We start from the raw sequence: 140,922 nt of genomic DNA on the forward strand, positions 1-140,922 counted from the left end.
GGGCAAGCCAGCCCACCGTCTCCCACACCTGCAGCTCCAGGGCCCAGGTGCTCTCAGGGACCCCCCAGGGCTGGCGCTGTGCCTGGGGGGTGGGGGAGGCAGAGGTGGGCACGGCGGGGCCCTGAGCCACAGCTGCAGGGAGAAAGCCAGGGCCTCTGCGGGGACCCCAGGGTGCAGCGCTTGGCTCCCTGGCCCTGCTCGGGGGGCATCTTCGCTGCTCCTTCCGCGGTCAATGGACCGAGGGCTAGTTCATCCTGGGGCAAAGCAAGCACTCATCAAAGGGCAGAGTGACATCCCACACGAGGTGTCCATAACAACCCTGGAGGGCAAGTGCAGGTCTGTATCCTTGGGGGACGGAGGCAAACGGACATTCCCCGCCACACGTGGTGGTTACCCGCGCACCTGTGTGTACCCCGTCCAGGTGAGCAATTCATTTAGAACGTGGCCCGTGTGCTCCCCATCTGTAGGTATTTAAGGGACCAGCATTGCACATAATTGCTTGATAAGCATTTATCGGATATAAAATAAACTTATTTAGTAGATTGGAGGTTTAACTTGAAAAGATGGAAAAAAAAAAAAAAACCCGTAGGGATTCTCGTTTTACAGAACGTCTAACCCAAGTATTCCTGAGCACAAACCTGAAGGAAGCCAGATCCACAGCATTCTGGCGGCTCGAAAGACAAGCTCTCACAAGCATCCTGTCCAACCAGCCCCTGGGGACAGCTGCGCGCTGAACCAGCACGAGGGGCCCTGGCAATGGCAACCCCAAAGGAGGTGCACTTGGCCAAACTGCAGCCCAGTCAGCCAGAAACGAACGCTGGGGCTTGCCGGGAACCCTGTCCGCACAGCTCATCTCTACTCCATCTAGGGGAGCTGGTGACTACTCAGCAGCCTTCGAGCCGGCCTCTTTCAACAAGCAGATCAGAGAGGTTCAACATCAACCGGGCTGTCTCCCTCCTCCGATCCCAGGGGAGCCGTGGCCGACGTGCCCACTGATGAGGTCCCCCAGCGAAACCTCTTTCTGTGACGTCCAAGGAAGACTGTTGGTCGCCGTGCCGGGCACTGGCTCCGTGAGGGCTGTCGTCTGCCCAGATCAAGGGTCCTGTCAAGGGAGAGCCCAGGACAGAGCGCACAATGGATCCTTCCCTTTTCCATTCCTGGAATAATAAGCTGCTGGCCGTCCTGCACGGGATCTGAGTTCTGAAGTGCTATGGTTCCGACCCGTGCAAAGGCTACGCTCCTCTCCTGGATTGATCTACTTGCCTGAGACTTTTCTGTGTGCCCACAGATGCCTCCACCTAGGCGTTCACACTGACCGCCTACGGGTCGATACTGGGAGTGGGCCACGCAAGATACTCTGCTTGCAGGCGGGGACCACGTGTGAGGGGCTGCACGGATCTCAGGCTCCCCTTGCAGTGCGGGAAGAGCCTGTGCTCTGGCAGCGGACCTGGGGTGTGACTGGGCCGCCTCCTTTCCCTCTGTCTACAGGGACCCTACTCATGGTACCTACCAAGGACTGGATGACACTCTTCTGTAAGGTCTGTAACACGGCACACAGCACAGACTCAGCATCCTATAAACATCGGCCACTGTTATGGTCAGTGTCCAATGACAAAATGAGCTTACCTTCGGGCTAGGTGTCCGGGAACCTTCACCAGGAGGGAAGGGGGAAGGTACCCATCCGTCCAGGGTTAGAGGACAGCGTCCGGGGCTCACGCCGGGACCTGCCACTAGAGGGAAGCAAATGCACAGCCTGCTGTCTCCGCCGCTTAGGCGTGACCCGAGTGCTTGAGAGCATCCAACTGTCAGGTCCAGGAGCTCCGCTCTGCCTCCGTGTAGACCCAGGGCCTCTGGGGGCCCGTCCGCTCTCTGCAGGCGCAGGTGCACAAGGAGGACCCTGCGGTACAGGGTCAGCGGCTTCACCGCTCCGAATCTCGCCAGGCCGTGTGATTAGAATCGATACTTTGGGAAAGTGCTGACTCACTCAGGCCACCGATCCATGTGTGAACCATGTTAAATAAAAAACAAACAGAAAGAGCTGTGACAATCATCGGAGGACTTTCCTTCAGGCCGCCGGACTCGTCAGGTGGATCACTTGTTGTGAACCCAGGTGACCTTGATAGTCTTGGCCCGGCAATGCCAGGTCCAAGCTGGCCGACAGCCTGGCCCATGGAAGGAGCAGGGGTGGGACGCAGAGAACGTCCTTGAGCCACCACAGGGCACAAAGGGCCCTCTCGCCCTATTTAGCCTGGAGTCTCGGGATTTAAAGTCTGTGATCCTCGTGGCTCTGGGTGTAGCAGTCAGATGTGTGGGCACCATGTCCTGATGCTCTTTACTAAGTCGATGTGTGGTACTTAGCACTCACTGCAGTCTGAAGGGATCCGGTTTATGTGATATCTTAGGAGACATTAAACATATTAAATAAGAGGAAAAATAAACTTGAAATATCACCAGATTGGCTTCTTGAATCTTCTCTTGCTCCGCAATTAGATCTCTGACCGGAGATCTTATAGCCTCTTCTTATAGCCTCCATCTGCTTTATTTTAAGATTTATTCATTTATTCATTCAGAGAGAGAGAGAGAGAGAGGCAGAGACCCAGGCAGAGGGAGAAGCAGGCTCCATGCAGGGAGCCCGATGTGGGACTCGATCCCGGGTTTCCGGGATCATACCCCGGGCTGCAGGCGGCGCCAAACCGCTGCACCACCGGGGCTGCCCCCTCCATCTGTTTTAACTCATCCTTGAAGAATCTGGGGCTACGGAGAGATCTTGGGGGGAAATATGCCTCCCCTAGGTCTTCTCACTCCCGAGCAAATCGGAGATCATTCTCAGCAAACAGGGCTAGAACATTCCCGTCTCTTTTTGATTCCACATGCATGCATTCATTCGTTAGACACTGTTTGAAGTGGTAATTGGCAAAGTCCACTTTCACTGGATTTTACAATTAGAAAATACAGTGGAATAAACCATGTCTTCTCAGGATGAAGCAAGCAGACTTCAATAAACTATCATATAGTTTGGTTATTCCGGGTGAGGGGTTTTTCCCCTGTTCTTGGGAAGACAGAGACTTGGTGCGGTGTGCTGAACCCTGACGAGTACCAGCCTGATCGTCAGAACCCAGTGAGCTGTTCTTCTCCAGGCGCGTCATGTCGGGCGGCCTCGGCCACAGCCCACCTGCCACCCAGCAGGCCTGCGGCCCGCGATGCCCGGGTGCGCTGCGGCCGAGACCAGGCCCGGGCCGTGCCGGAGCCCGTGTCCTCTCCTCGCCGCCCTGCCGCGGACGCCAGCGTTTCGGAAGGGCCCGGGAGGCTCCTCATCCTTCTGGAAGGCGAAAACGGCAGATGCCCTCTGTGCGGGACGGATCGCAACTAGAGCCACACGCCAGAGTGTGAGCCGGAGCTACCGCATGCAAGAGGAACGTCATATAAATATAAACAAATACAAAGGACAGTAAATTGAATATGCAAGCACCTACCATCTAATTTAACAAACACACCTTTAAAGACCTGTGTGCCCGCCCCTTCCCCTCGTGCTACTATTCTGAACATTCCATTATAATTCCTCCACGTGACATGTTTTTATACTTGGTTTAAGTGATATTCTGTGACCGTTATTTTCCTACTTACTTTTTATTTTTATTTTTTTAAGATTTTATTTATTTATTCATGAGAGACAGAGAGAGAGAGAGAGAGAGAGAGGCAGGGACACAGGCAGAGGGAGAACCAGGCTCCATGCAGGGAGCCCGACGTGGGACTCGATCCCGGGTCTCCAGGATCATGCCCTGGGCTGAAGGCGGGTGCCAAACCCCAAAGGCAGGTGCCAAACTGCTGAGCCCCCCGGGGATCCCCCTCCTACTCAACTTATGATTAGGAAGTGTCTGCGCCTTGATGAGGGTAGCCATAATTAATTATTTTTTGATGAGTAGTAAAATGTGTAAATGCTCGGTTTTACGCAGCACATTTTCTAAAGTTGGTTCCTCTAATTTATATTACACTCTCTACTTTATAGGTCATTTTCATCAAGCATTTTAGCTCATTTAGCTCTTCTCAACCTTGTGAGTCAGGCTGGATGATTATCGTCCACCACGGTCATTGTTTGTCTAGCTTCACCCCAGTTTACTGTTTTCCTTGCTCCTCGTTTCCTGTTGTGTTCCAAGCCTTCTTCCTTCTGTCTGGAGTCGTTGCCCTTCATGAGCCATGAGACTCTCAGACATTAAGGAATGTCTGTTCACGCAAACTGTATTTTTTTGGTTTGGTGAAATGTCTTTATTTTACTCTAGTAATCGAAATAGAGGTTTCGATGTGCAGTTACCTTTGTTTGCCATGTGTTGATGATACTGAGGCCCTGTTTTCTGGTTTACGTTGCTGCTGTTGGGAAATGAGATGTTAGGTGCGTTGTCCCTCTGTAGATGATCGGTTGTTTCCATTTTTCTTTTGTGCCAGGCAGTTTCACGATGCTATTCCATGTCCAGCTTTTCTTTTACTTACCCTGCTTGAGACATGTGGCACTTACGAGGTCCGTGGTGCTAATGTCTTTCATCAACTCTGGGACATTCCCAGATACTGTATATTTTGAACTTATGATACTTCCCCATTTTCTCATTCAAGAAACCCAATTAAAAATATAGCTTTTGGGATCTCTGGGTGGCGCAGCGGTTTGGCGCCTGCCTTTGGCCCAGGGCGCGATCCTGGAGATCCAGGATCGAATCCCACGTCGGGCTCCCGGTGCATGGAGCCTGCTTCTCCCTCTGCCTGTGTCTCTGCCTCTCTCTCTCACTGTGTGCCTATCATGAATAAATAAAAATTAAAAACAAAACAAACAAAAAAATGTAGCTTTTTACTCTGTTCTTTATGTCTCATAAATCTATCTTTTATCCTTTCCATTTCGTTCCTTATTTGTCCACAGCTATCTTTCGGCTCCCTGATTCATTTCACTCATTCTTCATCTATGTCTAAATCTACCGTTTAACCTCTTCGCTGATTTTACAAATCTATCTGGTCACTTCTGAATGTCTCTCTTCTATATTGTTTGCTTCCATTTCTGCTTCTTTAAAGACTTTGTACTTTGTTACTCTGCGTTATGCATCTCCTAATGCTGATATTTGAACCTCACGGGGGATAAACTCTCTTGCTCGGTGTTCCTGCTTGTTCTCAGCCGTGATGGCTTATTTCCTCCTAGGTTCGGCAGGTTTAGGAGGCTCCTATTGGACGGAGTGTAATCGAGGAGAACCCTGACAGCATGACATGATGGTTTTTCTCCAAATTGCTGTTTAATTCTTCCTGAACCGAGGGTTGTCATCACTTGGGGCCACTTTATTGACACAGATTTCCCCTACTCAGTAAATGTGGGTAGACCAAATCCCACTCCCAAATCCTATAAGACAGGAGAGCTGAGAGGGAGATGGGTTAGCTTCCTGCCTCCCGGCGAGGGCTGATGTCATCTTCTACTCAACTTCTCACAAGTGGCTCCGTTTATGCAAGGTCTCAGCCCAAGTGCCCGCGTTGCACGGACCCACTTCTGTCTCTTGCTCCTTCTCGCTAGAGTATTGCTCTCAGCATTTGACCCTGGGGCAGCCTAAGCCTTGGCATTTGCTTGTCATTCTGCTGGCAGCCACTCGTTGGGGTTTGGTTGGGGTGGAGCAAGGCTGGTGGGGGAGGGGAGGGACGGAGAGGGCTGGCCATACACTTGAACGCGTCCCTTGGTCTCCGATGATCTCAGGAATGCATTTCAGAGTGTGTTTGGTGTGATTTTTCTGGCCTCTAGAAGTTCTGCTGCAGGAAGGCCCTTCAGAAATCTTACCTACCACAGAGCAGGAAACGAAAGTCTCAGTGGGGTTTTCAGCCTCAACCAGATACTTGCCAAAAGAATCCTTGACCCAAAAATATGTTAGGTCCTTACTGAGCAGGGGGCCTCAGCTCAGACTTTTCTTTTTCTATGAACTTGCCTGTAGGGTCATTTCTTAAAAATGGCATCTGTTCAGTGCTGCTTCCCCTACCCCGACCCCCTGGGCACAGTTCCCTAACCTGAGTGGTTCTGAGCCCAAAGTCGGAGAAGTGCTGCTTTGGTTTGAGCCTCAGCTCTGCCCTTGTAGTGGGGGAACCCGGTCAAGTTACTTCAACTCTGTGAGTCTCAGTTTACCCGTCTGTAAATTTTATGACATTGCCCTAAAATCCTCCACACTGCCAGCTCCTGCTGGGAGGGGTCAGACAAAATACAGCCCTTCCATCAGTGATATAGGAATTCAAGAGACACAGGACCAGATTCCTGATAAACTTTGTCCTTAACACATTTTAATGAAACAAATGACCAAATGGATTCACATTTCAAAGCATCCATCCCGCTTATAGAAAGAAACACTGAGAAAGAACAGAAATCAGACAAACTGGTCTGAGTCTGGATCAGCCCCAAGACCACTGGGGATCCCAGGCGGTATTTCAGACATTCTCTGGGACCTCAGGAAAAAAGATCACAATATGACTGGACCGAGGGTCTACAGGAATCTTTCACATTAGGCGGGGTTAACTAAGGAAGCCAGATTCCCCTTTTTTTCAAAGATGGGGAAACTGAGGCCCAAGTTGATCAGCTTGGTCAAGTCAATTAGGCGCAGAACTGAGACTGACCTCAGGACTCTGTACTGCCATCTGCTGCCTCCTGTAGATCCCCACAAGGGCAGAGTCTCCATCTTCTCCCTTGTTCATCAGCATATATTTTATTCTAATCTTATATACCTCTATGTATGTTCCTGTGTCCTCGTAACCAGAATCCAAAATGAATCTGTTTTGTTTTCCCTGGAGTAGCTCATGTTTTCATGGAGATACTTGTTGGATTCTTTAGGATTGCTCTAACTGCAGTGGTGATAACGCCATGTACGCAAAAGGGGCGATGTATTACCTTGCATGACTGAAGAACTGAAGAAAGAAACTTCAGCTTCGGATGAGGATGGCTCCAGGTGTTCACAGGATGTCGTTGGGAAGCTGGCTCTTTATACAGTGACGATGAGCCTCCCTAAGTGTCAGCTTCACCTTCAGGCCAATGCTCTCTATGTCATGGCCCTTGGCCCATTTACATGGTCACAGCTCCAAGTCCAAGCAAGACAAGTGTCCTCTTTCCCAGTAGAATCAGTGAATTCCCGAGTGTAATCTCAATGCCTGGCTTGTCTTGTCTGGGGCTCAGAACACTGATCAGGTCCATCAGGTGCCACCTCAGGTACTGAGGAGATGTCATCCCCATCAAGGCCACGTGGCTTGGTGAAAGGGCATGATTCCCAGAGGAAAATCAGGGTGTTGCCAGAAGAAACAGAAACAGAGGTGGGAAAGGCAAAGGTGACTGTTCGAGACCCCTGCCATCCTAATAGCCCCATGGATGACCGTGGTGTCCTTCGTCATTACCCTGATCGTGGGCGGTTAGGTTGCTTCCGGAGAGGAACCAGATGGTCTGGGTTCAAATCCTACTTCTGCTTCTCTATAGCTGTGACCTTTGGGCAAGTATCTTAATCTAATTTTGCCTCAGTTTCCTCATATGTGAGGTGGAGACAGCAATGGTAGTTGCTCATAGGGACATTATGAGGATTAAAGGAGCTAATAATACACATAAAGAATGTATATCAGCCCCCGGTGTATATGAAGCATCCAATACATGTTAGCCCATTACTCCTTGTCAGAACTAACACTGCTTAAAAAAAAAAAAGGCAAACATTTAATTGAGAAAATTAAGTTCACTCTCAAATATATTTCCTTTCACAGTAAATTCCTGGTCAGAGCTCTGGCTGTGTTTGTAGCTCCTGATATTTGCTGCAGGGCACTCTGGGCAGCGCAGAGCCTATAGGGTCAGGGGCAGAGTGCTCTCGGCCTGTTGCAATCCTAGCATCTCAAGCCCTCCGGTCCTGCCTGCAGTAGAATTTTCCTTTAGGGGCATAGCCAACAGGAGCACACATGGTATGGGGATGGCTGGGGGCTGCCTGGGACTGGCCGCGCTGCCCCACGCTGTCTTCCCCACCTCCGAGCTGCTCGAGCTCTCTCTCCTCCATCCCCGTCCTGGGGCTCACATCCTCCTCTTGGGACCTGTGCCTAGTTTCCTCTCCCACACTCTCCAGCTGCCAGAACTACTCCCAATATCCTGACACAAGTTTGTCTCCTCCACCCAAACTAGGTGTGGGACCCAACTCTCATGACTAAAGAGGACTAACTTCCTGAATCCAAAATAGGGCCCCCGCGCTCCGAAGAAAAATGTTGCCTTGCCATTGATGTGACTGTGCTCATTTCCTGGCGGTTTTTTTTTTCTTTTATCAGCAATTCCTGCTGCTCTGTGGATGCCATGTTTTTAATATTTCAGCAATGAGATGTTAAAAGTCAGCAGCGTACTCAGCATCCCCTGGCTGGTTAGAGAATCCACCCCTCTGACATTTAGAGTCGGTGACTTCACACACCTTGCAGTGCCCATCTGCTTCCCGCCTTAAGGGATTCGGGGGTCCAGCAACCACACCCAGAGGCAGAATGTGGCTCTAAAGGCTGGTGCTGCTCCCTGTCCACCTGTCATACTTGTGGCAGCGGCAGCCACTGGACGTGAGGGAGGAGGAGCCAAAGTTCATGCTGCCTGAATGCATCCCAGTGGCATCAGTGAAGACACAGAAGACAGCTCTCCAGGGAAATTCTCCTGGGGCTGCCTGCCATTACCAAACTACAACCCCCATCAAGAGCCAGGGGCCTGTTTCAGAGAAGCCAGGAGGTAAGCAATGAGGTCCAGGCACGTGACCATGCTTTCTCTCCCCCTGGTGTGTGCAGGGATGCAGTCACCACGGGACAGCTGGTCTTGCTGAGAGCCAGACTGTGGCCTGCGATCCAGCCTGGGGCCCTGGGCCTGGGCCGGGTGCACGCAGGCAGGAGACCTCACTTTTCCAACAAGTACTCAGGGAACACCTCTCGGGATGGGGGCGCCCCACACTGACACAGCTTACATAAGACTAGTCCCATTCTGGCTCTCACGGGGCCAGTAGTCTAGTGACAGAGACAATCAGATGGATCCAGTATTTGAAGTGTGTATGAAAATGTCCTCCTGTTTCTCAAGTAAGCAAAATATCACAGATATTTTTTTGAGAGAGAGAGATAGAAAGACTGTGCATGCACATTGGGGGTGGGGGCAGAGGGAGAGGGAGAGAATCTCAAGCAGGCTCCACGTTCAGCTCAAAGCCAACATGGGACTCAATCCCACCACTCTGAGATCACAACCTGAGCCAAAATCAAGAGTCAGACACTTAACTGACTGAGCCACCCAGGTGCCCCACACAGAGGTATTTTTTGCAGAAGTACTAGGCATAGGGCAGGACATCCAGCCCCATCCAAGGGACTGTGGGGGGCTTCCTTAAGTGACATGGGGGGTGGCATGGGTAACGAGATGGGGTGAACATTCCTGCTGGAGGGAGCGGCCCATGTACTAGGACAGAGATGGATCCTTGGTAGGTGGAGAAGTCAGGTATGGCTGGGACATAGACACAGAGTAGCCAGAAAGCCTGTATGGGGGACAGGGTCACATGCCATACCTCACAGACCAGCTCAAGGATTCTAGCTGTTTCCCAAAAGCCAGGACAAGCCCATGAAGGATCAAAAGGCCTCAGGAGTGGCAGGAGCTGTGCGTATGTGTGTGTGCATGCACATCTGCACACTTAAAGTGTGCTTGATGCATCTTGTAGAAAATGGGTTGTAAGGGACAAATGTGAAAACTACGTAGGTGGTTTTGCAATAATCCAGGCATGGTATCCTGGATTAGCATGATGGAATCACTGATGGAAATAATGGGTGAATGAAACATTAAGTAGAAGGTGGAATCAGCAAGACAGGATGCTTGATTGTGGGTAGTCCAGGTGAGGCCCAGACTTGGGGCCCGACATCAGAGGAATGTTCCTGTCACTTAAGCAGTGGTGACGGGGGGTGTGGGAAGGGGCATGAACTCAGTTGATGATGTGCTGAATCAATGCCTGGGACAGTCGAGTAGAATTGTCCAAGGATCAGCAACTTTGAGATTCTGGAGGCAGAGTCTGTTGGGGAAATAGTGCCACAATAGAAAGACAAGCACAGTGAAAATACAAAAAAGATTCCAGGCCTTGGACTTTGGCAGCACTGAGGTGAGGTGGGAGTGAGCCCAGCCCTCCTTGCTTGCCTAAGAGCCTGCAACCAGCAAGGCAGAAAACTCAGTCCAGGACAACTGAATAATGCAGGGCCAGGGATGCCAATGACCCCCACAGGTGGCTGAAAGTCTGTGTGCAACTCCTGACCCCGGCAAAGTTGAACTATTAATGGCTACTGTTGACCAGAAGCCTTACTGATAACATATAAAGTCCATTAACACATATTTTCTATATGCATTTACTGTATTCTTACAATAATACATTTTTCTTAAAATTTAAAGTATTTCTAGGCTACTCAGTTCACCCGTTAAGTTTTTGCAAATTGTAAATCTCCAAAACGTTTTCCAATGTATTTATGGGAAAAAAATTCATGTATCAGTGGACCTATGCAGTTCAAGCCTGTGTTGTTCACGGTCAAGTGTACCCGGATGAGGAATGTGCAAATAAGCAATTGTGAATGGAGAACCATACAGAGGCACCAAGGATCCTGGTGGAGAAATCCTACCTTTCGGGTAGCAGCTGGCTGACACCCTGGAGACACAGCGGTTTGGCCTAAGATCTCGAGACTTTATCACAGCGTATCAGGCTAATTATGGCCTCTCAACGATGGCACATCTGGCTCCATGGCAAACATACAAGAGATGCGAGCAACGCTAAGAAACCTCTGTGGAAAGTACCCTCAAACCCACTGATCTTGAAAAGAGGAGAAAAAAGAGGCTTCATGTTGAAGACAGAACTGCAAACACAAATGCAACGGGTTTGCCTACAGACATCACAGTGGAGGCATTTATACCACTTCTGCCTATCTTGGCACGATTATGAGATCCTTAGACAGACTTTGTGGTCAAGTTTTACAAAGATGTTACAAAATGTTACAGCAGATGGGCTCTGCAGTTGTTTGAAGAGGGAATCTGGATTGTGCAATAATGCTTTTGGATGAAGATGAAATTAGAAGCTAGAAATCACATACTGAGGTAGCTAAGGAGGCATCAGAAAGCAAGAGGCACAAGCAGCACAGGCAGGAGTTGGCCCTGTAATAAATGCAGCTGGACTGTCCTTGTGGGGGAGTCGTCATCACTGAAGTGTTTCATCCTATGGATTTTGAGGATGGCCCACTGGTGCTAATCAAGGTCAGAGAAAACCTTGGAGGAGAATGTTCAAAGCTTGGGCAAATCAGGAAGCGCCTTCTCTTTGACAGACACCCAGATGTCTTGAGGAAGCTATCTGTGCACTCAAACCTTCGATGGAAGGTGGCATGGTGGCCATCGAATCCCTGTCTCAACATGGCCTGGGACTAAGATGGCCAGGATGAGAAGACCCCAGGAAGAAAGAAGGAATGGCTGAGAAGGGAAATCTTTCTACAGTGTCCCAAGGCCAATGGACGTGGTCAGTGTTCAACTTCCATCTTGGCTCCAAAAGTCGAGCCTTTCTCGGGTAAGGCATTTCCTGAGCACCCGAGCACATCCAGGATGAAAGCTCAAGAAGCTACAACTAACATGACATGCGAAGAATCTACACGTGGAAAGATATTTGAAGAATGAGGAAATGGGGGAGATTTTGAAGATGCTTCTGAAAAAGATGCTAAAGACATGGTCCCAAAAGAGTCTGAAGAAGGCAGGTCCAAAAGTCTGATGAGAACAGTCTCAAAGGAGCCTCAAAAAAAGACCCTGAAGGGAATGGCTTTCAAAATAGTCCAAAGGTGACCCTGAAAAGGAATCTGAAGATGAAGATGCCCTAGAAAGAGAATCTGAAGATTGCTGTGAAGAGGAGTTTGAGGAGGGCTCCAAAAAAAACCCCAACCCAAACCAAAACAAACAAACAAAAAACTAGAAGAAAACAGTGTTGAAAAAAAAGAGTTAGGAAGGAACACCCTGAAGGCTGAGCATCCAGGGATGGTGGCTCTGAGGGAGTGCTTGGTGGGGAAGGCTGTGGAGATTCAGAGGAAGAGGAAGGAGATGCACACGGAGACGTGTGTGACGGTGCACCAGCGGGAAAATGGGAGGAAGGGAAGGTGGATGGGAAAGGGTTTAGAGGTGCTGAGGAAGAGAAGGAGGCAGCAAAGCAGGGGACAGGGTGCTCAAGGATGAGGGAGCCAGCATGAGGGAGTGTCATGAGGAGCCGGGGGGCAGCTGAGTGGCCAGCCCGACGAGGGGATGGTGGGTGGCACCAGGGACGCTAAGGAAGGAGGGCCCCTGCGCCCAGGAAGGGGCTCCATCCTCGGAAGTGATGACGATAAGGAGGAGAAGCACATTTAATCTCTTAAACCTGCTTTTAGGGAGACCCTTCCGCTACCCATGCCTCTGCCCCAGGGTAATTACTAGTAGAGCCACTCAAACACATGTGCAGGGAGGGGAAGCCATGGGAGCGACGCTGGGAGACTTTCCTGGTAAGCCTCCCCCCCCACCCGATGATTTTACATGCACGTTAACCAGCTGTTCACTGAAAACTTCACAGCCATCATGCATGCAAGTAAAAAAAAGAAAGAGAGAGAGAGATGGAAGAAATAAAGTCCAAACACGGCACTAAAGCACTTAGCTAGGAAAGATTAAACCTTTCTATGAAAAACCAGAAATTCCCAAGTTGAGTTATGAAATAAGGCAAAAGAAAAAAAAAACTATGCCACGCCAGGAGAGCTGTTTGAAAACAAGATTACCCACGAAGGTTGAACACAGGGAGATGGAAAGACATCAGAGGAGCCAAGCGAGCCTGGTGAATGATACTGTCAGTCGGGGGAGGATCGGTGTAAGCAGCGACGGCTGACAGGCTGGGTCTGGGGGTGGGACGCTCGGTCCCACCTGACATCAAACGTATCCAGTTCGCTTTGTTGTAATTTCGTTTTATTACAGGGTCATCTCCTCTTTGCCGGTGCCTGCAGCTCCCGCGACGCGGACGCGGCACGAAGGGTCACTGCCCGAAGTACCAAGGAGGCGAGCAGTCGATGGGCTCCTCCTCCCAGATGGTTCTCAGCCTCTGCGCCCAGGATGTCACCATGGCCTTCCTTTCTTCCTCAGAAGCGATCTCAGGGGCAAAACTGATCTGCGGGGCGAGGACTTTAAATCCACAGAAGTGCAGCGCCCCATGCTGTGGCCACAAAGACAGCAGAGAACCGATCAGAAGCCGCATCCTTTACATGTTGTTCAGTTAGAGGATTAAAAGGGGGGAAAATGGCCCGGAAATAAGCCTTCCAAAAATAAGAGCACAACTTGACTGCTGCTACTAGGTAACCGAAAACAACTGAACTGCCCTATAACCTCATGACGTGGGCCCTTACGAGTGAGACATGGAACTCTGGGCAGCTGGAAATTTCAGATCCTGAGATTAATCTGTAATCTTTGCATCTGACTCAGGCAGTACTCCTTATGGTTTTGAATGCTTAGGTGAATCATGGTACATTCATACGATGGATTATTCTGGAATGCTATGACATTATTCTAGCTATTGTGTCCATGTATGGTGTTTTGAGATGTGTTGACTAAATATAATAAGAAAAATGAAGCAGTGTTTGTGGTATACCATTTATGTAAAAACATACACATGATAACCCTAAAAATAAAATACAGGCATATAAAAATATGTATGGGCCAGGAAGAAATACATCCAATTATTAAAAGTCATTATTTTTAAGGGAGGAATTAAGAGGACTTTCCGTTTTTATATTTTATGGCCTCACTCTTTTTTAATAATATGTACTTCTGAAAAATGAAAAAAAAAAATACGAAGCTGTTTTAAAAACAAGAATTTAAGCGTGGCTAACAAGCCCTAAGAGACTAGCTGAGCTGTGGAGACGGAGGTCGAGGCCTGTAAGTTGCCACTGTCTTCAGCGGAGCGTCCCTGAATGGGATCACCATCCCGTCTCCTTTCAAAGAAGACAATGTTTCTCCAGAAACCTCAATCTCCCCTCTCTGCACTCCTCCCCTTAAAACCCACAGCTTTGCCCAGGCTTGCCCTACCAGGGGGCAAGTCAGCAGGGCGAGAGGCCCACAGGTCATGATCTCCATTTTTAAAGCAGGTCACAACTGCTGAATGTGTCACCTCCTCCTCCCTGGACAAACGTGCCTTCGTGACAATCCCAGAAGAAGGGTTTACATCTCAGTTTCCAGGTGCCCAGGATGTGGCCACCTGACCGGAGCCCGCTCCTGGGCCTTCAGCAGGGGTGCCTGACCCGGGGACACCCCGGCCTGCTGGCATATGCTCTGCCCCCCACCCCCCGTCCAGGGACGGCCCAGGGAGTGCAGAGGCAGGATGCTATCCCCCCGAGAGCAGGCCCCGAGCCCCGAGTCCCGGGAGCCCGGAGAGGGGTGTGGGCCCTGGGGACGGGCACAGCCTCCAGGGGGTGGTGGGCGTGAGGCCATCGGGAACGCTGGCCCTGGGGGCCTCCTGCCAGGGCACTGCCAGGGGATGCGGACGGCCTCCCTGTGCTCAGTGCACACGTGGGGTGACTCGGGGTGACTCGATTTGCTGCAGGGCAGATGTCAGCTAAGCAGGTTCGGCTGAGCTTCCACCCAGGAGATTCAAAGGCTGTCACTGTAATAAATACAAGTTTTCCCTGTTGGCCGACTTCTTTGGTGCTAAGGAAGAAATTTAAAAGGGCAAAATGTTCTAACTGCTTCTGCTCGGTGTGGGGGGAGTCACAATGGTCTCAGTTTCAGGCTTGTTTTGGACCCGGGGAGCGGCAGGGGCCCAGAGGGGCGGGAGGAGCGCAGGTACCTGGAGAGGCCACAGGAAGTACCGAAAGTCCCCGCTGACGCCGCTCCTGGAGTACATCTCGGCTGTGCCCCCCGTGGTTAAGGAGACAAGGGCCAGTTTATCCTGCGGAGGAGAGAGCAGACGCGTTTGCGCGGCCTCCGGGGGAGACGAACAGACGGGACACCGGCACGAAGGTGCAGCACGCCCAGGACGGAGGTCCGAGGTCAGTTCCCTCGGGAGCGACAGGCGGTGACCCGCTCGAGCCCAGCTACAGGTGGCGGCCACCCCCCGCGGCCACAGGGGACGGACCGGAGCAAGCGGACCCAGGGCTCTGATGCGCCCCGGCCTGGAGCACGGCGGGCTGGTGATGCCCGGTGTGGACAGGTGGGACCCAGGTGGGGCCCAGGTGCTGGCTGCGGGGGCTGCTGTGAGGCTGAGCGAGGCCCTGGCACCCAGGACCACTCCCTCGGTGGTGGCATGACTTCACCATCCACGACGGACCTTGTGACCCTATAGTTTCCTTACGTGCACTTATCTTCTGAGGCTTTCCGAATTTAAAATGTTGTTTATTTTAGTAAGAAATGATCTGAGTAAGAAATCCATAGCTACTGTGCACTGCGCACCCCCCGGGTTCCGTGCAATCCTCGCCCTGCAACACGAGGGTCACATTATCCTGAAGCCGAGAGGCGAGGAGGCAGCCGGCGGCTCAGTTCCGCGTCACGGAGCAGATGTCCTCTCCCGTGGGGCCCGCCGTGGCCCTCCCGCGGCACCGGGCCAGGCCTTCCTCGGCCAGGTGGGTGACTAGTTGTGGATGCATCTATATTCCTCGCTAGACAAAAGCCCCGTGACCTTAGAAACCACACTTTTCTTGCCCAAGTACACCATAGTTGGTGTTCAATCGGTATTCTGTTTACAAATAAGCAAACTAGAAACATGACCTGATGGGATGCCCTCCCCACCCCCCAGTACACAGTGATCCGTACCTTGAGGAAACCGGAATCGTAGAATCCTGGGATGTCAAAGGCGAACCCCTGGCACAGCACCCTGTCCATCCAGCCCTTCAGGATCGCCGGCATGCTGAACCAGTAGAGCGGGAACTGGGGACACATACCAAGGAGAAACAGGTGCTGCGGGCTGCTCAGGTTTCAATCCCACCATTGAATCCTTCCGGGTGGCTGGGCAGGTGAGGACAAGCGGGGGGCAGCACAGGACTGGGCATTTCCTCCCTTTCACCCCGAGACAGGCAGTGTGGTGGGGCCGGGCGAGGCAGCGCGGACAATGGTCCTGGGCGCCGTTCCGGGTGGCTCTGTGTCCCCCGTCTGACAGCCCCTCGGGCTGGTCCTGGAGCGGGTGGGAGGCCCTAGGACATTGGCCTAGCCGGGGACGTTGGCTCTGTGGCTACAGTGCCTGGGACGGATCCGATCAAGGGGCGCAAGAGGAAGGGCGCAGCAGAGTCTGCCCTCTCCGTGCCCGGGGTACCTGCCGTCTGGAGTCAGCCTGAGGGAAGTTCTGAGAAGCTCCGGATTTCTAACACAGACCAAGGCCTTACCCTTGGATTCCATACCCCAGCAGTACGATCTACCTAACGCCCACCCTGGTCCCCATAGAAGCCCTAACACTACGTCCCGAATCATCCTGAATGACGGGAGACAAACACATAATAACCCGTGACGAGCAGAAGGAAGCCCGTGTTTCAGGTGCTTTTGCTATAAACCTAACACAGGACTTGGCAGGGACGTTCAGGCGACACAGCCCGCTGCTGTGTGATGCTGGCGAATCACTCAACCGCTCTGTGCCTCCTTTTCCTGGTCTGCAGATAGGGCTTCGTACCAGCTACTAGGTGACGGCATCGTGGGGAGGATTTAAGGCCGCGATGCAGAGCTTGGGAGCAAGTGGATGCGCGGCCGGGGAAGGGGACCAGTCACTGAGCAGCGCTGACCAGTGACACTTTCCTTGCTGTTGTGCGGGAGGAACAATAGACGGACCATGCAGGCGCTCTGGGCAAAGCATCAGGAGAAGCGGAAAAGCAGAGGAAAAAGCTGTGAAATGGAGCAGGGAGAAAGAAAGGCCACTTCGAAAGAACAGGCCTCGGCTGCCGGCGCTGCCAGCGCGAGTGGGCGCCCCGTGGCCCGACCGGGAGGGGCGAGGACCGGCGGCCGAGGATGGCTCTGCGGGGCCGGGGCAGCCTCCGGGGCAGCGGCGCACCGCATGCGGCCACGTGGGAACCAGCTGGGGAACCGGCTGCCCCCGCCGCATCGGCAGCTCCGGGCCCGGACCCGAGAGGCCCAAGGGACCCGAGAGGCCCGAGAGGCCCGGCGCCAGCGACGGTGGAGAGGCAGCGGCAGCAGAGGCGGCGAGGCGCTCCCTCCTCCCGGCCCGGAGCCTCAGGTTACGAAGGGTCCGCGGACTTTGCCTCTGGCCACGTGGGTCCCCCCGCAAACTGGTCACGCGCTCGCCCCCCGGCACGTGGTGGTCCTGGTCCCTCACCCATGCCCTGCCCTTACGCAGCGCTGGAAACACACGATCTGGACCAATCGGACCCACCCCCGGGGCTCCGGATGCGGAGACTGCAGGCCCTGGGGTCAGCGGGCGAGGACAGAGGCGGCATGCGGCAGCGGCGGGTGACAAGCAGACGGGGAGCGCAGGGCTGACCGAGCCTCGGTTCCAAGGCCCCTGAAGCCCAGCTGGTCGTCCTCAGGTCCCAGGAGACCCAGGTGCCCATGGCCCTTAGAATAAATTCCTTTCTCCTAGTCGACTCGGATTTCTGTCCACCCGACACCTTCCAAAACGCACGTGTTTATTCTGCTGCCAGGCTCAGGGCTGGCTCGTGGGCACACGCGGGTCTGGCTGTGCGGGGAGCAGCCTGCAGGAGCTAGGGCCCAGGGAAGCAGTCCTGGCCTGTGGCGATTTGTGAATGACGCACAGAAGGTGGGCTGCTGAGGCAACCAGGGCCAGGAAGGACACAAAAGAAGACTTTATCTTCATGATCAGGATATTTAGGGCACGACTTGCATTTGGCCCGAATTACCTGCATAAATGCTCGTGTGGACAAACCTGGTTTTCATGCAGCCTCTGCCTGTGTAGGGTGGGGATCAGACGGGAATGAAGGCAGTTCCACTTGCCTGATGCAGAGGTTTGTGGACTTCGGGGATAAAGGGGAATTTCCCACTATTTACCCGGGTGTCGGGATTTTTATTTTATTTTTTAAAGATTTTATTTATTTATTCATGAGAGACACCGAGAGAGAAGCAGAGACACAGGCAGAGGGAGAAGCAGGCTCCATGCAGGGAGCCCGATGCAGGACTCGATCCCAGGACCCTGGGGTCACGCCCTGGGCTGAAGGCGGCGCTAAACCACTGAGCCACCTGGGCTGCCCGGTGTCAGGATTTTGAATGAACAATACTGGCCACGTGGATCTCTTTACCCAACTAGACATAAATAAGTGTGCAAATGTGCTAACAATATTAATACCATTTCTAGAAGTGTGAAACTCAGTCATTGAAAAGAGCTTGTACAAAGAATGAATCTAATTCATTATAATAATCAGGGGAAAACAAACCTGAAATATCACTAGATCAGCCTCCTGAACCTTTTTCTGTTCATCGGTTATGTCACTGGCCAGAGACCTCTTCTTAAAGGCTTCATATGCTTCCATCCCGTAATTGAAGAGTTCGGGATTAGAGAGAGCACCTGGAGAAGAACAGGCCAAATGTTCTCGCTCTCACAGACGCCCCCACAGCCCGTCCTGGCCGATCCCACTGGCATCGCCGTTACCTGGACTCCCCAAAGCAAGTTGCCAGATAGTCACTGAGAGCCCACCAGGTGTAGGGCTTTGGGGTCAGGCTATGGGAATCAAGAGGGGAAGCTACTGTCCTTACCTTCAAGGGACTCAACATCCAATAAGAGTAGATAAATACCCAAGTGATTAACATAAGAAACAAGAGTTAGCAAGCCCAGTCTGACGTTATGGCCAGATAAGCCTCCCAGCTTACAATCACGCATGTGGCCTGACTCAGGACAGCAGTGGCTGGCTCTGCTTGGTTGGGTTAGCGAAGAGCTTTGTAAACCAGGCTTTGAAGATGGAGCAGGAGTTTACCAGGCAGCCTGGAGCCCCGGGGGGGAAGAGACAGGACGTTCTGGGCCTTAGACACAGAGAAGGCAGGGTGTCCGACAACCCAGCTAGCCCAGGAAAGGGCCACCAGAGGCACCCCTGGGGAAGCGGGTGAGGGGCCAGAAGGGCTGCAGGTGATGAGGGCAGAGATGCGCCAGGTCTTGTTAGCCTCATTAAGGAGCATGAACTTTTCCTGCATGTGAAGAGCCAGATGGCTCATGCAGGGAAAGTAAATAAATGCTCTGAATTGAGTTTGGACGAGCTCACTGTAGCAGCAGTGATTCAAGAGCAAGTTTGGTGGGGGGCGGACACAGGCGGTAGCGGTGGGCCGTGGGAGGACGGGTCTCGGCTAGAGCCTACAGCACTGCCCACGGCAGCTAGAACGAAAGAGATTTCGAGCTACGCCTTCAGTTGGGATCTAGTCAACCAGAAGGATTCATCAAAGGCATTAATCAGCATTAATTCGGGCTTACCGTTCGCACGAGGACCTCCTACCTATCAGGTGCTGTGCTCCACACACATTGCCTTTTCTATCTTTCCAGTCACCGGTAAGTGGAATTCCCAGTCTACCAAAGAGGAAACCGAGACTTGAGAGAGAGGCTGGTGGCTAGCTCAATGCCACCGAGGTCTCAGTGGCAGCAGGACGAGGTGGGACAATGAGGCCCGTGTGAAGCACTCCGCCACACGGGGTCTGGAGAGGAGCAGACAAAGCCCCAACCGTGTGGAGGAGAACCAAGAGAACGGAATCCATGGTCTTTCAATAGACTCATAATTTAGAAATATGTCCGTGTTCTTTGCTTCTTTTTTCATCTGCCTGTGTTTGATTTTCATTCAAAGAGCATCTACTGATTCTGTCCTCAGTATAAGGTTCTGTATTGACAGGAAACCCCAAGAGGGTAACTGCTGTAGGCAAGAGGTCATGTTCTCTCAGGCAGGTTCCAGGTGGGGTTTTAGCTACTCACAACACGTGGAACCTACAGCAGAGCCTGGGGGTGGTTCTGGTAATGGTAAATAGAGATGATAAAATGTGCGTAGGCCAACTGTATTCTAGGTAAATTTAAAAAGTAAATCTCAAAGTAAAGGTATCCAAGTATCAGAGGAAAATAAGAATATTTTTATAAGTGTGGGTTTGGGGTGGCCTTTCTAAGCAAGACAACGAAACCCAGAGCCATAAAAGAAAGACTGGCACATGGCTTGAGATAAAAGTTGGGAACAACGTAAATACAAAGCAACAGGGGAACTGGCAAGTAAGTCATATTACGTATGATGGAGCGCTGTGCAATCATTAAAAAGACTTCCAAGGCTCTAAGTGAATAAGGCAAGTCCCATGACGTGGCACCATTTACGTCTGTACCTGTAGAGTTTTGAAACTATAATTTACATGGATATTTGATGTAAGATCCATGGTAATCTACACCAAAAGGTTAAATTAATTTGTCTCTTTGGACAGTGTAGGACGATGGAGTACAGGTGAAAAGGGGCTTGTACTGCTTACCCTACGTTCACCTTGTTCGCTGTATTTTAAAATATTTTTTACAGTAAGTTTGTATTACTTTAACCACTTAAAAACCAGTGGCTCCTTAACATAATAGTCTGTTTTCCTAGTCCTTGCTCTGTTGTTCTTTTTTTTTTTTTTTAAGATTTTATTTATTTATTCACAGAGACGCAGAGAGAGAGAGAGAGAGAGGCAGAGACACAGGCAGAGGGAGAAGCAGGCTCCATGGAGGGAGCCCGACATGGGATTCGAGCCAGGATCTCCAGGATCACGCCCTGGGCTGCAGGCAGCACTAAACCGCTGCGCCACCGGGGCTGCCCTCTGTTGTTCATTAAGTGAAAATTGTTGATTGATTTATTAAAACAAAAGAAAGACACGAAGACATGGGATGTTAAGCTATTACTATCAATACTAAATATTAAATCTTCAGATAGCATTACTACAATTGCAAACAGAAGGAAATTAAAGGTACTAAATACTGGAAAAGCTGAGGCGAAATTGTCATTATTTGCAGATGATTTGGCTGCATTATCAGGAAAGCCCCAGAGAATCAGCTGAAATCTACTACGAACGGTGAGGAAATTAGTCATGGCTGGATACACACACATGCGCGAGCGCGCACACACACACACACATATGCACACAGGCAAACAGTAATCCTCTTGACTTAGAGAAACAAAACCAATTAACAAAAATCATGCAAGATCTGCATGAAGAAAACTTGTAAAGAGAGCTGCAGGGTTGTAAAAGAAGATGTGAGCAAATGAAAAGCCATACTATTCTCCTGGATAAGATCACTATAATAAAAATTCATCTGTAAATTTAATGGAATCTCAATAAAAATATCATCTGGTTACTTTTTGAATCTGGGAAGTTAATTCAAAAGATTTTATAGAAAAGTAAAGTAAAACTAGCTAGAAAAAATAGAAAATAAGGCAAACTAGGTGACCTAGTTCTATCAGATATTGTAGCATTTACCAAAATAATTAGAGCCACGTGGTACTGAATCCATGAGCCAATAGGAAAAACAACAACAACAACAACAAAATACAAAGTATAGGACAGGATCAAATGTACCTGAGAATTTAAATCACAATGAAGGTGGCATTTTAAATGAGAAGCTGGATCATATAATAAATGGTGACGAGACAACTCAGTAGATGCTTAGAAAAAATACTGGAATCATACCTCACATCATATACCAAAATAAACTTTAAGTAGACAAAATATTTTTTAAAAATATTTTGAAATTTGTCATATTGAATATGTCAAAAACTAGGCAAAACTATCAATACTTTGAAATTTGTCATATTTGAAATAGGTCAAATACTAGGCAAAACTATCAAATTAAAAAAATCTTAGAATGTAGATAAGCGTGACACAAAATCTAGAAGTCATGGAAGAAAAAGACTGATCAAAAGCCAACTAGGTAAATAAAATCCTGCATGGAAAAAAAAACAAACAAACACCATAAGCAAAGTCAAAATAAAAGAAAACATAAATTTGGTAAAAATGTATTCACAATTCATACCCCACACTAGAAACTAACTTTTTAATATAGAAAGAGCTCTTTAAAACCAGTAAGAGATAGAAGAATAAACAAGGGATATACACAGACAATTCCCAGGAAAGAAAATATTAAATATTTTATTAAAATACTAATATAAATATTTATAAGTATAATACAAAATATTAATATAAATGAAAAGCTAAAAGCATTTAGCTTTTCCAAAAGAATACTTAAGAAAATGCCTTCAAAACATCATGTAAAAAATCCAGTCAAGAAACGGGCAGAAGACATGAACAGACATTTCTCCAACAACATCCAGGCGGCCAACAGACACATGAGAAAATGCTCCACATCACTGGGCATCAGGGAAATACAAATCAAAACCACAATGAGATCCCACCTCACACCAGGGAGAATGGCTAAAGTTAACAAGACAGGAAATAACAGACATTGGAAGAGAAAGGGGAACCCTCTCACCCTGTTGCTGGGAATGCAAGCTGGTGCAGCCACTCTGGAGAACAGTGTGGAGGTTCCTCAAAGAGTTAAAAATAGAGCTGCCCTACGTCCCAGCAATTGTGCAAGTGGTTATTTACCCCAAAGATACAGATATAATGATCCAAAGGGGCACCTGCACCCCAATGTTTATAGCAGCAATGTCCACAATACCCAAACTATTGCAAGAGCCCAGATGTCCATCAACAGATGACTGGATAAAGAAGATGTGGTGTAAGGAATATTACCCAGACATCAAAAAGAATGAAATCTTGCCATTTGCAACAATGCGGATGGAGCTAGAGAGTATTATGCTGAGTGAAAGAAGTCAGTCAGAGAAAGATACCATATGATAGCACTATGTAGAATTTAAGAAACAAAACAGATGAACATAAGGGAAGGGAAGGAAAAATAAAATAAGGTAAAAACAGAGAAGGAAACAAACCAGAAGAAGGAAACAGACTGAGGGTCGCTGGAGGGGAGGTAGGTGGGGGATGGGGTACCTGGGTGATGGGCATGAAGGAGGGCACGTGATGTAATGAGCACTGGGTGTTGTATGCAATCGATGGATCACTAAACTCTACCTCCGAAACTAGTAATCAAAAAAAAGAAAAAAAAACCAAAAAACCCCATTATGTCGTATACCTTAAATATATATAACTTTTTGTCAATTATGTCTCAATGCAGCTGGAAAACAAAGAAAATGCGTCTTACATAAACACAAAGGCAGTATAGCTCTCTTACAATAAGAGGAAGGCAAATCAAAACTATCCTGGGAGACCAGTTTTCACTTGACAGTCTGGCAATGATCAAAAATCGGTAATGCAGAGGAAATGAGCACTTGCGAACATCGCTGGTGCCAAGTGTAAACTGGCACATTTACCATTTGATATTATCTATGAAAATCAAGAATGCACCTTCCCTCTGGCAGCAATTCCACCTCTAGGTGACATCTGTATACGTAGGAAAATGTGTGTGGCTATGATTCTTCCTTGCGGCGCTGTTTGTGACAGCAAAGATCAGGAATGCCCTGGAATGTCCGTCAGTAGGGGCCACCTCACCTAGGACACTTCCACACAATGAATACTCTGATAGTAAAAACGGCTGCAATGTGCAAAACAACCTGTAAAGCCTGCTACCACTCTGAACAAACAAAGGGGACAGACGATGGATGGATATGCCCACAAACGCTTTGCACAGCACAGATGTCTCTGGAGGAACAGAGACAAGTGAGCACCCTGGTGACCTGGGGGGCAGACACTGGGTGGCTGGGGACAGGGATGCGAAAAAGACTTGCCACGTGGACTCGTTCTGCTTCAGAACTGGGTACTATGCACCATGGTTAGTTTTTTCAAAACATTTTTTTCCATGAAACACCTAGAAAGAAGAAAGTTAAAAAAACAAAAACTGTTCACCCCGTGACTCACCTATGACATCTTTCCTCGTGGCCCTCGGCTCAAAGTCCATGGCATACAGATCGGAAACGGTGATGGCGCAGCCCTGCCTGCTGAGCTCATCCACCGCCACTTTCTTCAAGGATCCATTGAAAGACTTGGGTTCTTGGTGTGCATAGACAATGAGGACTTTTTTGCCTGAATCAGAAAAGAAATGACTCTCTTAAAGAACAATTCCTCTTTGTCAAAATTCCACGAAGACTAAGGTAACAATGAAACATGTAGGCGCATCATAGGCTCAAGCCGAGAAACACCAACCTCTTTTATGGGTGATAGTTTTTAAAATAATGAATGTTTTCTAAAATCCAATTATAGCTCACCATCGCCTGGGTTTACTAATATACAAACATAAAATGAGTCAAATTATGATTCCTCAAAAATAACACCACGAATTTCCTTAAAAGCCCAAGCTATTGTGGGTCTTCCCCATCAGAGGTTTTTGCTCTGTGGACGAACACCAAAATTGAAAGTCACCACAACTAATCTCTCCTGCTAACCCTACTTCAGCAGGCACCAGCTACGGATACACAGCTCTGCTTCCTCCTCCAGGCCCACTGAGATGGAACACCTCAACAACGTAGGGAAAACAGACCCTAATCCCAGGGGGAGGCAGGGCCCAGATGGAGCCCTGCTTTGGGTGGCAAGGCTGATGACAGAGATTCTAAGAACAGTCCGGTCTTACGGGTCCTGGCTGTGTCATGAACACCAACAGCCTGTGAAGCAGGATTTCCCTTGCTCGGGTGAGATTACGTACTGACTGATTTCTCCCGGGAGGCGGCGTTGGTTTCTGTTCACATTTGCCCTTGGTAATGTCGAAGGCTAAAACGCTTGAACTCTTGATTTATTTTTTATTTTTTTTAATTTTTATTTATTTATGATAGTCACACAGAGAGAAAGAGAGAGAGGCAGAGACACAGGCAGAGGGAGAAGCAGGCTCCATGCACGGAGCCCGACGTGGGATTCGATCCCGGGTCTCCAGGATCGCGCCCTGGGCCAAAGGCAGGCGCCAAACCGCTGCGCCACCCAGGGATCCCTTGAACTCTTGATTTAAAATTTTTCATTATAGGTCCATGGGGGGAAATACAAATGGTACTTTGAAGCATACAGTTTTGGGCACTCACATGGGTGTAAAGGTTGGATTCTATGGGTTAGGTTAATGGTTAACATTTTCATTTTAACTCCTCAGACTCATCCGTTACACAGGAACTCTACCGACGGATATAAATGAAACATCTCCATCGATGGTTCTCAATGGGGGCTGTGTTGCCTGTCTGGGGGGACGGTCCCCAACGTCTGGAGACACTCTGGGTTTTCACAACTAGGAAGAGGGTGCTCCTGGCATCCAGCAGACAGATACCAGACGTGCTACTGAACATCCTACAATGCACAAGATGGCACCACCAAAGGATTACTGGCCCAAGATGTCAGTAGTGCTGAGGTTAAGAAACCCTAATCTACACCACACTGTGTCAAACAAGGTGCATTTTTACATTCTGAAATGAAAGAATTTTTATGTCATGGATTGTTGAAAGAAAAAAAAGGTGCAGAATGGAGTGTGTGTGAGTGTGTGTGTGTGTGTGGTGTTTAGCAGGGAAAAAATTAAAAATTGAGTCATACTGAATTTTAAAACCATGGTTGGGAACCCTGGGTGGCGCAGCGGTTTAGCGCCTGCCTTTGGCCCCGGGGCGCGGTCCTGGAGACCCGGGATCGAATCCCATGTCGGGCTCCCAGTGCATGGAGCCTGCTTCTCCCTCTGCCTGTGTCTCTGCCTCTCTCTCTCTCTCTCTCTCTCTGTGTGTGTGTGACTATCATAAATAAATAAAAATTTAAAAAAATTTAAAAAAAAATTAAAAAAAAATAAAACCATGGTTACTCCTGGGGTTCATTCGCTCAATAAACATTTACCGAGCATGACTATAGTCTGGGTATCGTTCCAGGGACCAGAGGCAGAGCAAAAACAAGAGGAGCGTGGCCGTCACTTTTGGGGAACTTATATTCTGATGGGGTTGAAATGGACAATAAAATGACTAAGAAAATATAAAACAAGGTAACTCCAAACAGCGTTTCCTATTAAAAACAAAACAAGTTTTATACATTTCGGTGTTGTCTGGATTTTTATTACATACTTAATTTCTAATTAAAATTTTTACTTAGAAAAGTTTATCTCCCTGCACAGCTAATAGTCACCTGCCATGTCCTAAGAAGACGGATTCCCCGCCTCTGACTACTACCAAAGGGAGGGTCTGCTGTTGCTCCTGGGCACAGAAGGATCGAGCGTGGCGAGCTGCAGGCTTTCAACGTGGTCGATCACCTCGGCGACCCCAACAATCTGGAAGAGAAAACAAACACCTGAACACTTGAGGGAAGCGTGGAGATGTGGTGCGGTCAACGTACCAACGCCAGGCCTCAAGAAGGACAGGCCGACGTGTTTGAAAAAAAGCTTTCTCAAGAGGGACAAGGAACCACCTGGAGACTTTAAGTCTCAGAGGACAAATCACACAAGGTGCCAAAACCAAGACTTTTTTTTTTTTTTTTGAGAGGACTAGAACCTTCCATGAAGGCAGCCAAAATGAAGGGGTTCTAGAAAATGAGATATGATAAGAAGCAGGAAGATGCCTCTGTGCCCTTCCTCCCTCTCCCACATTCCCCCTCCCCCAAATAATCAACACAGCTGAACAAAGGGCAGGAGCATTGGCAAAAACTCGTAGTTACCATGTCTCCTGCAGTGTGCACAGTCCCAGGATGACTGCGAGAGCGAGACAGGTGGGTGTACATACGGCGGCGTGCAGAGTTAGGCCCTGGGGGGGACCCCTGGGTGGCTCAGCGGTTTAGCGCCGCCTTCAGCCCAGGGCCTGATCCTGGAGACCCGGGATCGAGTCCCACGTCGGGCTCCCTGCATGGAGCCTGCTTCTCCCTCTGCCTGTGTCTCGGCCTCTCTCTCTATGTCTCTCATGAATAAATAAATAAAATCTTAAAAAAAAAAAAAAGGCCCTGGAAAAACGTGAATTCTCTCGAAAGGCCCTCAAGGCCAAGAGAGGCCTGGCTCCCCCCTCCTGGCTCATCAACGCCAGGAGACACCCCCGCTGCCTGTGCCAGGAAGGGCACCCCCAGAGCCCGTGGCGGTGGAGGTGCTGCACCCCGCTGTGCCAGGCCGCTTCTTTCTCAGAGACAAAGGCCGAGGGAGATGGGGCTCCTCATGGCCAGGTTGGGGTCCGGCCCAGGCTCAGCAGCTGCCGCCAGCCCAGGCCCGCAGGGAGGCGGCCAACAGATGGGCAGTGCCAGAACGCCATGGCTCCTCAAAGGGGAGTTCAAATCCTTGCTCATTTGCTCAAGTGGACTCCTGCCCCAACAGTTCTGACTCCGCCTCTGGCTACCCAGCACCCCCTCTTGTTTTTTTGCCAACAGTCCCTGAATTCATTCATTCATTCATTCATTCATTCATTCATTCATTCATTCATTCATGTAGCTACAACATTTCCCGGCCTTCCACTCAGGGGTGAAGCAGCAGCCACTGTGTGGGCTCCTGGGGTGCATCCCTGGAGGGGGAGACCGGGGGTGGGAGGGCATTCCAGCCCCTGCCACTGGCCTGCATCCGAGCTGCACTGTGGAAGGTGGCTGGGGTTCAGTCACCTGGGGGTAGAGGCTCTGGACGAAGAATGGCAGAGCAGAAATATGAGAGCAACTGGATTCCTGATGCTTTCTTGGAGCCGAGATGGTTCTGAATTGGCAACCTTCAGACCTCTTGGTAGAGGAGAGCAACCTCTGAATCGGGTTTATGCAGTTGGGAGTCGACTTTCCATTCACAGCAGTGAGTGGGACACAACTCAGTCTGTGCAGTCATTCAGCTGGGTCACCGGCCGGCCGGCCAGCGACTGCACTAGGTGGGGAGGCTGAGACCCCGGGGGTAAGACCAGGGAGAAAGGAACATTCTACTCTGGCCGGGGCTGGTGGGGGTGGGGCACACAAAACCAGCAGGCAGAGAAGGCAACCAGAACCTTCTAGATAGTGATGAGTGCTAATAATGCTAAGTAATCGTGACCGTGACAAGACGACAAAGTACTTTTGCGACTAAAATGGCAGAGGTGCATTTGCTATTTTACATAGAACAGTCCAGGAAAGTATCTCCGGGAATAGGGAGGTGAAGAATGATATGGGCCTTGTTGGGCAAGGATCAGAGGTTCAGGCAGAGGGAACAGCAAGTGAGGAGCCTGAGAGACGGACTGGCCTGGAATGTTCAAGAAAGCCTGTTTGACTGGTCTGTGGTTCCGAAAGAAGAAGAAAGAACAAGAAGGAAGAAGAAGGAAGAAGAAGGAAGAAGAAGAAGGGTGGGGTCTGTGGGACAGGGGCAAGGATTTTATGATTTTATGCCAGTCCTAACTGCGCACAAGCAGGGGGAGCGGCAGGCAGAGAGAGAGCCATTGGAGCATCTTCAGTGGGAGAATGATAGGCTCTGATTACTTTTTAAAAGGTCACTGCAGGCTCAAGGAACACCATAACCCAAGATTCCATTTTGGTTTGCAGAAAATGCTTTAATTTTAATGCCCATGACAAGGCATGCATTCTTCTTGTAGGCCCAGGCCCCACCATTCCCTCTTGTTTTGCTTAGATCAGTTTACGTATTTACATCACACCCTTGGCCACCTGGTGTTTGAGTTTGTGACTCCCATCTTGTCCATTCTTCTATTTGTAGAGTAAGAAACGGGCCCAAGAAATGAGCGACTTGTCCAAAATCAGAAAAAAGACTCCAAACCAGGCTCTTTTACTAGATGTTTGGTGCCCTTCACTCCTGCCTCACCTTCCTTAACAGGCCCCTGCACAGCAGCAGTTTTCTTTGTTAGAAAGGAGGCACTTACCTGGCTCAATGAAAAAAGGAACCGTGTGGTGTATAAAAATTAATAAAGGGAGATCTCATTTACAATGGAGTCAGGACACCTGCAGGGAATCTGTCACCACACTTTCCCTCACAGCTTAACTCACTTCCTACACATTCATTTCACAACCCCAGGAGGAGGAAGAAAGATTTTCTTGCCCAGTTTTCAGTCAGGGACAAACCACCAGAAACCATCACCACCCTGAACTCCTGCTTTCCTCTAACGGATTCAACAGATCTTTGTTCCAAGCAGCCCTTCCCAACTTCCTCCTTTTTCTTTATAAAGTAAGGTTCTTCTCCTTTGTTCTCCAGACTGATCTATGGTTTGCCATAGTTTGCATGTTCCAAATTACAATTCCTCTGTTCTTTCTGAATAAACTCATTTTTTAAAGGTTTTATTTATTTATTCATGAGAGACACACAGAGAGAGGCAGAGACACAGGCAGAGGGAGAAGCAGGCTCCCTGTGGGGAGCGGGATGTGGGACTCGATCCCAGGACCCCGGGATCACACCCTGAGCCCAAGGCAGACGCTCAACCAGTAACCCACCCAGGCATCCCTGAATAAACTCATTTTACTGGTAAAAAAAACTGGCTCTCTTTTTTAGGTCAACAGGTTCTTAAACTACATGTACCACAGTAAATGGGCTCTGATTTTTTTGTTTTGTTTTGTTTTGCTCTGATGTTTTTTAATGTATACTATTTCATCTTAATCAGCACCTAGGGATCCCTGGGTGGCGCAGCGGTTTAGTGCCTGCCTTTGGCCCAGGGTGCGATCCTGGAGACCCGGGATCGAATCCCACGTCGGGCTCCCAGTGCATGGAGCCTGCTTCTCCCTCTGCCTATGTCTCTGCTTCTCTCTCTCTTTCTCTCTGTGACTATCATAAATAAATAAAAATTAAAAAAGAAAAAAAATCAGCACCTAGAAGCTGATTTTGAAACGTTTTCATTTGATTTCTGTGAAAGTTAAAAGGAAAGGTCATTTAGAAAGGAGTCGGAGGCCAGCAGGAGTCGCTCTCACACGCCATCACTGGATCAACCATAAACCCAAGAGGGAGATGCACCTTGCACATAGATGCTACATTTAACTGTCCCAGCCAGGAAAGAAAGGTTTGCTCCTGCCCCAGCAACAGTCCACCCAATGGGAGGCGGTCACAGTCAGCCAATGAGAAGCCACTATACTTGGAACTCTGGATTGACTCCAATGGACTTTTTGGTTATAACAGCCTTCCCAACCTCCCCTCTCCCAGGATTCCTCCCTTTTCTTCTGGGGATTTTCCTACGGCTTTAGCTAAGCTTCTGTCCCAGATTTCATTCCTCCGCAATTCCCAAATAAACCCATTTTTGCTCCTAACATAACTGTCACTTTTACTAAGGTTAATGTTTCCTACGCCTCTTTCCCTGTAGCCAGGCTCTGGAGCCGGCCACTCCAACAGCGAGGTACCATCTCACTAGGCATGCATGCCCATTTGTGACCACTTCTCTTCTGGGCACCTGAGTTATTTCTATTTTCCCCTCAATTATAAATAGCACTCCTAGCCGGTGTATCCTTTAATACATATTCTTTTCGTTGTTGTTGTTTTTTAAAGATTTTACTTGACAGCGCACCAGCAGGGGGAGCGGCCGGCAGAGGGAGAGGGAGAAATAGACTCCGCGGAGCAGGGAGCCCTATGGGGGACTCGATCCCAGGAATCTGCGATCATGACCCGAGCTGGAGGCAGACGCCCAACCACTGAGCCACCCAGGGGCCCCCACATCCTTTTCCTGTACTTCTTTGGCGAATATCCTCAGAAAGACAAAAGGCTGGAGATTATTTTTCTAGGCTCTGCTACCGACTGCCACGAACCCAGCACAGCCCAGGCCGGCGCCCCGCGGGCCTAGTGACGACACCCCCGTCCACACTGACCCCGGGCTGCCCTGCCTCGTCGGTAGCCCCAGGGTCCTCCCAGCACGGCGCTCCCGGGGCAGCGGGCCCGCTACCGCACCGGCCACGCGGTAGGTAAGAGCTCAGTCCAAGGCCGGGCCCAACGGGGAATGGCCCGCGGTGCGCTCGGCGGCGTCCGGGAAGGGCCGCTCCTCAACCCCGCACCCCGGCGAGCGAGGCACTCACCCCGCGGGCAGCGGCAGGACCCAGCCCGCAGCCCTGCACACCGCAGCTCCCGGAGTCCGCGCCGGGTTCCCGCCCCGCGGGGCGCCGCGCACCTTCAGCCGCCGGGCGGAGGCCGCGACTGCGCTCTGGGCGGCCGGGCCGCGTGGACCCGAGCTGCCCCCGAAGGCCCCGGAGCCCCGCCCACGTCCCGGGCCCGCCCCCGCCCGCCCCCGCCCGCCCCCACCTAGGCTGTCCTGACCTTGCCTCGCCCCCGCCCCCCGCCCCCGCCCCCGCCTGGGCGGTCCTGACCTTGCCGCGCCCCGCGTCCCTGCGCCCTACGCCCCGCCCCCCGCCTGGGCGGTCCTGATCTTGCCCCGCCCCGCGTCCTGGCGCCCTGCGCCCTGCCCCGCCCTGCGCGCCGAGCCCCACCCCCTCCTGGGCGGTCCTGACCTTGCCCCGCCCCGCCCCCGCGGTCCTGACCTTGCCCTGCCCCCGCCCCCGCCCGGGCGGTCCTGACCTTGCTCCGCCCCTCCCCGGCTCGCCCCGCCCCCGCCCGGGCGGTTCTGACCTTGCTCCGCCCCTTCCCGGCTCGCCCCGCCCCCTTGCCCCGGCTCGCCCCGCCCCCGCCTGAGTGGTCCTGACCTTGCCCCGCCTCTCCCCGGCTCGCCCCGCCCCTCGCCCCGCCCCCGCCCCCGCCTGGGCGGTCCTGACCTTGCTCCGCCCCTCCCCGGCTCGCCCCGCCCCTCGCCCCGCCCCCGCCTGGGCGGTCCTGACCTTGCTCCGCCCCTCCCCGGCTCGCCCCGCCCTCTCGCCCCGCCCCCGCCTGGGCGGTCCTGACCTTGCTCCGCCCCTCCCTGGCTCGCCCCGCCCCCTTGCCCGGCTCGCCCCGCCCCCGCCTGGGTGGTCCTGACCTTGCTCCGCCCCTCCCCGGCTCTCCCCGCCCTCTTGCCCCGGCTCGCCCCGCCCCTCGCCCCGCCCCCGCCTGGGCGGTCCTGACCTTGCTCCGCCCCTCCCCGGCTCGCCCCGCCCCCTTGCCGGCTCGCCCCGCCCTCTCGCCCCGCCCCCGCCTGGGCGGTCCTGACCTTGCTCCGCCTCTCCCTGGCTCGCCCCGCCCCCGCCTCACTCCGCCCCTGCCTGGGCGGGCTTGACCTTGCCCCGCCTCGCCCCTCTGGCGGGGGCACTGGACCTTGGTTGCGAGGGGGGGTGCGGGGACAGCCGTCCTGCTGGGTGCTTCTTCCCGCTTCTTCCCTTCTCCATCCCTAGGCAGGTGTCCAGGTTCCAAAATGAAGGTACTTGACACAACACAGCAGTAAAGAGGCACGAACACCCAACAGCCTGTGAAAAAACCCAATCTCGAGAGGCTCCCTGCTGTAGGATTTATGTGACATTATTGAAATGACAAAACATAGAAACGGAGAACAGATTAGTAGTTGCCAGGGCTTGGGAAGGGGGTGGCTGGGGGCCACAGGGACGGTTGGGGTGATGGGAATGTCCCGGCCTGTCTCAGCGTCAGTATCCTGGTTGTGATACCGCAGTATCCTTTGGCCGAATGTTCTCGTTGGAGGATTCTGAATAAAGGGCACAGGGGATGTCTCTGTGTTGTTTCTTTGTTTCTTTCCCTCCCTTCCTTCCTTCCTTCCTTCCTTCCTTCCTTCCTTCCTTCCTTCCTTCCTTCCTAGGCTCCTGGACCCTGAGATCCAGCCCAAGCCCGGAGCTGAGATGGAGGGTGTGATGCTCAACCGGCTGAGTCACCCAGGTGCCCCTCTGTGTTGTTTCTTAAATTGCATGTGAATCTACAATTTTCTGCAAAGAAAAAGATCAAAAGAAGAAGGTCCAAGGCCAAGAAAGGTGCGTGAACCAGAGCCTCTCTGTGTCTGTGTGTCTGAGAGAGAGAGAGAGAGAGAGGTGGCTGGTGAGCAGCTTAGGCTCATGATCTCTTTTTCTTTTTCCCCAGCTCTTTCTGGTTTATGCTACCTCATTTGAGAACCCACCTACCATTGTGACCTTCTCAAGGACCCTCCCCAAACTATGCTTTGATTTCTGGTGTCCTCAGATGACCCTATAAAGCAGAAGTAAGGTTTCCCCTGTGTTCATAATGTTCCTGATGAAAATACCTGAAGCTGTTTGTAGGCCAGTTGGGTTGCTATGGATGTTTCCTGCTGTCGATGTATCCAGAAGTGAGAATATGGCCTCTCTGAGATGCCCTCGTGCCTTATCCTGTGAGCCCAGGAGGCAGCTTTCATTTTAAAATAACCCTTGTCAGAGGAAAAAGTGCTCGAGGCATTGTCTAATGTGCTAGAAAGTCCCCAAAGGTGAAATATTTTATCTCCTTTTCTCTTGACTCACTGAGGGGACGTCCTCAAATCATCTCTGTGTCACAGAAAGAAACGAGTCATCCTAAAAGGTAGATGCAGGCTCCCTGCAATAACTGAAGGTAGATATCCTTGCAAGGAGGGCAAGTAACCCTATTGTCAGGTCTCTTGTGCTACGGGGACGTGTAAGACCTCTGGGTGGTGTGGATGCCATGGGAGGACCAGGGAACCGAGGAGCAGCAAGTGCCAGAAGCATCTTGGAAGTTCCTGGTATGGGAACTGAAAGAATCGGGCCCTAAGGGGGACCCAGACTCAGGCTCATCTCTGAAAACAGCAGGTGCAGGGAGGGGTGGCCGCTCCGGGTTCATTATGCTTCTGTGTGACCGGACAGCACCATCTCGTGGTAACGAGGAGCAACCACACAGGGGACCCAGCAAGACCCTCCCTTGAGGACAGCCACTGGCCCTCCCTTGGCTTTTTGAGCAGTGTGAACCCACGTGGTTGATTCCAGGCCAGTCCAGTAGGAGCCCATCTGCAAAGAGAAAATAACACAATTTCCTGCTAATCTGGCACTGGGAGCTGAGCATTTACTGCAAACCAGTAAGACATGACTGTAGCTGTAGTCTGAGCTTAATAAGCAGGTGGTGCTATTAAAACAAAATGAATACACTTGGCGGCAGCGATGATGAACGTCACCTCTAGGGGGTTCTCAGATTTCTATTTTCATTCCACCCCTTGCTATGAAGAAATGCAAGAATTAAATTAAGTATTCTAGACAAAGAAACAGTTAAGCTAGTAACACACTCCCTTTTCTTCCCAACTCCCTAGCCTCATGTTTTGGATGAAAATGAATATCGGAGGTTTCATTAAAGCTCATATAAGCAATTTGAACTATCTCCTAGAGGAGTAGTTTTTTGGATTTTATTTGATGACTTTTCTTTCACTTTGCTAATGTCATCCCCTTTCCTTTGGGAGGTGAATTCTTTGTAATAACATGGTTTTTTTTTTTTATCGTAGTAAAATGTATGTATGATTTGCCATTTTAACCATTATAAGCACACAACTTGGTGGCATTAGTTATATTCACAATGTGCTGGAACCATCACCATTACATATATCTCCACATTTTTAATCACCCCACAGGGAAGTTCAGTAAGCGTTAAGCAATCTCTCCCTACTCCTCTGCCCCTCCAACAAGTCCTGGTAACCTGTTTATTTTCCACCTCCATGAACTCGCCTATTTTTGGATATTTTTACAAGTGGAGTCACACACTATGTGGCCCTTTGTGTCTGGGTTATTTCGCTTAGCATGGTGCTTTTGAGGCGAGAAATGTTGGGTCCAAGGATCCAGATGGGGCATCCCACAGGACCAGCCAAGAGGGCCCTTGGCTTTGCACAGGATAGAAATCAAACTCAAGCTGGAGAGAGATTGTGGCAGACAGCATGTCTGGGAGAGTAGGAAAGGGAAAGTGAATGGGTCTGGTTGTCGCTAGGAGTCAGGGGTTTATATAGGCAAGGGGTCCAGAGTACATGTTCCTTCACGAATCAGGGTAGGGTCTGATCAAGGGCGAGTGACAGGCGAATGACAGGTGTTTCATAAATCCTCAAAGGCAGGGGGTATTGGTGCTAGTGTTGGCCGAGGCTTGTTTGAATCTAATGTTCGTCCATACCGTAGCACGCATCGCAACTGCATTGCTTTCTTTTTAAACAGGATCCCTGTGCTTCCCTGCCGTGAGGGATGCTCCCCGCAGGGGAAGTGTGCATGTGCGTAGCTTGATGAACTGTGACCCAGGGAGGCTGGAGGCACTAAAGCTGTGTTTGAGGCAGAAATGAGTCACAGGGTGAGTCACCAAGCAGGAGGCTCGAGGGCGTGGGCTCCCGGCAGCCTCTGGCACCAGCTCAGCTCCAGCCTCACCTTGGGTACGTAAAAATGACCGAATAATATGCCATTGTACGTGTATAACGCATTTTGTTTTTCCATTCATCTGTGGGATTTGGATTGTTGGGCTGTTGTGGATAATCCTGCTGAAAGTACTGGTGCACAGGTGTCTGAATCTCTGTTTTCAATGCTTTTAGATACATACCTAGGAGTGAAATTGCTGGATCTTCCAGTAATTCTGTGTAGCTTCTTAAGGAACTGGCAATCTGTTCTCAACCGTCGGTCCTCCATTTCACATTCCCACCAGCTACGTGCAAGGGTTCTCATTTTTCCACATTCTCACCAACATTGCTTTTTTTTTTAAATTTTTTTATTTATCTATGATAGTCACACAGAGAGAGAGAGAGAGGCAGAGACACAGGCAGAGGGAGAAGCAGGCTCCATGCACTGGGAGCCCGACGTGGGATTCGATCCCGGGTCTCCAGGATAGCGCCCTGGGCCAAAGGCAGGCGCCAAACCGCTGTGCCACCCAGGGATCCCGCTTTTTTTTTTTTTTTTAAGATTTTATTTTATTTATTAATGAGAGACACAGAGAGAGACAGAGAATGGCAGAGACACAGGCAGAGGGAGAAGCAGGCTCAGGGAGCCCGACATGGGACTCGATCCCGGGTCTCCAGGATCATGCCCTGGGCTGAAGGCGGCACTAAACCGTTGAGCCACCCGGGCTGCCCCTCACCAACATTTCTTATGTTCCTTTGAAAAATTATTATTATACCTAAAAAACTTATGTTGACCTTAAATGAAACAGTTATTTCTTTTAAAGATTTTATTTATTCATGAGAGGGAGAGAGGCAGAGACACAGGCAGTGAGAGAAGCAGGCTCCATGCAGGGAGCCTAAGGTGGGACTCGATCCTGGGACTCCAGGATCAGGCCCTGGGCCCAAGGCAGGTGCTAAACCGCTGAGCCACCCACGGATCCCCCTGAAACAGTTATTTTAATGGCAAAAACAGGTTTATTTAGGAATAGCACAGAATTGCAATTTGGGACACGCAAACTATGGCAAAACCATAGGCAAGTCCAATAAATAAAGGAGAGGAATGTTATTTCATGAAGAGGAGGGAGAAAAGTGGGAGGGACTATTCTGAATGAAAGGTCATCGGAAGGGCACCTGGGTGGCTCAGTTGGTTAAGCTTCTGCCTTTGGCTCACGTCATGATCCCAGGGTCCCAGGGTCCTAAGGTCACGCTCCCTGCTCCGTGGAGAGTTGGCTTTTTCCTCTCCTTCTGCCGCTCTCCTTGCTTGTGTTCTCTCTCTCAAATAAATAAATAAAATCTTTAAAAAAGAAAGAAAGACAGACCACAGGAGAAGAACAAGAGTTCAGCATGATGACAATTTCTCGTTGGCTGAGTCGCAGGGACCATCGGCTTCTTATAGGAGATGCAATGCCCATCTTTTCCCTTTGGGAGCCTATAGTTGATGATGATTCTTTTGGGGTCTGTAGTGGGTAATTCTACCTTAATTGGCATCAACTGCTATTGTTACAGGACCCTGAGACCAGGTTCTTGAGTCTCAATGTCATAGAAATGAACATTGAATTGGAGAGAAAGAAAAGAAGTGGAGTTTATTAGAGATAGCCTGTGCACGAGGGAGCCGGCAAGAAGAACGGCACTCCCTACAGGGGTAGGGCGCCCAGCTTATACGGGCACTTTTGCGAGGGGTGAGGGGCTAGGGGGTGGGCAGGGCCCTTCAGACTCAGGCTCCTTCTCTTGTCGTTACTCTTCAGTGGTCACAAGACAATCACAGGATGCCTTTCTTCTTGGCTGGCTTTTTTTAGGGCACCTGAAAAACAGAAATACTTGTGCAGGCAGGTTTGAAATGGTTATTTCTGTGTCAGCTGTTACTTCTGTTTTTGCTTAAACAACCATTTCTCCCTGGTGACTTGTTCTCTCTCCTTTGTTCTCTTTCCAAGAAGGAAGTATTTGTCTCTAAGCATATGGAAACTTTGCACCCTTGCCTCCCACCAGTGACTTTCCAGGGATTAAGTCTCCCTTTTTCCCTATACTGCCTCTGTAGGGCTCCCCTTTCCGGCCTCAGGACTCATACTTTAATAGGATTTCCCTTTATTAATTTTCACACATCCTAATAGGTGTGAAATGGTATCTCCTTGTTTTGATTTGTATTTCCCTAATGGCTAATGAAGGGGAACATTTTTTCATGTGCTCATTAGCCGTTTGTATGCCTTCTTTGTGGAAATGTCTCTGCATGTCCTTTACGCATTTTTTAATTGGGTCGTCCATTTTTTATTGAGTTGTAAGAGTTCTTGATATATTCTGTATATTATCAGGTAAAGAATTTGCAAGTATTTTCTCCCACTCTGTATATTGTCTTTCACTTTGAAGGGGTGAGCGTCCTAGTCCTCTGAAAGCAATTGACCAGATATCCTTTTTCTGAATTCCCTTTTATTGATATTTTACCTTGCTGCTGAGTTCTCAGGAAATAGATCCTGGATGTGGGAGGGAGGTACAATTTCTGTTTAATGAAAATACTGGTCATTCTAAATATTTTCAAGTTTCTTTGGATATTTCAGGTTAAGCAGATGTCATATATTTTCAGGGTGTTCTTTGTCTCTAACTGAAGATCATCCAAACTTGGGAATGTCATGAGGGAATCCAATGGCTTTTTCCTCAAACTTAACTGGAAGACATTGACCCCTTCCAGTTAGTTTCTTTGAGAAAAGAGCTATTACGTCCATCTCCTTATAAAACCCCTGGTTTCTAAGAAGTTTCTGTCCCTGTGGTACTCTGGAAATGGAAAGGTTTGTCAAAAAGTGTTTGTCAAGAGTGATCAATATTGATTCCTCAAATGTTGTAGGTAGGACTGTAATGGCAACATGGTAAGAATTAACTTTTTGCATTAATGTTAAGTGGATGGCATCTAAACAAAACGGTAGAGACTAGATTCACATTTTGTTATTAAATAGTTCATGTTTTTCCCTTTTAAAATGTTTTTAAAAGATATTATTTATTTATTTGAAGAAAGAGAGAGCAGGGGGAGGGGCAGAGGGAGAGGGAGAAGCAGGCTCCCTGTATGTCGGGGCTCCATCCCAGGACCCTGAGAACATGACCTGAGTGTGGAAGGCAGATGCTTAACCAACTGAGCCACTCGGGTGTCCTCCACCCCAACCTTTCAAAGATTTTATTTATGAGACATTGTTATTAAATAGGTTTTTGATGTTAGCCATTCTTACTATGAATAATTAATGACTCAAATATGAGAACACAAAGCTCTCATATCTTAACTTATTCTGAGGATTTAGCTGACAGCCAAACACTGGCAAATTCAGCATGCCTTTAGAGATCACTGCTGCATGTACTGGGGCCCAACCCAAACCTTGAACTTTGTATCACCACCCCAAATCAATCACAACGTTTTGACAATTGTATGAATAGAAGTATTAGGCTTTCACTGTACACACTGATGTATAATGGGTAAAGTTTTGATTAAAAAATGTAGGTAAATGATAGGACACCTGGATGGCTCAGTCCATTAAGCATCTACCGTCAGCTAAGGTCGTGATCTGGGTTGGAGCCCTGCATTGGGCTCCCTGCTGGGTGGGGAACCTGCTTCTCCCTCTCCCTCTGCTGCTCCCCCTGCTTGTGCACTCTCTCTTTCTCTCTCAAATCAATCAATCAATCAATCAATAGAAATACATAAATAAAAATAAAATCTTATTAAAAATTGTAGCTAGGGACGCCTGGGTGGCTCAGTGATTGAGCATCTGCCTTTAGCTAAGGGCATGATCCTGGATTCGCAGGATCAAGTCCCACATCAGGCTCCTTGCATGGAGCCTGCTTCTCCTTCCTCTGCCTGTGTCTCTGCCTCTCTCTCTGTGTCTCGCATGAATAAATAAATAAATCTTTTTTAAAAATTGTAGCTAAACGGTACTTTAAAGTTTGCACCATGGGAATAGCAAATATCATTAAGCAAGAATTTTTTTTTTTAAGATTATTTACTTATTTGAGAGAGAGCTCAAACTTGTATATTTTCATCAGGTCCTTACCACCTCTCAATATAAGTGTTGTGTTGTTGCAGTGTCTTAATTTACTTCCCTGCAGTAGACTTTCTCATTTCCTGGCTACTCCAAACATCATGGATAATTCAGTTTTCTAAATCATTGCTTTTCCTTGGCACATAATACTCCAAAAATTTAAATGTCTTTCTATTGCTTAGAGAATGATTTTTAAAAACTTTTTAGCATTCCACTCAATCTTTGCTTTGACTATTTCTCACCCAAGCTCTAAAATAAACTGCTTCTACTGCCCTTAAAAAACCTTTGTTCCAGGGATCCCTGGGTGGCACAGCGGTTTGGCGCCTGCCTTTGGCCCAGGGCGTGATCCTGGAGACCCGGGATCGAATCCCACATCGGGCTCCCAGTGCATGGGGCCTGCTTCTCCCTCTGCCTATGTCTCTGCCTCTCTCTCTCTCTCTCTCTCTGTGACTATCATAAATAAAAATAAAAAAATTTAAAAAAACCTTTGTTCCAGAAAGAATTATCTATTCATTCTCACTTCCATATCTACTTCCTTTTGGCTAAATGTGAAGTAAGAAAATGGTTAGAGCAAAGCTCTACCAATTATAAGCTGTGATGCTGCACTAGATTTAAAAAAAATTTTTTTTTAACTGCACTAGATTTTTTTTTAAAAGATTTTATTTATTTATAGAGATGCAGAGAGAGAGAGAGAGAGAGAGAGGCAGAGACACAGGCAGAGGGAGAAGCAGGCTCCATGCAGAGAGCCTGACTTGGGACTCGATCTAGGGTCTCCAGTATCATGCCCTGGGCCGCAGGCAACGCTAAACCGCTGCGCCACTGGGGCTGCCCACTGCACTAGATTTTTAAAAGCTTTTTGAGCTTTCAATTTTCTCAGCTGAAAAATGTACATGATAATAAAGCATGATAGCAGGTGATCTGGATGTTACGCTACAGAAATGGATAGGATATGGCCACTGTCCTGAAGATATTTACCCTCTAATTGGAAAAGAGGGTAAATTCATTTTGCCCTTAAGACAAAATGAATTTTAGGGTGAACTTCTTGATGGCAGGGTACATGTCTGATTACTCTAAATTGGTGGTTCTAACACTTTCCATAATTCTTTGTGCATACTCCACACCATTTATTTTCTTACAATGATAGAGAAATGTGAAATGGGGAATTTTTTATTAATTTTTTATTGATTGTAACATTATATTACCTTATGATATAGTTACCTGATATTTGTACACATGGTGAAATGGTCTCCATAACAAACCTAGGTAACATCTATCACAATAAACAGTTGCAAAAAAGTTTTTCTTGTAATGAGAACTTCTGAGATTCACTCAGCAATTTTCAAATGTGCAATATGATATTATTAACTATAGTGGCCATGCTTATGTATTACATTCCCATGATTTCTCTATTTTGTAACTGGAAGTTTGTACTTTTGACCCCCTTCACCCATTTGTCACATCCCCATCCTCTGCTTCTGGGAACCAACAATCTGTTCTCTGTACCTGAGCTTTTTTCCACCTTAGAGTCCACATAAAACAGATCATATGGCATATGTCTTTCTCTGACTGTCTCATTGCATTTAGTATAATTGCCCTTAAATTCCATCCATGTTGTCACCAATGGCAAGATTTTGGCGGAATAATACTCCATTTTATATATGAGACACACCTTCTTTACCCATTCATCTACTGATGAACACTTGGGATATTTCCATGTCTTGGCCATTGCGAATAATGCTGCAGTGAACGTGAAAGGTAGAAATAACTTTTCAGATAAGTATTTTTGTTTTCTTTGATTAAATACCCAGAAGTGGAATTGCTGGATCATATGGTAGTTCTATTTTTATTTTTTGAAGAACTTCCATATCGTTTTTCTTTTTTTAAAAAATATTTTATTTATTTATTCATGAGAGATGCAGAGAGAGAGAGAGAGAGAGATAGAGACACAGGCAGAGGGAGAAGCAGGCTCCATGCAGGGAGCCCGATGTGGGACCCAATCCCAGGACTCCTGGATCACGCCCTGGGCTGAAAGCAGGCACTAAACCACTGAGCCACCCAGGATCCCCCCATATCGTTTTTCATAGCGGTTGTACTTATGTTCCCACCAACAGTACACAAAGATCCCCTTTTCTCCACATCCTTGTCCACAGTTGTTATTTCTCGTCTTTTTGATACCAGGCCTTCTAACAGGTGTGAGGCAATAATCTCACTGTGGTTTGGATTTGCATTTCCCTGATGATGAGTGATGAGCATATTTCCATGTAGCTTTTGACCATCTATTTGTCTTTTTTGGAAGAATGTCTATTCAGATCTTCTGCACATTTTAAAAATTGAATTGTTCATTTTGCTGTTGAGTTGTATGAATTCTTTTTATTTTTTATGTATTAACTTATTAGCAGAGATATGATTTGCAAATATTTTCTCCGATTCAGTAGGTTGTCTTTTCATTTTGTTGATGGTTTCCTTTGCTGTGCAGAAGCTTTTGAGTTTTATGTAGTCCCATTTGTTTATTTTTGCTTATGTTGCTTTTGCTTTAGTGTCCACTTCAAAAACTTATTGCAAAGGTTAAGTCAAGGGTCTTACCAGGAGTTTTATGATTTTCTTCTAAGAATTTTATGGTTTCAGTCTTACATTCAAGTCTTTAATCCATTTTGAGTTAATTTTTGTGTATAATGTAAGGTAGTGGTCCAGATTCATTCTTTTGTGTGTGGCTGTCCAGTTCTCCCAACACCATTTATTGAAGAGACTGTTCTTTCCCCATGGTATATTCTTGTCTCCTTGTTGTAAATTAATTAACCATATATGCATGGATTTATTTCTAGGCTCTCTATTCTATTCTCTTGATCTGTGTAGTCTGTTTGTATGCCAATACCATACTTTTTGATTACTATAGCTTTGTAATATAATTTGAAATCAGGGAGCATGATGCCTCCAGCTTTGTTCTTCTTTCTCAAGATTACTTTAGCTATTCTGGGCTTTTCATAGTTCTATATTTACATTAAGATTTGTTTATTCCATTTCTCTGAAAAATGCCATTGGAATTTTGATAGGAATTGCATTGAATCTGTAGATTGCTTTGCATAGTATGGACATTTTAATAATATTCTTCCAATCTATGAGCACAGATTATCTTTACATTTATTTTTCTTTTTCAATTTCTTTCATCAATATCTTTTTTTTTTTTTTAAGATTTTATTTATTTATTCGTGAGAGACACACACACACAGAGTCAGAGACGCAGGCAGAGGGAGAAGCAGGCTCCGTGCAGGGAGCCCAACGTGGGACTTGATCCGGGTCTCCAGGATCACGCCCTGGGCTGGAGGCGGCGCTAAACCGCTGAGCCACCCAGGCTGCCCCACATCAGTATCTTTTATAGTTTTCAGTATAAGGTCTTTTACCTCCTTGCTTATATTTACTCCTAGGTATTTTATTCTTTTTGATGCAAGTATAAATGGGATTGTTTTCTTAATTTCTCTTTCTTATATTAGTGTACAGAAATGAGGCAGATTTTTGTATACTGATTTTGCACCCTGCAACTTTACTGAATTTGTTTATTCCAACAGTTTTTTGCTGGAGTCTTTAGGATTTTCTATATGTAATATCATGCCACCTGCAAATAGTGACAATTTTACTTCTTTCCCGGTTTGGGTGCCTTTTATTTATTTTGCTTGCCTAATTGTTCTAGCTAGGACTTCTAATACTATGTTGAATAAACACAGTGAGAGTGGGCATCCTGTTGAGAGGTTTTGCTTTACTGATCCGATCTCTTTACTTGTTATGTATCTGTTGAGATTTCCTGTTTTCTTCAGTCAGTTTATTTTTTTTAAAGATTTTATTTATTTATTCATAAGAGAGAGAGAGAGAGAGAGAGAGACAGGCAGGGGGAGAAGCAGGCTCCATGCAGGGAGCCCGATGTGGGATCGATCCCGGGACTCTGGGATCACACTCTGAGCCAAAGGCAGGCCCTAAACCGCAGAGCCACCCAGGGATCCCCATCTTCAGTCAGTTTATTGTAATTTGTGAGCCTCTAGGAATTGTCCTATTTAGGTTATTACATTTGTTGGCATACAAGTGTTCATAGTATTCTCTTGTCATTATTTTTACTTCTATAAGATCAATAGTAATGTTACCACTTTCATTCTGTTTTTCTATTTTTTATTTTTATGTATCTCTGCTCTAGTCTTTATTATCTCCTTCTGCTAACTTTGTGGTTTAGTTTCATTTTCTAATTGTTCAAGGTGTAAAGTTAAGGTTTTGATTTCAGATCTCTCTTCTTTTTTAATGTAGGCACTTACACCAAGAAGTTTCTGAGTGCTGCCTTTACTGCATCCCATAACTTTTGGTATGTTGTTTGTCTCATTCATCTCTAAGTATTTTCTAATTTTGTGTGATTTCTTCTCTGATCCATTGGCTATTTAAAAGTGTGTGGTTCGGGATCCCTGGGTGGCGCAGCGGTTTGGCGCCTGCCTTTGGCCCAGGGCGCGATCCTGGAGACCCGGGATCAAATCCCACGTCGGGCTCCTGGTGCTTGGAGCCTGCTTCTCCCTCTGCCTATGTCTCTGCCTCTCTCTCTCTCTCTGTGACTATCATAAATAATAAATAAAAGAAAAAAAAAATAAAAGTGTGTGGTTCAATTTCATTTTTTTTAAGACTTTATTTATTCATGAGAGACACACAGAGAGAGGCAGAGACACAGGCAGAGGGAGAAGCAGGCTCATTGCGGGGAGCCCGATGCGAGACTCGATCCCAGGACCCCAGGATCATGACCTAAGCCAAAGGCAGACATTCAACCGCTGAGCCACCTAAATGCCCTCTGTGTAGATGTTCTATCTTTTTTTTTTTTTTTTTTATGATAGTCACACACAGAGAGAGAGAGAGAGAGAGAGAGAGGCAGAGACACAGGCAGAGGGAGAATCAGGCTCCATGCACCGGGAGCCTGACGTGGGATTCGATCCCGGGTCTCCAGGATCGCGCCCTGGGCCAAAGGCAGGCACTAAACCGCTGCGCCACCCAGGGATCCCAGATGTTCTATCTTTATTGAAAGTGGAGTATTAAAGTCTCTATTAATGCACAATAGCTTACTTCTCCTTTAAGTTGTCATTTTTGGCCTCTTATACTTTGAGGGTCTGTTCTTAGGTGTGTAAATGTTTTAAATTGTTATATCTTCTTGCTGTACTGAGACTTTTACCAATATATAATGTCTTTCTTTGTCCCGTTACAGTTCTTGACTTACAGCCTATTTGTCTCATGTTAGTATAGCCACCACAAATCTCTGTGGATTACATTTTCCAGGAATATCTTTCTCTATCCTTTCACTTTCAACCTATTTGCATATTTGGTTATAGGTTGAATTTCTTATAGATAGAATATAGTTGGATCATGTTTTACTAACCTAATCTGCCAATCTCTGCCTTTTATTAGAGACTTTAATCCATTAACATTCAAAGTAATTACTGATAAGGAAAGATTTACTTCTGCCATTTGGCTGTTTACTATGTCTTTTGTCCCTCATTTCCTCCACTATTGTCTTCTTTGGCATTTAGTTGATTTTTTAAAATGAATTATTTTGATTCCCATCTCACTTCCTTTTGTGTGTATTTTTTAGATATTTTGTTGTTACCATGGGGATTACATTTAATATCATAATTTATAACAATCTAGTTTGAATTGATACTAACTTAATTTCAATAGTTAAACTCTTCTCTATACAGCTCTGTTCCTTCCCTTATATTATTGTCACAAATTATATCCCGATATATTTTGTGCCTAATAACAGATTTCTATTTTATACATTTGTCTTTTAAGCATTTGAAAAGAAAAAGTGTAATCACAAAACAAAAATACAACAATGCTGGCTTTTATATTTCCCACGTATTTACCTTTACAGGAGATCCCTCTTCATATGGCTTTGAATTGCTGTCTGATGTCATTTTGTTAGCATTTGTAGTATGGCAAGTCTAGTGGTAACAAAGGCCCTCAGATTGTGTTTATCTGGGAGTGTCTTAATTTTTCTTTCAGATTCAAAGAACAGTCTTGCTGAATATAGAATTCTTTTTTTTAAAGATTTTATTATTTTTTTAAAGATTTTATTTATTCATGAGAGACACACACAGAGAGAGCAGAGACACAGGCAGAGGAGAAGCAGGCTCCATGCAGGAAGCCCGACGCGGGACTTGATCCCAGGACCCGGGGGTTCAGTCCTGAGCCAAAGCAGATGCTCAACCGCTGAGCCACCCAGGTGTCCCTGAATATAGAATTCTTGACTGAGTTCTCCTTTCAGCACTTTAAATATGTCATCCCACTGTCTTTGGGCCTCTATCATCTCTGATGAGAAACTCCTTGTTAATCTTATGGAAGCTCCTTGGTATGTAAAGAGTTGCATCTCTTTTTCTTACCTTAAGAATCTGTGTCTTATAACCAATTGATAATGTGTCTCAGTGTGGATCTCTTTGAGTCCCTCCTTGGAGTTCATTGAGCTTCTTGTATTTATAGATTTATGCACCATGATACAACGTGTCATTTAAAAAAAAACCAAAATTACTGGTTTTCTCATAAATAAACATTAAAATGATGCACTCTAGAGATATTAGCATATCTATATAGCAAGAGAGAATGACAAATTTTATTTTTATGTCTTAAAATGTTTTATGTTAATGTGACTTTTATTTATATTTATCTTTTAACATTTTGGGAATAGTCTGTTCAATTTAATGCTTTATAATTCTTGAAGTACCATTGTCATGTACATTTCCTATGCATTGAGCAGTGAAAAACATCTTTACCGAGGCCTAATTTCTCAGCTATATCAATAATATATAGTTGAAGGTATGCTATTGAAGTTTCTCAAGAATATATCCGATAGTTTATAAATTACCATTGTAAAATTAAATCCTCTTTTTCTGCTATTAATGGAAAAACTAGTGAAATCCAAATTATGGTCTGGACTTTAGTAAATAGTAAAGTGCTGACATCTTAGTTTTACCTTTGCAACTTTTTTGTGAATCAAAATAAAAATTATATTAAAAATAATTATTATATCTAAATATTTACATGTACTAACATCCTTGCTTTTAAAAAATGTCATGAGCTAGAAGAGTACATTTCATTCATACATAAAACAAACTATAAGAAGATATTCTTCATAATACTAAGATCTTCAAAAAAAAAGGTATTTTGCTAATTTCTTTTAAAACCCTTGCTACACAATTGCTTATCAGCTATTACTCTAATTTGAGAGTTGTTTTTTCCTAGATTTATCTGATAAAATGAAATATCAAATCTGACATGAACAGCATATGAATTAGTACAAGGAAATCTGTTTTCTGAATCAAATCTTGGTTCTGTAATACAGGATTAAAGAATGGTGTTGTACCCTACCACCAAAGGCAGAAAATCATGATGTTTTATCACATCTTTATGAGACATTTTGACAATAGAGGCAAAAAGTATTATGATATATTATGATAGAATATCTCATATTAAGTATCAATGGGAGGAAATCTTATGTTTTTGTTTTCTAGTAAATTCAAAGTTTTTGACTCTTGGATATCATTGTGAACTCAAAAGAGAAGTAGACAGCACAGGAACTGACAACATGGAAACCAAAGCAGAATAAAGGAAGACACACACTATCTCAAAGCCTGACAATTAGATCTTAAACATATTTAAAAAATAAAAGTAAAGGTTGACTCTAGAAGTTTCAGATTGGTAAGATTCATTCATTCATTCAAAAAGCGTTTACTGGCCACCTTTCCTGTGTCCGTCACTAGCTGGAGCCTGGAGGACTCAATTCTGAGCAAAAACAGACCCTGGTGCCTCGGTTCCCTGGTCCCCTCCTGTCATGCAGTTTGCAAACTAACAGGGCAATGGACTTGAACAGGAGCTAATATAAAGAAAAATTGCAAAACAAATTATGTGTGTACTTTTAATTTATGTCAGGATTTTTATTTTATTTGTTTTTAAAGATTTATTTGAGAGGGAGCTAGCACATGCACTTGAGCATGTGAGTGGGGAGAGAGGCAGAGGGAGAGACACTCTAGTGGACTCCCCTCTGAGTGGGGAGCTGGACTTGGGTCTTAATCTAACAACCTATAAGATCATGACCTGAGCTGAAATCCCAACCGCCTGAGCCACCCAAGTGCCCCAATTTATGTCAGGGCTTTTAAATAAAGAAACTTTATGTAGGGAATTATTTGCTGATATTACATATTCTCCTTCAGTGCAAATATATATAACGAGCCTATTTCACAGACTTTGGGAACCTCCTTTGTTTCCAGGGAAAACAATTTCAGAGTAGTGACAGACGGGGGTCTCAGTTTCTCTTAGAGATTTTTTTTTGATAGTATGGTTCCCTTTATTGACAGTGTGATTCCATTTTTGTAATAACATTATATAACTGTAGGTATTTCCACACAAACATATTTTAATACATACAAGGGCATCTAGGAGAGAAAGGAGAGGGACATTTATTTTTTTAACTCTACTTTTCTGGATTGCTTGATTTCATTACAGGGACAAATATTGCTTTTGCAACGTTATGAAAGTAAGCTGTATGTAGAACAGCCTGGACTGAGCTTGGAGTGGAAAAGGAGAGGCTCTCATTTGCAGAATTAAACTAGGATGAAAACATTCTGTTGGGGGAGGGTAGACTGAGCTCATGATGAGGCCTTCACATCCACATCCCTACTAATAGAAAAAAAAATTTTTTTAAACATAAATAAATCTTTAGTCCCATAGAAAACAAGAGGATCCTTGGTGGATCAGAAAACAACAACAACAACTCTTAGTAAGGATTAAAAAATAAAAACCTGGGATTAGCAAAGAAGTACACGGCTGAGCAAAAACTCTCACAGGGTCATCTGGTTTTAAAAAGTAGGAACAGCTCTAAGAAAAGGTTCAGGCCTGCTCTGTACCCTGGGGGATACAGGGATATAGGCACAGCACCCTGGTCTTCAGGCAGCTCACCGCAGGGGATATTAGGGACCCCAGGGGATTCCTGGGTGGCTCAGGGTTTAGCGCCTGCCTTTGGTCCATGGTGTCATCCTGGGGTCCCAGGATCAAGTCCCACATCAAGCTTCCTGCATGGAGCCTGCTTCTTCCTCTGCCTGTGTCTCTGCCTCTCTCTCTTGGTGTCTCTCATGAATAAATAAATAAAATCTTAAAAAAAAAAAAAAAGAAGAAGGTATTAGGGACCCCAGCAGGAACAATCAGGAAGATCAACTCTTGAATGATAGTGCTACTTGCTCAGCCATGTGAAGAGCAAAACTTCACAAAACTTACTTGGATAACTTTAAGCATAATACACCCAAGTAAGTGACCAGCAAGACGAATCTAGTATTTTAAGAATTTGCATAGGATAATGAAAATTCTACTTTTGGGTTGAAGTTAAATTATTATACCTTGTGATGTTTTGGAAAGTGCTGTAAAAATGGGTCTCAAGTGTAGGTAAGATCTCAAATATTAAAAGTTGGAGGAATCCCTGGGTGGCGCAGCGGCTTGGCGCCTGCCTTTGGCCCAGGGCGCGATCCTGGAGACCCGGGATCGAATCCCACGTCGGGCTCCCGGTGCATGGAGCCTGCTTCTCCCACTGCCTATGTCTCTGCCTCTCTCTCTCTGACTATCAAAAATAAATAAAAAAATTTAAAAAAAAAGTTAGAGGGAAAACAGGAAGCTGAGCCTCAGGACTGCCATGAACAGACTGGGGCGGGGGGTGGCAGGAGGACTTGGGGAGAATCCGATGGCCTAATGCGCTGTCTACTGAGAAAAGGACTTAAACAGAACAAACACCTTTATTTGGGGTCTCGGGATTGCAGTTTGGGGAGCACAGACTCTGCAGTAATCAGAGTGTGTTGTTCCTGTGGGAAAGCAAGGTGTTTTTTTTTTTTTTTTTTTTTTTAATGAGAAAAGAAGGCACCATGAGATGATTTAGGGGAAAAAAAACTTAATTTGGTGCTAATTTTGATGACTAATCGAGTATTTTATTGGCGCTATCAAACGAACCACACCTGGTATGCGTAAGTTTTGGGTGTTCATTCACTTGTATTAACCCTGTAGGCTTTTCTGAGCAAGTGCGTGTAAGGCCCCGAGCGCTTCCGGCGCCGCCCGGTCCACTCGGAGCGTCGGGCTCTTCCTCTCCCCGGGGCTTCCAGGCTCCCTCCTCCGGCCGACGCCCCGCGAGCCCGGCGCCCTGACGGGTCAGCCCCGGGCGCTAGAGGGCGCCCGCGCCTCTCCCAGCAATCACCCCCGGCGGCAACCGGGCCGGCCCTGCGGGGTCGCAAGCCCGGGAAGGGAATCCCGAGGGCGCCGCGGAGGAAACGAGCGGGCTCCTGGGCGGCCACGAGTCCCCGGGGGCCCAGCCCCGCCTGACACCACCCCGGGGCCCAGCGGGGCCTGATACCCCCCCAGGGGGGGCCCGCCCCGCCTGACAACCCCTCCCCCAGCCCAGCCCCGCCTGACACCCCCCCCGGGGGCCCAGCCCGGCCTGACACCCCCTCGGGGGCCCAGCGGGGCCTGACCACCCCTCCCCCGGGGCCCAGCCCCGCCTGACTACCCCTCCCCCAGCCCCGCCCGCGCATCCCCCCTCCTGGGCGCATCCCTCCCCCCGCGTCCCCTCCCCCCATCCCCCGCCGCCCCCCGCCCAGCCCAGTCCCCCCTCCGAGGCCCCGGCTCCTCCGGGCGCGGCGCGGTGGGGGCGCGGGGAGCCCGCCAGTCACGGGGCGCGGCGCGGGGGCGGGGGCGGCGGGGCGCCTCGGGCGAGGCGGGTGCTGGGGGGCGCGGAGGTCGCCCTTACAGCCGCGGCCTGGGGGGGGCACCGCGGCTCGTGGGCCGGGTGGGAAGGGCGGGGCTCGGAGCCCGGGAGCCGCTGGGCCCCGCTCTGCCCCGGGGGGGACGCGCCCCCCCGCCCCCTCCCCCTCCCCCTCCTTCCGGGGCGTCGTGACCCGCCTCGGCCCCGCCGCTCTCCGGGTCACCCGGCGCCAGCCTCGCCTTCCCTGCAGCCCTCGGGCCGGGCGGGACCGCCCCGGACGCTGGGTGCCGCGCCCCCCCGCCCCCTGCGCCCCGCCCCCTGCGCCCCGCCCCGCGCTCCCGGGGCCCGCAGCCGGGGCTCCGGCCTGTGGCTCAGCTTCGGGGCCGCCGCGGGGAGCCGCCGTCCGCGCCCCTCCGGTCCTGGCCCTGCCGCCTCCGAGCCCTCCCTCCGCTTTGCTGTGAACGACGCCCGCCCCGGACCCTCCCGGCGCCGCGGCTCGGCCTCTTCCCTCCGCGTGGGCCTCCCGGGGTCGCCTGCCCCGCCCCCCGCCTCTCCCCAGCCCTCGGGGGACCCCCGCGCTTCCCCGACAGAAGCAAAGCCCCTCCCTTCCCCAAGGTCCTTTGTCTTCCGGGCTCCCCCCTCCCGCCTCGCTCGCTGTCCTGGCCCTGCCCCGCGGGTGCAAGTCTCCAGCGGAGTCCCCGGGCCTCGCCCACCCACCCGGCCACCCAGGTCCCGGCCCACCTTCTCCCTGACCTGCTCGTCCTTGTGTTAGGAAGAAAAGCGCGGGCGCAGCCTGCTGTTGCTCAGGCCAGGCGCGTCCCCAGAGCAGAGCCTCATCCCTGACCTAACTGCAGTTTCCACCTTCTCCAGAAGCGTCCTAATGGCTGGGTCAGGAATTTTCTGATGAGTGTCAGTGAGTCTGTCACATGGCCCCCTCCATCCCCCCAAAAGAATAGGAGTTAATCTGATTTAAAAAAAAAAAAAAAAAAAAAAGGAAAGAAACAAAAAACCCTGCTCTTCTGCCTCAGGAAAAGAGACTTGGCCTGGAACAATCTTTTTATTTGCTTCTAACTCTCTTGCCCCACCGTCCTTCCTATAAAAACTTTCCATTTTGTCTAATTCCACAGAGCATCATCCCTCTACCTGCTAGACGGGACACTGCCTGAGTCAGGAATCATTTTGTTTTATTTTTTTTTTATTTTTTAAATTTTTATTTATTTATGATAGTCACACAGAGAGAGAGGCAGAGACATAGGCAGAGGGAGAAGCAGGCTCCATGCACCGGGAGCCTGACGTGGGATTCGATCCCGGGTCTCCAGGATCACGCCCTGGGCCAAAGGCAGGCGCTAAACCACTGCGCCACCCAGGGATCCCTCATTTTGTTTTTATAAAGGTTTTATTTATTTATTCATGAGAGACACACACAGAGAGAGAGGCAGAGACACAGGCAGAGGGAGAAGCAGGCTCCAGGCAGATGTGGGACTCGACCCCAGGACCCCAGGATTACACCCCCAGCTGAAGGCAGGCACTAAACCGCTGAGCCACCCAGGCGTCCCAGGAATCATTTAATAAAGCCAATTAGAGTAAACTTGAGGAGTTTAGTTTACTCAGTTCAATTTTGTTTTGTTTTTTTTTTTAATACTTCCGTCCCCTCCACCCCCACGGCCCCTGCGCTCATCAGGGTCTTTCAAGGATTGCAGCTCTGACTCTTCAGTCTTGGCTCCCTCCCATCCCGCTTGTCCGCATTCCTGCAGCGCAGTCTTCCCAGGACAGAGCTCCGCTTATGGGTCCCACAGCTCAGAATTCTTCAGAGACTCTGCAGCCTCTAAAATAAAATAGAAATTTATTGGCGTGACCTGTAAAGCCCTTCGTGAGTGTCTAGTCTGGGCTGCCTCATCGTTGATGCTGCTGCAGTGGTTAGAGGTTTCCTCCAACGTGCGGACTCCTGCAAGTTTCCCTGCCTCCTAGCTTGGAACACTGTCCCCTGCTCAGCTCAGCCTGAGTCTGGGGATCCCTGCCCAACTGTGACTGAGTGTGGGACGCCTTTCTTGATTCCTTAATTTGTTAGAGTGGCTCACAGAACCCAAGGAAACACATTCACCAGTTTACTGAAAGATGAAGGATATAGATGAACAGATACAGGGGCGCCTGGTAGCTCGGTCGGTTAAGCATCTGCCTTCAGCTCAGGTCAAGATCTCAGGATCCTAGGATTGATCCCTGGGATCCGCCCTTGGTGGAGCTCCCTGCTCAGCAGGGGGTCTGCTGCTTCCTCTCTGTGCCCCCTCCTCTCTCAAATAAATAAATAAAATCTTTTTTTTTTTTTTTTTTTTTTAAGATACATAGGACAAAGTCTGGGAGGGTCCCGGTGCAGGATCTTCTGTCCTTCTGGAGTTGGGGGTGGGGTGCACCACCCTCTACCAATGTGGTAGCTCCCCAAACCCCATCCTGCCTGGATTTTTGCAGAGGCTTCATAATGTAGGCACGATCAGTCATTAATTCCACTTTCAGCCATTCTCCCTTCTTAAGAGGATGGGGAATGGGGCTGAAAATTCTGAGTTTCCAATCATGGCTTGGTCTTTCCAGCAACGGGCTCTCATCCAGGAGCCGTTCACGACCCCACCTCGAAGAGCCTCATCAGAGAGAGACACTACTACTACCCAGGAGGTTACATGGATTTCAGGAGCCCTATGTCAGTAGCTGAAGTCAACGACCAACAATTAGAACAAAAGATGTTCCTAGTGTTCTTATCACTTAGGAAATTACAAAGGTTTTAGGAGGTTCCTTGTCCAGAGCAGGGGACAGACCAATATACATGGTTTTCTGTTATCTCACAGTATCTATTTGATATCTCGAGGTCAGGGACCTTGTCTTCTGTCATCATACTGCCAGTGTAGCGTAGCTCCTGGCCTATAGTGGGTGCTCAATAAAAGTTTGTGGAGTGAATGAAATAACTAGTCATACCACCAGTTAGGACATGGCGTCCCAGGTAGGACATCACTCACCATTTCATGAATGCAGGTAGTTCATGTAATAAAGCTATTAAGGCTGATGAGCAAACATCAGGTTGTCCAGGAATACCATTGCAAATGATCCAAAAGACTTTGCTCATCATATTACTTCGATAACTCATAGGATAAGAACTCCCCACAGTCCTTGTGAGGACCTTATTATATTGCCTTTGGAACCTGAGGGCCCCGGGAGAAAGTTGTATGTGGCACAACAGTGATGGGGTGATAGAGCTCCTCCCTCAGCCCTTGATGTTTTGTTCCTGGGGCTCAACAGATAGTTAGTTGTCCTTCCTAATGGGGAACTGAGGTTCTCTACCTCCCGGACGGGCATCTAGAAAGTGGTGGAACTGCCTGCCTTTGTTTAAAAAGAATGAAAATGTTCTGACCGCCTTTCACCAAGTAGGAGTAATGAAAATGCGTATCTCATGTCCCTTTTCGCTTTCATTCTGTGATACCCAAACCTGCATTTTGAAATTAAACCTCATGCCCTTTGTGCAAAATCTATTGCATCATCATGGGAATCCCACTCCTCCAGCACTAAACCCTTCTGAGTTTCCAAGGTAATGCAAGTCCTAGTTTCAGCCTCTGTCTCCCAAAGCACGCCCTGTGATAGGTGACAGGGTCTGGAGGGGGATTTTTACACCTTGGCACCAGCCACAGGCTGGCTGAAATTACACTCATAATGGTTGAGCCCTGCTTTCAATGGTTTTTGTTTGCTTGCTTGCTTTTTAAAGTTTTTTAGGAGCTTCGTTAGTACAGGGCCCCCGTCAGGACTGCCCTGACCAAGCACACTAAATCCCTTTAACGTTTGAGGAAACCGGTTCCTTGGGCTTCTCACGCAAATCCATCCAGCTGCCTTCAGCGATGACCTAGACCCCAGGCGAGGCAGCTCAGAGCCAGGGGGACCCTATCCCAGGACAGAGGGTTCCCATTCACCTTTCTCTTCATTTGCATTCTGAAATGGATCACCCAGGTGATTCCAGACCATATAAGAAGACAAGCTCATCTTGTGAGGAAAAAAGTAAGAGAGAGGAGGAGAGAGAGGAACCTCTAGTCAGTTATTTGGCTATTTTTTTTTCTTTCTTTTTTATTTAGCTATTTCTTAAAATCATATGATCACGAATATTAAACAGATCTCCGGGGTAATAAGATTCTCTTGATATAACTCAGATTTTATTTTATTTTTTTATTTTTATTTTTTTAAAATTTTTATTTTATTTTATTTTATTTTATTTTATTTTATTTATTTATGATAGGCACACAGTGAGAGAGAGAGAGAGAGGCAGAGACATAGGCAGAGGGAGAAGCAGGCTCCATGCACCGGGAGCCCGATGTGGGATTCGATCCCGGGTCTCCAGGATCGCGCCCTGGGCCAAAGGCAGGCGCTAAACCGCTGCACCACCCAGGGATCCCTAACTCAGATTTTAAATAAGAGAGCATGATTTCAAAAGAAGTATGTGAAAAATAAAATGAATGAAATAAAATAACTGAAACATGGATTCTGGAAAACACCTCTGGACTTCAGGTAGATCCATTCACACGGTAGATGAACCAGCTCTGAGCCCCTACTTCTGGGCCCTTCCTATGGCGCCTCTTCCTAGGGACACCTTGTCTTTCGGGTGCTAGGTTAACATGTCGGGGCTGGAAAGTGCAAATGTCACCTGAGCCCTTGGATTAAAGACGGCCTAAAATAACAAAGAATAATTGTCAAGATAGACATAAGCAGCGTGGCTTTGCTTCACCACCGTACTCTTGAGAAAGCAATCATTTCTTCATTTCACGTTTTCCTTTAAACCAGACAACTTCTTAGTATTTTCCCTGCTGTTTCTGACTGTGATGATTCAGAAGGCAGATGGCATGCTCACCTCTGCTCAGTCCTTGAAACACGTCCTTCCAGCTGACCTCCGGCTCCAGCCCTCTTAGTCCTCACCTTGAAGTTTCTTCAAAGAGTATCTGAAGACAGCGGTCTCCACCTGTCTCTTCATCTTGAGTCCCACTCACTGTGGTGGTTGTCCTGCCTTCACGAAGGTAACTGTTGACCTGGGAATGAGACTTCATTTGAAGTGTCCTCTCCCCGCTTCCTCCAACATGAGCTGCTAATCCCATTGACCTCACTCTCTCATGCCCAGTTGCTTCTGCTCTTCTAAATCCTCTTTGCCCTATGCTTTTATCCCCTAGCAATCTTTTAAAGTGTTGGTTGCTATTGCCTCGGCTTCTGTCATCAGACAGGTGCCTTCGTGATGGACAAGCTTGTCTGGGCCGATACATCCCTCTGCTGGCTTCTAGCCCCTGTATCCCATAGCTTTGCCTGTATTTCTACCTAATGTGTCACCTAAGTGTGTCGCAAGCACTATAAAGCCCTTTAGACTCAAACTAATTCTTTAATTGACCCCTGAGCCTATCCTTCTCCCCTCATATTCTCTCTTTCTGTTAATTATATCATCTTGGATCTGATTTTCTGAGTTAGAATGCTAAAAATCATCTGGAACTCCATTCTTTTCCTTGTCCCTTCCCCATAAATCCACTTGGGCATTATATCCTATGGTTTCTGCTTCCTGATTAGCTCCCTGCATCACCATCATCACTGTTGCCAACTACTTAGGCTTAGGCCCAAATGGCCTGTGCTCTGGGCCCCTAAAGCCGACTCCTAACTGACCCTGGCTGCCACTTTCTTCTGCATCCAAACTATCCTAAAAGCTGATGCTAGGATCAGAAAGGGAAACGGAGGGAGGGACAGAGGAAGGGAGAATAGGGAAAGGACTGACTGACTGAATGAATCAATGAATCATGTTATTCCTTTAGTTAAAAATCCTATAATGGTTCCCCATTGCCTGGCCAGTAAATCCCAAACTCCTTAGATTGGCGTAAGGACCCTTTTCAGGCCAGCCCTACCTTGCCTATTTGACTCTACTTCTCCTCAGTGTGAGACACCACATTCACATAACTCTTATTACATATGTTGCTATAATGGTTCTATTTTATTATTAGTTGTTAATATCTTGCTGTGCCTTATTTGTAAACTATACTGTATGGCAGGTATGTACCTATAGGAAAAGACAGAGTATACCTGGGGTTTGGGATGAGGCAGTTTCAGGCATCCACTGGGAGCTTTGAAACAGATCCCCCCACTGCTGAATACTGCAAACACAGTCTCCCTTGGCATCCAGCTCAACTGCTGAAAAAAAGGATCATGTTTTATTCAGTTTTATGTCTCAATTTCTTTGAAACCTGATACTATCCACTGAAAGAAACCAACCTCAAAGTAGGTTAGTAAATGCTTTATTCATTGTCTTACTGAGGACGATAGTCCAGGAGGCAGTCTTTCAGATTGCTCCGCTGCTCTGAAGCTTGTTCGCTGCAAGGAGAAGGGGCACCTGCTAGCAATCGGTGCTCCAAGTGCTTGTGCATCACAAATATAATTTGTTAGGGTTGTAAAAAGTAAGGCTTACTGATTTACACATAGATCTGAGAAAGACCCTAAACACAGTATATTTCTGTTATATCTGATTGTTTAAAAATGTTGCTTGCCTGCGTCTGCTGAACAGGTTTCCAGTTCTTCCTGGTTTTGATTCCTCCTTGAGTCAGTTCCAGGAGGTCGTAACCTCCTGTAATCAGTCACCTCCTACAGCTTTAATGTACAATACAATCCTCAGTATAATAAATGCTTAATATGTGAAGTTTGGGGCTTTTCAGCTCTTCTATCTAGTGGGGCATTGAGAGTCTGAGTTTGCTGGGGGAGGATTTACAAAATACAAGCACCTGAATGTGAAAAGTAGCTTGTACTTAGAAAAAGTCACATTTTCTCATTTTTAAAAACAGTATGATAGAAAACTGTGAGGTAGCACGAGAGAACATTGCCTCGTTGCATCTCTCTGTCCTTTTACCCTTTTAATTGTGGAAGTGGAAGAGGCAAACCCACGGTGGATTTTCCCAAGAATTCCAGCAAAGGCAAAGAACATGAATGCTGGGTCTATTTTGAAGGACCACGGAGTTACCTCAGTTGCAGGACTATGATCACATTTTAGGGAAGGAATGCCAGCAGGATAAGGAATCTTCTCTAGCACGTGCTCCCTATGAGTCTGGAAAGAAAGCTGGGGGATGGTCACCCCAAAAATGTTCCAGGGTTGGTGTCCAAACTTCTGCTAAGGTATTTGAGGAAAGACGGCAGGTAGTTTTGTTTTTTGTTTTTTTTTAAGGCAGGTAGGTTTTTTGCCTCAGTCCCAGAATGCACTGGGAGGAGGCCGAGCTCTTTGAGTACAGGTGCAGGGAGAGTGGAGGGAGCAGTGCCGGCCAGCACTCACAAGCCCGATTGTACAGGGTTCAGAGTCTTGGGTACTCCCCCAATTCTCCTTAAACAGAAAACGCAGAGAAGCTGGCATCTACCTCTCAGCTCTGTAGCTATTATTCCAGAAGCTTTTCTGGGGTAGAAAAAAATCAAGACCTCAGTTTTCCAAGTGTTTTTCCCCTGGGAAAGAGGGTCACCACCTCCCAGCGGAAGGGAGTGTGCAACCTTTGTTCACCCACTGCCTGCAGACTCCTTGGATCTCTGCTTCTCACGTTTTGCCCACTTGGGGCGAAGTTTTATTTTATACTTTTAAGTTTTTCTTTTAGTTCCAGTTAGTTAATATACAGTGCTGTTAGTTCCAGGTGTACAATATAGTGACTCAACAATTTGTACATCACCTGGTGCTCATCACAAGTGTCCTCCGTAATCCCCATTGTCTATTTCATCCATCGCCCACCCACCTCCGGTGACCAGCAGTTCTCTAGACCTAAGAGTCTGTTTCTTGGTTTCTCTCTCTTTTGTGCTTTGCTAGTGTGTTTTCTTAAATTCCATAAATGAGTAAATTCATATGGTATTTGTTGTTCTCGGACTTATTTTTGCTCAGCATCACATTCTCTAGTTCTGTCCATGTCTTTGCAAATGGCAAGATTTCATTCTTTTTTATGGCTGGGTAACATTCCATTGTGCATCTATTACCACATCTTCTTTAATGGAGGGACATTTGGGCTGTTTCCGTATGTTGACCATCGTAAATAATGGTGCTATAAACACAGGAGTGCATGTATCCCTTTGAATTAGTGTTTTTATATTCGCTGGGTAAATACCTAGTCGTGCAATTGCTGGGTCGTAGGGTCGCTCTATTCTTAACTTTTTAAGGAACCTCCATACTGTTTCCCACAGTGGCTGCACTAGTTCGCATTCCCACCAACAGTGCAAGAGAGTTCCTTTTTCTCCACATCCTCTCCAACCCCGGTTGTTTCTTATCATTGATTTTAGCCATTCTGAAGGGGTACGGTGATATCTCATTGCAGTTTTGATTTCAGTGTGTTATTTTATCAGCCTCTTTGATGACCTTTCATGGGCAGAAACAGAATTAGGTTTTGTTCTTAGCAGGTATCAGCCTTCCAGCAACACTCTCCATGTTCATGGCCTCTGTTCTCTTCTGCTAACCTGGTCTGTCTTTCAGAAGTGACCTATGACCTGAACATGTTTGTCAAGTGAATCTCTAGGAGAGGCTGCTACAATTTGTTTGACAGAACATTAGATATGAAGAACTATTAAGTATTGTGACGTTGTTCACAGGCCACTGCCATGTCATTTGAATTACTTTTATGTTGTTCATAGGAAACATTGCAGTCCTTACTATCTGTAAGGAAAACCAAACAGATATTAGTTGCCTGGGAAGTTATTTTACATTCTTTACGAGAGGGCTGAGGTTCTAGTTCTGGGCCAGTGTCATAGTTTTGCACTACAGATGTGTGGTAATATCCATGGAATTTAATTGGGTTTGCTAAGCAATTGACCTAATCAGGGATGGTCCGATCCATTAGCATTCTTTTATTTATTTGAGAGAGAGAAAGAGATAGCAAGAGAGAGCATGAGCAAGGATGGGGGAGAGGGAGAAGCAGACTCCCTGCTGAGTAGGGAGCCCAACATGGGGCTCCATACCAGGACCCTGAGATCATGACCTGAGCTGAAGGCAGATGCTTAAGCAACTGAGGAGCCACCCAGGTGCACCCAAGCCATTAGGCTGCGGTGGTGGCAGCTTCTGCTTCTGCTGCTTCTTCTGCTTCTGCTTCTTCTTCTCCATTTAACTCACCTAAGGCCCCATATGACTATCTAGACACTTAGTGTTGCTTGGCTTATTTGTGGTAACTTGGTTTTTAAAACGTATGCCTAAATCAATACAAATCCATCTCTACCACTGAGATCAAGGTAAGCATTTCTACTCATAATAAAGCAAATGGTAAATGCTCTACAGTTTTATGGAAGTTGTTTCCACACAACAATCTCATATATTCTATGAGAATATACATAGAGAACAACAGGACTACATGACATAAGTGTCATGGTAACACGTTCCCAGTTATGAGAGGTGTTTCCTTTCTTCTCCTTTTGTATTAGGGTTGAAGTGTCAGCAGAAGAGAAGACACTTATTCAGGGCGATGGTTTAGTTACTGTTCTTTGATCTGGTCACAGGTGAGTTACTGTGCTGTACTCTAATGTCAAAATCAACTTGTGTTAAATGAGCTGGACACAGGTTGCCACGTGCTTTTTGAATAGGTTTTTGTCAATCTACTATTTCCAACATTTAAAAGGGGGATTATTTTAAAAAATAAAACAGCAAAAATATTTACTTGTAATAATTCCAAATTCATAAGTAAAATAAGCTGTGTTTAGTATCATAATCAAGATTCTTGGTTAAATGTTTATTTCCAACTTACTGATCGTAAGTTCAGACTGCTTTATAAACACCTAAAAGATTCCATTTACTTCTATTTCACATGGACAACCAAAGTCCTTTGAAACTGAAATTGAATACATCCCACATCCAGGGAAGTTTGGGGAAATAAAATGCCGTGCTATTGCCAAGAGTCAGAGCCATTTGCTTTCAGTCAGGGTTAACAGAGACCAATTAGACTGGGATTGGAAAGAAAAAGACATTCTCTGGAGTCAAACCTTTTTTTTTTTTTTTTAAAGATTTTATTGATTTATCCATGAGAGACACAGAGAGAGGCAGAGACAAAGGGAGAAGGAGATGCAGGACTCAATCCCAGGACCCTGGGATCACGCCCTGAGCCAAAGGTAGATGCTCAACCACTGAGCCACCCAGGCACACATGGAGTCATATCTTTTTGTTGACATCATTGCTGTATTTGAAGTGAATTTTCTAAACATTAGACACTGGTGAATCAATGAGTACTACTGAGGGACAAATGTGTGTGTGGCCTTCGGCACATGGACTGGGGTACTCTTGCCTTCTACTCTTCCCTGCTCTCTCTTCCTCCAGCCATCACCTGGGATTGAAATGAAACTATGCAAATACTGGAAGAAAACATCGGTGAACTGTATAAGCTAGAGAAAGACTTTCTAACTCTGACTCAAAAATCTAGAAGCAGTAAAGGAAAAATCATTAAATTTGACTATGTTAAAAAAAAAAAAAAGCATGCAGAAACTACCAGAAGCAAAATCAGTAAAGAGATGAGAAGCGAGAAGAAAATATTTGCAACTTATGTTACAGAGGACTAATGCTACTATATAAAGAGCACTTAAGAACCAAGAAGAAAAAGATGAAACAATTTTAAAAATGAACAGAAGTCATAAACATAAACATAAACAGTTCAGAGGAAGAAACTGAAAAGAGGTAATGCTTTTTTTTCTTTTTTTTAAAAGAGAGAGAGCAGGAGCATGCATGTGCACTCGAGTGAGGGTTGGGGAGCAGAGGGAGAGGGGGAGAGAATCTTTAGCCCCATACAGAGCTCCATCTCATACCCCTGAGATCATGATGCTTAACCAGCTGAGGCACCCAGGCGCCCCAAGGCAATGCTTTTAAACATATGAAAAGATGTTCAGCCTCACTCATAATAAAGCAAATGGTAATTAAAACTACGTGAGAGGGGATCCTTGGGTGGCTCAGCGGTTTGGCACCTGCCTTTGGCCCAGGGCGTGATCCTGGAGTCCCGGGATCGAGTCCCACATCAGGCTCCCAGCATGGAGCCTGCTTCTCCCTCTGCCTGTGTCTCTGCTTCTCTTTCTCTCTCTGATATACATAAATAAAATCTTTAAAAATAAATAAATAAAAAAATAAAACTACATGAGATAACATTTCTCCCCTATCAGATTGGTAAAAATCCAAAGATGTCCAAGTATCCCTGTTAGTAGGGCTGTGAAGAAGCCCTCAGATATAGCTGATGAGAGGACAAAATGATACAATCTCTATGGAAATGAATTGACGAAAACTAACAAAAATATGTGTATTTGTCCTTTGACCTTACAATCCCATTTCTAGGCATCTAGAGATCTGGATTAATAGATGTTTCTTCATTAATACAAAACAGTATTTCCACTATCTTGCTACTGGAAGTGTGGTCTGACGAACAGCAGCCTTAGCTACCTGGGAGCTTGTTAGAAGTGCTGTATCTCAGGACCTACTGAATCAGAATCTGCATTCAATACCCTAGATCGTTTACATGTGCGTTAAAGTTTGAGAAACACAGCACTAGGTTATTCGTGGCATTATTTACAGTGACATAAGATTGGAAACAACCCAAATGGCCATTAGTGGCACACGATGGAATATGATATAGCCATGAAAAGGAATAAGGATGGTCTCTGCAGCAAATACAGAGATCTCCAAAGTTTACTGTTAAGGCAAAAAAGCAAGTTGCCGACTGTTGATCGATAAAAGACGGATGGATGGGTAGCTAGTAGAACACCACCCTTTTGATAAGCGCACACAAGTACATGTTTGCAAAACGGTAAGCTGGAAAGATCAACCTGAAGCTATGAAAACTGGGTTGAAAAGGATTGGAGAGGATAAGGGTAGAGTGATACCTCTGGGTACTCCTTTATGTTTCGCTGCTCCAAAGATAAAACAGTCACAACTGGGAGAGGGATGATGGGGTTTGCTACCCGCATGTGGTGGAGAGAGAGGTCAGGGATGCTGTTGACCGCTCTACAGTGTCAGAGCACAACCCAGAATTATTCAGCTCAGATGTTAATAGTGTCCATGTTGAGAACCCTGGCCTAGGGTAAGAATGGAGGAAGCACAGAACAGTCTGAGGTTTCCAAAATTGAATTCATTTTTATTAAAAAAATTTTTTTTAAAGATTTTATTTATTAGAGAGAGCGAGAGAGCACAAGTAGGCAGAGGGCAGGGAGAGGGAGAAGCCTGTCCCCTGAGCGGAGGCCCCCCGGCCAGGGGACCAGCACCCAGCAGAAGGCAGACACTCAACCGTCTGGGCCACCCAGGCACCCCTGAACTCATTGTTAAAAGGTGACTCGCACTTCCCCCTCCTCCAGTCACCTGAGCCCTGTCCCCGCTCCAAGATGGCAAACGTGGATCTCCTGTGCTGTGCGGTTCACGGTCAGTGCCCTGGAGTTTAATGCCACGTGGCTCAGCAGGCTGCAGAGTCTGGACGGAGTTTGCTCACTTAAAATCTCTGCCCCGGGGGCCCGGGCGACTCTGCGGGTTAGAGGCCCACTCTGGATCCTCACTCGTGACCATGAGTCACGACCGCAGGGTTCCGACCCGGAGCCCGGCCCTGCTGGGCACCTGGGGCGGGGCAGGGAGGCGGCAAGTTCTCTCCCACCCCCAAAAAACCCCCCCAAATTTCTGTCCTGCACTGTACAGCTGTGGCCCCGTACCAGGGGCTGGCACTTCTCTGGCGGCTGGGACAGGGTCCCCGGTCTCCACGGAGCCGCGGCAAGGGCTGGCTGGCCGCGCACCGCTGCCCTCGCCGCAGGCCTCGGGAGGGTCACGCCCTCCTGATTCACCTCCCTGGGGGCCCGCGGGCAAGGCCAGCCAGCCCCGCCCAGAACCCGCGGCCCCACGGCGGGCAAAGTGCGCTGGCGACGCCTCCCGCACGCACCTGGCCCCCGCCCCGCGGGCACGCACCTGGCCCTCGCCCCCGCCACGCACGCACTTGGCCCCGCTCCGCCCGGCACGCACCTGGCCCTCGCCAGGATCAGCAACGCACCTGGCCCTCGCCCCGCACGCACCTGGCCCCTGCCCCGCCCCACACGCACCTGGCCCTCGCCCCGACCAGCAACGCACCTGGCCCTCGCCCCGCCCCGCACGCACCTGGCCCTCGCCCCGCCACGCACGCACCTGGCCCTCGCCCCGCCACGCACGCACCTGGCCCTCGCCCCGCCCCGCAGGCACCTGACCTCTGCCCCTATCAGCAACGTACCTGGCCCTCGCCCCGCCCCTCACGCACCTGGCCCTCGCCCCGACCAGCAACGCACCTGGCCCTCGCCCCGCCCCGCACGCACCTGGCCCTCGCCCCGCCCCGCACGCACCTGACCTCTGCCCCTATCAGCAACGTACCTGGCCCTCGCCCCGCCCCTCACGCACCTGGCCCTCGCCCCGACCAGCAACGCACCTGGCCTCTGCCCCATCAGCAACGCACCTGGCCCTCGCCCCGCCCCGCACGCACCTGGCCCTCGCCCCGACCAGCAACGCACCTGGCCCTCGCCCCGCCACGCACGCACCTGGCCCTCGCCCCGACCAGCAACGCACCTGGCCCTCGCCCCGCCACGCACGCACCTGGCCCTCGCCCCGCCCCGCACGCACCTGGCCCTCGCCCGGACCAGCAACGCACCTGGCCCCGCCCCGCCGCAGCTCGGCGACCACGCTGCCCTGGGCTCGCCCCGCCCCTCTCCTCCCCTCCCCTCCCCGCCCCCGCCCCGCCCCGCCCCGCCCCGCCGGCGCCCGAGGCCCGAGGCCCGAGGCCCCAGCCTCCGCCGTCCCTACTGACCGCGGCGCCCACCCACGGAGGTACGTGTCTGTGCGGGACCGCCCCGGCGGGCACCGAGGGGTCCGTCCTCGGCTCCGGGCTGGGAAAGCGTCCACGCGGGTCCGTCCTCCGCTCCGGGGCCGGGCAAGCGTCCACGCGGGTCCGGGCTCTGCCTCGGGCGGGCCAGTGCTGCAGGCGAGGCGGAGCCACCGGGGCAGGGGCCTGCGGAGGGGCGGGGGCTGGGGCGTGGCCCGGGGCGGGCGCGCGTGGGGAGGCGGGGCGGTGCCCGAGCCCTGGCTGCGCGGGGTGGCGAGCGGCCGTTTGCTTGGGGCTCGGGTTCCGTGGAGGAGTCCGGCGGCGGCGGCCAGTGGCGCGGGTGGTGAGTGGGGCTGGGCGATGGGGACCGCGCCGAGCCACAGGTGACCTCGCCAGACCCCGCGGGGTGGGGGCTGGGAGAGGGGCCGGGGTGGGTCTGATTCCTGCGCGCGCCCCCCCACCCCCCCGTGGACTTTGCAGGTCAACGTAGGCCTGAGATCCTCGTGAGCATCGTCCCAGGTCCTGTTAGTTCTGTGTTTTTTATTAGATTCCCCTTCAGGGAAAATGTTGCAAGACGTGGTGTCTTCAGGGCTAAGAGGACATGGGAGAGGTTTTAATCATACTTGGGGCTTGTGTGCAACATGAAACTGGCACGTAAGTTACTTTTTACCCCCTTTCTCCCCATGAAGCTCAGTTTTACGAAAGAGAAGTATGGGAAATTAATAGTCACATGCTGCTGGGAGTGGATGCGGGGATGCTGGTGGGAACTGGGTCAGTGTCCACAGTTCTGCCTCCTAGGCCTGACGGCAGGAATGGGACCTGCGAAGGCGTCCGGCTTCCCCCCTGTATGGTTTAGGACCCATGTGTGAGATGAGAGGAGATGAGAGGGCAAAGGTGACCTTTGGATCCAAAGGCACTGTGGTTCACAGGAGCGAAGCTGTTATCAGTATTACAGGGGTGTGACTCAGTATTTCATGACTCCTTGGGAGTGATTGTATCCTTTCCTGTAAGTCATCACAGAGAAGGGATACAATATTAGTCAACTTGGCCACATAAACTATTTAAAATTACATGAAACCAGTTCCAATCTAACGCATTTTATTACAAGTCAGCATATTAGGTATAGTTAGCTCCATCTATAACGGTGAAATTAGAATGAGTGGAATCACCATTCTTTCCTGTCTGTATCCTAAGGGCACCCTCTATCACACCAGGTGTTTTAAGATCTGGAGAAAGACCACACACACCTTACATTTCCAAGCTTTGCTGACCTGAGACCAGGCCTACACATCAGAAGAAAGGAAATAGTGTATAATTCTACCCATTTGTTGAATACCCACTGCTTGCCTGACATTAGTTTATTTAATCCTCACAGTAAACTGTAAACAGAAGGAATCATCTCCTGTTTGCAGATTGGAGAACTGCTGTTCAGAAAAGTAAAACACACAAGTACGCACAGTACACCAGAAAACAAAGGTAGGGACAAAGCAGAAGCCCAAGTCTCCATTCAGCCAATCTTTAAATGGTTATTTTTTGTAGGAAATTAAGGCATCCTTAATCCAAGGAGGCAAGAAGCACAAATCGTGGCACTTTAAAAAATTAACACTTGATCCGTTGACTCCAATCAATTGTGAGCATTAATTGCTCAAAGTTAACTGATGATGCAACAGGGAAAAATATGGTGCTAGGAGAGATTTGTTAGACTTGTTTTGAACACACACTCGTACATGAACTCATACAGTTTTTACGTTCATGATTGTTTTTATTTTTTAAAGGTACACTGTTACTGAAACAGGAAATAATTTTGAAATATATAATGTATTTTGCATGTGCATGTATGTGTTGCGTGCCAAGGACATTTTTGGGCATCTTATATAAGCTCAAGTGGTAGGGAATTGGAAAGCCAGGGTCAGGTGTTGAGTTTGCAGTGTGATCTGTGAAATATGCATCCTTGTTATTGGCGTGTTTATCGAATGTATAAGAAATCTTGCACTTCCTTAAAACAAAATAGAAATCCCACACTATAAAAATCTCACTTGATTGTTTATGATTTTCTTTGATATTTGGGATATTGTGGTGAGTGGTAAACTATTTAAAGTTGAGTTTATTTTTCTTTGTTTTTTTTAGGATTAAGATCCCTTTGATCTTTTTATAATTATTAGGAGTTTGTATATCATTACAAAGTGATCATGAAAATTGTTTCATGATTATGTATTAGTGGTATGTAATGAGTGAATTTTTATTTTCAAATCCACATTTCAGGACGAGAAGGATTTCAATAAGTAGCATTCAGTGCTTGGGCATTTATTTCACAGTCAAGAGAGGAACTGGATAGTAGCCGAAGAAATAGCTTTTAAACATTAAAATATTATTTTGCTCTATTCACAAAAGTAGTTAGTAAATTCGTGAACATTTGTATTTAGTTCCTTTCTCTCATAAGACCCTGGTAAAAATGACAAAGAGCTTTGAAAGCATTAAAAGCAAAGGATGGGGCAGCCCAGGTGGCTCAGTGGTTTAGCACCTGCCTTCGGCCCAGGGCCTGATCCTGGAGTCCCGGGGTCGAGTCCCACATCAGGCTCCCTGCATGGAGCCTGGGTTTCTGCCTCTCTCTCTATCTCTCTGTGTCTCTCATGAATAAATAAATAAAATCTTAAAACAAAACAAAAACAAAGGACAAGGGAAATGAGAGAGGGAACAAACAGCTAAGAGAGGTCAGAACACCAGGAAATCAGGTCTCTCCCATACAGGGTCTGATGCCCAAACTCAGGGACCCCTAGGCCCTAGGGCTGACGAGGGGGTTACAGATCCAGTAGAAGTTCCCCACCCCTACCCGGCATGCTTCCAGAACACCCCAGCAGCCAGACCAGGGGGTTCCTCCATTTGCTGGACAACAGGAACAAAACCGACTGATCCCTTGATGACATTGCGTCAGCCCCCAGCTGACCGCACCCCCCCCCCATGTAAACAATTTCCAACATTGTTTTGTGTTTTCCTCTGAAATGTAACCGATACCCCAGGATCGCCAGGCCTGTGTAAGAGGCCTCCGTACGAAACAGATGTAGGTGAAATAAAGCCAACACCAGCCACAACCACAGAGAAGACTCCAGAGAAAGAGAGATGGTGTCGGGAGCAGAAGACAACTGGGTGAAACCGTAGTGCTGTTCTCCAAGGAACTGCAACAGAAGGCTCTATAGAAGAAACAGTAGAGAACAAGGAGAAGTCCTTGGAAACTAAAAAGATAATGACTGAAATTAGAAAAAAAATCAGTAGAATGTTAGAAGATAAGGTCATGAACATCTTATCTTCCAAGAGATGGAACAAGATGTCATCATGATGGAAAATGCAAGAGAAGGAAGATCAGAGCAGCGCTTTCTACCTCTGCAGTAAGCAGCCTTGCTCATCCCAAAGTACCATACAAAGACCTTTTTCTTTTTTTTTTTTTTTTAAGATTTTATTTATTCATGAGAGAGACAGAGGAAGAGGCAGAGACACAGGCAGAGGGAGAAGCAGACTCCATGCAGGGACCCCCCCGGGTCCCCGGGGTCACACCCTGAGCTGAAGGCAGCCGCTCCACCGCTGAGCCCCCCTGGCGTCCCCAAGTACCTTCTCCTGTGTGTGCCATGACATGAAGACGCTCAGGCAGTAGCTGCTGAGATCAGGCCAAGAGTCCTGGTACCTGACTAATAGGGGGTACAGGAAAGGAGAACAGAATCAGTCTGGAGGGAACTGACAAGCGCCTTGAAAATTTTCCCCAGAGAGGAAGGACGGCTTGGATTGCAGATGGGAAGGTCCCACCACGTTCACAGCAAAATAAATAAACCGGGCCCATCTTCAGGACGCATTGTGACACCTTAGAGGATCCGGGAAGGAAGACCTTGGGGTCCCACACAAAGGAGGTCGCCGGCACAGAGGTCTCTCAGGGAGGAGGGCTGCGTGGTGTGCCCTTGAGCCGTGTGCCCGGGAGGAAAGAGAAGGCTGAAAGGGTTGCGCCCCGATGAAGGCCCGATGGACGCCTGCAGGTGCAGTCATGCGGGAGGAAAGTCAGGTGTTTGCAAACCTGATGGGCCCGTGTCTGTTACAGCAGGTGTAGTAAGGACTTGAGAGGAAACCTGGCTCCAGGCTTTGCCCGGGTGTGGTCCAGACAGCAGCACCCAGGCCCCCGTACTCTTCGGAGATTCAGATTTTGTGCTTTACACGCTTCTCCATTAAGAGAAACCAGGAGAGGGGCAGACACCTCATGTCTTTGGACTGGAAAAAAAAAACCAAGATAGAATGCTAAGAACTAGGATGTTGGCGGTCAGCTTGTCAAGATAAAGTGACCAATGGAAACAGACCCCCCACTGGCCCAGTTATGGCAGTTTGAGCACCAGGAAGAAAACTGAGATCAGGGACACTGGGTGGCTCAGCGGTTGAGCATCTGCCTTCCGCTCAGCGCATGATCCTGGGGTCCCGGGATCGAGTCCCACGTCAGGCTCCCTGCATGAGGCCTGCTTCTCCCTCCGCCTGTGTCTCTGCCTCCCTCTCTGCATCTCTCATGAATGAATGAATAAATATTTAAAAAAAAGAAAAAACTGAGATCAGCCAATGCATTGTTTGTAAAAATCCCCGAGTCCATCCATAACTTCCAATGAGGCAGACAAAATGAGCTTTAAAAAGGCACAAAAGAATTTCAGTAATGTTTCAGGAAATGTGCTGTGCGATGATCCATCTGTGATTGTCATGTAAACAGCTCTGTTATCCCAGGTTCCCAGGTTAAACAAGCGCAGTCTAAAGGCCTAAAAATTAAACTTAGAGCCAAGTTATACAACCCAGATGGAGGAAAACTCAAATAATAACTTCATTTTAAGGAAAGATACTTAGGTTATGAGGAACAAGTGTGGTGGTTTGGCAGAGGCCTTGTAAAATCCCAGCAAAGGGGAAGCGGAGCTCAGAACTCCCCCACCTACTGGAATGCGCTTGTTCAGCAGAAGGGTGAGTGCTGAGCTCACAGTGACCAAGAACCAGGCTCCCGGCGTGGGGAGGGGATGGTCCCTTAAAGTTGAGCCCCAGAGAACCATTAAAATGCACATCACTGTCACCTTAGGAAACGTCTAAGAAGATAGGACAAAGATAAAATACATTAAACCCATCGTGTTTGTGCTAGACTTTTTTTTTTTTTTTAGATTTTATGTATTTGTGTGTAGGGGGGAGAGAAAGAGAAAGAGAATGAGAACAAGGAGAGGGAGGGGCAGAGGGAGAAACAGACTCCCCGCTGAGCAGGGAGCCCAGTGCAGACTCATCTCAGGACCCCGAGCCAAAGGCAGGTGCTTAACCAGCTGAGCCACCCAGGCGCCCCACCTTTGCACAGATATAGAAATGAGTTTTGTAACCACAGCTTTGTGTATTTTTTTTTTTTTTTTTTTTAAAGATTTTATTTATTTATTTATTCATGAAAGACTGAGAGACAGAGCCAGAGGGAGAAGCAGGCTCCATGCACCGGAAGCCTGACGCGGGATTCGATCCCGGGTCTCCAGGATCGCGCCCTGGGCCGAAGGCAGGCGCCAAACCGCTGCGCCACCCAGGGATCCCAGCTTTGTGTATTTTTAAACCTGTTTGAAAGTCTTAGGTGGACTTACTGGATTTGTAGGTCTTGATTTATAAGGCTTACGAAGGCTTAAATGTTTACTAAGGTTTGCTTTAAAAATTTTTAAGTTTGCTTTAAAAGATGTCAAAAGCATTTTAAAAATCTGATATATTAAAACATAACCAGTAAATATTTGAGAACAGTAATTTCTTTGCTGTGTGAACAATGTGCTTTGAGAATTTTTTATTTTTTTTTTAACTAGACTGCTGAAGAACGGGCTATTAAAGTATTTTAGTGGGGAATGTTGTTCCCTGTCTGTGAAAATTCGTTTTGAAGGTGAAAGGCCTATACTCACCAGTGAGTTGAGACTGTGGGTGAGGGGAAGGGGACTGATGATTCTGCGTATCTGAGCAATGAAGCAGTGGAAGGATCTGACTGATGTATAGAACATTCTGGGGAAGGTTGGCATTGCTACATAGAAAACTAAAGAAATGAAGGGAAAAAGGCAATATTAACATAAGGAAAAACACCGTTCAGTAAAAGAAAGGAAGTGCAAACCCTGCCCCCTAAAAATAATAGAGGCATGTTGTAGAAAATGTGAAAATGCAGAAAAATAGAAAAAAAAACATAAAAATTACCATAAACTTTTGGTGTACAATATTTTCTTCCCATTTCTCTGTCTTTAAATTATGCTTGTGTGTACTTTCCTTCCTAGTTTACATGGGTAACGTTTAAAAGTTACAGTGTTAGATCTTTTTTCTTTTATTTTCTTTCTTTTTTTAAAAAAAAATATTTTATTTGTTCATGAGAGACATAGAGAGAGGCAGAGACACAGGCAGAGGGAGGAGCAGGCTCCATGCAGGGAGCCCAATGTGGGACTCGATCCGGGACTCCAGGATCAGGTCCTGAGCCAAAGGCAGATGCTCAACCGCTGAGCCACCCAGGTGCCCCTAGATCTTTTTTTTCAACTTAATTTTGTACAGCCTGTGACATTAGTATGACTTAAAAAAAAATAATACCTCTATTACTGGGGTGCCTGGGTGGCTCAGTCCGTTAAGTGCCTGCCTTCGGCTCAGGCCACAATTCCAGGGTCCTGGGATCTAGCCCCACGTTGGGCCTCTGCTCAGTGGGGAGTCTGCATCTCCCTGTCCCTCTGCTGCTCCCCCTGCTTCTGCTCTCTCTCTTTCTGGGTCAAATACATAAAATCTTACAAAAACAAAAGATTGCCATCAGCACAGGAAGTTGTAGTGGAGGGGTGGTATAGGATCACACATGTCCCCTGTTGTACAGAACAGCAGACCCTTGTTTCCAATCCAGTTATTCTGGACATGTTAATATCCAATTTTCTCAGCACTATTTATTGAAAAGACTCTCTTTTCTCCACTGGATATTCTTGGCTCCCTTGTCAACTCTTAGTTGATTGTATATGCTCAGGTTTATTTCTGGATTCTTGATTCCGTTCCATTGGCCTATTGACAGTTTTTATGCCAGTACCATACTGTTGATGACTGACTTTATAATATAGCTTGAAATCAGGAAGTGTGATATCCTCTGCTTTGTTTTCCCTTGGGATTTCTTTGGCTATTCAGGGCCTTTTGTGGTTCTATATAAATTTTAGGAATTTTTTTTTTCAGCTTCTGTAAAAAATACCATTGGAATCTCGATAGGGATTGAATTAAATCTGTAGGGGATCCCTGGGTGGCTCAGCGGTTTGGCGCCTGTCTTTGGCCCAGGGCACGATCCCGGAGTCCCGGGATCGAGTCCCACGTCAGGCTCCTGGCATGGAGCCTGCTTCTCTCTCCTCCTGTGTCTCTGCCTGCCCCCGCCCCTCTTTGTCTCTCTCTCTGTGTCTATCGTAGGTAAATAAATAAATAAATATTAAAAAAAATTGTTGAATTAAATCTGTAGATGGTATTGGTAGTATTCACATTTTAACAGTATTAACTCTTCTAATCCATGAACATGGGATAGCTTTCCATTAATTTGTGCCTTCTTCACAATGTCTTTTGATTTTCAGCAGACATCTTTTGCCTCCTTAGTTAAATTTATTCCTAAGTATTTTTATCATGTTTAATACTATTATAAATGATACCTATTGTTATTTTTCAAGAAATTTTATTGAGAGTGTATGTAAATCCTACTAATTCTTGTATATTAATTTTCTGTTCTGCAACTTTAAGAAGTCATTGATGAGATCTAACAGTTTTTGGTTGAGTCTGTAGGATTTTTTATGCATGTAAAATCATGTCTATATATAGAGATAACTTCACTTTTTCCTTTCTAATTCTGATACCTTTTATTTCTTTTTCTTGCCTGATTGTTCTAGCTAGGACTTTGAGTAGTCTGTTAAATAAGAGTGGTAAGAGTGAGCAGCCTTGTCTTATTCCTGATTTTAGAAGAAAAGCTTTTTATCCTTTCACCATTTGAGTATGAGGTTAGCTATGGGCTTATCATATTTGGCCTTTGTTAGGTTGTGACATGTTCCTTCTATGCCTAACTTGTTAAGAGTTTTTTTTCATAACGGGACAGTAAATTTTGTTGAATACCTTTTCTGCGTCTCTTGAGATGATCATATCATTCTTTTCTTTCATTCTGTTAATGTGTTATATCATATTGATTGATGGATTTGCACATGTTGAACCATCCTTGCATCCCAGGGATAAAGCCCGATAAAGCCGGCCTGATCATGGTAAATGATCATTTTACTGTGCTGCTGAAATCAGTTTGCTAGTATTTTGTTGAGAATTATTACATCTGTATTTGTCAAGGATGTTGGTTTTCTGTAGTTTTCTTTCCTAATGGTGCCTTTTTCTGGTTTTGGTATCAGGATAATGCTGGCCTATAAAATGAGTTTAGAAGTGTTCCCTTCTCTTTGAGTTTGAAAAGTATTGGCACTAATTCTTTTAAAGCTTGGTGAAATTCACCAGTGAAGCTTTATGTTTCTTTGCTTTTCTTTGTTGAGAGATTTCTGATTACTAATTCAGATCTCCTTACTAGTAATTGGTCTATTCAGATTTTTCTATTTCTTCCTGATTCAGGTTTGGTAAGTTTTATGTTTCTAAACTTCTTCCATTTCTGCTATATTGTCCAATTTATTGGTATATAGTTGCTCATGGTAACCTTTTATGATCCTTTGAAGTTCTGTGATAGCAGTTGGAATGTCTTTTTTTATTTATAATTTTGTTGATTTGGGTCCTTTCTTTTTTTCCCTTTGGTTAGTCTAGCTAAGGGTTTTTCAATTTTGTTTGTTTTTTTCAAAGAACTGACTCTTAGTCTGGTTAATCTTTTCTGTTTTTCTTTTCTGTATTTCATTTATTTCTGCTCTAATCTTTATTGTTTCCTTTCTTCTGCTAACTTTGGACTCAGTTTCTTTTCTTTTTCTTGTTCCTCTGGCATAAAGTTAGATTATTTGGGATGTTTCTTCTCAACATAAGCATGTATTGCTATAAAGTACCTTCTTAGAACAACATTTGCTGCATCTAATAAGTTCTGGTATGTTATGTTTTCATTTTCATTTGTCTCAAGAAACAGTTTAATTTCTTCTTTGATCCATTGGTTCAGGAGAGTGTTGTTTAATTTCCATGTATTTGTAGATTTTCCAGTTTTCCTCTATTTATTTGTAGTTCCCTGCTACTATAGTTAGCAAAGATACTTGGTATGATTTCAGTCTTCTTGGATTTGTAAGACTTGTTTTGTGGCGTAACATACAGTATGTCCTAGAATGTTCCATGTGCACTCGAGGAGAATGTGTACTCTGCTGTGGTTTTATATATGTCTGTTAGGTCCATTTGGTCTATAGTGCTGTTCATATCCACTGTTTCTCATGTTGATTTTCTGTGTGGATGATCCACCCATTGTTGAGAGTGGCCTATTAAAGTCTCCAACTATTATTGTATTGCTGTTTATTTTTCCATTTAGCTCTATTAGTTGTGCTTAGTATATGTAGGTGCTCTGATGTTGGATGCATAAATATTTATAATTGTTATGTCTTCTTGATGTATTGATGCCTTTATCATTATGTAGTGACCTCCTTTGTCTTTTTTTTTTTTTCATTTGTAAAGTCTATTTTGTCTAATATAAGTATAGCTACCTCTGTCTTTTTTTTTTTTTTTTTTTTTTTTTTGGTAATTCTTTGAAATGTTCCTTTCCATCCCTTTACTCTCAGACTGTGTGTGTTTTTAAGGCTAAAGTGAGTTTCCTGTAGTGGGCATATTGTTGGATTCCCCCCCCCCCTTTTTTTTTAATTGATTCAACTATTCAGTGTCTTTCATTTGGAGAATTTAGTTCATTTACATTCAAAGTAATTATTGATAGGTAAAGACTTACAACTGCCATTTTGTTAATTGTTTTCTAGTTGTTTTGTAGATCCATTGTTACTTGTTTTTATCCTTTTACTGTCTTTTTTTGTGTTTTGGGGTCTTTTGATATCATTGTGCTTTTACTTCTTTCTCCTGTTCCTTTGTTTAGGTACTACAAGAGTTTCCCCTGTGGTTACAAGAATTACAGAAAATATCTTAAATTTATAAACCCTATTTCAGACTGATAATAACTTCAATAGAATTCATATAGTTTATGCTTTTACTTCTCCCTCTCACATTATAGATTATTATTGCTGTTACTTACATTTTTTATGTTGTGTAACTAATAACAGGTTATTATAGTTATTTTTTGTTACATTAGTCTTTTTTTGTTATTATCTTGTTTTTTTTTTTTTTTTTTTTTTTTTTTATGATAGTCACACAGAGAGAGAGAGAGAGGCAGAGACACAGGCAGAGGGAGAAGCAGGCTCCATGCACCGGGAGCCCGATGTGGGATTCGATCCCGGGCCTCTTGGATCGCGCCCTGGGCCAAAGGCAGGCTCTAAACCGCTGCGCCACCCAGGGATCCCTGTTATTATCTTTTAAACTAGGGTTATAAGTGAGTTATGTACCACTATTACCATGTTGTAGAATCTATGACTATATATTTTTCATACCAGTGAGATTTATGCTACCTTTCTGTGTTTTTATGTTAGTGTTCTTTTACTTCTACTCAGAGAATTCCCTTCTGCATTTCTTGGAAGGCAGGTGTGGTGGCAGTGAAATCCCTCAGCTTTTGTTTGTGTGGGAAAGGCTTTATCCCTTCTTTGTTTCTGGAGGAGAACTTCACCAGGCATAGAATTCTTAGTTGACAGTTTTTGGGTTTTGGTTGTTGTTGTTATTATTGCTGTTTTTCAAATTTGAATGTCGTCCCATCCTCTCTTGGCCTGAAAAGTTTTTGTTGAGAAATCTGTTTCTGGTCTTACTAGGGTTCTCATAAATATGTAATTTCTCTCTTTTATTGCCACTCTTAAAATTATTTCTTTGTCTTTATCTTTTGACAATTTAATTATGGTGTGTCTCGGTGCAGCCCTAGTCAGATTCAACCTATTTGGGGTCCTTTGGGCCTCATGGATGCAGACATCCATTTCTCTCCCCAGGTTTTGGAAGTTTCCAGCCATTGTTGCTTTAAGTAAACTCTCCGTCCCTTTCTGTTTCTTTTCTCCCTCTAGAATTCTCATGGTGCAAATATTGCTTCTTTTCATTGTGTCCAATAATTCCCATGGACTTTCTTCACTGTTTTTCATTTTGTTGCTCTAACAATAATTTCCAATGTTCTGTCCTCTAGACCAACGATTCTTTTTGTCTGCATGACCAAGTCTACTTTTGTAACTGTTGAGTTCTTTGGTTCAGTTATTGTACTTTCAACTCTATGACTTCAATTTTTTAGGATTTTTTGATGGTTGTTATTTCCTTGCCAGACTTCTCATTTTGATCATGCATTGTTTTCCTGATTTTGATTAGTTGTATGCACTTTCTTTTAGCTCACTAAACTACTTTAAGAGGATTATCCTGAGTTCTTTTTATGACAGTTCATACATCTCCATTTCTTTTAGGTCTGCTTTTGGAACTATTTTAGTTTCCTTTGGTGGTCTCATATACCTGATTTTTCATGATCCTTGATTCCTTATGTTGGTATCTATGCATTTAACTAATGGGGTTCCTCTTCTAGACTTTACAGATTTGTTTTGGCAGAGACAGTTCTTTACCAGTCAGCTCAGTTTGATTTCTGGTTACATCTGCTGCTAATGTCTTTGGGCAGGTGGGGTCTGCTATTATGGTCTATTTTGGGGTGAGGCAACTGTTCGAGCTCTGAAGATGGAGATGGTGAAGTGTGCCACTGGCTGAGCATAGTTAGATAGGACTACTGGCTTGGTTCTCTACCTAAGTGAGGCTATTGGATGGGCTCAGAGTTGCTTAGATTTTCTGGTCGGGCTTACTAGATGGTCAGGACTAAGTACCCTATTCAGTTGTGATTTGGGCTCTGAATTAACTTCCCTGCCCTGGCAGGGTAGCAGGCCAGAACCCAGGGCCTATACACAATTCATTGTTTGGGAGACTAAATCAGGCCGGAGTGTGCACTGAGTTCCATACTCAGGTGAGGACACAGGTTTTACTCTGCAGATGGGGAAAGCCACAGGCTGTGCTCTCTATCAAGTGCCTCTGTGTGTAGGGATGTTGAATGGGCCACTGAGCTGCTCATGTGCTCTGTTTGGGTTCCCCGATTGGATGGGCTGAAGGCTGTGCTCAGTGATGAGTGGGGCAATGAATTAGATTCCCTCTTCCAGTGCAGTGGCAAGAAGCAGCTCTAGACTTGGTAAGGCTCTTACCAAGTTGTCTTAACTCAAACTGATCTGCACCCCAAATTCCCTGCGGAACAGGACCACTGGCTTTGCTCTGTAACTTCTCAGCTCTGTTCTTCTCTTGGCTCAACACTTCTGGGCTGCACAGCTCCCAGGGGCTGTCTCCAGCCCTTCTGGTCATATGGGGCCAGAAGACCCTGTCCACAGCAGGTGGGGCTGTGGTTCAGCTCCTTTGCCTGGGTGGGAAAGGAGAAGGCTGCTCTCAGCTACTCTCAGTTTCCCAAATAGGCTGTCTGGTTGGGAGCGTCCTGGAGCTACCCTCAGTCCTCCGTGAGCTTACACCTCTGCCTCTGTACCTGGTACTGGCTCTGCTGTGGGGCCAATCAGCTCTGGCTGCCTGCCTCTCAGCTCGAGCTCCACCGGGCCACACAGTGTCAACTCCACAGATTGTCACCAGGCCTTCTGGTCAGATGGGGCTGGAAGGCACTCTCCGCAGCGGGTGGGGCTGTGACTCAGCATCTTGCCTGGGTGTGGGCAAACTGGGCTCTAGGACCAGCAAGACTCCTGGTTTGCGAATCTGAATCATGCAGATCTCCACCCCATGGTGTGCCCGGGTCAAAGTGTACCCCTGACTTAGCTCTACAGATAAAGCCTCTGGTGGGATTGCGCCCTGGACACTGCAGGTATGACCTTGGTTGCCAAGATCCGTGTGCTGGTGGTTCCAAGCCCTGTGCTCTTCTCCGTCGCGGGTGCCCAGGGGTTGAGCCACGCAGAATCCCCTGCAGCCTCTGTAGTGCGAGGTCGGAGTAGGCACTCCTGCAAAACAGGCCCGGTGCTGGGAGGGCTGTTGTCCCCTCCGGGTGCTCTCTTCCCACTAGAGAAACCAGAGGCTCAGGGAAGACCTCTCCACACGGTTGCCCTGTCCTGGGGGAGCCGCCTCTCCCAGCCGTTCGATGCAGTCTGTTCTGGTCTCCGTGGGGCAGGGCTGCTTAGCCTCACCCCACGTACCCTATGTTCGAGGAGAGTCTCAGTGCTGCCTTGTTCTTGATGTAGGTTCTTCTTCTGAGGGGGCGTGAAGCCAGGAGTGACCTGTGGGGTCATCTTGCATGGTATGTGCATCGGTGACTCTGGTTTTATCTTTACTTAAATCCCTAGACGTGCAGTATTTGGTTCGGGCTATATGAATGATTTAATGACATTTTTTTCTTGCTTCCTTAATTTTTTATACAATTCTAAATTGTGCTTTGGAAATATCGGTGTACCTATTTGTAGCATCGTTTACACAGAATAGGAAGGAACTATCTTAGTCACTGTTGGCCAGGTGTCTTTAATCGGCTCTCCACCTCTCCTTTTCGTTTTTGGAAGTCAGTGTTCAGAGAGTGATCTCCAGAGCCTTGCAGACCGGGGTTCCTGCCTCCCCTCTCCTCCTTGGGTAGCCTTGTGACCACAGGGACAAGATAAGAGAGCCAAGGCTCAGTTCCTTTGCTTTGCAAATGCCCATGTTCTCCACCAGCCTTAGAGAGGTTTAAGAGTCTTTTAGGAAAAGTGCTAATGTAAAAAAAAAAAAAAAAAAGTGCTAATGTAGGTCCCAGTGTGTAGTACAGACTCAAAAAGGGATATTTATTATTTTTTTTCTGAAGTTAAAACTTTTTAATATAGTTCTTAGTTATTGTTTCTGTTTGGGAAGTAAGGGAACCGCTTCTAATATTTTCTCATCAATGATGATGGCTGACAATTCTCGTCATATTAAGGAAATATCAGGAAGTGTCATTTTCCCATTTGTTTCAAGGTTGTTTATTATGAGCGGGCAATTCAGTATCTCATGATTAACACACTTTGTGCTCTAAGACTGCCCTGCTTATCTGTGATAAGCCTACGAAGCATCACAGATTTCAGGTTTTCTTTTTTATTTAGCAATTTGTATAGGGCGGGGGTGTAATTTTACCTTTGATAACTATCAGTCATTTGCGACCGAGAAATAGAAGCTGTTAGACTTCACTGTGGGCTTTGAAGAGGGAGCCACGCTCGGGCTCTTGCTTCTGCATTCGTGTGGACCATGGGTAGGCATTGGCGAGGGGAGGGGACACGGATTGTCTGGCACATCCTCTTCCTCATACAGGGAGCAGAAATCCAGTAACACACTCAGAGTCCCAGAGCCAGTCCCAGAGTCCCAGGGCCCAAACCTCGCCTCCCCCCGACTCCCGCCTCTTCCTCTGAGTGTCCTGGCTTGTTCTTCTCCGGGTCAGTATTTGAAACAAGAAGACTGGAGCTACTCTATGTTGAGGAACTACTTATCTTTCAGCTTGCTTGCTTGCTTTCTTTCTTTCTTTCTATTTCTTTCTTCTTTCTTTTTTATTTAATTTCTTTTAATCTTTCACCTTTCTTAATTCATGAAGGGGCTGTGCAGCCTGTCAGTCGGGGCGGAGCCACCTGGGGGCAAAGCCAGAGGTGCTTGTCCCCAGGCAAGAAGAAGATTAGTGGTGGCCCACAGACACTTGTCTGGGTCTTGACCTTTCCTCGTATGAGGAATGCTTGGGACTGTGCTCCTTGTCCTGCGGTAGCTCCTCTTACAAGCTCTTCGTTGTTAGACCTGCTTTAACAGTTGTTTCTTCTAAAATTGGTAAGCAGGGAGCATTTGCTGATATAAAATCCAAATAAACAATATAACTTTGCATCAGTTTCGTGTAATGGCTCCTTTTGTGTGTGTTCGTGTCCCCAAATCCCGAAGCTATTTCTGGGTCATCAAAGAATCAGTTGTATTGAGAAGAATCTTAGTCACGCGCATGTTCTATCCTTGTAGCAATTTCCCGCGGGCACAGGGAGTCTGAGAGCCCAGGAGGCCCCGCGCCCCAGCTTTTCTGTATAATGAACAGAATTTGAAAACAAAAGGTCTAAACAAGGACGGTAAATAAAATTGATCAGATGTGTCCCTTACAGTATTATTTATCTGCAGCTCTTGTAACAAATTACCCCGAACTCGTGCGTTTACTCCCTCGGGCTTCTGGAGGCCAGGAGGCCCGCAGGCCCAGCTCTCCCGGAGGAGGCTCGGGAAGAGAGCCCCCCCCCCCCCCCCCCGCCTTGCCAGCTCCGGGCTGCTTTCTCCTGCCGGACCTGCACCTGCGTGCGTCCTCCCTGGTGGAGGGAGAGGGAGGAGCAGGCTCCCCGATGCGGGGCGATCCCAGGACCCGGAGACCATGACCCGAGCTGGAGGCAGGCCCCTGCCCACCGAGCCACCCAGGCCCCAGGACCCTTCCTTCAGTCACGTCTACAGTCTCCGTCGTACAAGGCACAGTCTGCCTGGGGAGGGGTGGGGGGGCTGATACTTGTGCAGATAGAGGAGCCCGCAGACGCTGCTCCCGGGTCTGCCCCCCACCTCTGCGGCTCCTGCCTCCTCACCGGAGCCCCTGGCCTGCTTCAGGCTCGTCCTGGCGCCTTCCTCTAGGGACATCGAGAGCCGCCGTGGAGAGGCCGTCTTGGCCTGAGTTCAGCCGTAGCTATTGGGTTTCTCAGCCTGGATTTATCACTTCACCTCCGTGATAGTAGGTCTTTCTGGAGACCTGCCTGAAGACCCTCGGACCTACCCGGTCCCTGCCTGCCCAGGGTATTCCTGTTCCGGACCCGGCCTAGGCTGCCAGGGTCATGGCCACGGGCCCTCCGTGCCCGACACGTGCAGCCTGACCCCTGCCCTCGGAGGCCCGTGTCGGAGTGGCGTGGGCATGCACCTGCTGCCATGTGCCCTCGTTGTGAGAACAGGGGCCGAGGCCTGGGCCTGTGGTCAGTGGGAGGTCTGGGGAACACGGCCGTAGTGTGCGCGTCGACCCAAGCAGAGGTTTCAGAGGAGAGGAAACCAGAGGGTCAGAAGTCCTTGGTTTTAAGAGTCTCCTACATCTTTGCCGGTGGTTTGATTTATCTTTTATCTTCAGGCTCCAGGTTATCCTAAAATGGGGTCTTCCCACATTATAAAAACATTCAACCATCCTTTTTGTGCGTGACCTTGTGGTTGGACTGATCATTTTGAATGATTTTTAAATATAGGCCCACACAGCACCCCAAACAGTATAGAAATGGAAGCAAAAGCCAATAACTCCTTTCCTGATCCCACCCGCAGGGAGTAACTGGACTAAGGCATCAAGCGCGTAACCTTCCACGCTTCCTCTGTTTTCGCAGCCAAGCGTACAGGTGTCAGTCCCCCTGCCTTTCTCCCCCACATAACAGGATTGTATTATTAATATCCTTATTCAGTTTTTTTTTTTTACTTAATATTGGAAACACGCAAAATAATTTTGAGGGGCCCCTAAAGAAAGAGAGTTTTGTGTACATCCCTATTTCCCCACCGAACCAAAGTGGTAACTGTCGATAACAGAGTGGTATATAGTCAGCGTGGAAGCCCCTATTTATGCAAAACTGATTTTATTTGACTATTTATCCATTTATTTTGGAATGTGATACTGATCTTAAAACCATTCTTTCAGGCTCACCATGGATACTCTTTCGGAGGCAAATGGCACCTTTGCCATAAGTCTTCTGAAAAAGCTGGGGGAAGACGGCTCGAAAAATGTGTTCTTCTCACCCATGAGCATCTCCTCTGCCCTGTCCATGGTCTTCATGGGCGCAAAGGGAAACACTGCAGCCCAGATGTCCCAGGTACGTGCCCGGATGTTTCTGGACAACAGTAGATACTATTAATTTATCGGTTGAGCTGGTCTTGCACTTTCACAGCCAAGGTTTGCTCCCGACAGATCCCTCTGCTGGCGTTGCAGGATGGGGACAGAGTTGCCAGGTGACAGGTTGGGCCCGGGTGAGCAAGCACCTGGAGCGGTGCCTCGGCTCTGTTAGGGAGGAAGTGGTGTGCTCCATCCCGGAGAATGAGTGATGTCACCACCCTGACGGTGGTTGATGCCTGAGTTTGAGTTTGTGAGTAGGGATACGGTTGCACGGGTCCGTGCTGCGTTGTGTGATAGTCTTTGGATATTGTCATTTGCTTTCAGTTGTTAGAGATTTTTATTTCAATTTTCTCCTATAAGTGTAAGATCCTCTTAGAATGGCACCGGTCCACCAAAAATGTCTTCAGTAGCATTTCAGTTGTTTGTTGTTGACTAACCAGTACCCTAAAACTTAGTAGCTTGAGATGACAGTTGACTGGTGCGAGACTCTTGGTGTGTCAGGTGATGCTTCTGCTCTGCTTGGCCCCAGCTGGATCACTGGTGTGGGATCTTGGCCTCTTCCGTGTGGCCTTTGCCACTAGGCCTCCACGGGGTGTCTCCTTGGCAGCGTAGCCTGGCTTCCTTACGGGATGGTACCCAGCTTCCAGGAAGACCAACTTAAATGCACAAATGTTTATCAAGCCTCTGTTATATCATGTCTGCGAATGTGCCACTGGCTCACGCCAGTCATGTGGCCGAGCCCAGAGTCAGCCCAAGACGGGGGCTGCGGGTATGGCTCACTGGGGCCACTGAGGACTGCCATAGTCCACCCTCTGGCCCCTAATGATTCCAAGCCCCCAGCAGGTGAGGTACACTCATGCCATCCCAAGACCCCAGAGTCTCATCCCATCATGGGGCCGGGCTCGGGCTTGAAGTCCAGGAGGAACAGGGCTGTGAAGTTCCTTGGTATGGCTCCTGGGTGTGGAGTTTTGGGACACTCTCTTCGAAAATGTCCCATCCAGACTGGATGTCCCAGTCTGCTCGGGCCGCCAGAGCAAGGTAACAGACCGAGTGGCCCAAACAACAGAAAGATATTTCCTCACAGTTCTGGAGGCTGGAAGTCTGAGATCAAGGTGTCAGCAGAGTCGTTTCGTCTAGTTTGGGGTTTCTGTCTCTCCGCTTACACCCCGCTTGCTGGCCGACAGCGTCCTTAGGATGTTCAGGAGCATCAACGGCCGCAGAACAAGGCGTCCCACGCTTCGTGGCCGGAAATAACAAAGACTGTTTCTCAGATCCCGTGGTCTGACCCACGTGGCGCCAGCTGAGATCATCACGATCCCGGAGGGCCTCTCACGTGTCCCGGGCCTCTGTTCTCCGGCAGGTTGTCCCCCACCCCCCACCCCCGCCGTGTCAGCTCTCCAGGCCTCTCCGTGAGGCTTCGAGGCTTCCACCTGCGGAGCCTGGGCTTCCCCACATCCCGCTGGCTGGGGCCAGGGCAGTGCATGGAGCGGCCCGGCCCGCTGAGGCCCAGGCCCAGAACCGCGTGGCTCCCGCTGCACCCCACGCGGGGAGAGTGGCCTGAGGTTGCGGAGACGGGGCCTGGTTGCAGCCGACCGCGCAGAGGTGCAGAGGCGACACGCGACACACACGAGCACACGGCGCGGGGTGGGCAAGGGCAGCGGCCTCCGGGTGGGCTCCGGGCTCCGGCCCGACTCCCCGTGGGAAGTGCTTTCAGTCTTGAGTTGTTTGAAGCTTTTGAGCTGGATCTGTGCGGTTCGAGGCCGAGCGCACTGTCGCGTCCACTCCCCGAATTCAGGGCACGTTCTGTTTTGGGTTTCAGACACTTTCCTTAAGTAAAAGCGGCGGAGGCGGTGATGTCCACCAGGGCTTCCAGGCGCTTCTCAACGAAGTCAACAGCGCCGAGGCGCGGTACTTGCTGAGAACTGCCAACAGGCTCTTCGGGGAGAAGACCTGCGGTTTCCTCTCGGTGAGTCCGCTGAGTCCCGCTCGCCCAGTGAGGGGCCCTGGGGCCAGGGCAGGCGGGTCCTGCGGGTGGCTGAAGCCCGGGCGTCCTCTCGCTGACCTCATGCTCCCTCGAGCCCGGTTTCAATTTTACCTTTTGTGAAATGAACCTTATAACAAATACTGTCCAGATTTTTGGGAAGCTTAAAGGAGCCAATTATAAAAAGAGCTGACATGGACCAGACACAATTCAAGGTGAGTTGGGCCAGGGGCACCTGGCTGGCTCAGTCAGAAGAGCATGGGACTCTGATCTGGGAGTTGGGAGTTCAAGCCCCAGAGGTTGGGTGCAGAGGCTACTTAAAAATAAAACTCAAAAAAAAAAAAAAAAAAAAAAAAAAGATGACTGGACTGAAACAAGAGATCAAAATGAATATTTCTAATTGTCATTTCACACACACTAATAATTTTTTTAATGCACTGCGATACTTGTTTGACTTTTTACATGTGTATTTTTATTGTTTTTCTCTGCTGCAGAATTTTCACAAAGCTATTTGTCTAATTATACTGGTTCTCTTTATTCATAGTGCTTTCATGCTTTTCTTTTTCGTTTTTCAAAAACTACTCAAGTAATATGTGAGCGTATTTCTGTTAAGTAATGAGTATATTCCTGTTGTATAAAAACATAAGTAAAACAGACAAAGCGAGAGTCCTCACAACCTCTTCCACACCTCATCCCTCCCATTGTAGACTTGGCCTGTATCCCCTGTTCGTGCAGAAATCTGTGTGGTGGGGGTTTTCTCTGCACGACATCATATGCCATAATGTTGTTTTGTGATTTTTTTTTTTTTCACCCAGCACCGTGTCTTAAATTCTCTGGATATCGGGGGTCTACCTCTGTTTAACTGTCATCTGCTATTCCGGAGTCTGGGTGTCCGGAAATGCACAAAGTCCATCACTCCCCCCATCGAGGGGCATTTAGACAGTGAATATTACCATATGTGACCTGTGCCGATGTACGTGCTGCTCCAATGTGGGTTCGTAGGAGGGAGGAAAGGAGTGAAGCTTTGAAGTTGTAGGCAGTATTGCCAGATTGTCCAAAATGCTGTGGCTACTTCCATTCTCTCCAGGGATGTTAGCAGAGCGTTTACTTCCACTCGCCATCATCAATGCTGCGTGTGGTTAACCTCTTACATTTTGACTATTAGTGAGATCGGACAACTTTCCTTTTTGTATTATTATTTATTTATTTATTTATATGTTTTTTAAGCTTTTATTTTTAAGCAATCCCTTATACCCAATGTGGGGCTTGAATTTATTTATTTATTTTTCTGTATATTTTTTTTATTGGACTTCGATTTGCCAACATACAGCACAACACCCAGTGCTCATCCTGTCAAGTGCCCCCCTCAGTGCCCATCACCCAGTCACCCCATCCCCCCCGCCCACCTCCCCTTCCACTACCCCTTGTTCGTTTCCTAGGGTTAGGAGTCTCTCATGTTCTGTCGAACAACTTTCCTTATGTTTAATGATCATTTTTTATCTTTTCTAAGTATTTCCTTTGCACACTTTTTATTGGGCTATATATCTTTTTCTTACTGATTTTTGAGTTCTGTGTTTGGGGTATCAATCTTATTCTATCATGATTTTGTTCATTCTTTTCTTTTTTTTTAACATTTTTTAAAAATTTATTTATTCATAGAGACACACACACAGAGAGGCAGAGACACAGGCAGAGGGAGAAGCAGGCACCATGCAGAGAGCCTAACGTGGGATTGGATCCAGGGTTTCCAGGATCACGTCCTAGGCTGCAGGTGGCGCTAAACCGCTGTGCCACCGGGGCTGCCTGTTCATTATTTTCTAAACTTGTTTCAGACTCAAGTTGTCTTAAAATAATTGGAGTAAAGTAAATGTAGTCAAGCATGAGGTCAAACATTGGCAAGATTTGTTCACCACGGTGTCATTTTTTTTTTTTTTGTCACAGCGTGTCTTATCAGCCTTAGGCAGTTGCCATCTTTCCATAAGCCTTTGGTATAAAGAAGAACGAAATTTCCAGTAAACACAAAGAACGAGTGGTTGATTATCTTTAATCTTCTATCTTTTAGGGTGGATACTTTAAGAAAAGCATTGGTGTTTCAAATCTCTTTTGATATCGAAATAGAAGATAAAGGGATTACAAATGTTTCTCAGTTATTTCTTATTAATTTACTGTTCCAAGAATCCAATACCAGTCAGTGTATAATGAGATATCCCTTCAGTTTGATTAGTCATTGCTTATCAAGTGGTACCTTAAATAGCAAGAAGTTATTTTTTTTCAAATGTGTTCAGAAGTCGTAGAAATCACCCAGGGGTGTGACACTTTATTTTAATACATGAGGGCCCGGGTTGCCTCCAGAGTATTTTCTTACATTGAAAGACTCAAAAATTTTCAGCGGCTTGGAGCAACAGGACAGCAGCAAAGATGGCAGAGCAGAGACTACACGGGGGCTCAGTGAAATGCGGCCCCTGGACCACCTGGTACAGTGTCTGCAACACGCTGAGACCTCAGTGGCGCTCTAGAGAACTCACTCCCCTGGTCCTCAGGGGAATGCTGCATCCTCACGTACAGGGGAAGACAGGAAAGCTTAGAGAAACTGTGACTTTCTTTGTTTTGTTTTAAGGTCACATGGCTAACAGGTTGCAGGACCTGCGTTGGTAGCTGCTGTGCCACATTACCTCTCCCAATGCTATCTTGAAGCAGAAACGTGAAATCCTGTAATAGAAAACCGGTCCTGAAAAGGGGAGTTAAATACCTAGCCGTAAGCTGTTCAAAAGAAGGATCGAGAAGCCATCCTGTAGCGTGCTGGCCACAAATTAGTTCTTTCAGTCCGTTAACTTTTCTTTTTTTCTTTTTTTTTTTTTTTTAGTCCGTTAACTTTTCTATAAGGTTTTTTGCTTTCATGTGGCATGATGTACGTATCCAATGACATCATCACCATTTCATAGACTGTATTAACAGGACGTGGTTTCGACCTCTTTTTGAAGTCGCTGGCCCTCTAGGGTAAAGCCATCCAGACCCGTAGGCACTAGGCACACGTATCTGTTGCCTTGCCATGGGGGTAATCGAGTCACAGCACAGAACTCAGTTCCTCAGTGGCCCCGGCCATGTGCCAAGTGCTGAACAGCTGTGTGTGGCCCATCTAAAATGTTCCCCAGGGGCGCCTGGCTGGCCTGGCCCGGGAGTGTCGGCCTGTGTGGCCCAGCGCGGCCCAGCGCGGCCCAGCGCGGCCCAGCGCAGCCCAGTGCATCTGCACTTGCCTCCCTGGTGTGCTGCTCGGCCCCCAGAAAATCCGGCAGCGCCTGCGGTCTGTTTGGGTCGGACCCCTGCGTCACTTGGGCCACAAGCTAGGGTTAACTGTGGCTGGAGAGTGAGACAGCGGGCTTTCGGTGGGCTCCCCAGGCTCTCCCCATGCTCTCCCCATGCTCGTGCCCGGTTGCGCTGCCTGACTGCCGGTGTGGCTCAGCAGCAGCCGGGGGCCGGGTGGTCACGGTGCGCTCTCTCTCCTAGTCTTTCAAGGATTCCTGCCGAACATTCTACCAAGCCGAGATGGAAGAGCTCGACTTCTTGAGTGCCTGCGAGCAGTCCAGGGAACACATCAACCGCTGGGTGGCCGGAAGGACGGAAGGTGAAGACGCGCGGTGGCTCTGTCCTCAGAGTGTCCCCCCGGCCTCGCCGGCCGCCCCTTCACAAGGCCACCGACACCTAAACGGGGCTGACGCCTCTCTCCGAGGAACGCAGCGCCCAGACTCTGCCTCTGACGTATCGCCAGCCTGGGCCCACTTTCTCTAGCTCTTCCCTCTTGTCCTTAACGAGTCTGTGAGGCCTCTCAGTAATCCATACGCCTCTTCTAGAACAATCTGTCCTGGTGGCCCTGGCGTTAACACATAGTCTGTCTTTTCACAAACTCCGTAAAGAGGAGGACAGATCCGGGCCTTCCGCCGCCCGCCGCCCAGCATTGCTTGCACTGCGCCGACCACCGCGCGTGATTGTGGGGCACCCGGCGGAGCCCTCGTCGTCCTGCGGCTCAGAGTTTGAGCTCTTCTGGGCACTCTCTGCTGCCTCTCAGCTTCCTGACGCTCCCTCAGATTCCTCTCTTTGGTCACGGGCACCACGCATTCCTCTCGGTCTCACTTGTGGCGAGTTTACCACGCACTTCAGGTTTTGCTCAAGTGATGCTATTGCTCTTTTCAGGGCTTTTCTAATAGAGGCTCTGGTGCTGCTGTTGTTTTAAGGACCAGAGTCCCCCTACGTGGTTATATCTGGGGACACCGAACTCCTCTTATCTACCTCACAAGAGGATGGCCCAATTTAAATATTGTGCCTGACGCATGCCTCAGGAAATGTCTTTCCTAAATTTAAAAGCCAGTGAGTCAGCTTACAGCGTTGTATTAGCTTGGGATACACAAGATAGTGCCTCAGCCCCTCCGCACCGTCCTCCGTGCTCCTCAGGGTGAGGGCCCTCCTGAGTCCCCTTCACCTCGCTCACCCCTCCCCTGCCAAGGCCCCCTCTGGTCACCACCAGTTTGTTCTCTAGAGTTAAGAGTGCGTTTCTCCTTTCTCGCTTTGTCTCTCCCTCCCCACCCTCCTCCCTCGTTTGTTTTGTTACTTAGATTCCACACAAGAGCGAGATCACGGGGTGTTTGCCTCTCTCCAGCCGTGGGGAAGTCCTTTCAGCTCACTGGTTCTTTCATTCTACTTTTCAGGTAAAATTGTGGACCTGCTGTCTCCAGGTTCAGTTGACCCAGGGACTAATCTGATTCTCGTGAATGCCATCTATTTCAAAGGAAACTGGGATAAACAGTTTAACAAAGAGCAGACCACGGAGAGGCCATTTAAAGTCAGCAAGGTATGGGCAGCCCGGGTGGCTCAGCGGTTTAGCATCGCCTTCAGCCGGGGGTGTGATCCTGGGGACCCGGGATCGAGTCCCACATCAGGCTCCCCGTGTGGAGGCTGCTTCTCCCTCTGCCTGTGTCTCTGCCTCTCTCTCTCTCTCTCTGCATGTCTCTCATGAATAAATAAATAAAATCTTAAAAAAAAAAATCCAGCAAGGTGAATATTTTGGAATGACGAAGGAGTAATGTACTTCCTACACGGCCTTGGGTGCCAGTAGCCAGGCTCCCCGGTGTGCCTCCTCATCGGGCTCCCCAGTCCCCTGCCAGACTGTTGCCAGGTGTTCTGTCTTATCACACATCCTGTGTCAGTTGTCAGGCGGAAGGGCTCTCTTGGCCTCCTGAGCGTTTGAGGTTTAAACTGCAGAGTATGATGTATGAGGCTTATTGTATAGCTGGATCCTGCCCATTTGTCCCTGTTTCTCTACGTTCCCAGCAGTACCTGTGTGCCCTTCCTTCCCAGCAGCGTCTGGAAGCCCCCCCTGCAGGGACGTCTGTCTGCAGTCTTCTTTGGATAATAAGGATAGCAAACACTCAGTTTGGTTTAAAAACAAGCAAACAGGGCAGCCCGGGTGGCTCAGCGGTTTAGCGCTGCCTTCAGCCCAGGGCGTGATCCTGGAGACCTGGGGTCGAGTCCCACGTCGGGCTCCCTGCATGGAGCCTGCTTCTCCCTCTGCCTGTGTCTCTGCCTCTCTCTCTCTCTGTCTCTCATGAATAAATAAATAAAATCTTAAAAATTAAAAAACAAACAAACAAACAGAAGGACATGTATGTAGGGTAGACAGCAAGCAGAGTATCTCCAGCCTTGAAGATACTATCTGCTGGTGGTTTTATATCTTTTCTGTCACTGAATTTAGTGTATTCTTTCCCTTTTTTTTTTTTTTTTTTTACTTTTCATTTTAGAGGTTTTTGCACATATATCTGAGTAGACAAATTAGACCAATTGCAGCCTATTCTTGATCGTTGACCATGACTTAGATCTTCTAAGAAGACATGAGCCTGAACTTCCAGTCTCTCAAGAAATCTATTTCCCTTTGAGCTTTATTGTGAAACGAACGGCCCTGTTTTCACCCCAGGGAGATTATTTCTCTCCTTGAAATTAATTTTTAACAAGGTGTGTCTTAGGGCCTGATTTATAGAAAGTTCATCTCCCCTCTCAGAGGCCTGCGGGCAGGTGGGCAGAGAGTGGGGCTGCCTGGGAAGCAGCTGTCTTCCGTGCCTGGCACACGGCCTTGTGCCCTGGCCACACTCACAGCACTGCCCGCCCCCACCTCCCATGCGGGCGGGAGGAAGGGAAAGGACGAAGGGTGACAGCAAACGCCGCCTCGCCTCCTTCGGGGCTCTGACCTCTTATTCAGAGAGAAACCTGCCTTCTGTATCTCGCAGGCCCCAATTATGTCGTGTGGCTGCTGCTGGCTGCAGGGAGGTGGGGACTTCCAGCTGGCTTCCTAATCTCTCCAGTGGAGAAAGGCAAAAAGCGCAGTCGGTGTTGAGCACAGCCGTGCTGATTTATGTATTTTATGCTATAACCACAGGGTCGAGTAGATGGGACACAAACCGTATGGTCCATACAGCTGAAAATATTTTCTGTCTGGCCTGTTAGAGGAATAGCGCGCTGATGGCTGGCCCTGGAGGTGGACAGGGCGCTGAGGGAGGAGGAGGCAGGTGTGGCTGAGGCCGGTGCAGGCTCACCTTGGAGGGCACAGGTGAAAAGAAACAGAAGTGTCTTCCATTTATGACACCGACTCACGTGCTGCCCCGTCGCAACAGTCGTAGGTCTTAGACTCCACACAAGTCAGCGGCCCAGGAGGGCTGTTGGCTGGGATGTGCTCCCCGTCCTTACTGTGCTTTTCCCGCCTCGCTGGGACACACTGGGGACAAATGCATTCTTCTCCCAGTAAGATGTGTTCACTTCGCCTGGTCCTTTGGGTCTCCTGGTGCTTCAGGGGTCCATCCCTTTATTCGGCAGATGCTGGTGGAGGGCCAGGCACGGGGCTGTTGCGGTGTGGGCAAAGCCAGTGCACACCCCTCTCGTCTTCCTGGGGCGAGACAGTGAGCACACGTGGGAAAACCGGAGTCACGGAGGAAGGATGCAGCCCGTGGCTGGGGTGCAGTTTCAGGTTGTGGCCCTCACCGAGCAAGGAGCACAGCGACGCCAGGGCGTGTGCCGTCCAGGTTCTGGGCTCGGGCTCATCGGGCAGACATGGAGCAGGCTGGGTTTGCCCTGGAACCATCGGGGGCCCCTGTGACTAGAGCAGACAGGCAGAGACGGACGGGAGCCGAGGGCACGGGGACGAGCTCTTGTCACCGTCGTAGGCCCCCTAAGGACTTCAGCTTTTTTACTCCCTTGGAGTAGAGGGGGAGCCGCAGAGAGGTGTTCGACCAAAGACTGGCTTGATCCCATTTATGTTAATATTTCGAACGTCTTGCCGATATGGTTTGCTATTGAGTCCGTTGTGGCGTGAAAGTCCAGAGTCAGGGATACTCCACAGAGGTTTTGGCAATGGGATGAATGGCGTTGCCATCACCTGAGATGGGGAAAGTTGTAGATGGAGCAGACTTGGAAGGGACTGTCAGGAGCCCAGTGTGACGTGTGACGTTGGAGGTCTCTTTAGTGTCCAAATGCAGGTGCCAGATATGCAGGAAGATCAATGGGAGCGTGACCTATCTGGGCAAGCCTAGAAGGCTAGAAATATAAATTTGGGGATTCTGTTTAAAGTCACATTATTGGGGACACCTGGGTGGCTCAGCGGTGGAGCATCTGCCTTTGGCTCAGGGTGTGACCCCGGGGTCCCGGGATCGAGTCCCACGTCGGGCTCCCTGCATGGAGCCTGCTTCTCCCTCGGCCTGGGTCTCTGCCTCTTGCTCTCTCTCATGAGTAGATAGATAAAATCTTAAAAAAAAAAAAATAAAGTCACAAAATTGAGCTCACCAAGAAGCAGGCACCGAGTACCCCCAGAGTTTGGGTTCGAGGCAAGGAGGGTGGACTAGCAGAAGAGGGGGACCCATGTGGTACCCTGGAAGCCAAGGAAGTGGGTGTTGAACCCGCGGCGGCCACTTCTGGTGATTTGTCCGGCGTGTCCACCGAGTCTTGTTTCAGCTTCACGTTTATCTGTTTCCTTTATAGAATGAGAAGAAGCCCGTGCAAATGATGTTTAAAAAATCTACCTTTCAAATGACCTATATAGGAGAAATATTCACCAAAATTCTGGTGCTTCCCTATGTGGGCAGAGAGCTGAACATGATCATCATGCTTCCAGATGAAAACGTCAGTTTGGAGACGGTAAGGAGCGCCAGGCGCGGTGGCGCGGTGGCGGCAGGGCCCGGGGTGGGGTCGGGGGCTGCGTCTAGGGCTAGCATGACATCCCCTCCTGCCCCTCGTCCCCTACCGCCCAGAGAGGGCTCCGCGGGGCGGCACCCTCCAGACCTAAAAGGGTGCGACTCCCTTGTCCTAGGTGGAGACAGAACTCACTTACGAGAAGTTCACGGAGTGGACGAGGCCAGACATGCTGGACGAGGAAGAGGTGGAGGTCTTCCTGCCGAGGTTTAAGCTGGAGGAGGAGTACGACATGAAGGCCGTCCTCTGCAGCCTGGGCATGACCGACGCCTTCGAGCAGAGCAAGGCCGACTTCTCGGGGATGTCGTCCAGGGGAGACCTGTACCTGTCCAAGGTGGTGCACAAGTCCTTCGTGGAGGTCAACGAGGAGGGGACGGAGGCCGCGGCCGCCAGCGCGGCCGTCATGATGCTGCGCTGCGCGAGGATCGTGCCCCGGTTCTGCGCCGACCGCCCCTTCCTGTTCTTCATCCAGCACAGCAAGAGCCGCAGCGTCCTGTTCTGCGGCCGCTTCTCGTCCCCGTGAGGAGCGCGCCCGGCGCGCAGCCCTCCCCTCTCCTGCTCATGCCCTCACCCCGAGCCTGTCGTGCCAGGTGACCCGGGCGACAATCCGAAATAAAAGGCCTAGTTGTGAAACGCTGTGATGCGGGCTCCTGCGCGTGTGTGTTCCGTGCCCCCTGTGCCTCGGACCCGCAGGCGCCCTTCCCGGAGCCCGGGGCCGTGTGGCAGGGCCAGCGGGGGCCACTGGGCGCACCGCCCTGCCGGAGGGCTCTCCTCGGGACGCAGGGCCAGCTGCCCAGAGGACGGGGACACGGCCTGGAGGAGCCGTAGGGAGGGCTCGCGACCCAGCACAGAGGCCAGGGGAGCGTGAGCCAGGTGGGCACGTGGGGACACGCACCCCTGCCACGTGCGCACCTGCCTGCCTGCGCTCTCCAGCCCCAGGGTCTGGGGTCGCAGGCTCCTTGAGATGGGCGACATCCGGTTGCTCTGAGCATTTCCAGTGGCCCAGGGTGACCAGACGGGGCGTGTTCCCCGTGCAGTGGCGGAAGACACCTTCTGACTTGAGATCGCCGGGGGAGTTGGTTTGACCGCGAGTGTTGGAGAAGACGTGGCCAAGGTTCCTGCGGCCACTCGTGTTGCGTGCGGAAGGTGGTCACCGCGCTCGGTGACCCGGAGCCTCTGTGTGTGAGGCCTGGGGGGAGAGCTGGGCTGTTTCGGGGACCTCACTGGCGTCACTCGCGTTCCCCTTGCCCCGCGGAACCCAAGCCAGTAGCTTAGGTGAGCGGCGAGGCTGGGCCCGGGGGGGCCGCATTGTGAGTGGCCGGAGAGGAGGCGGGGGGCCCTGGGGTGCTGGCTGGGCCCTGGCACCCCCGCCTGCCCACCGCCTGGTGCCGCGCTCAGCACCTGGGTTTCCAGGCGTCTGTCCCCTGGGAGCAGCGCCGTCGGGTGGGAAGTCACAAAACCAACCCAGCGTCCCGCCTGCCGGGAGCTGCCTGGGCGAGCAGGTGCAGTGCGCGTGGAATGAACACCCATGCTGCTCCGGAGCTCTCGGGAAGGCCTCGGCGTGGCAGTCAGGGTGCCTCTGAAGGGTCCCCCGATGCACAGTCGTCATGAAAGGCACGTCCCTGAATACTGCTTGGTCCCTTGAGACGGCCCCGAGGGCATTCCCGTTCTGTCTTGCAAGGATCGACCACCAAAAGACCCCGGGGTTCGGTTCTGGGAAGCAGGTGGTTGGTCTCACCTGCTCGCCAATGTTTCCCGGGCGCCCGCGTGGCCCCATTGTGTTTGACGTGGACGCTGTGATCCCCAGGAGTGCCTAGCGGGGGGGCCGTGAAGGCGGAAAGGGCTAAGCCAGGTGAGCGAGCACCTGCAGCCTCCCGGGTGGGGTGGGCGGGCCGTGCTGCTGAGCCGCAGCGGGGTCTGCAGGCCCCACGGCCCCACGCGGGACAGCGGACGGGACAGGGCCAGCTGTGCAGCACAGGGAGCCTGCAGCGGCCCAGCCCTGGGGAAGGCTCGTGTCTCTGCTGCTGTTCTCGCATCTGAGAAAGTGGATCCGGGATCTTTCTAGCCCCGGGAGCACAAGGCCCCGGACCGCGAACACCGGCCATGGGTGGGGAGTTGGGGGCTGCGGGCACGCCCTGGGATTGCACCGTGGCTCTCGGAGGAAAGGCTCCCGAGGGCACATGGCCAGGGTGTGGGGGGGGGGCGGGGGGGACGGGCAGCGAGGGGTCGCGCACCTGCTGCCCTTGTAGACACCTGCCACTGGCAGCTCCCGCCCCCCCGACCTTGTGCCCGGCGCCCCTGGCAGGTGGAGACAGGAAGCAGGGCACGGGCATCGGGGCTCCCCAGGGACGCGACCGGAGGCGCTGGGGCTGGGCCGCACCTTGGCCTGAGCTCCCCTCCTCGGGTCGCAGGGCGTCTGAACACCTGCTCCGCGGGGCAGGACTCCGATCCGCGGCTGGTCGTCTGGAGCAGAGATCTGAAAAGCCACGGGCTCCAGGGGAGAGGAAGAGCAGCGGGAAATCTGCACTCTGACGTGTATAAAGCAGGTTCCAGGGGATCCCCGGGGGGCCCAGTGGTTTGGCGCCCGCCTTTGGCCCGGGCAGTGACCCCGAGGTCCTGGGATTGAGTCCTGTGTCGGGCTCCCTACATGGATCTGCTTCTCCCTCTGCCTGGGTCTCTGCCTCTCTCCATGTCTTTCATGAATAAAATAAATAAAGAAAATATTAAAAAAAAAAACAAAACAGGTTCCAGGGTTATAGGTGGGTTTTGCTTATTATTATTTGGAGGCATATATAAGAATTAAAAAATTTTCTACAATGAACTTGTATTTTTATGAAACCAGGCAAATATTATTTAAAAACTATGTACAGGAAAGAAAAGCTTATATTTAAACATTGTGGGATTGTGTTTGTATGGTTGGTGGGGTCCATTCTTTCCTTTTTAAAAAAAAAATAGTTATCATGCTGTACATTATACCCTAAAGGTTAAATTTTTTTAAAGTTTCTTTCATTTTAAGATTTTAAAAAGGGATCCCTGGGTGGCGCAGCGGTTTGGCGCCTGCCTTTGGCCCTGGGTGCGATCCTGGAGACCCGGGATCGAATCCCATGTCGGGCTCCCTGCATGGAGCCTGCTTCTCCCTCTGCCTGTGTCTCTGCCTCTCTCTCTCTCTCTGTGACTATCATAAATAAGTAAAAAAATAAATAAATAAAGATTTTTAAAAACTTTTTATTTTATTTTTGTTTACGATTTTATTTATTTATTCACAAGAGACACAGAGAGAGGCAGAGACACAGGCAGAGAGAGAAGCAGGCTCCACGCAGGGAGCCCGAGGCAGGACTCGATCCCGGGTCTTCAGGATCACACCCCGGGCCGAAGGCAGGCACCAAACGCTGAGCCACCCAGGAATCCCCTTTAAAAAACTTTTTAGAGAGAGAGGGGGAATGGAGGCGTAGAGACAGAATCCTGAAGCTGACTCCTCGTTCAGCCCAGGACCCAGAGATCATGACCTGAGTGAACCAGGAATCTGGGGTTCAACCGACTGAGACACCCAGGCACCCCAAGATTTATTTCTTATAGCTGGAAGTTTGACCATTTTTATCTATCTCATTCACTCTGGCTCCAGCCTCCACCTCTGGCAACCACCAATTTGTTCTTTGTATCAATGAATTTGGGGTTTCCCCCTTTTGTTTTAAATTCTCTACATAAGTGAGATCATACAGTATTTGTCTTTCTCTGACTGATTTTATTAGCATAATGCCCTCAGAGTCCATGAATGTTGTCACAAGTGACACGACTTCCTTCTTTTTTATGGCTGAATAATATTCCTTTGTGTGTGTGTGTATCACATTTACTTTATCCATTTAGCCACTTAGGCTGTTTTCTTTCTTTTTTTTTTTTAAGATTTATTTATTTATTCATGAGAAACACACACACACACACAGAGGCAGAGACCCAGGCAGAGGGAGAAGCAGGCTCCATGCAAGGAGCCCGATGTGGGACTCGATCCCGGGACTCCAGGATCAGGCCCTGGGCTGCAAGCGTCGCCAAACCGTTGCACCACCGGGGCTGCCCTTAGGCTGTTTTCATGTCTTGGCTGTTGTAAAAAATACCGCAGTGGCCGTGGGATGCAGATCTCTTTGAGAGACTGAGTAATTTCATTTACTTTGGATAAAGTGGAATCACTGGATTGGTTTAAACAATCTACAATCCCACTAACAGTGCACGAGGATTGCCTTTTCTCTACATCCTTGCCGACACTTGGCATTTCTCATCTTTTTGGCAAAAGCTACTCTAACAGTTATGAGTCCATATCTCATTGTGGTTTTGACATTGCATTTCCCCGATGATGAGTGATGCTGAGCATCTTTTCACGTACCTGTTGGCCACCTGTATGTCTTCTTTGGAAAAATGTCTATTCAGTTCCTCTGCCCATTTTTAAATTTGGATTGTTTTTTGGGTTTTTTTTTGTTTTTTTGTTTGTTTTTTGCTATATGAGTTTCTATCAGATGTATGATTTGCAAATATCTTCTCCCATTTTATAGGTTACCTTCTCATACATTTTCATACTATTCCATAGGAAACCATTTTTGGTAATGGTTTCCTTTACCATCATGGTACAGAAGTTTTTTGGTTTCAAGTAGTCCTACCTGTTTTTGCTTTTGCTGCCTTTGCTTTTGGTGTAAAATAATAATAATTTTAAAAAAATCATTGCTAAGAGCAATGTCCAGGAATTCATCCCCTATGTTCTCTTCTAGGAGTTTTATGCTTTCAGATCCTACATGTAAGCCTTTAATTCATTTTGAGTCAATTTTTGTGTATAGTATAAGCTAGTGGTCCTCTTTCATTCTTTGCATGTGGATTTCCAGTTTTCCCAACACTGTTGAAGAGGCTCTCCTTTCCCCATTATATAGTCTTGGCTGCTTTGTTGTGAATTAATTGACCATACGTGTGTGGGTTTATTTCTGGATTCTCTGTTCTGTTAATGTGTGTGTGTGTTAATCTCTCCTATCATTCATCGTTGTGTCTTTTTTTAAATCCAATACCATACAGTTTTGATTACTATAATTTGTAATATAGTTGAAAATCAGAAAGTGTGATGTCTCCAACTCTCTTCTTTTTCAAAACAGCTTTGACTATTTGGGGTCTTTTGTGGTTCCACACAAATTTTAGGATTGTTTGTTCCATTTCTCTAAAAAATGCCACTGGAATTTTGATAGAGATTGCATTGAATCTATATATTGCTTTGAGTAGCATGGGTATTTTAACAGTATGAACAGTTCTTCCAACCCATGAACACAGAATATTTTTTTATTTATGTGTCTGTTTCAATTTATTTCATTAATGGCTTATAGTTTTCAGTGTACAGGTCTTTCAAGTCTTTGGTTAAATTTATTCCTAGATGTTTTATTCTTTTTGATGCAACTGTAAATGGGGTTGTTTTCTTAATTTCTCTTTCTGAAAAAAAAATTTCTCTTTCTGGTAGTTTGTTATTAGTGTATAGAAATATAGCTGATATTTCTATATTGATTTTACATCTGCAACTTTGCTGAATTTGTTTATCATTTGTAACAGTTTTTTGTGTGTGGAGTCTTCAGGGTTTTATATATATATATATATATATAATATAAAATATTATATCATCTGAAATAGAGATAATTTTACTTATTTCCAATTTGGATGTCTTTTATTTCTTATTCCTTCCTAATTGCTTTGGCTAGGACTTCAAGTACTATGTTGAATAAACATGCTGACTATTGATATCCTTGTAATGTACCTGATATTAGAGGAAAATCTTTCAGTTTTTCACCATTGAGTATAATTTTAGCTGTGGGCTTGTCACCGCTGTGGCTTTTATTGTGTTGAGGTAGGTTCCTGTTATACTCACTTTGTTGAAGAGCACTTTTATCATGAATAGATGTTGACTTCTGTCAAATGCTTTTTCTGCATCTATTGTGATGATCATATGATTTTATCTTTTACTTTGTTAATGTGATGTATCAGGTTGATTAATTTGTGAATGTTGCATTCCTAGAAGAAACCCCACTTGATTATGGTGCGTGATCCTTTTAATGTATTGTTGAATTCAGTTTGTAACATTTTGTTGGGGATGTACTTTCCTTTTAAGTCATCATAAATACCTGCAACGTTTTTCCTCTCACATTTCTCCCATCTTATCTTCCCTTTTCCTCAAGTTCTTATATCAATTCATTCTTTCAAAATACTCAAAATATCATTGCAAACACAGTTCTGGTTGGGATGACCCTCTCTGAGTTTGGCCATCAATGGTCATGCGGATGGTGGCCAGAGCCAAGTGAAGTACCTATCCTTGGGTGCATTTCAATATCCTTACTTCAGTAAAGTACGTTGACTTCATATTATTCTTTCTGAAGATTTAACACATAATCTGAGGAAAAGAGAATGGAACCATCAGGTAAGGCCTAACTATTTTGTGAATATACTGGGGCCATGTTTTTTATTCATTCCCTCGCTGAGACTGTTTGGATCTTGGCTAACCTCAAGGCTAACCTTGCAGGCAGATGGAAACTGAGTTCAAATTTCCAGCAGTAGAAACTGTATGTAGCAATCAAGGCACAAATCAGCCTTAGCCAAAATATGCGGAAGATGAAACAAAACAAAATAGAACAAAACAAAACAAAAAAAACAATCTCATTAGTGATATAAGGATACTATGGAAAAGTTGAGTTTATCCCAGGAACACAAAGTCAATACAACATGATAAAATTAATGTCATCTGTCTCATCTGCAGAACAAAGGAGCAAAATTATATAGTGACATGAGTAGATGCAGAAATAGCCATCTAACCCTACAGGAGAAGACAGTGGCTAAGAGATGCAATAATAGGCCCATTTATGGATAGTTTTAATTTCTTAATTAGGTAGACCAAGTACAGAGCCCTTTACATATTAATTTAATTTCCACATCTACCCTTTGAGATAAATATCATTTATATTGTTACTGTTATTTTTAATCTGTAGACAGAGCTTTGGATACATTCTCTTCTCAACGTTAGAAAAGTGCCCCAATATCATTAAAAACCCTTTCTTATCAGAGTCATTTAGATACTTTCTTAGAATGCCTAGGGCAACTATGTCACCAGTTTGCTTGAAATTCACAGGTACCCATGTCACTTTGCTAAAAGGTAGTGAGCTACAAAGGGAAATGAATCATGAAAATAAGTGCCATAACTTCTCTATGAACTTGTAGCTAATAATTTTAAAATATTCCTTTTTAGGGTCACTTGGGTAGCTCGGTTGATTAACTGTCCAACTCTTGGTTTTTAGCTCAGGTCATGATCTCAGCGTTCTGGAATCCAGCCCATGCTCAGCGGGGAATCTCCTTGAGGATTCTCTTTCTCCTTCTCCCTCCGACCCCCCCTCCCCCCCCACTCTCTGAGTGATATCTCTCTCTCCCAAATAAATAGATCTTAAAAAAACATCTTTTTTAGAAGTAACATTTCCTTTCCCCCACCATTCTTGGAGGAAACAATCAACACGGCTGGGCTCAGATTAAGACAACAATTCACACAGTTTTCTGAAAAGATAGAATTATTTTTTCAGTATATAAAACATAATGTAACACCTATACACATCTCTATAACATGAAATCAAATATACTTGCTAGGTATGTAGTGTGTCCAAACTGGGACACCTGAAAATGAAAGAGGTAGTGAAAATAATTGATTGTTTTATTTTTAGAAATTGATTTACTGACTGCCTACCTGGTTTTTATTAAAGTGGACCAAAAAATAATTCTTGTCAAAATGGTCTTTAAAAATATTTTTTCAAAAGATTAAATTTAACATATAAATTAAAGCAAAGTTTAAAAAATATATATTATCTAAATCTTTACTTTTTTACGTATGTTTTTAAGTTTATTTTTAAGTAATCTCTACACCCAACATGGGCCTTGAACTTACAACCCCAAGATCAAGGGTCTCATGCTCCACCAACTGAGCTAGCCAGGTACCCCTGATTATCTGAGTGTTTAAAAAATAAGCAGAATAATTGTTCTTGCTACCTATTAATATACTTTAATTTGCTTCTTAGCTGAATCTGCTGAAATGTCACTAGTATTTATCTCAAAAATTTATTTTTCAATACGATCTTATTAAAATTTTCTAACAATTTTTCATTCATTGTATTATTCACGAATTTGAAATTATTGTCGTCTCAGTTAGCCATCATCAGTGGCCATCTTGTCTCTTGACCAGCATTCATGGATTCTGAGGCACGTGGCCCGTGCAGCCACCGTCTCGAAGGGCCCACACTTGGTTTAATGCTCTCTTATGATTGTCTTGAACCTCAATGTTTTGATCAGAAGGTCCTTCATTTGCATTTTGCACTGGATCCTGCAAATCATGCAGCCAGACCTGCTGTAGAATGCAGCATTTTTTTTTTAATTGAGAAAACACTTGTTTTTTGAGGTGCTGAGAGACCTAAGTAAGCTCAGAGCAAGTTCTGAAAAATAAAGATCTCAATTCTATTTTTTCATATTAAAATTGATAAAGGACCTTTTCAACCTTTACTGTTTTGGGGCCCTGCTCCAGGGCTCCCAGGGAATCGATACCTTAACTTTTACAAGGGTCAGAATGACTTAACCACGCTGCAAAGCACACACTCTATTTCTTTTCTTTTTTTTTAAAGAGTTTTTATTTATTTATTCATAGAGACAGAGAGAGAGAGGCAGAGACACAGGCAGAGGGAGAAGCAGGCATCATACAGAGAGCCTGACGTGGGACTCGATCCAGGGTCTCCAGGATCACGCCCTGGGCTGCAGGCGGTGCTAAACCGCTGTGCCACAGGGGCTGCCCAAAGCACGCACTCTATTTCTGCCCAGAGCACACGCTGTTCCTCTGCTTCATCAGCAAATAACCTAAAAGAAACACTTCAAACTAAAGAGTGAAAAGCTCCTTAAATTCCCTTACCTCAAAGCCTGTGACCTTGCACATACTAAAAGCACAAGACCAAGTTTGTTATTTTTTGGAATGTCTGAAGTCCTGATGATCTGTAACTCTTGATATAACAACAACAACAAAAAACAAAAACAAAAACAAAAAACAACAACAACAACAAAAAAAAACAGGTACAACTCTGTATTCCTCAATCCTTCTGAGGAGCACTTTCTTCTTTGTGAAGATTGGGTATCCTGGGCAGCTGTCCTCACTTAAGCATAAATAAAATTCTCTACTTTTCCTTTTTAAGGAAACTAAAAGATTTGCTCATTTTGCGTTGACAGAATGTATAAATGTATAACTATTTTAGTGGGAATATTTCCATAGCTACAGTCTTTTTGCCTCCACACAGCATGTGTTTCTTTTCCAAATACTTGGATGGGACAAATCTTACCAAATCATTTATCAATATAACTCTTGTTTTTCCAAATATGTATGCTACAAAATTTTTGACCTCAGTTTCATTGGATTCTGATGTAGACTATAAATTTATCCAGTCATATATTCTTAAGTGTAAATGCTCTTTTCTTTAAAGACTTTATTTATTTATTCATGAGAGACACACAAACTGAGAGGCAGAGGGAGAAGCAGGCTACCTGCAGGGAGCCCGACGTGGGACTCGATCCCGGGACTCTGGGATCACGCCCTGGGCTGAAGGCAGACGCTCAACCCCTGAGCCACCCAGCGGCTATCCATCCATGAATTAAATGGAGAACTTAAACTGATTTTCTATTTGAAGGCTTAATGAAACTGGCTTTAGGAATATGTAATTTTTCTTCTGCGAATGGAGCTGACACTTTTCACGAATTGCTTTGCTTTTTGAAAATGACAAACTAATTTACAGTAACAGTCATTTGATCAAATGAAAAGTCTGCTTCACAAAGCCACACGTCCATGTACCCCTGCAGCTGGACCCATTAGACTGTTACCTGTGGGTAGCATCTTCTTGAAATAATTACTACCTGGGGATGCCTGGGTGGCTCAGTGGGTTAAGCCTCTGACTCTTGATTTCAGCACAGGTCGTGATCTCAGGGTCATGGGATTGAGCCCCGTGCCAGGTTCTGCGCTCAGTGGGGAGTCAGCTTGGGATTCTCTCCCTCTCCCCCTCCCCCACTTGCTCTCATGCTCTCTCTCTCTCAAATAAAATCTGTAAATCTTTTTTAAAAAAATAACTACTACATTTTAGGGACACCTTAGTGGCTCAGTCGGTTCAGTCTCCAACTCTTGATTTCGGCTCAGGTCATGATCTCAGGATCATGAGATTGAGCCCTGCATCAGGCTCCATGCTCAGCAGGGAGTCTGCTTGAGATTCTCTCTCTCTCTCTCCCCTGGCCCCTCCCCCTGCTCACTTTCTCTCTCTCTCCAATAAATAAATCATTAAAAAAATTTATCTTTTGAAGGAAATGTTGGTATTTTCTTATAGATAGCATCTTCTGGTCTTCACATGATTAGAGATCACACTATGCTACCCATGATGGTGGGCGGTAAACACCATTTTGTACACATCACACTCTCTATTTCTTGAGATATGAAAACCCAGTACTTAATTTTTGGGCCCACTTTGCTAAAATGATTTGCAAAATAAAGAAGTATAATCTCACAATAAGTAAGTGTCTGTAGATTTTCACTCTATGATGGACAATATCGCTGTTGCCAGAGAATTTCAACTTTTTTTTTCCCTCTAATCTCTATAATTGGAATTTTTTTTTTATAATTGGATTTTTCTATAATACACCGTAACTGGATAGGCCAGCCTCTATTTCCCTGTGCATACTTTACATACGTCTAAACTATAATTTTCTGTGTTTCCAATTACACCCACCAGATGGCGGCTTCCCATATGCCTCACAGGAACCACAGCACAATCAAGGGGCAGCTGAAGTACCAAATACTTCTCCCACCAACACTGGCCCAGAAGAATTTACCTGTCCCTAGCTGCTGTGACCCAGCGCATCACCTTGTCAACAGACATACTGTGGTTATATCAGTGAGTGAGTTCCTTATACATGCATACCTTGGAAGTATTGTGGTTTTGGGGCCAGGCCACCGCACTATGCAAATATTGCAATAAGGCAAGTCAAATGAATGTTTTGTCTCCCAGTGCATATAAAAGTTACATTTACACTATAGTCTATGAAGTGTGCAGTAACAGCATTATATTTAAAAAATGTACAAGCCTTACTTTAAAAATACTTTATTGCTGAAACTGCTAACCATCATCTGGGCTTTTAGTGAGTAATCTTTTTGCTGGTGGAGGGTCTTGCCTCCTTCCTGATGGCAGTTGCTGGGTCAGGGTGGTGGTTGCTGAAGTTTGGGGTGGCTGCAGCTGTACCTTAAGATAATGAAACTTGCTGCATTGATTGACTCTTGCTTTCATGAGCAGTTTCTCTGTAGCGCGTGATGCTGTTTGATAGAATTGGAGTCTATCCTCTCAAACCCTGCTGCTGCTTGATCAAGCAAGTCATGTCATATTATAACCCATTGTTGTCATTTCAGCAGTCTTCACAGCATCTTCCCTGGGAGTAGGTGCCACGTCCGGAATCCACTTCCTTGGCTCCTCTGTAAGAAGCAACTCCACATTCTTTTCGCTTTTATCGTCAGACGGCAGCAGTTCAGTCCCATCTTCAGGCTGCACTTGTAACTCTAGTTCTCTTGCTGTTTCCACATCTGCAGTTCCTTCCTCCGCTGGAATCCTGAAGCCCTCAAAGTCATCCATGAGGGTGGGAATCAACTTCTTCCAAACTCCTGTTCATGTTCATATTTTGACCTTCTGTGAATCATGAATGTTGTGAATCTGTTCCAGAAGGTTTTCCACTGGGACTCCTGAGTGGCTCAGCGGTTGAGCATCTGCCTTTGGCTCAGGGCATAATCCCAGGGTCCTGGGATTGAGTCTCATATCAGGCTCCCTGCATGGAGCCTGCTTCTCCCTCTGCCTGTGTCTCTGCCTCTCTCTGTGTGTCTCTCATGAATAAATAAAAAGAGAAGGTTTTCCATTGACTTCACCCAGATGCATCAGAGAAATCATTGTCTATGGCAGGTCTAGCCTTACAAAAGGTATTTCTTAACTAATAAGACTTGAAAATTGAAATGACTCCTTGATCTATAGGCTTCAGAATGGATGTTGTGTTAGCAGGTGTGGAGACAATATTCGTCTTATTGTACCTCTCTGTTGGAGCTCTTGGGTGGCCAGGTACATTGTCAATAAGCAGGAATATTTTTTTTAATTTTTAATTTATTTATGATAGTCACACACACACAGAGGCAGAGACATAGGCAGAGGGAGAAGCAGGCTCCATGCAGCAGGAGCCCGACGTGGGATTCGATCTCGGGTCTCCAGGATCGCGCCCTGGGCCAAAGGCAGGCGCTAAACCACTGCGCCACCCAGGGATCCCAAGCAGGAATATTTTGAAAGGATTGAAAGGAATCATTCTTTTGGAGCATTAAGTCTCAATAGTGGGCTTTAAATATTCAGTTAACTGTATTTGCAACAGATGTGCTGTCATCCAAGCTATAAAAGTTCCGTTTATAGAGCACAGAGTGGACTTAGCATGATTCTGGAATGGCAAGTGAGTATTGGCTTCAACTTCAAGCCACCAGCTGCGTTAGCCCCCAAGGAGAGCACCAGCCTGTCTATGAAGCTTTGAAAGCTCCATTGGCTTCTCCTGTCTAGCAGTGAAGAAGGTCCTAGATGGCATCTTCTTCCAGTAGAAGCTTATTTTGTCTACATTGAAAATACGTCATTTAGTGCAGCCAACTTCATAAATGACCTTAGTTGGATCTTCCAGATAGTTTGCTGCAGCTTCCACGCTGCACTTGATGTAATGGAGATGGCGTCTTGCCGTAAACCTCATGAACCAACCTCCGCTAGCTTCAGACTTTCCTCCTGCAGCTTCCTCCCCTCTCTCAGCCTTCACAGAATTGAAGAGAGTTAGGGACTTGGTCTGGGTGAGGCTTTGGTTTAAGGGACTGCTGTGGCTGGTTTGGTCCTCTCTCCAGACCACTAAAACTTTCTCCATTTCAGCAATTGGGCTGTTTCACATTCTTACCATTCATGTGTTCACTGGAGCAGCACTTCTAATTTTCTTCAAGAATTTTTCCTTTGCTTTCACAACTTGGCTGTTTGCCACAAGAGGCCTCTTGACTTTCAACATGCCCTCCTCACTAAGCCTAATCATTTCTAGCTTTTGATTTAAAGTGAGAGATGTGCAACTCTTTCTTTCACTTGCACGTTGATTCATTGGTGTTGAGTCTCGGGGAATAGGAAGGCCGGAGGAGAGGAGGAGAGATGGAATGAAGTAGGCAGGAACCATAAAACATTTATCCATTACGTCTCCGTCTTATATGGGTGTGGTTTGTGGTGCCCCCAAACAATTACTATATAACATCAAAGATCACTGAGCATAGATCCTCATCACACACATAATGACAAAGTTCAAAATCTTACAAGAGTCGCCAAAACGTGAGACGTAGACATAAAATAAACAAATTCTGTTGGAAAATGGTATCCGTAGACTTGCTTGATGCAGGGTTGACACTAACCTTCAATCTGTAAAGACAAAAACAAAAACAAAAACAAACCCAAAACAAAAAAACAACCAGTATCTACAAAACTCAATAAAGGGAAGTGCACTCAAGCAAAGCTCCATAAAATGAAGTCTGTGCGAGTGATGTGCGTGGAAAGGAAGGGCCTGACGGGGGTCAGGAAAAGAGAAACAGGCTCACTGGTTGCCTTTCGGATTTGCCCCCAGGCTATAGTGAGCAGCGGGAACCGGTGCATTGCCATGTCGGTCCCCAATTTACTGTCTCTCAGCTCCAACTCCCCCTTTCACTGACACCCTGAAACCCTGTCAATATTACTACTTCACCAGATGGCCCCGTGTTGGGCTCATCAGAAGGGGGCACGAAAGAGACAGTCTGCCTTCAGCTCAGGTGGTGATCGGGGTCCTGGGATCAAGTCCCCGCAGGGAGCCTGCTTCTCCCTTTGCCTGTGCCTCTGCCTCTTTCTCTGTGTCTCTCATGAATAAATAAATAAAAATCTTAAAAAAAAAGCATCACATGAATTTCATGACAGTAATTTCCTCCCAATGAAGAGAGAATTTTGCTTCTAGATGGCTGCAGCACCAACTCCTCCCTGGGTCTCTAGCCTGCCCACCTTGCCCTGCAGATTTTGGACCTGCCATCCTTGTAATCACATGGGGAATGATTGAGAATCAGAGAACTCTCCCTCAGTGGTCCATGGTTCCCAACCTTTGCCCCACTCTGGAATCCATCCCACTGCCTGGGTTCCTGCTCAAGCAATCCTCACTGCATTGATTTGGGGTTCAGAATGGCCATAGGATTTTTTTTATTTATTTATTTATTTATTTATTTATTTATTTATTTATTTATTTATTTATTTATTTGAAGCAGAACAAGCAAACACTACTTGGAAATATCTGGGGAAGCTTCTTGGAGGAGGCACTGTTTGAGCGTCATTTTGACAGAGAAGGTAGGGGTCCAGGCGCCCCATGTGTTCATGGAGAGGATGGAGGGATGTGCACGCGGGATATGGAGGGACTACAGAAGGTTTCCCACAGCTTGGAAGGAGCAAAGACTTAGCCAAGACTTTAAAAGGCTTACACTCTTTGATTGACAGTTTGGACTTGATCTTTTGGATGAGAGGGTGTTAAGAAGGGTTTTCTTTTTTTTTTTTATAATAAATTTATTTTTTTATTGGTGTTCAGTTTGCCAACATACAGAATAACACCCAGTGCTCATCCCGTCAAGTGCCCCCCTCAGTGCCCGTCACCCAGTCACCCCCACCCCCCGCCCTCCTCCCCTTCCACCACCCCTAGTTCATTTCCCAGAGTTAGGAGTCTTCATGTTCTGTCTCCCTTTCTGATATTTCCCACACATTTCTTCTCCCTTCAAGAAGGGTTTTCAACTGAGCTGTAACACGATCAGATTTGAATGATTATTTGGGCTTCAGTGTGGAGATCAGGTGAAGGAGAGGAGCGAGGAGAGCCTCACCCAAGCGTGGAGGTGACGAGGAGGCGGTGGACAGGAAGGCTGCTCGGATGATAGAAGTGACAGGACCTTTGATCATTTAGCTTTGGGAGTGGGGCAAAGGGCTCGCCCCAGGTTTCTGGGAGGTGTCCAATAGTGCAGAGCCTGGGAATGCCTACAGCTCAGGAGACAGGCTAGAGACATGGGTGTAATCAGGGCTTCAGAGTTTGCGTATCTCTTTCTGGCACTCAGTCCTTTATTTCCGGAAACGTCTAGAGGTGTGAGGTGAGGCTGTGTGGGCCGGAAGAGGCCCAGGGGAGGCTGAACCCTGCTCTGCCGGGGGCTTGCCCATGGCCAACACACCAGCCTTCCAGAAACTGCAGGCTTCCAGTACACGCTGCAGCTAAAGGCTCCCTGGAGGCACTGTGAGCTGAGGACAGTCGAGGAACTTTAACATTTAACATGACCTATTGTGTGTAGGGTTTGCTGTGCGAACTATACCACTATTGTACTTTCCTGGTTGACATTTCGCACATGGAGACTTGAAATAATTTGTACTGGTTTGGGCTGTTCTATATTTAGAGAGTGGCTTTCACACTTATTTATTTTTTTAAATGTGAGACACTCCCTCTTAAACAACTATTTTCGGAGGAAGCTTAACATAAAGCATCTAACAGTGGAGACTCTCTTATCCCAGTGGTGATGCCGCTGCTACTCCGTCTCACCTACCCAGCCCTACTCTCTTCCTGATGCGCCCCTAAGAGGCTCACAAGACTTTTCTTAAAGCTTAATGGAGAAACCTCCACACAGATTTCCAGAGTGGCTGCACCAGGTCACATTCCCACCAACAGTGTAGGAGGGTTCCCCTTTCTCCACATCCTCTCCAACATTTGTGGTTTCCTGCCTTGTTAATGTTCCCCATTCTCACTGGTGTGAGGTGTGATCTCATTGTGGTTTTGATTTGTATTTCCCTGACGGCCAGTGATGCAGGGCATTTTCTCATGTGCATGTTGGCCATGTCTATGTCTTCCTCTGTGAGATTTCTCTTCATGTCTTTTGCCCATTTCATGATTGGATTGTTTGTTTCTTTGCTGTTGAGTTTAATAAGTTCTTTATAGATCTTGGATACTAGCCCTTTATCTGATAGGTCATTTGCAAACATCTTCTCCCGTTCTGTAGGTTGTCTTGTAGTTTTGTTGACTGTATCCTTTGCTGTGCAGAAGCTTCTTATCTTGATGAAGTCCCAATAGTTCATTTTTGCTTTTGTTTCTTTTGCCTTCGTGGATGTATCTTGCAAGAACTTGCTGTGGCCGAGTTCAAAAAGGGTGTTGCCAAAAAAAAAAAAAAAGGGGGTGTTGCCTGTGTTTTCCTCTAGGATTTTGCTGTGTGGAGGTTCCTCAAAGAGTTAAATATAGATCTGCCCTAAGACCCAGCAATTGCACTGCTGGGGATTTACCCCAAAGATACAGATGCAGTGAGACGCCGGGACACCTGCACCCCGATGTCTCTAGCAGCAATGGCCACAATAGCCACACTGTGGAAGGAGCCTCGGTGTCCATCAACAGATGATGGATAAAGCTGTGGTCTATGTATACACTGGGATATTCCTCAGCCTTTAGACACGACAAATACCCACCATTTGCTTCGCCGTGGATGGACCTGGAGGGTATGATGCTGAGTGAAGTAAGTCATTCGGAGAAGGACAATCATCATATGGTCTCATTCATTCGGGGAATATAAAAAATAAGGAAAGGGAATAAAGGGAGAAGGAGAGAAAATGAGTGGGAAATATCAGAAAGGGAGACAGAACATGAGAGACTCCGAACTCTGGGAAAGGAACAAGGGGTGATGGAAGGGGAGGAGGGCGGGGGGTGGGGGTAGTGGGTGACGGGCACTGAGGGGGGCACTTGACGGGATGAGCACTGGGAGTTATTCTGTATGTTGGCAAATTGAACACCAATAAAAAATAAATTTATATTAAAAAAAAGCTTAATGGAGCACATTTGCAAAACTGCAGAGTGAGGCACTTTGTAGCCCTCCCCTCCCCGAAACAGGAAGGTGAAAGGTCAGACGACAACCCATCTGCCGGGGGAATGAGTCTGTAACGCCGCGGTGGCTCCTCAAAGTGCCCACCCGATGGCGCTGGTTCGTACTTGCCGCCTGTCCCGTGGGCCCTCCGGGCACCCCCTCGGCCCAGGTTCAGCCACTCTAGTGGAACAGGGTGTATCTCTTTGGAGTCCCCCAGGTTCAAAGTAAAGTTTGTCTTTTCTATGTTGCTCACGTTTTAGAGCAGAGACCGCCTCAAGCCAAGCCTCCAGGCTGGGTGAGTTCTGGCGGCCGTTCTCATGGCACCGTGACCAAAATTTTGTTTTTACAGAGAATAACAGTACTGATTCCTAGAACCTTGTTTACAAATTAGCTTGGAGACGCACTGAATGGAGAGGTGGGAGCGGGCGGCTCTGGGGTGATTGGGGCCCTGGAATCCAGGTGCCCTGCTGGCTGCCTGCGGCGACCTCTGGCAGCAGGTGAGCTCACCTTAGGAGGGATACCTGCGCCCGTCCCCGCGCTGTCGGCGGCCCAGGCGTGCTCGTGCTCCCGCGGGGCTGGCACCAGAAGCTGCGGCTCCTGCTGGGGCTACGGGAAGCCGATGCTGGAGGGGTCTGCGGGCAGCTGTCAGGAGCCCAGGCCGCCACGATCGGCCGCTTTGTGAACAAACCAGTGTATTATCTTCCTGTTGTCGCTGTAACATTACCATAAAGGTAGCGGCTGGTGGCAACTGAAGTTTATGACCTTATAGTTCTACAGATCGCAAGTCCAAGACAGGTCAGCAGGGCTGCTTTCTTCTGGGCGATCTGGGGGAGAATTTTTTTTTTTTTTTGCCTTTTCTAGCTCCTAAAAGCTGCCAACATCAGTGGGGTCTTTAGCTCTGTCTTATGTGGCTTATGGCCCCACATCAGTCTGGTCTTTAGCTCTGTCCTCGTATCTCTGATCCTGACCTGCCCGCTTCTCTCTCGTGACTACGTTGTCCACCCAGATAATTCAGGATAATCTCCCCATCTTAAGGCCCTTAACTTGATCACATCTCCGAAGTCCCTTTTACCATGTAAGGTCATGGGTTTTGGGGATTGGGATGTGGACACCTCTGGGGGGCCATGATTCTGCTGACCACAGCCAGGGTCCACTGACAAGGTGACTCAAGGAGGACTTGGTGTGCTTCGGGGTTACACTTAGATCTAGACTTGCCCTGAAGATGCTTTAGGTCACAGACTTGCCTGTGTTGCTAATGGTACTTTTGCCATCTGCTCATTGAGAATGTGGGGAAAGTCCAGAATTGTGATGCTCATCAGCTTTGGCTTTCTCTTTCAACATTCCTTTGACTGTTGGGTCTTTCCTGACAAAGCAAAAGAATGGGAGAAGGTATTTCCAAATGATGTATCAGATAAAGGGCTAGTACCCAAGATCTATAAAGAGCTTATCAAACTTAACATCACAGAAACAAAAAATCCAATTGAGAAATGGACAGAAGCCATGAACAGATATTTCCCTAAAGAAGATACACATATGGCCAACAGACACATGAAAAAATGTTCCATATCACTTGGCATCAGGGAAATACAAATCAAAACCACGATGAGATCCCACCTCACACCCATCAGAACAGCTAAAATTAACAAGTCAGGAAACAGCAGATGTTGGCGAGGATGCAGAGAAAGGGGAACCGTCTTGCCCTGTTGGTGGCAACGCAAGCTGGTGCAGCCACTCTGGAAAACAGAATGGAGGTTCCTCAAAAAGTTAAAAATAGAGCTACTCTATGACCTAGCTATTGCACTACTGGGGATTTATACAAAAGATATAAATGTAGTGATCTGAAGGGGCACCTGCACCCCGATGTTCATAGCAGCAATGTCCACAATAGCCAAACTGGAAGGAGCCAAGATGCCCTTCAATAGATGAATGAATAAAGAAGATGTGGTCTATAGATACAGGAGAATACTACTCAGCCACCAAAACAAGAAGAAAGAAGGAAAAGAAAAAGAAAGAAAGAAAGAAAGAAAGAAAGAAAGAAAGAAAGAAAGAAAGAAAGAAAGAAAGAAAGAAATCTTACTATTTGCAATGATGTGGATGGAACTAGAGGGTTCCGTGCTTAGCATGTTCACTTATGCTAAGTGAAATCAATCAGAGAAAGACGATTGTATGATTCATTCATGTGTGGAATTTAAGAAACAGAACAGACGACCATAGGGGAAGGGAGGGAAAAAGAAGATTAGACGAAATCAGAGACGGTGACAAACCATGAGAGACCCTTAACTCTAGGAAACAGAGTGGTTGGAAGGGCCCTGGGTGGGGGGCTGGGGGGCACGTGGTGTAATGAGCACTGGGTGTTCTATGCAACTGATGAATCACTAAACTCTCTGAAACTAATAATATGCTATATGTTAATTAATTGAATTTAAATAAAAGAAAATTAAATTTTAAAAAAGAAGAATGTGGGGGGGGAAAGGAGCACTCAGGACATGTGTTTTTCTTGGCCCTGAGCATCTGCTCTGTCCTGGCCTCGGTCTTCATGACAATGAAAGGAAGCCCTGCTACCCAGAAGTCCCAGGTTTGCATGCTCGTCTCACAGGAAGAACAAAGCCATGTTTTTTTTCTGCGATTCTCTCGAGTTGATCTTTTTGGGCCTTCACACGAGCTGATGAACGCCAGCGTGGCCCGTCGGTAGCAGGAGGGGCACCATGGTGATGGGGAAAGGGCCGACATGGGTAGAAAGGTTAAACTGTGTAGGACACAAAATCTCCCATAGTGTTCACGGGGGAAATCAAGTGATTATGTTATTTTATCCAGACAAAAGCGTCAGTAATATTATAGCATAATTGTATTTTTGAAGAGTAAAACTACAATTCTTTTTCAACAAAAAGGCAAAGGATTTAAATTCTGTTCTATTTTAAACTTCTGTTAAAAACATATTTAAAATTGACCTGCAGTTATCGCCTACGGCCATGCCCCCCTGAACGCGACCGACCCGTCTGATCTGGGAAGCTAAGCTAAGCAAGCTAAGTACCTGCTTGGTACTTGGATGGGAGACACGCAGTCATCTACTTCTGTAAATTGGCCATTTTTAGTGTGTGATTACGGATAGTGAAAGAATACAACACAAATGAGAACTTACATCTTCTGGAGTTATTTCGAGGCGATGTATAGTCTTCTCCAAAGTGGGTTATGTGTGACTTTCTGTACCAGCGAAGTGGGTAATGCTTTCAAGAAGTAGCTCTTTGCCTCTTCGTATTTTAGGTTTCTGTGATGATCTGGTCAAAGTGCCCCAGAGCATTGCAATATGCATAACATTTTGCGTGTAACGTCAGGTTATATGTTGAGGTTTCCCTGAGATTCCTTCTTCCACTTCACTAGGGGAGGGAGGCTTCGGGCGGGGGTGGGAGATACAGGGACAGCTTTAGTTGCCATTCTGACTTGACATTTAATCATAGCCTCATCTGGAGGACTTCTGTAAAATTACTAGTTAGACATTTTTGTTTTTATGTCTGTTCTTTCTCATGTTCCCTGAGGGCACATTAGATTAAATCCCAAAGACTTCTTTTTTCTTTTTTCTTTTTCTGCCTCCTGTTATCATACTTATCTGATATGAATAGAGTTACTACACTGGTTTTCAGCTGGGGACAATTGTGTCCCCTTGGAAGACATGTGACGGTATCTGGAGTCCCTGTGGGTTGTCATAACGGATGCGGTGCTACTGGCACCTGCTAGACATCCTAAAATGCACAGAGAGCCCCTATACCGAGGGATCATCCGGCCCCAAATGTCGATAATGATGTGGTTGACATTGTTGACTATGCCAGACAATGGAATCATGTAGGAACCCACATGATCTTTAGTACAGAGATTTATTTGGAAGTCACTCTTTGGGGAATTAGAGGGCAATGGTAAAAGCAGTTGGTGTTGTTCTCCGTTAGCAGATACGGAGCCACAAAGATGGAGATGCTCACCAAGGTTTCCACTCATTTCTCAATGACATTGACCAACAAGGCAAGCAGGGCTTTCTCAGAGCTACTTAGAGCCTTTGGAAAGAAATTGTGCAATTTCCTTTCTGTAAATAGTGTTCACACATTGATGAAAAGAGAAATAGAAGAGAAACTACAGAAGAGCAGAGAATGAAGTAGAGATCCTCTTTGATGGACAGTGGGGTTTTGCCCCAATAAACCCATCATCGAGGGAAAATACCCAAAGCTGAAAGTACATTTAACTTATTTAACCTGAAAGTGATACCTAACCCAACAAACATTGTATCTTAGCCTCACCTACCTTAAAAGTGCTCAGGATACTCTGTGCTTAGACCCCAGTTGCGCAAAATCATCAAACACAAAGTTTTGTGTTTGACACTATTTTAGTGTCAAACTTAGTGTCATCTTAGTGTCCACGATTTCATGCAATTTTTTAAATGCTGTACTAAAAGTGAAAAACAGAACGGTCGTATGGGTACACAGTGGTTGTAAGCACATCGGTTGTTGACCTTGATGATCACGTGGGTCCCTGGGAGCTACGGCTGCCACCCAGCATCATGGGAGAGAATCGTCCCACGTGTTGCTAGTCTTGAAAAGTTCAAAATTCAAAGTATAGTTTCTACTGAATGCACGTCACGCCTGCACCAACATAAAGAAAAAAGAAATCATAAGCTGAAGCCTAGTAACTTGGGGATCTCCTGTATGATTCTACTGCCTTAAAAATGTGCTTAGAAATATACCTTTGTGATTATAATTTTGAGTTTTAATATGGCTTCTGAATTATGTCTTTCTTTTTCATTTCTCTCTCTGTGGGGTCACTCTCAGCATATCTATCCCCCTGCACCCAAACCCGCTCCTCCCCCTTGGCTCCCTCTCCCCCACTGTACTGTCAAAGGCAGAAGCTCAGCCATCCTGAGTCCTCCCAGTCTTACTTCTGGTGCTTAGGCTGGTTTCCCTTCCAAATCTCTTAAATTTACCCCCCTTTTCCGAGTCACACTGCTGTTGCCTGGGTTCAGAGTCTCACTGTATCTTCTCCACTATTACTTTATTTTTATTTTTATTTTTCACTATTACTTTAATTGCCTCTTAACTGGTCCTCCAAGTCCAGCCTGATCCTTTCCTCTGTCTCATAAATCCACACTACTGACAAAATAGTCTTTCTAAATAAAAATCTTGTTGTTAAACTGAGATTTACATCGAGGTGGCTTCCGTAGAATTCCTTAGTCCAGAAAACCCTTCTTTAACGCAGTAAGTAAAGCAAACCAACCAACAAACAAAAAATCCACCATGTAATATGTACAAGGTGATGATATTGTGAGGTTCATGAGCTGGTGGAGCGATCCTGGCCGTCTGTCCGGTTGGCAGTGCCAAGGTTTCTTCTGGAAGTCACGAATACATCCTTACCCTTGTGCCGGCAGCCCGAGGAGGTTGCCGGCTCTGGGCCTCAGCCTCCTAGCGGATGCTCCTGGGTCCTTTGGCTCGCTGGGTCTTCCAGGGTTAGCGCGGGCGATTCCAGGAAACATCTGGTTTACCGGGAGTTCATTTTTGAACATTGGTTTCATTTTTCAATATTGGAGAATATCGTGGACGCAAGGAATCACCCACCACCCTCCGTGGTTTCTCTTCTACTCTATTTCCTCTTTCTTCTATAAAAGCTGAACTATTTGAAAACACATGATGAGTTGAGGAAGGGAGCCAATTGCCAAGCTCTTTATATCTGAAATCAAGTAATCATGGGAGAGTTGTCTCCAGGTTTTAGTGTATTGGGTACAGATCCTTCCCTATTTGGTCTCAAACTTATTTTGCAATGATCATTCCCCACCGTCACATTCCCCCTACACCCACCCTGACACACACACACACACACGCATCCCTCCAGACCCTTCCAATCCATTCCCAGAAGACCTTCCTTGCTCTCTGATCTCTGGTTACCACGATGATCCAGATGTAAAAGGCTGTCTCCCTCTTTGTCCCGTAGGAGAGCTATAATATTCTCAAATGATCACAGCCTCACTATGACGTGTCTCAGTCATTCAACACATATGTTTCAGACACTGTGGTTCATACCATTGACACAAAAACGAGTGTAGGAGTGTGAGGCCATCCAAAGCTTACAGTCCAGTGAGAGAGACAGAAAAGTCAATGGAGTCCACATGGAGTATGCGTGTGGGACAGGGACGATCTTGGGGTTTGAGGAGCATGGCCACCACCATCCAGTTCCACATGACACCTGGAAAGTACCTCTCTGTACTTTCGGCCTCTCTCATCAGACTGGAAGTCAGCTCAGGTCAGATATTGTGTCTTCAACTTGGTGCCAAGGACCTAGTACAGTGACAGGCAGGGCGTAGGCGGTTTTACTTTTTTTGTTAATTGAGTTAATGAGTCTTGAAATGCAGCATAACCTGTGCAAGTATTTATGGCAGAAACATGCTAAGAGGGGAAATTTTTTTTTTCTTTTAAATTGTGGAAACTTGTGCAGAATAGAGCCCAACTCAGGATTTGCTCTTTGTAAGGAATCCTGTGAGAGGTCCATTGCTAATGACACAGCGGAGTCACAGAAAAGATAGGAAACTGGGTCACACAGTGGTGGTATGAGACGCCGGCTTTGGGGGTCTTCAAGTCAGGAAGGAAGGAGGGCTCCAGCCTGGCTGAGGCACGGTCTCCCAGGGGTTAGCACCGGCCCCAGTTATCAGAGGACTATTTTGGGGGCCAGCAACACTCTTTCGTGATTTGTCTTGGGACCATCAGGTCATGTAATAGTGATTTTCAAAAAACACTTAAATCTCCTCTCTTCTGAGTGTAGGAAAATCTCTGAAAAACACTTCCTCTTTGGGGCCCTATTTGTCTTTTATGTGGATTATGTGGATTTCCCAGATCAGGAAATATTTTTCAGATACTGTTACTTTTCTTAAAGTAATGACATGGGAAAGATTTTGGTGGAAAAAGATAAATAACTTATTTCAAAACCTCTCAGTTCTTGGGGCACCTGGGTGGCTCAGTCCATTGGGCATCCAGCTCCTGATTTTGGCTTGGGTAACGAGCTCAGGGTCCTCGAATGAACCCTGCAACGGGTTTTGTGTTCAACTGGGAGTCTGTTGGAAGATTCTTTCTCTCCCTCTGCCCTTCTCCCTGCTGGCTCTCTCTCTAGAATAAATAAATGAATCTTGAGAAAAAAAAAAAAACAATTTTCAATTCTGAATCTGTTGCTGAATGGATTTCATGTCCCCTGTGTATCTTTTACTGGGAGCAAGGGAGAAAAAGCCTAAAGCCACTTTTGTAGTGAGCGCTCTGTTTTTTTCATCAAATCCATCTTCTGCCCTTGGTGATATGATTTGGATTGGAGGTAAGTGTCCTCTAAGCCCTGGAGCGCAGAGGCAGCCAGCGCACACGTATCGTGCTAACGTGCCCTACATTTACTCAGACACCTTCCTGCATTGTGAGTGATAACGATGCCTTATTTGTGGTCTTAAGATTTCTGGTTCTACAATTCTGAGCTCAAAAAAAAAAGTGTCACTGGATGTTAAGACTAAACACTTTCCTACACTCTCCTTTGAATGTGATGATGGTGGGAGCAATGGCTTGGATTTGGCCTCCATCAACCTCGTATGCATATTGCTCAAAGATATAAAAATATAAAATATATTTGAATATATTTTAAGACTTTATAGTTACATTTATATGACATAACTGGGCAACTCTTCAGGATGAAAGGATCACTCCTTGTGGCCAACTATATTTCTTCTAACCAGAACCTTCTCTGCACAGGCCTGAATATCAGCTGATGATCCTCGTAACTTAGAGAAATACTTTTTAATTAGATCTTTAGAGGTGTTTCTTTTTTTTTTTTAGAGGTGTTTCTTTATGCAGCTTCTCAAGAGAGAAACAAAAGCACAACTCCTTCCAAAACTAGTATAGAAAGTTTATGTCTCTGTGTTTGCTGATCTATTCTTTCTTACCTGGTAATATTTGATCTGTAGGAACAAAAACGCTCCATAATCGACACTGGGATGTACTGATGAAGACTTTATATGCATCAGCATAAAGAGACAGAAGCAAAAACTCTCTTATCTGTCCCCGAGGGGTTCTTCTAGTTAGATGCGTTACTCGGGGGCAAGCTGTGTTCATGTTTCAGTAATTTAATTTTGACTTCCTGTGTTTTTAGGGTATATATGACATCTAAGCAAGCTAAATTTAAAACAGTGAAACGGTATACAGATAGGTGCAAAACCCAGACCTCAGGCCGCTCTGTGCTGGGTAAGCCCCAGGCGATGAGTCAGAGTGTCGGTGGATTCCAGCCTGAGCTCATTTCTTTAAATCCATTCACTAGATAGCATTCCAGGAATTTCCAACTTTGAGTTATCACAAGTAGTGCTGGGTGAACACCCACTGCATGACTTTTGGTGAACATGTGTATGCATCTCTCTCTCTTCTCTTAAGATTTTATTTATTTATTAATGAGAGATGCAGAGAGAGGCAGAGACACAGGCAGAGGGAGAAGCAGGGAGCCCGATGAGGGACTCGATCCTGGGACCCCGGTATCATGACCTGAGCCTAACGCAGATGCTCAACCACTGAGCCACCCAGACTTCTCTGTCTGTCTGTCTGTCTGTCTCTCTCTCTCTCTCTCTCTTTTTTTTTTTTTTTGTTTACGTAATCTCTACACCCATCTTGGGGCTTGAACTCAGGACCCCAAGATCAAGAATGAAATGTTCTACTGACTGAGCCAGCCAGGCGCCCCCTATGTTTGCATTTCTACTGGGTATACAAGAGTGGAATTGCGGTATGGACAAGTTTTGATGAAGCAAAGAAGAAGGTGTGCCAAAAATATAAGGAAAGTGCCAAAAATATAAGGAATTATTCTTTATTCTGAAGGGAAAGGCTTGTTGAAAGCCCAATAATTATTGAACGAGAGTCTTGAGAGAGAGGGTTGGGATTGGTGCAGACAGTGTTTCCCAAACATTAATGTGTATACAAACTGTTATGGGCTGAACTGTGTTCCCCAAAGGTCATATATTGAAGCCCTTAATGTGACCATATTTGGAGACGGGGTCTTTAAACAAGTGTTTAAGTAAAAAGGAGGTCATTGGGGTGAGCCTTAATCCCTTATGACTGATATGATTGATGTCCGTATAGGAGGAGGAAGCTTGGACACAGGCAGATACAGAGGAAGCTATGGAAGAGGAAGAGGAAGACCCAGAAGGAAGATCACCGTCTACAAGCCCAGGAGAGAGGACTCAGAAGAAACCAAACCTGTTGACACCTTGGGCTTGGATTTCAAGCCTCCAGAACTGTGAGAAAATAGGTGCCTGTTGTTTAAGGCCCTCAGCGCGTGCCACTTTGGCGCAGCGGCTTAGCCATCCCGTTTAGGCGCAGCCTCTGCTCTGCAGGGCTGCGTGTGGCCAGTTTCCGCTTCTAACAGGATTGCGTGTAACACAGAGGCTGCGGGTCCGCGGGGCACACTGGAGTGGCGAGGATCTGAAGCAGAGGCCACGACCCGCCTGAGCCAGGAGGAGAATCTCTTTCTCTGAGACAAAGGAAGAGAGTTCGGGAGGCGGGAGGTATAGGATCAATGTTGCTGCAAGGGACTCCGCAAACCCCAAGGGGATGTGTAGTGTTGGGGTTGGGGGAGGTGGGAGCCCGAATAATGATGGCTGATTCCCACGGTGTGAGGGTGTGAACGCTCTCCCCGCTCTCCCCACCCCACAGCTGACTTCCTGCCGAGAGTCTCACCCCGGCCTGCAAAGCTCCTGGGAATTTACGAGTGGCCTCTGGCCACAGGGAGGAGCCAGCTCCAGCTGCCAGCTGCCCTGGAAGCCCAGGCCGCGGCCTGCTGTCCCTGATTTCCTGGGGCCAGGAAGCGCTCCCCTTTTGGGGCCTGGTGGGGGGGCGGTGAGAGCTGTCGGGCTACTTGAAGAAAATTCGCACAGCCTGGGCCTCCAGGATGTCCCCGGAGCCAACGGCGGAGAAGCAGACGAAGCCCCTGCTGTCCTCCCTTCCTCCCAGGCCCGGGACCAGAAGCCGACTCCGGAGCTGCGCCCGAGGACAGGCCCAGAGGCCTGAAGCTGCACCCGACCCGGTCGGCTCTGGCTCTCCGCTCTCAGGAAGCCCGCCGGCCGCCCTTCCTGGGGAGATAATCCTTGATTTCCTTCTCTTGGGCAGTCAGAGGTCAGAGGTCAGAGCTTTGTCTCCCCTTCAGTCAGAATGTCCTTTGACTCACAATAATGTGTGTTGCATGAATCTACATGTGACAGTTAGTTATGAGGATTTGGAAATTGAATATTTTAAAGGAGTTTAGGGAAAATAGTTCTTTTTTGAAAACCTAACGGGGGTGCGGGGGGGGGGGGCAGTTGTACCTGGGCGGCTCAGTCGGTTAAGCTCTGACTCTTGATTTGGGTTCAGGTCAGGATCTCGGGTAGTGGGATCCGCTCTGCTTCCAGCAGGGAGTCTGCCCGAGACTCTCTCCCCTTTGCCCTTCCTGCTCCTGTTGTCTCTCTTGCCCTCTCTTTCTCTAAAATAAATAAGTCTTTAAAAAAGAAAAGAAAGGAAACCTCAGCTGTAGTTTTCTAGCTGTTTTACTCTTGGGTCCCTAGGACAGGGAAAACACAAGATTTTGGGAAGAGTCTGGGGTATTTATAAGGAAAATAGCTGTGCGCTGCCTTGGACCCGACCTTTCCACCTTGTTGCACAAGGGGTGGGGATGGTGAGTGTGCCCCTGGACACAGGATGTCGCCTGGATTTTACGGCTGGAAAAAGTGCAGACATCTGCGAAGTTCAGAACCTGGGCAAATCCAGGAAAGCTCCTGAGGGACGTGCAAGTGTCCCTCCCCAGATCAAAGCAGAGGGGCGGCCACACGCACCACCTGCCTTCGGGTCACCCCTCCCTGTCCCTTCCGGCACCGGGAAGCCAGCAGCGCTGGACTCTTCTGTCCAGAGGAAGGTGCTGTGGCCGTCCCCGCAGGCCAGGCCGGGCTGAGAAGGCGCTGCTCGCGGTGACCACCGTGGGGCTGACCCCCCCACCCCAGACAGGCCTGGATGGCCTCCTCCCGGGCCGGCTCATTATTTGTGGGTGTCCTAGGGGCACCTCCAGGGATCTACGGACCAATCATCCGCTCTTCGTCCTGGGGTCACCTCGGAGCTTGCCACCCACCCCTGCCCACCTCGCCTGGAAATGCCAGGGCCCAGGCCCCACGGCTCGCAAAGCTGCAGATCTTGACGCCTTCCCCCTGCAGCCATCCGGGCGCTGTCCCTTCAACAACAAGACAGGGTGTCTCGCGTCCTGCTCAGGGTCACCCAGAGAGCCCCACGTGCTGTGCAGGCGTCTCAGTGAGTCCCTGTAGTCACAGGCAGATAGAAGCCCAGGGGCTTAGCAGGAGCTTCAGGGCAGGACGTGGGGCTCCGCACACATGCCTGCAAGCCTCTCCATCGCCACCCCCTGGAAGCACCCCCAAAGCTCTGCCTGGCTCTCCTGAAGCCCCCAGAGAAACCCTCCCCAGGGCACCAACGCCTGGGAACCGCGGCCCCGTGTGGCCCCGTGTGGCCCAAGCGCATCCCTTGCTTAAGACAGGACCTCCCTACGTAAGATCTTTTTTTTTTTTTTTTTTGATTACAGAAGAGTATGTGTTGTGGCAGAAATTTAGAAACTATAGGAAATACAAAGCAAACTTAAGCAGTCTGCAAATTCACACCCAGCGATCTCCGCTGTGGATGGTGAGCTCCAGGTCGTGGTGGGTGGAGGCGGGATCCACCCGAGACAAGCCTTGGACGTAAATTCCCTCTGCTTCCTGCAACTGCCACCCACCTGGGCTGGCCTTCTTCCCTGGGGCTCTCCTCTCCGAGCAGGAGGCTGCTTTCGACTGTACCAGGGAAACTCCGGGAGGGGCGGGGCGGGGTGTGGTGTGGTTAAACCAACACATGGATGGAAATATAAACCTATAATCATTTTCCCACAGGTTAGTCATAGACATCTGCTGCCCTTTCTTACTCTCGACCTTCCTCAACGTAATTATCTTCCCACATCATCAACGTCAGTACTCGTACACCTCCACTGTATGATTGTCCGTATCTCTTGTGATCTATTTACTTGTAGACAATTTGGGTAATTGAAATTATTTATATTATATACTGTACCGTTATGAATATCCTGATTATTTGCTAACATCCTTAATGTTCTAAAGGAAATCCTCCTAAACCTAGTACTGTTGCGATAAAAGTTGGACGCATTTTGAGGCTCCTCCCAAACTGGTCTCCAAAAAGTAATGATTTATGTTCCCACTTATGCTACTGCTCACCGCTGCCTGATTTATTCTTTATGACTTGGACTGAACCATGGTTGTCCCTGGTCCAAATTTGGATTCACAGTTCATCAGCCTGTTACCTGAGCCATCTATTTATAGATTTTATATTATAGTTTATATATGTATTTTTATTATATATATATTTTATATTATAATACATATTTTATATTATACATTATAATTATACATCAATATAATTATGTAATATCTAATATTTAATATACTTAATATATAATATATTAATTATATATAATTAAGTATATAATATATAATTATATTGTGTGATTATATAATTATAGTTGATAATTATATAATTATAATTAATATATTTTATATTGTATGTACTATAATATATATTTTATATTATAATATAAATTTATATTACACCAAGCCAGGCTATGTTCCCTGTTAGACCACATCCATTTCAGGGACTGTGCTTTCTAAAATGGATTTGGAAAAAAAAATAATAATCCACAGGACCGGAAAGCAGACATCTACAAATTATAATTTCATTTCATCCTCTAAAAATTATCCCACAACTTTATTAAGGTATAATGAATACAACAAACTTCCCATATCTGACATGTACACGTCAATAAGTTGTGATCCTGGATGCACTAGTAAAACCATAATCAAGATAAGGAACACATCCACCACAACCTGAAGGCTCCTCTTATGCCTTTTAATCCTTCTTTGCCCTCCCTCCTTGCCCCATTCTACCCACACACCCTCAGTCCTCAGGCAACCACTACCCTGCTGTCTGCCACTCTGGATTAGTTTGCATTTTATAGAATTTTATACATATAGAAGCATACGACACGTACTTCTTTTGGACACAGCTTCTATCACTCAGTACAAGCATTCTGAAATCCATCCATGTTGTTGTGGGTATCAGTAGTTCATTTTTTAAAACTGCCAAGTTGGGATCCCTAGGTGGCGCAGCGGTTTGGCGCCTGCCTTTGGCCCAGGGCGCGATCCTGGAGATCCGGGATCGAATCCCACGTCGGGCTCCCGGTGCATGGAGCCTGCTTCTCCCTCTGCCTGTGTCTCTGCCCCTCTCTCTCTCTCTCTGACTATCATAAAAAAAAAAAACTGCTAAGTTATATTCCTTTGTACGGATACACTGTAATCTGCTTATCCATTCACCTGTTAGGTTGTTGCAATGATTTTAACTATTGTAAATAAAATTGCTATGAACATGCATTTGCAAAGTCTTTGTATGAACGGATGCGGTCATTTCCCTTCATAGAGGAGTGGGGAATAGTTGGATCATACGGCAGGTTTAATTTTTTAAGAAACTCTAAAATCGTTTTCCAAAATAGTTATGCCGTTTAACATTCCCAGTAGCTCAAATGAGAGTTCCCAATGCTCTGCCTCCTGACCAACACTTAGTATGGTCGGTGTTGTTAATTTTAACAATTCCAGTATGTGTATAATGTCATCTCATTGAGGCTTTAGTGGGCATGTCCATAATGACTAGTGACGTTCAGCATTTTTTCCTGTGTCCATTTGCAATCCATATTTGTTCTCTGGTGAAATACATCTTTTAAAATCTGTCACTCAATTTTTTTTGTTTGTTTTGAGAGGAGAGGGTACTTATTGCATTTTGAGAGTTCTTATATATATTGGGTAAATCCTATTTCTTTATTATTTTTAGTCTGCCTGCATGAAGCAATTACTTCAATGCTTCTTGAAGTACAAGGTTGGTTGGTGATGAAAGCATTTGGCTTTTGTATGTCTGAAAGTCTTTATTCCACCTTCATTTAAAAAAAAATTTTTTTTTGAAAGGGACGGAGTTCTTGGTTGATGGTTTCTCTTTTTTCTTACAGTATTTGAAAAATGTATCTCCACTGTATCCCTGCTTGCATTGTTTCCAAAGGAAAATCTAATATTCATCTTTATTTCTGTTTTGCTGTACCTTTGTTCTTTGATCACTTTTAAGATTTTTCTCTTTTTGGTTTTGAGCAGTTTGATTATGCAGTGTGATGATGAAATGAATAAAAACTTAGTTAAAACTTAACAACAGGGGCACCTGGGTTGTTCATTGGTTAAGGGTCTGCCTTCAGCTCAGGTCATGATCCCGGGGGGTCTTGGGATGGAGCCCCACATCGGTCTCTCTGCTCGGTGGGGAGCCTGCTTCTCCCTCTCCCCCTGCTCCCCTCTTGTGTGATCCCTCTTTTTCTATCTTAAATAAATAAATAAAATCTTTTTAAAAACCCTCAACAATAAAGACAACCTAATTTGAAAATGAGCAAAGTATTTGGCTTAATTTTTCTCTGAGAAAGCTAGACAAAGAGCCAGTAAGTACATGAAGCATCATTAGGCATCAGGGACTAATACAGCTTATTAGTAATAGTCATAGTCATACAGTTCTACGCCATAATGAGGTATCACTTCATACCCACTTGGATGGCTAAAATAAAAAAAAAGAACAATAGATGTCTAGAAATTGAAACCCACATACGGTGATGGTGGTAAAATTGTGCCGCTGCTTTGAAGAATATTTTGACATTTGCTCAGAAAGTTAAATATAAAAAATAAATAAAAAAAAAAAGAATCCAAAAAAAAAAAAAAAAAGAAAGTTAAATATAGACTTACTATGTGAATTAACAATTCCACTGCGGGTATAGACGCAAGAGAAACAAAAATAGGTGTCTACACAAAACCTTATATGGCGATGTTCACAGTGGCATTATTGTACACAACAGACAAAAGAGGGAAACAACCCAAATGTCTATCAATTGGTGAATAATCAAAATGGATATATATGTGCACACTCAATATTATTATATTATCAGTCATAAAAAGAAATGAAGTACAGATCATTGATACCTTAAACCAGCAAGGATTAACCTTTGAACACGGTGGGTAGCAGAAGAAGGCAGCTTAACCGGCTGAGCCACCCAGGTGCCCCTGGATCATATACTTTTAAAAGGTGAGTATTAAGGTGTGCTAATCGTATCTCAATAGAGCTGTTATTATTATTATTTTGAAGGGAGACACCTGCTCTCAGGGTCGGGAAGGCACAGGGGTTGGCCCACGAGTGGGGGCCTCGGTAACTACCTGGAGCCACCTGGCTGGCCTCCTCCTCCTCAGACCCTGGGAGGATGCGCTAATTCAGGTTCATTTGAAATAGGAGGCGAAGTGTCCCGAAGGACAAGGCTTCCGGGGACACCCCTCGGCCTCGGAAAGGCATCTGCCCTGCTTCCTCCTTCTGGACATCATCACATCAACAAGAAATGCTTTTTGTTAAACGCCGAGGCCCCGGTCCGCGGCCTGGGAGCGAGGCGAGGCTGATACCCGGGGGCGGTGCCCGCTGACCCCCACCCCTACCCCCCCCCCCCCCCCCCCCCCCCCCCCCCGGCCGCAAGTCCACTCCGCCTCACAAGTCCCTATCCCGGGCGGGTCTGACCCAGCGCACCTGTTCGGCCCCCGCAGGTGCAGGTAGCGGGGCGCTGCTGGGGTGCAGGCGGCCGGGGCCCCGGAGGGGAGGGCGCAGGTCCCGCAGGGGGGCGGGCAGGCACCTGCCGCAGGTGCGTCCTGCAGCCCGGGTCGGAGGGTGCAGGAGCGACCGCAGCCCCCGCTCCTGCACGGCGGGGACCCGCGCGGGCGCTGAGCTGCCGCGAGTCGGGAGCCGGGCGTGCGCGTCCCCCGCCCCCGGGCCTCCCTCCCCGGGGTCACCCGCGGGCGCCGGAGCCGGACCCGCCCGCGCGTCGCCAGTCGGGAAACGCCTTTCGCTTCCTCCTCGGTTTCCGAGGCCGCGGGCCGACCCGGGCGCGTCCAGCCGGAGCCGGGGGGTGGGACTGGTGCGGCGGGGACGGGGCGGGGCCGGAGCGGGGGGGGGGGGTAGAGGGGAAGGAGGAGGGGGGAGGGAGGGAGAGGAGGAGCGGGGAGGAGGAGCGGGAGGGGGGAGGAGGAGCGGGGAGCGCGGAGGGGGCAAGGGGAGCGGCAGGGGGAGCGGGGAGGGGGGGAGCGGGGAGGGGGGCGAGAGGGAGGGGAGCGGAGGGGGAGAGGGAGGCGGAGAGGGAGGGGAAGGAGGAGGGGGCAGGGGGAGAGGGAGGGAGAGGAGGAGCGGGGAGGAGGAGCGGGAGGGGGAGGGGAGAGGGGGAGAGGGAGGGCGAAGGGGAGAGGGGAAGGGGGGGGAGAGGAGCGGAGAGAGGAAAGGGGGAGCGGGAGGGGAAGGGGGGAGGGGGGAGGGGGAGGAGGAGCGGGGAGGAGGAGCTGGAGGGGAGAGGGAGGGGGAGCGGACTGGGGGAGAGGAGGGAGGGGGGGAGAGGGAGGGGGAGGGGAGAGGAGGAGCGGAGAGCGGAAAGGGGGGGCGGGAGGGGGCGGGGCGTCCCACCGGGCCCTGACCCGCGGCGGGGGACCCCGCCTGCCCCGAGGCGCCGCCCCCGGGGGCGGGAGGCTTAGAGGTGTCTCCGGCGGGGCGGCGGAGCGTGGCCTGCGGGCAGAGCGGCGCGCGGCGGAGGTGGCAGGTGAGGGCTCCGGGCCGCGGCGGGGGGCGGTGGCGGGCGCTCGGGCGTGGAGCCTGGGCGGGCGGGATCGCCTCTCCCCGTGGCCGGAAACACAGCTCGGTGCTCCGCAGGGCCCCAGGGCGCCCGGGTCCGGTCCCCGGCGAGGCCCCCCGCCCCCCCCCCCCCTGGGGTCCCCGCGGACGCCGTCCCCGCCCGTCCCCTTCCCGCTAAGGTCCCCGGAGCGCGGCTGCAGCTCTCGACCCCGCGGTCGTGCCCTCCGCCCCCCTCCGCGCCGCGGCTGCAGCCCCTCCCGTGCCCGCGGCGCCCTCGCAGGCCTCCCGGGCCGCCGGAGCATCCCCGGGCAAGGCGGGGATTGCAGGGGGGCTGCTGGGGGCGCTGGGGCGCGGGCGCGGGGAGACCGGCCGGGGTGGAGGGGGGCCTGGAGTTGGAGAAACTGTTTCCAGGGGCGCGGGGGTGACTTGGAGGGACGCAAAGGTGGTCAGGGGGCTGGAGGCGGAGGCTGCAGCAAGGGAGGCCGACAGGTGGAGGAGCTTATCCCCAGGCCCAGGCAGGTTGAAGAGGAAGGCCGAAAGGTCGGCTCCCCCGTCAGAGGGCAGAGCGCTGGGGGGGCGGGAGGGGGGGTGGACAGCTGGAAGCTCCTAGAGGGAGCAGAGGATGCAGGCTCAAGAGGAGCAGGCTGGTTCAAGGGCTAGGAGGCAGCAGAAGGGAACCCTCGGTGATGGGTGCTGATGGGCGCGAGGGGAGGAGGAGCTGCGGCCGGGAGTCAGGGAGGCCCCAGGGTGGAGGGGCCCCAGGAAAGGGGCCCTCCCTTTCCAAGCTTAGCTAATTCCCTGGCCAAATGTGGGCTGCGGGGTGGTAGGATGAGGCCGCCGGCTTCACCTGTGGCCGGCACACCTGCCCACTCACCTTTATGCTTCTGGAGCTTCAGAGCTACTGGCCTCCCCATTCTGGACGGTTCGGTTCACCTCCTTCTGGGCTCTTCTCTGCTCCCCCTGGCCTCTCCACTCAGGTGTCCCAAGGGCCGGGTCCTTGCCCTCTCAGGCACAGTCCGCGCCAGCGGCTTCTGCTGGGACTAATGGGTAAAACTCTCAAATCAGTGTTTCTGACTCAGCACAAAGATCGTAAACCAAAAACACACAGTCGCCTCACCCTCATTTCCAATGTCTGAGGGTCACTTGGCCCCTAGGCCCTAGGGGCGGCGGTGGGTGCTTTGAGTTGGCCTCCAGGTGCCGAGGCCTGCTCAGCGAGAGAGCGCACTGGCTGTCCCTTGGCCGGTGACCAGTCACTGTAGGTGCAAGGTCCTTGCCTCGCAGCCAATTTCATACCCAGCTGTAGCCTCTCTTTCACCAGCATCTCAAACATTTCTCAAGAATTAGCAGATGGATAGGGAGACTGTAGTCTGCTGCAGAGGTGAAACTCTCAGAAGTTTCCTTTGCCCTGACCCTGTGCCCCTCCACAGACCCGAAGAGCTGGTCCTTGTGACAGAGGATTGGACTCCCCTGATCTCCGGACGCTGAGTGCTCTTCACTTTCCCAAGGCTCCCGGGCTGGTTTGATCTGCTGCCAGCACCACACGTGGCTAATTACATTAAAATTGGGACTTGTTTTTTGGATGGAGAGCCACAGGAAATGGATTTTCCTCCAACTGAAAATACTTATGAGCTTTATTATCTAAAAAAAAAAAAAAAAAATGCAGGGATCCCCTGGTGGCTCAGTGGTTTAGCACCTGCCTTCAGCCTAGGGGCCTAGTGCGTGATCCTGGAGGCCCAGGGGTGGAGTCCCGTATTGGGCTCCCTGCGTGGAGCCTGCTTCTCCCTCTGCCTGTGTCTCTGCCTCTCTCTGTGTCTCTCATGAATAAATCAATGAAATCTAAAAATAAATAAAAATTTTAAAAATGTACAATTCCCGCTTTGCCACGTAGTAAGGCAGTAGCTTTCGGGGGTGGGTTGAAGCAGCCTTTCTCTCTCTGCTCTGGTTCCAGACCCTGCATCATGGAGGCTCTTTCTGAAGCAAATGGCACCTTCGCCATCCGCCTTTTAAAGATGCTGTGTCAAGATGACCCTTCACGCAACGTGTTTTACTCTCCTGTGATCATCTCCTCTGCCCTGGCCATGGTCTACCTGGGGGCAAAAGGAAACACCGCTGCCCAGGTGGCCCAGGTAAACCTGCTTGTCGCCCAGGGGAAGAGAAGGCCTTTGGGGGGTTATGTTCTATGGCCCAGCTTCATACCTCTGACTCCAGAGCTCCCATAAGGCAGGATGGGGGGGTGCCAGGTGTGTGCACACATCTGTGCCTCCGTGTGCCGGTGGCGCTGCTAGAGACCAAGACAGAAAGGGCAGGGCCGGGAGTCTCCTCCACTGAGATGCTTTTTGGGGGGAAGTTCCCTAATTAATAACCTGGATGAGACCATCAAAATCTTGTCCTAGCGCTTTATCTCTGTTTAGAAATCAGTACTGAAATTCTTTGAAATCTAAGCGGCTAAGAGCTCTCATTTTTGGAGTAAAAGACTGCATGGCTATGACTATTCTTTGGCAGACAGGTAGGTTAAGATCTATTTCAAGCCATTAATATGCCAACATGCCTTCCTAGCTCAGTAAGGGGATGGACAAAAATACGCACAAGTGGATAAAAAACCACATGTCTTTGTTACACATACACACTATATCATGTGGCCTAGTCTGCTTAACAGACGTTCGGCAAACATCGGAAAATGATAAAAAGTCGATCCCTGTCCTGAAGGGATGGAGCGAGCAGAGGGACATGTGCCCGAGATAAAACCTGAAAGCTTATTTTCTCCTGCCCCTGTAGATACCTTCACTGTCGACGACGTGTGGATCAGTGTGGCTCTTGGTTTTGATAGGACTTTTTTTTCCCTTGAGAACTTTATCTGGGGTGATTTTTTTTTTTTTTTTCATTTTTTCAGCTTGCGGTAGGAGGGATTGAAGGTTTAGGTGTAGAGGGGGTCTTCTTTTTTTTTTTTTTTTGAGGGGGGCTTCTTTAGCCTACCGAACTTTCTATGCTTTAAGCTAGCTGATGAACCCTTCTGGGGGCTTTTTTTGAGAGCCTCAAGATCAGTTACTTTGTGTTCAGAGACATTGAAATTCCTGATCCTCCTGGGCTCGGCTGGACGGCAATGGCACTGGCTATGCTAAGTGCACGTTGCTTAGAGCACTAAGGGACCTTCTCTCACGGAACTAGCTTTCAGATTCTGTGTGCACTGGTGGGGACGGAAAGTGAGGTTTCCCCCACTGACTGTATTTCTTCCCATCTCCCCATGAACCTTTCATGCTTTTAATTGTATGTGCTTTTGGGTTTTTTTCCTTGTGCTGTTGGGTTTTTTTCCTTGTGAATCTTAGATGCGAGTTTCCCTCTATATAGGATATAGTTCATACTTATGTTTTCCTTGGGATGCAAAATTTTATAAAAGCCCCTTTTCTGAGCCCCTCTTATCCTTGTCACTACTTACCTTTTTTTTTTTTTTTTTAAGATTTACTTATTCATTTGAGAAAGAGAGGGGCAGACGGAGAGGGAGAGGGAGAGTCCCAAGCAGACTCCCTGAAGCATGGAGCCTGACAAGGGGCTTGATCCCACAACCTTGAGATCATGACCTGAGCCAAAACCGATAGTTGGATACTTAGTGGACTGCACCACCCAGGTGCCCCTTTCTATTACCTGCCTTGAAACAATAGAGATCTATTTAGGTAGAAAAGCCAACTCTTACTCCCCTGCTCTTTTTAAATTAAAAAATGTTTAACTTAAATTCAATTTAGTTAACATAAAGTAGATTATTAGTTTCAGGGGTAAAATTTAGTGTCACATGCATACAACACCCAGTGCTCATTACATCCCGTGGCTTCCTATAATGCCCATCACCCAGTTACCCCCTCCCCCGACCCGCCCTCCTCCAGCGACCCTCAGTGTGTTGTGTCCTTGTAGATCAGAGTCCCTTGTTGTTTGTCTCCCTCTCTGTTTTAACCTTATTTTATTTTCCCTTTCCTTCCCCTATATTCACCTCTTTTGTTTCTTAAATTCCACATATGAGTGAAATCATATGGTATTTTTCTTTCTCTGACTGCCTTATTTCACTTAGCCTAATACCCTCTAGTTCCGTCCACACCACTGCAAATGGGAAGAGTTCATCCCTTCTGATGGCTGAGTCCATTGTCTATATAGAACACCTCTTCTTTATCCATTCATCTGTCGAAGGACACCTGGGCTCCTTCCATATTTTCACTGTTATGGACATTGCTGCTGTGAACATTGGGGCGCAGGTGCCCCTTCAAATTGCTGTTTGTATCCTTCGGATAGATACCTAGTGGTGCAATTGCTGGATCATAAGGTAACTCTATTTTCAACGTCTTGAGGAACCTCCGCACTGTTTTCCAGAGTGGCTGCGCCAGCCTGCGTTCCCACCATCGGTGCAAGAGGGTTTCCCTTCTGCACATTCTCGCCAACATCTGTCATTTCCTGTCTTGTTCATTTTAACCATCCTCACTGTGTATCTCACTGTGGTTTTGCTGTATTTCTCTTTTTAGTAAATGTGCTGCCGAAGCAAGCACTTGCTGTATTTCTCTGATGCCGAGTGATGCTGAGCATTTTTTCATGTGTCTGGATCATGTGTAGGTCTTCTTTGGAGAAATGCCTGTTTCATGTCTTCTGCCCAGTTCTTGACTGGATTTTTGTTTGTTTTTTGAGTGTTGAGTTTGATAAGTTCTTTGTAGGTTTTGGCCACTAGTCCTTTATCTGATACATCATGTGCAAATATTTCCTCCCATTCTCTAGGTTGCTTTTTAGTTTTGTTGACTGTTTCCTTTGCTGTGCAGAACTTTTTATCCTGATGAAGTCCCAGTAGTTCATTTTTGCTTTTGTTTCCCTTGCCTTCAGGGCCATATCTAGCAAGAAGTTGCTGCGGCCAAGGTCACAGAGGTTGCTGCCTGTGTTCTCCTCTAGGATTCTGATGGATTCCTGTCTCACATTTAGGCCTTTCATTCATTGTGTCTTACTCCCTTGTTTTCTGTTCTCTGCCTCCCCCCTTTTCTTTCTATATCTTCTCCCCACCCCCACATCCTGTTGCCCTAGTAGGTATTAAATCTGCAATTAAATTGAAAGTAATGTTCCTTTTGAAAAAAGAGAAAACAATGCCCTTTAAAGGAAAATTTTGTGGAGTATTTGGGAAAGAATTTTGCTTACAGATTTTTTGAGACATTCTTTTTTTTTTTGTTTTTGTTTTTTTTTTTGAGAGAGAGAGAGTGCTTGAGCAACTGGCAGAGATGGGGGAAGGACAGAGGGAGATGGAGAAAGAATGTCAAGCAGACTCTGCACTGAGCGCAGAGCCCAACGCAGGGCTTGCTCTCATGACCCCAACCAAGATCATGACCTGAGCTGAAATGAAGCGTCAGATGCTCAACTGACTGAGCCACCCAGGTGCCTCCCAAAGAACAATCTTCATAAATTTCAAAATTATGTTTTCTCAACAGGTGCTTTCATTAAGCACAGAGAAAGACATTCATCAGAGTTTCCAGTCGCTTCTCGCGGAAGTGAACAAACCTGGCACCCAGTACTTGCTCCGAACAGCCAACAGGCTCTTTGGAGAAAAGACTTGTGAATTCCTCCCGGTAAGTTGAGTCAGCAGGACAATAAAAGTTGTAATCAAAGTATAGAGTCTGAAAGGAAGATCCCAAAGAACTGAAAATTATGGTAAACATGTTTTTTAAAATCCTATTTCTATAACCGTGCCTTGAATTTTTAAGAATTTGACTACTTCTAAAATTCATTTATCCATTTCTGGTTATTCATGGCTTAGTACTTCCCTCTTTATAAACTCTGCTGTTACAGTGCCTAGTGGACTAAGATTCGATCAGTTTCAAGAGATGTAGACTCATTTTAATAAAATGTATGTAATATCCCGATTTGGGGGGGAAACTAGACTTTATCTCGGAATATAGCCGCATTGCACTTTTCTTTCCAAAGACCTTTAAGGAATCCTGTGTTCGGTTCTACAGTGCTGAGTTGGAACAGCTTCCCTTTGCCAAAGCGGCAGAGCCGTCCAGGAAGCACATCAACGCTTGGGTCTCAGAGAAGACTGAAGGTCAGAATTGCTTGCAGTTACCTCCCCCTCCCCCCCGACCCTCCCCGCACCCTCGGCTTTCCCCTCCTTCCCCTGGTTCTCCTCCCCTTGCTTTTCCTGCTGCTCCGACTTCAGATTTCACTAGTGTTTCACTTGGTCTGGGCGCTGACAGGTTGGGCCTCTTGCCTTATTTGCACCTTAATGGCCTCACAGGGGTTCTGGGCAGATGCTCAGGTGTGCAACAGCAGACACCAAAGAGTTTATCCGCTCCCCTGGGACCAGAAGGACTGATACAAATGTCCAAAGAAACTGATAGGCCAGGGGCACCTGGGAGGCTCAGTGGTGGAGCATCTGCCTTGGGCTCAGGCTGTGACCCCGGAGTCCTGGGATCGAGTCCCACATGGGACTCCCTGCATGGAGCCTGCTTCTCCCTCTGCCTGTGTCTCTGCCTCTCTCTGTGTCTCTCAGGAATAAATAAATAAAATCTTCTAAAAAAGAAAGAAAGAAACCAATAGGCCAGATTTCCAGCTTAATAGCTTGCACTGACTGAAGCGTAGCTTCACGTGGCCCGTGCCCTTCGCAGGGCCCCTGGGAGGTGGCTCGCTCTGGTTCTGCTGTGAGACAGGCGCCTGGGCTTCCTCTCTGGAAATTCTCTGCGGCCTTCCTTACCCCCCACCTCCCCAGGCTGCCCACGAAACTGCCTTGTTCTGCTTTCAGGGCTGCTCACACTCCCCCGTGAGCTTTGCTGAGCCCAGATTGGAGAGGCCGCAGACGCTGCCTCAGGCCCGGGCAGCTCGACGGACTGAAATCACGCTCTGTTTGGCCTTGAGCCTGATTCGTTTCTCTTTTACAGAGTGGAGGGTTCTTTTTAAATTTTTTTAATTTTTATTTATTTATGATAGTCACACAGAGAGAGAGAGAGAGAGAGGCAGAGACACAGGCAGAGGGAGAAGCAGGCTCCATGCACCGGAGCCCGACGTGGGACTCGATCCCGGGTCTCCAGGATCGCACCCTGGGCCAAAGGCAGGCGCCAAACCGCTGCGCCACCCAGGGATCCCCAGAGTGGAGGGTTCTGATCGTGGGCCGCGTGCCCGCTGATGTTGGAGCCACGCAGGACCCTCCGCGCTAACTGCTAAGCATAGCACCTCGAGGAGCACTGTGACTAAGTCGGGCCACAGAGAACGAGAGGTTGTCTGTCCTTACAGAGCCAGCAGTGGTTGCTACCATTTCTTGGAATATTTGCCCCTTAGGGCATCTGGGGGCAGCGACTCAGTAGGGCTGCTCTTGGTTGGTTGGAAAAATACATCATGATATCCAGGGAAGAAGGGGGTGTCTTTCACTGGCCCACTTTACCTTTCCCAGGAATGTCTGGTGTTTTGTTTATTTTATTTATTTATTTTTAAAGATTTTATTTATTAATTCATGAGAGACAGAGAGAGAGAGAGAGAGGCAGAGACACAGGCAGAGGGAGAAGCAGGCTCCATGCAGGGAGGTCGATGTGGACTCGATCCCAGGACTCCAAATTCACGACCTGGGCTGAAGGTAGACGCCCAACCACTGAGCAACCCAGGTGTCCTGGTGTTTTGTTTAGAGAATCAAATAGTGAAATCTCTTCCAGATCCTTCCAGAAGCTCCTCAGAGCACCCAGGCTGCCCAGCCTCAGCTATTTCCCCTTTGAGCCATTCATCCTGGCTGCCTCCGATGCGGACACAGCTGTTAGCGCTGGTTGTGACGTCCGTGCATTAACTACACACTCCATTTTACCACTTGAGATTAACAGAAGTCCCTCCCAGCCCATCTCTCATATCCTGCTTACCTTCATGTCTGACCTAGTATAGTGTTTTTCTTTGAGTGATTTATAAATCTTGTGCTGTTATCAACTCTGTGACTGTCCCCACAGCATTGGTGACCTGGCTGTGAAATACCACTTGTATGTGTTGTTTTTTTATTTCTGCACATAACAGTCCGAACTCAGCTCATTTCAAAAAGAAATGAATATTTGGTTCTTGATTAATAACCAAGAATCTACAAAACAAAAAAAAAAACCAAAAAAAAAAAAAACAAAACAAAAAAAACAAGCATCTGCCAGTAAGCCTTACCACAATTTATTCATCACACTTCTGTGAAAAGAAAAAAAACCTGAATATATTCTCTACTTTTCCTGGAAGGTAAAATTCAAGAGCTGTTGCCAGGTGGCTCAATTGATGCAAAGACCAGGCTGGTTCTTGTCAATGCCATCTACTTCAAAGGAAGGTGGAATGAACAGTTCGACAAAAGGTACACAAGGGAAATGCCTTTTAGAATAAACCAGGTGAGAGAAGCTTTCAGAAATCCTCCTAGTTTCATGAAGAAAGTGAATGGAAATAGTTAACTTTGTAAAAACATAAATGATTGGCTAAAAATAATTCTGAAACTTAACACCTTTGTGAATGGAATTTTAAAGTAGAAGAGAACTGAGAAATAAAAATTATTTGCTATGATTTTTTTTTTTGCATTTTATTACTGCTCCTATGGCCTCTGATAATTTCTCCTACATTCATTGCTGCCACCTAATTCAGGAAACTTAAGACTTTTTTTCTAAGTCCAGTAAGCTTAACAGAAAGCAAAAAACAAGTGTTCAGGAAGTGTGATATGTTGTATGTGTTGGGGAGCATATAGAAGGAGTCAATATCATTTTAATCAGATATTTTAAAAATTAAAATAAGTATAGACTTGGATTATTGTTAATCATTATTGATCTAGTATTTATATGTTTGTAATATTAAAACTGACAAAGATGTTAGGCATTAAAATAGCTTGTGGAATCTCCCAGCTTGTGGAAAAAAAAAATTCATGAAATTAGGAAACTTACACTTTACAGGTAAATCCTTTTGGGGGGGGCATAAGGTGTACTTCATATAATCAGCCCTTTAGTTATAAAGGTGTGTTGGGGGAGGACCTTTCTAGCATCTAATTTTTATAATAGCTGATCCATATCAGTTTTTAAAAATTTAATGAGTAGTCCAATGAACTTCTGCGTGCATATTACCTCTTCTGTACTTTAAAAAAATACATATTGCATTGGATTCGAGTATCAGAATTGGAACAAGTGGATTTAAATATGTGAAGAGACATGTAATTCCCTCTGCTTTCTGAGGGGCCGTCTGCATACACTACGGGTCACACTGCTGCGAAACTCTTCAGTTTCTTTTTCTTTATCATTAACACGTTTTCCACTTGAATACAAATAGTTTTCTGTTTCAGTTCATTTGATTATATTGTTTCCTTAGATGTATTGCAGATTTTACATGAGGAAATTGGATTTGCCTCCTGCGAAAAATGCAGTGTCGCGTTTATTTCGCTGAATAAAACGTGTCCTTTCCTAGGCTGGCACCGTATTTGCTTGCACTACGGGCCTTGTGGTGGTGACAGGAAAGAGTCAGAGCTAGCACACGAATATTGCTTCCATCAGGGGGGCTGAAAACACTCCTGGAGCCAATTATAGCTGTTTTGGAAATTTTTATTGCCGCTTTCAAGAGTCTGTTTTTAATTCTGTGCTCACCTGTTTAATTCCCATCAGAAGGAGCAAAGGCCAGTGCAGATGATGTACCAGGAAGCCACGTTTAAGCTCGCCTACATCGAAGAGCTGCAGACGCAGGTCCTGGAGCTGCCCTATGTGGGCGACGAGCTGAGCATGCTCATTCTGCTCCCGGACGACCACGTGGAGCTCAGCTCGGTGAGGGTCCAGGGATGCCCTCTGCGTCCTTCCTGCTAGGCCTCAAGCGCCGCGGTCAGCGTGTGTTACCTTCCACGTCCATGGTGTGCGCAGCCAGGCAGCGGGCACAGCGTTCAGGCGCTGGCCTCTGGAACCCAGCGGCCCGCCAGGACCCACTCCTCCCATTGTTATCCACGTGATCTTGCCAAATTCCTTAACTCCGTTTTTGGGCCTCGAAAATGGGGATGGTGGGACTCCTGGGGGGCTCAGTGGTTGAGCATCTGCCTTGGGCTCAGGGTGTGACCCTGGGGTCCTGGGGTCGAGTCCCGCATCAGGCTCCTTGCGGGGAGCCTGCTTCCCCTCTGCCTGGGTCTCTGCCTCTCTCTCTCTCTCTGTCTCTCTCATGAATAAATACATTAAATATTTAATTTTATTAAAGACAACCTCTCAAGTGGACAACCTCTGCTTGAGGGTTATGAGATTGAAATGAGGGTGGTTCAGGTAACAAACTTAGCGCATTAGGACATAATAAGCCCTGAATAAATGCGTTCCATTATTACTATCATGATCATTGTTAGCATTATATTTTATTTATCTATTTTTTAAAGATTTATTAGAGAGAGAGAGAGCAGTGTGCGCTTGAGGGACAGAAGGAGAGGGAGAAGCAGACTCCCCGCTGAGCAGGGGGCAAAAGGAAAGAAAGAAAGAGAGAAAGAAAGAAAGGAGAGAGAGAAAGAGAGAAAGGAGAGAGAGAAAGAGAGAAAAGAAAGAAAAAGAAAACGAAGGGAAAGCAGAGTCAGGTAGGCCTTGACGGTTGTCGGGATAAAGCGGTGACCCTGCGGCCGCTGGGTAAGACGGGGAAGGGCCACCGGGGTGCTCCCTGCTAGGCCCGCGCCCACAGGTGGGGGGGGAAGGGAAGTGTCAACCTGTACTGAGCCGTGAGATTTAAAGTGTAATTGGGGTCCTTCCAGGTGGAGAGCCATCTGACTTGGGAGCGATTCCGCGCGTGGACCGGGCCAGCGTGCATGCGGAGCACCGACGTGGAGGTCTTCCTGCCCAGACTGCAGCTGGGGGAGGAGTACGACCTGGCCGCGGTGCTTGGGCCTTTGGGGATGGCCGATGCCTTTCAGGGGGACAAGGCCGACTTCTCGGCGATGTCGGCCCGCGGAGATGTGTGTCTGTCCAGGTTTGTGCACAGGAGTGTGCTCGAGGTGGACGAGGAGGGCACGGCGGCGGCGGCGGCCAGCGCGGCCCTGGTGGTGGCCGAGTGCTGCTCCGAGTCGGGGCCCAGGTTCTGCGCCGACCACCCCTTCCTGTTCCTCATTAGGCACAACGCAGCCGGCAGTATTCTGTTCTGCGGCAGGTTTTCCTCCCCGTAAGGGCGAGCCCCTCCGTCTCCCCATGACCCCTGTCCTGCCCCGCGCCTGTCCACACTCAGCTGGCCCTGTCCTGGCCCCTCATTGGCCCTACCCAGTGTAGGGCAGGGGACGAGAGACCTTAGTGATTCCTTGGGGTGTTCAGAGCCCAGTCCTCATCCTGTCGGATGGGACGCAGAGCTTCCCCAGACTGGGTCCCCCTCCCTCCGTAGGTAATTTACCTGTGACACTGAGTCCCGCCTCGGTCCTCAAATCCTGCTGCATACTTGCCTTAGCCTGTTTCCCTGGTGACAAGCGCTGCGAGCTCGGGCTACTGTTCTCCGTGCGCTGGTGCATGGGCTTTGTAGAAAGTTTCCTTAATGTACATTTTTATTTTATCTTTGTTTAATATTCATGCATCACCAGCTAGGTGGCAAACAGGGCCTGGGGCATTGGAGACGACGGGGTGGAGTCACGGCCTTTGGACATCTGGTCTTAAATAATCTTGCCAGAATCATGTAGCTTTTAGGACAGCCAGGTGGGACAAGGTTATGTCCTTAAACTTATCACGTGATCCCCTTGTAGGGATCATACCTTTCTTCACGTTCTTGTATCTCTCCACCTCCAACTCTCACAAAAATTTCGTTCAACTCTTAAAGCTCATTTCCGATGTCATCTTCTCCGAGAATAGTTTCCTTTTCTGTGTAAGCAGATGTGCATCTTTGAACCCATGGAGGGAGGGCATTTCTCTTATGGCGTTTGCTTTATTAATCACCGTGTTCTCCAACTAGACCTTAAATTCCTCAGGGCTTGGGAAGTGTATTTTGCAGTCTATGTGCTACTTACAATGCAGCGATATGTAATTTGATCACAGCTGAGCTCTGTAATTTTTTTAAAAAGTGATTAGATATCAGTGACATTATTGGGGCCTTCTTAAAGGATTTGTTATTGAGGTGAAATTCACATAGCGTAAAATTAACCATTTTTAAGCAAACAGTGCGGTGGCCTTTAGGACATTGAAAATGTTGTGCAACCACCACCTCTATCTAGTTCCAAAAAATGTTCCTCACCCCAGAGGAAAACCTGTGCAGTCACTCCTCGTCCTCTCACCCCCTTCGACCCCAGACAACTGCCAATCTGCTTTCTACCTCTATGGACTTACTTATTCTGGATATTTCATATAAATGGATTGCTTTTGTTTCTGGCTTTTACTTAGCATGGCGTGTGCGAGGTTCATTCACGTTGTTGTATGTACTTCATCTCTTTTTATGACTGAATAATAGTCTACCATAGAGCTGCAGCACGACTTGTTTGTCTACTCATTCATTGATGGACATTTGATTTGTTTCCATCTTTTGGTTATTTGTGAGTCATCCTCCTACACATGTGCATATTTGTGTATTTGTTTGGATCACTGTTATACCAGGGTTCCAGTTTCTTCACATCCTTATCAACACTTGTTATTTCCCACCCTTGAGAAACTTGTGGGAACAGTTTTAAAAATCATGGCCACTCTGGTGGTGGAAGTGAAATCTCATTGTGCATTTTACTTGCATTTTCTTGATGACTAATAGTGTTGAGCATCTTTTTATGTGCTTACTGGCTGTTTGGATAGCTTCTTTGGAGAGAAGTCTATTCAAGTCCTTTGTCCATTTTTTCATAGGGTTGTCTTTTTGTTGTCAAGTTATAAGAGTTCTTTATATATACTGGATACTAGACCCTTCTCAGATATATGGTTTGCAATATTCTCTCCCTTTGTTTAGGTTATATTTCCCCTTTCTTGATAGTACCCTCTGATCCACAAAGGTTTTTAATTTCAGTGAAGTCCAGTTTATCTATTTTTTCTTTTGTTACTCATACTTACGGTATCATATGTAATAACCCTTTGCCAACTCCAAAGTCATGGACATTTACAACTATTTTTCCTAAGACTTTTATGATTTTATATCTTCTGTTTAGAATGTTAATCTATTTTGATGTATATGATATGAGGTTTGGGTCCAACTTAATTTTTTTTGCATATGGGATATCAGTTGTCTCAGCACCTGTAACTGCTTTTGAACTGAAAAAGGATGTTGATAATAAACAAAAAAGAAAGACAATATCTAAAAAAATGAAAATATCTAAAAAAAATGATAAGGTGAAATATCATACAGTTGGCATACACACACACACACACACACACACACACACACACAGACACAAGTATCTCAAATCCATTCCATGAAGGACCCATAATGAGACTGAAAGAAACTATAAAAAAAAACAGTAAAGAATTAACACTAGGGTATACAAAGAACCCCTGCAAACCAAAGAGAATAAGACAGTCAATTATTAATCATAAAAATACAAATAAAATACCGTGAGATACTGCCCTACATCCATCAGATTGGTGTCAGTTAGAAAGTTGGATACTATGCAGCATCAGCCAGGAAGTAGGGAAATTTGGGAGCACTTGTGGGACCAGGAACCAATATGGCCAAGATAGAAAGTAATCTGTCAGTGAACTCAATTGGCGTCTGCTCTGGGCTCCAGCAGGCTCCTTTCTGGGTGTGTGGCCCAGTGATGTCATCGCACAAGTCCACAGGAGTGTTCACTGCAACTTCATTTATGTTGGCAATGAGTCGGGAGCTACCTAAGTGTCCATCTCAATGGGAATAGATAATGAAGATGTGAGACATACTCTGTGATATTATATAGGAGTTAGAAACTAAAGTACAGAGTAGGTCTTTAGTCTTGGATAGCTGATGTTGAGTTAAAAAAATTATGTATATAGTATAGTAGTATATATATAAGTATATATAAATATACTTCAACAACTTTTAAGTTTTACTTCTGTAAAAATCTCTGCAGGGTATGTTAAACAAGGATATACACCAATTGTATTTCTTCTATTGGTGAGAAACTTTTCATAAATTTTGTTACCATATTTTATTAATGAACAGGTTTATTCCACCCCCAGTCAAATCTAGGTTTTTCCTTAGCGATTTTTGACACTGCTTTCAATTCTTAGAAAGACTTTCCCATTCAAGCCAGTAGGTCACCTATATTTTCTTCTAAACTATTATGTTTTTAACTGACTTAACTATTCAATCCATCTGAAATTTGTTTTTGTGTTGTTGACATTCAGGAGAAATATAATTTTATTTATTTACAACCAATTTCTCAACGTTATTTGTAAGTAATCTGTTTTTCCCCAATGTTCATGATGATTTTCTCATCTTCATTCTTCCAGGTGAACTTCAGAATAATTTTGCAATACTCAAAATAATTTTTTTTAAAGATTTTATTTATTTATTCATGAGAGATGCAGAGAGAGAGAGAGGCAGAGACACAGGCAGAGGGAGAAGCAGGCTCCACGCAGGGAGCCTGATGCAGAACTCAATCCCGGGACTCCAGGATCATGCCCTGAGCTGAAGGCGGGTGCTCAACTGCTGAGCCACCCAAAGATCCCCTCAAAATAATTTTTTAACTTTGATATTTTTTGGAGGGATTAGTGTGACATTAAACATATAAATTTGGGATAAATTAATCTATTTACAGTGTTAGTCTTGTTTTAAAAAAATGTGAGGAGTCTCCATTTATCCAAATCCTTTTTTTAAATATATCTCAGTCTATATATAGATACATATAGACATAGTTTTGTTTTTCTCATTATTTCTACATTTTATTGTCATTATAATAATTGTGAGAGCATTTTTTCCCTCACCTGGTTATGAGTTACATCTAAGCAAACAATTGAAGTTTAATACATACTAAAGAGAATCACTATTTCTGTCTCCTACTACTAAACAACCCTTCTGACACGAGTCGTGTGGGTTTTTCTACACCAAAGAATTCTCCGCTTCTCAGGGACACCGAGCGGGTGCCTTAGCAATTTAACTCAGTTTGAATTTACTTTTTCCTCAATAGGAGAATTTAATTCACTTATATTATACAATACTATGCAGAACCTTTTTTTTAAATTGTGAAGGGTCTATAAGCAGTTCCTGAAAAAGATCATGAAAACCAATTAAGTGAAAAACACAGCTTGTGTGTGCACAGCATGATGCACACACTTATGTGAACAAGCTTTGTATGTGTACATGTAAATTCATGTATGGGAGCCTATGGGAAAAGGTCTAAAGACTAAGCCTTCACTGCTAACAGAGGTTATCTCTGGTAAAGGTTTGGAGGGGAATGGGGGGATACTTCCAATTTTTACTCTGTTTTCATATTATTTAACATTTCAACTAGGAAAGTCTAATCCTGTGATCTGCACATAATTTAAAGGAAGAAGAACTCTGAGATGTAACCACATGTGTAGTTCTTAGTGACATGGTATTGGAACGGAAATAAAATCTACATAAACACCTTTAAAATGTTTTATTCTTGGCTTTTATGGAAGTATCTACTTTATTTATATTTATATTTTTTGAAGGTGTTATTTATTCATGAGGGACATACAGAGAGAGGCAGAGACACAGACAGAGGGAGAAGCAGGCTTCCTGCGGGGAGCCCAATGTGGGACTTGATCCCGGGACCCCAGGGTCACAGCCTGAACCAAAGGCAAATGCTCAAGCACTGAGCCCCCCAGGTGCTCCTGTAAGAGTTTTTAATAAGAATATCAAACATATATCTTCCTCCAATCATGAATGAGGTTTATGTCCATCTTTTTTTTTTTTTTTTAATTATCTTTCAAAACTTTATTTCCATGTGAACTGACTTCACATGTTTGGCCCATTGATTCCCTAGGGTTGTGTGGATGAGTAGGCACTTTGGTAGTTCCACACCACATTACAGTACAGATTAAGTTCCCTCATGGAGGGACACAAAAGACAGGGACAGAGATGGATAGAGATACAGAGACTCTGTGAGTTTGACTCATGTCCCCTGGATATGTTAGACATTTGGATATTGCCCAAGAGAAACATGCAGCGCATGAAAATATCAATCCTAACAAACCCAAATGGGCCAAACTACAGTTGTTTGGTCTCTCAAGCTTCTAAGACAAAGCGGTGAGTGCAGGGACCAACAAACTCTCTTCTTGGTTCTCTGGGGCTTGGGCTACTTCTCTAAATTCCCAGGAGCTAAGGTTGTATAATGTGGGCAGAGAAGGGGAAGTTTCCAGTCCAGACTGTGATGCTAATCTTGAAGTGTGAACCGGGTCCTGCTATTTCCTCCCTACCACCTGCTGCGTGAGCCAGTCCCCCACCTTCCAGGGCGATGAAATAAGGAAGTCCATTTGGACAAGACTCCCAGCTCCAGCGTTCTCTAAGCCTGTGCTTCTGGATCTCTTCTTGACAACAGGCGGAGATGGCATCAGGACAGCCTAGGGCCCCAAGGAGACGTGGGCTCCGCTGAAAAACGGTGAGGTAGAGGAAATTAGATCTAGTAATTCTTT

The 140,922-nt window shown here is 47.3% G+C and overlaps 3 protein-coding genes and 4 long non-coding RNA genes across 20 annotated transcripts; 4 read left to right on the forward strand and 3 right to left on the reverse strand.

Annotated features, from left to right (window-relative positions):
* Positions 1-12,750: 12,750 nt before the first annotated feature.
* NQO2 (N-ribosyldihydronicotinamide:quinone dehydrogenase 2) lies at positions 12,751-31,162 on the reverse strand. 2 transcript variants are annotated; one of them, XM_072813813.1, is made up of 7 exons: positions 31,133-31,162; positions 26,054-26,195; positions 23,840-24,004; positions 18,364-18,494; positions 15,788-15,901; positions 14,826-14,927; positions 12,751-13,199 (listed from the first exon to the last, which is right to left on the reverse strand). In XM_072813813.1, the coding sequence occupies exons 2-7, from the start codon at positions 26,058-26,060 to the stop codon at positions 13,023-13,025; spliced, it is 696 nt and encodes a 231-aa protein (XP_072669914.1). In that variant the 5' UTR covers positions 26,061-26,195; positions 31,133-31,162; the 3' UTR covers positions 12,751-13,022. The 2 variants fall into 2 exon arrangements, with proteins under 2 accessions (XP_072669914.1, XP_072669912.1); XM_072813811.1 differs by lacking the exon at positions 31,133-31,162 and adding an exon at positions 30,845-31,000.
* On the forward strand, positions 30,042-46,758 carry LOC140626202 (uncharacterized). 2 transcript variants are annotated; one of them, XR_012025399.1, is made up of 7 exons: positions 30,042-30,733; positions 32,503-32,671; positions 32,778-32,895; positions 34,847-35,055; positions 43,350-43,404; positions 45,146-45,426; positions 46,583-46,758. It is a non-coding gene; the product is annotated as an uncharacterized lncRNA (long non-coding RNA). The 2 variants fall into 2 exon arrangements; XR_012025398.1 differs by lacking the exon at positions 46,583-46,758 and having other exon boundaries at positions 30,049-30,733; positions 45,146-46,091.
* A 4,431-nt stretch (positions 46,759-51,189) lies between these two features.
* On the reverse strand, positions 51,190-62,696 carry LOC140626203 (uncharacterized). Of its 6 annotated transcripts, none has more exons than XR_012025403.1 (6): positions 62,126-62,696; positions 61,654-61,845; positions 56,110-56,169; positions 55,882-55,989; positions 54,680-54,854; positions 53,986-54,499 (listed from the first exon to the last, which is right to left on the reverse strand). It is a non-coding gene; the product is annotated as an uncharacterized lncRNA (long non-coding RNA). The 6 variants fall into 6 exon arrangements; XR_012025404.1 differs by having other exon boundaries at positions 55,882-55,986; positions 56,071-56,169; XR_012025401.1 differs by having other exon boundaries at positions 56,071-56,169.
* LOC140626204 (uncharacterized) lies at positions 54,428-60,263 on the forward strand. Its single transcript, XR_012025406.1, has 3 exons — positions 54,428-54,842; positions 59,224-59,298; positions 60,110-60,263. It is a non-coding gene; the product is annotated as an uncharacterized lncRNA (long non-coding RNA).
* Positions 62,697-63,457: 761 nt separating the features above from the next.
* Positions 63,458-91,318, forward strand: SERPINB6 (serpin family B member 6). Of its 4 annotated transcripts, none has more exons than XM_072813808.1 (7): positions 63,458-63,598; positions 80,290-80,461; positions 82,301-82,447; positions 85,967-86,084; positions 87,163-87,305; positions 90,476-90,631; positions 90,804-91,318. In XM_072813808.1, exons 2-7 carry the CDS (start codon positions 80,297-80,299, stop codon positions 91,206-91,208), a joined length of 1,134 nt encoding a protein of 377 aa, XP_072669909.1. In that variant the 5' UTR covers positions 63,458-63,598; positions 80,290-80,296; the 3' UTR covers positions 91,209-91,318. The 4 variants fall into 4 exon arrangements, with proteins under 4 accessions (XP_072669909.1, XP_072669911.1, XP_072669908.1 ...); XM_072813810.1 differs by lacking the exon at positions 63,458-63,598 and adding an exon at positions 63,839-63,936; XM_072813807.1 differs by lacking the exon at positions 63,458-63,598 and adding an exon at positions 63,883-63,976.
* A 20,763-nt stretch (positions 91,319-112,081) lies between these two features.
* Positions 112,082-113,286, reverse strand: LOC140626116 (uncharacterized). Its single transcript, XR_012025331.1, has 2 exons — positions 113,060-113,286; positions 112,082-112,294 (listed from the first exon to the last, which is right to left on the reverse strand). It is a non-coding gene; the product is annotated as an uncharacterized lncRNA (long non-coding RNA).
* Positions 113,287-124,284: 10,998 nt separating this feature from the next.
* Positions 124,285-139,900, forward strand: SERPINB9 (serpin family B member 9). 4 transcript variants are annotated; one of them, XM_072814110.1, is made up of 7 exons: positions 124,285-124,424; positions 126,405-126,582; positions 129,901-130,038; positions 130,394-130,511; positions 132,659-132,801; positions 134,050-134,205; positions 135,156-139,900. In XM_072814110.1, the coding sequence occupies exons 2-7, from the start codon at positions 126,415-126,417 to the stop codon at positions 135,561-135,563; spliced, it is 1,131 nt and encodes a 376-aa protein (XP_072670211.1). In that variant the 5' UTR covers positions 124,285-124,424; positions 126,405-126,414; the 3' UTR covers positions 135,564-139,900. The 4 variants fall into 4 exon arrangements, with proteins under 4 accessions (XP_072670211.1, XP_072670214.1, XP_072670213.1 ...); XM_072814113.1 differs by having other exon boundaries at positions 124,364-124,424; positions 130,426-130,511; XM_072814112.1 differs by lacking the exon at positions 124,285-124,424 and adding an exon at positions 124,972-124,996.
* The last annotated feature ends 1,022 nt before the right edge of the window (positions 139,901-140,922 follow it).

The sequence above is a fragment of the Canis lupus genome, chromosome 37 (genome assembly GCF_048164855.1).
Source record: "Canis lupus baileyi chromosome 37, mCanLup2.hap1, whole genome shotgun sequence".
In the NCBI taxonomy this organism is placed as follows: domain Eukaryota; kingdom Metazoa; phylum Chordata; class Mammalia; order Carnivora; family Canidae; genus Canis; species Canis lupus.

Bases quoted from the DNA above. Each gene is read 5' to 3' on its own strand.
- SERPINB6 (XM_072813807.1), top strand. From the start codon at position 63,954: ATGGGGACCGCGCCGAGCCACAG. The intron at 86,085-87,162 runs GTGAAGACGCGC...TCTACTTTTCAG, and splicing joins GGTGGCCGGAAGGACGGAAG to GTAAAATTGTGGACCTGCTG. The intron at 87,306-90,475 runs GTATGGGCAGCC...TTTCCTTTATAG, and splicing joins GGCCATTTAAAGTCAGCAAG to AATGAGAAGAAGCCCGTGCA.
- NQO2 (XM_072813813.1), bottom strand. The intron at 15,902-18,363 runs GTTTGTTTTCCC...ATGTGTCCCCAG, and splicing joins CTGATCTAGTGATATTTCAG to TTCCCGCTCTACTGGTTCAG. The intron at 14,928-15,787 runs GTACGGATCACT...TCTCCTCCGCAG, and splicing joins ACGATTCCGGTTTCCTCAAG to GATAAACTGGCCCTTGTCTC.
- SERPINB9 (XM_072814110.1), top strand. From the start codon at position 126,415: ATGGAGGCTCTTTCTGAAGCAAATGGCACCTTCGCCATCCGCCTTTTA. The intron at 132,802-134,049 runs GTGAGAGAAGCT...AATTCCCATCAG, and splicing joins TGCCTTTTAGAATAAACCAG to AAGGAGCAAAGGCCAGTGCA. The intron at 134,206-135,155 runs GTGAGGGTCCAG...GGGTCCTTCCAG, and splicing joins ACCACGTGGAGCTCAGCTCG to GTGGAGAGCCATCTGACTTG.